General features: G+C 55.3%; 2 protein-coding genes, 1 long non-coding RNA gene and 1 pseudogene across 3 annotated transcripts; 2 read left to right on the top strand and 2 right to left on the bottom strand.

The window, feature by feature from the left end:
• Nucleotides 1-20,896: 20,896 nt before the first annotated feature.
• EFNB1 (ephrin B1) lies at nt 20,897-65,536 on the bottom strand. The gene is made up of 5 exons (XM_021537743.2): nt 65,353-65,536; nt 36,924-37,201; nt 23,682-23,774; nt 22,682-22,810; nt 20,897-21,740 (listed from the first exon to the last, which is right to left on the bottom strand). The coding sequence occupies exons 1-5, from the start codon at nt 65,466-65,468 to the stop codon at nt 21,352-21,354; spliced, it is 1,005 nt and encodes a 334-aa protein (XP_021393418.2). The 5' UTR covers nt 65,469-65,536; the 3' UTR covers nt 20,897-21,351.
• LOC116183646 (uncharacterized) lies at nt 45,130-48,387 on the top strand. Its single transcript, XR_004148307.2, has 3 exons — nt 45,130-45,268; nt 45,509-45,672; nt 48,086-48,387. It is a non-coding gene; the product is annotated as an uncharacterized LOC116183646 (long non-coding RNA).
• A 45,888-nt stretch (nt 65,537-111,424) lies between the features above and the next one.
• NALF2 (NALCN channel auxiliary factor 2) lies at nt 111,425-139,143 on the top strand. Its single transcript, XM_021537752.2, has 3 exons — nt 111,425-112,201; nt 129,379-129,550; nt 130,056-139,143. Exons 1-3 carry the CDS (start codon nt 111,425-111,427, stop codon nt 130,463-130,465), a joined length of 1,359 nt encoding a protein of 452 aa, XP_021393427.2. The 3' UTR covers nt 130,466-139,143.
• LOC116183640 (SAP30-binding protein pseudogene) lies at nt 135,710-136,463 on the bottom strand (annotated as a pseudogene).
• Nucleotides 139,144-140,448: the final 1,305 nt, after the last annotated feature.

Below are 140,448 nucleotides of genomic sequence, written 5' to 3'. Positions count from 1 at the left end.
GGGCTCAGCCATGCCAAGGGATTTGGGAGGATTTTAGGCCTTTCTGTGTCTTTCCTAAACGCAGAAAATGAAGAGGCACTTAAGAATCTGCTGTTTATATTGAAAGCCAAAATCCCTTTAGAATTTAATCTCCCGGTGATGGATTTAATACTGTTACAGACAGGCGAGTTCTTTTTATATCACGGGGTGCTGGGAACTCTTTGAAGCAGGATTTTGTTGCAAACAGGGTATTTGTCCCCAAGGCCCTGTCACGGCCGTGTCTGGATCTGTGGCTGACAGTGGCCAGGGAAGGGAGGTGCCACAGGGGACATTCCTGCACCGCGACATGCGGAGGTCACGCTGTGGCTCCCGGGGGTGCACGGTGACATCTCAGAGTGTGTGGTGGCACCTCGGGGTGCACGCCAGAGATCAGCACTGCCAGGAGCAGACCTTTGCTGTGCCCAAGGCCTCCCGGAATTCCAGTTTTCCCAGGGAGGTGGGTGATGCTGCAGGCTCAGCAGATGCAGCACCGGGAGGTGCCCAGCGCTCCCAGGGCTGCGCTGGATGCGTGGCTGATGCTCTGGGATTCTCCCTCCCTCTCTAACATAAAAGCAATCCTTTCAACTATAAAAATACCCCATCCTTTACATTTCCAGCGAAAAGGGGGTGGCCCCAAGGCCGGGCCTGCAGCAGCAGAGCTCCCCAGCCCTGCTGAATCAGCCCTGGCTCAGAGGGAGCAGCCGGCACCCTCTGAATCACCGGCCCGGTGCCGCGAGTGCCGGCCCGGCTCCCATCGCTCCCATCGCTCCCATCGCCCCGGCTGACCCAGTTCCCACCTGAGGAGCCGGGGAGATTTTCCACCCCGGCCACCGCTGCCGACACCCGCGGGCGAGGGAGGGCTGAGCACATCCTGACGCTACGGGAGGCGAAGGATGAGGGAGAGGGAAGGGGACGGAGGCACGGGGTGGTCCCTGACCGTGCTGCACGCAGCGGGGCCGGGGATGCTCCCCGCCACCACCGCGGCGCAGCGGCTGCCAAGGTGGGCAAAAACACACACGGAGGGATGGAGGGAATAAAGACATAGCCAGCCTTCCATCCCGAATCAGCAGCGCCCTTACAGTGGAGTGTTACAGTGAGCTCATGGGCACTCCGTGCTCCCTTCCCCGGGACCCTGTGACTCCGATCAAGATATCCCTGAATCCCTCCTTCCTGCCCCAACGGAGAGCCAGGGAATCCCACCCTGTCCAAAGTCTATACAGACCCCTGACATTTCCTGTTCGTCCTCTTTTGCCCCGCTCTCCACATGGACATCACAGAATAAAGAGAGCTGAACCAACGTATATTGGGGTAAGAGCCTCTTTTGGAAATCTTTTCCATCTCCTGATATTCCTCTCCTCACAGCCTGCTTACCTCTGAGCTAGCCTAGGATATTTTGGGGGCTGTGCAAGGGGGGGAACGTCAGTTGGCGCCCACTCAGGAGTGGAACACTGCTCCCCCTCATCCTGGAGCACCCCCGAGCCGGGACTGGATCTGCGTGTGCTGCTGGAACCTCGGGAGGGTCTCTGGCAGCTGAACCTGGAGCCCAGCTCCCGCCCCTCCTCGGCAATAAACCTGCCGGCAGGAGTCACTGACCTTGTCCCCATCTTTCAGCTGCTGTTCCAGAAGACCGAGAGGGGACACACAAGGTCACTGTCTCTCACCGGCAGCGGCTGAGTGGCCGTTTCATCACCGAGGAATAGGCTGGTGCTGAAGAACGCCCGGGCCGGGGAAAGGAGCTGACAGACGGGAGTTGGGCTGGGACAGCGGGGAGGGGGCTGCAGGAAAGCTGAGACACTTCGTCCTTGTCCAAAGACCCCGCTGAAGTTCCTGCCCCGTGGGGGACCCTGATGGGGCACAAGGGGTCCATCCCCGCACAGTTCCTTCCCCTGCCTGCAAAAAGCAGTTTCAGCCTCAAATCCCTCCTGACGTTTCCCGAGCATTGGAGCTTCCCATCGGAAGCTGCCTCGCTACCATGCATCTGTCTCGCTGGAGACTTTCTGGAATGACGTGCTCGAAAGAGCTGTCAGATTCGGTTAAAATTAGGCAGCAGACTCCAAGTTATTACTGGAGGACAGATGGACACTCTGGGGGTGCGGCGTGTGCCCAGCAGCGCTGGAAAACTGAGCCCCAGCCACCGCCGAGAGAAGGGGCTGGGAGGGGCCGGGGCCTGGGGCTGGGGGGGACTGTGAGACACGCCGGGCTGGCCCTGGCAGATGGTGTCTGTGGCACAGGGGCTGGAAATTGGGCTAAAACCTGTCCTGGGGAGAGCTGGCCCCACGCCGGCCCGGCAGAGCCTTGGGCTGCTGCTTTCCCCAGCCGGGGGAGCCGAGCCTTGGCTCCAGCACGGAGGATGCTCCTGAAATCCTTCAGAGAGGAGCAGGAGAGTGGCCACCACCCAGCCTGGCAGCCCTTCAGCAGCCGCCCTGAAGGAGAGAACAAGCTGCTCAGCAGAAAAGCTGTCATTCGAGAAGGAGACCATAACCTCCTCCTGTTCCCCCCGGCCAGGACAGGATGGGAAGGACAAATCCCGTGTCCGGCAGTGCCCTTGGACAGGCAGCGTGTCCCCACCGTCCTCCTCTGCAGGGTCTGAGCAAAGCTCAGGAGGCACAAGGGAAGAACCAGGGGAAGGTTGTGACAGCCCACCCCAGCTGGAAAACCCCTCCGTGCACTGGAGCCGCCGAAAATCCCAACACTCCCCCCAGGAGGGACTGCGGGGGCTCAGGGTGGGGGGCAGGCTTTGCCTCGGGGGTCAGCTCTCCCCTTCCCCAGTCCCATATCCAGCCCGGTGAGCATTCCCGGCCGGCGGTGCCGCTCTCCCTCGCAGGCAGGTAATTACCATGTCCCCGACTCGGCTGTAATGAGCCCAGGTGCTCGTTTGCCATCCAAGCAATTTACCGGCACATCCTCCAGCCAGAGCCGGGTCCCAGGGAAGGGGCCGGGAGCGCGGCTGTGCCGGTGATGGATGCGCAGGGCACGGGAGCAAAATTACCTCCTCCGGGGGAAGGGAAACAGCGGGTGAGGAAAAGGGGCTGGGAGCAAGGGGAAGGAAGAGACAAAGGAAGGAAAGGAGGAGTGAAGGGGATAGGCGGTGGTGAAGGAGTAGGGAGGGCCAGGGAGCATCTCTGGGAAAGGAGAACCAGGATCCTCAGCTCAGATGGGTCCAAAAGGAGACCCGAAAAGAGAACCGGGATCCGCAGATCCAGGCACATGGGTGCTCCACGCCCCGTGGCTGAGGGATGCGCTGACATTCCTGCTGGGGACATTCCCTGTGTGTGACACTCCCTGCTGTCCCTGCAGACAGCCAAGCCTGGCTGCCAGCCCTGGAAGGTCAGAGCTGTGTTCACACATACCAGGGGTGAAGGAATAAAGACCCACCGTAATTCACACAAAAATGAATCACCTCCCTCCAGGTCCTTCAGGCTGACTCAAATTCCTGGTAAATTTCCCTGTGATTGGAAATTCGGTGTTTTCATGTCTAGCAACACAAATGCCTCCATAAAATTCCAGTCCTTGAAGGAGACCTGTAGGAAAGGTGGAGACAGTGATTTGGGCAGGGACTGTTGTGACAGGTCAAGGGGAGGTGGTTTAAAAATAAAAAGGGAAGATTTAGATTGGATATAATGAAAGGTTGTTTTTTGTTTTTGTTTTTGTTTTTTTTTATACGGTGAGGGTGGTGAAAGCACAGGCTGCCCAGAGAAGCTGTGGCTGCCCCATCCTTAGAAATGCCCAAGGCCAGGTTGGATGGGGCTTGGAACAACCTGGGACAGTGGAAGGTGTCCTTGCCGATGAGGAGGAGGACTGAAATGAAATTACATTCATACATTTAAAGTCCGTTTTCAACCCAAACCATTCCATGATTCCTTTTCTTTCTTTGAACTCCTTTTCAGACCCTGCCAGGCTCCTTTCCCCAGGGGCTGATCCAAACCTCCACCCATCACCTGGTCAAAACCTTTCCCTAATTCCCGCCCTAAATTAATTCTTCACCAATTTAGAACCATTTGATTTTGCACTGATATAACCACTGGAGTTAAATGCCTTCCCTGCCTATTTGTCTTTTTCTCCTCCAAATTTCAGGGGAGTGGTTCCATCTCTTCCATTTTGTGGAGCTGAGCGAACCTCTGTCCCTGCATCCCCTGTCACCAGGCAGATCCGGTGACACGGAGCTGGAATGAGCTCCCTGAGCCACAGGCAGGCGCCTGCAGCAGCCCAGGCTCAGCAGGGTCAGTTCCCAAGTTGCTCTGAGCATTCACTGCCCTAGTTCTGCTCTGCACATTTATCTCATTTGCAGCTGGGCAGCTGATCCAAATGCGAATGTACCCAAAACGGCCAGTTCAGCATCCCTGCTCCCTGGAATGGGGCTTTTCCTCGTGCCTGTGCTGCAGAACAAGGGATTGCAGCTAACAGAGGGCTGGGGAAGGCCCAGGCAGAGATAAAGCACTATTAAAAAAACCCAAATGATCTAAATGTTAAGGGAGGAAAAACTTAATATATTAAATGTAAATCTATTTTTGTTACATCTGTTCAGATCCTTTAAGGAGCTTTAGGACAGCTGTTCCTATATCCCATTTAATCTTGATGTTATTGTAATGAGCTAAGGCTTGGGGGCTGAGCTGATTGTCTCTCCAGGCGAATTCCTGAGCACCAGTGAAAACGCTGCTCCCAGCCTCCAGCCACTTCCCCAGCTCCCATCCCAGGGATGGTTGGGTTTTTCCAGGCCAGGAGGGGCTTTGCCATCCAGCAGCCCCCCAAAGCCCAGGGCACACAGGGGGGATGCTCCAGGCCTGGCTGATGAAGTGGGGACCCCCCACCAGTGCCCGGGGCTGAGCTCCAGCCCCACTCCCGCTCCTGCAGGCAGGGAGCGGAGGGCAGGGCAGGGGAGGCAGAGCTGCAGCCGGGTGCCTGTCCCAGCCTGCACAGCCAGCACACCCTGGGGGGCCAGGGCTGAGCCCCCCACCCTGCAGGCTCCCTCCCTTCCATCCCTCCTTCCATCCCTCCCTTCCTCCATCACCCCTCCTGGGCCAAGCTGCGGCTGCTCCTCCGATTTCCTCGCCCCAAGTTGTCACGTCCCCCTTCGCTCCTCAGCTCTTCCCCCACTTTGCTGGCAGAGTTATTCCTCTGACATGAGAGGCTTTGTTTTTAATTTCCTAAATTACAGCATAATTTAGGCTAATTATTGCTTTGTCCCTCTGATCTTATTAAACCTTTAATCCCTCGGTGATTCCCCACCCAGAGCAAAGTCTGCTTTTCTCACATTCATTCCTGCTCTGGGTCTGCTCTTGCCTCTTGCCCGGGGCAGCCTCACCTCCCAAACCGGCTGCCGGTGCCCTGGATGTTCCCTCCCCTGACTCCCTGTCCCTCCAGTGCCAGGGGAAGCCCTTCCACAGGCAGAGAGAGGCTTGGCACGAGGCAGGAACCCCTGGGAGGGATGTGCCCCCCCAGGCCGGTCGATATTCCTGGCACTGTAGGTTTAAACCTCCCTGGCCTTTTTCCTGTGGGATGATGTCCAGCTGCCGTTTGATCCCAGGCCCTTTGGGGTGGCACATCCCGCTGAGCTCCATGGAGACCTCGCTGCTCTCTGGGGTCAAGGCCAGGTTGGACAGGACTTGGCCCAGTGGAAGGTGTCCCATGGCAGGGGGTGGAATGAGATGAGTTTTAAGGTCCCTTCAAACCCAAACCACTCTGGGATTCTATGATGGGCAGCCTCTGGCAGGGATCAGCCCCATTCCCTCCACGCCAAGTCTACAAACAACTTTTAATAACCCCTTCCTGACCCCCACCCAATTTTTATTGACTTCCCAACGTCTGCAAGGCTCCTGTGGGCACCATCTTCCCAAATTACCCAAGGTTTTTCCATGCTGGGATGTGCAGAGAGTGTCACCTATCCATGGGCACCTGGGGCCACCCAAGCCGCTGCTTCCCAAGGAACGAGGCATGGGACGAGGGGAGACAGCCTTAAGCTGTGCCAGGGAGGTTTAGTTGGATTTTGGGAAAATTCTGTCATGGAAAGTGTTGTCAAGGCCTGCCACAGGCTGCCCAGCCAAGGGGGGTTTAAGAGATCTGGGGGTGTGGCACTTGGGGACACAATCAGTGGTGGCTTTGGCAGCACTGGGGAATGGTTGGACTCGAGGATCTCCGGGAGCTTTTCCCTCAGGTGACCCCTGGTTGAATCCAGCCAAGGCGCCAGCACAGAATGCTTACCTTCATTTGCTTGGGCAAAACAGATGATGGAAATTTACTTTTTATAGCTACAAAGTTGAAGGATTTTCTGACCACAGGCTGCAAAAATCCCCTTAATGAAGCCCCAGAGCTCTCCAGGGCTTTGGGAAGAGCTCTGGCCCCCGGCCCCCCTTTTCCACTTGAAGTATTGTTTCTGTCTTGAGTCTCCTGCCAAGAATCTCTTCAGCTCTGCAGCTGGATTTGATACAGGGGTGGGGAGAGGAGCTTAATCACAGCACTAAAGAGAGAAGCAGTTCTGGGGGAGTCTTTCAAGGAGCCGAGTTGAAAGAGTCCCTGGGAGTGAAGGGGCTCCCACTTGCACTGCCCAAACAGGGGAAAAAACCCACCCCAGAAAGGCCAAACAAAACCTCGCCCAGGCTTTGCTGCCCCTAATTCATCACGGCCCTGGATTAAAAGTAGGTCATTAAAGCAGCTGTGGGAAGGGCTGAGGGCAGCCCTGCCCGTGGCACTGAGATGATGATTGTGGTAAATCTCAGCCCCGCCGAGGCTCCTGTGCCTGGACAGGAGCCCAGATCCCAGCGAGAGGCACCGCTGCAGCCCCAGCCCTGGGAGAAGGCACAGGGTGGGTACAGCCACGGAGACCTTCCAACATCCATGGCCTGAGAGGACCAGGAGGAGGTGGGGCCGTGCAGGGATCAGCTGAGACTGAGCGATGGAAGCAGGACAAGGATGCTGTGACCTGGTTTTGGGGACTGAGCTGGTGCTGGGGCTCCAGAGACAGCCAGAGCACTGCTGGCTTCTCACCTCCTGCTCACCTGCACGGGGCATGCAGCAACCTGGGATAGTGGGAAGGGTCCCTGCCATGGCAGGGGGTGGAATGGGATGAGCTTTAAGGTTGCTTCCAACCCAGACTATTCCAGGATTCTACAATTCTATGCCCTGGCATTGCCCAGTGGCCCAGGCAAAAGCTGCTGCCCAGAATTGCAGGGTGGGATGAGGAACGCTGGTCCCTCCTCACAGGATGCCTGGCACTGGCAATGATTTCCAGATCCAATGAGCTCCAGCTTTGGTGCTGCCATCACCCAGGGCCAGCAGCAGCCAAACCCAGAGAATGTGGGACAGAACTCCTTTTCCTGCCCCCAAAATCACTGCGAGACCAGGGCTGCCTTTCCCACAGCCACATGAACCCTCTCTCCCCGCTCTGTGCAGCCCCTCCTGAGTTTTCCCTGTGTCCATCCTGCCCTGAGGGTACCAGCAGGATCCATGTCTGAATCCTGCTCTGGCACCATCCATCCTGGGAGCAGGACCCCAGCACCAGCAGCAGGGCAGGCTCAGAGGGTGACAACGGAGCAGCACGTGGCTCTCCCACGTCCATTATTGCCACCAGAATTGTTGTGCCCCAAGAAGGACTGTGACACCTTTGCAGCCTGCAAAAGCTGAGGGGGAACGTGTTCCCTGTGGTCCCTGGGATGGGATTGGCACCTCCCCACACAGGGGGCTGTTGGGGCTCGATGACCAAGGATGTCACAGCTCCTCTTCTCCCAGGATGAGCAGAATCCCAGGGAGCCCGAAAGGCAGAGGAGAGTCAGGGGAGGGAGAGGACAGTGGGATGGCTCAGCCCCAGATCAATAATAATAATAATAAAAAAAAAAAATTAAAAAAAAATAAAAATAAAAATAAAAATAAATAAAATAATAAAATATAATAATAAATAATAATAATTCTTTGCCTCAGCCATAGAAGGAAGTGCGTGTTGGATGCCATCAGCTGTGGCGCCCAGATTCTGGACTGGCTCCGTGGAGCTGCAGGGATCAGAGGAGAGGCTGAGATTCCCAGTAACACTGATTACAGTGAGCAGGGAGCTGGGGGAGGTGCAGGAGCTGCCACATTTCCCAGGCCTGCTCCAGGTCTCTCACCCCCCTCACCACACGCTGCAGCCCTGGTGAGCTCCGAGATTGGCCATGAAAGCTCCCAGCTGGATCTTGCTGGGGCTCAGAACCCACAGGAGTGGTGGGTCCTTGATGCTCCAGCTGGGAGCTGGACCCACTGACAGATGGATGAGACCCCATGGCACAGATGGGGACCACAGCACGAGGTGTCCATGTGGGAGCATCCTGCTCCTTGCCTCACCCAGAGATGTCAGCAGAGGTGGGGTGACTCTGTCCTGGGACACGATTACTCCCCAAATCCCCCTTGCCAGTGCCAAGAGGGCCAAGCCCCCTCCCCCAACCCCTGTGCAGGTGCAAGACATCCCAGGTGGGCAGACAGGATCCAAACTGCTCCAAACCAGGCTGATTCCCGTCGTCTTCCAGGTGGCTGAGCCACCAGCCAAGGAGGATGCTGAGATCTGCAGGACCCTTCTGCTCTTCCCGGAAGGAACCCGCAGCCTCCCACCAGGCCCGAGCATTTGGAGGCCGTGGAGGAGGAGGAGGGCTGTGGGGGCTCTCCGTGCCTGGTGCCATCCCCCTGTCCCCACCGTGGGGGACACAGCCCCTTCCTGCCCCCTGCCAGCTGATGGCTTGTCCCGTGGCCAGCGGGATGGGGCTGCCTCCAATGGATATTTCATGCCAAGTCCAACCAGGCATTGAGGATCTTCAGCTGCCCATGAGCACTCCCCTCACCATTCCAGCTCCCCACCCCCTGCTCCGCGCCTGCCGCCAGCCTGGGGCGGGAGGATGTGGGGACAGGGAGGATGGAGATGGCTACAAACGCTTCCCTGAACCTGGAATGGCTTGGAGGTGTCTCTGTCCCAGCCTGGGGGGTGATCCCTGCCTGGCTCGGGGGTCTCTCCCGACCGAGCTGTGCCAGGCTCCAACATTCCAGGAGCACCGACAATAGCGAGGAAGAGCCGGCTCTGCTGGCGCCGCGGATCCTGGGCTGCCGGACTCGCCACCCACGGCACAAAAGCAATTAAAAGTTGCACACAGAGGCCACAGTGAAGAATGAGGACACGTCGCTGTGTCACCACCGCTCCGTTCACGCCTGTCACACCAGCCCAGCCGGTCCCGGGGGACGCACAGGGCACAGGGATGCCGGGGAGCTGCCGCTCCAGCCGGGCCAGGATCTGGGAAGCGGTGAGAAGCAGGGAAAAGGAGGCCTTGGACAAGCAAGGCTTCCTCCCCACCATCCTCTCCCTCAGCCACGGCTCGCTGCTCCCAGCCCGTAAGGCCAGTGACCGGCAGAGCATCCGCAGTGACCGGCACAGCATCCCCACGGAAAACCCCACGGAGCGGAGCGGGACGCGGAGCAGCCGGGCAGGACGAGGCACGGGGGTGTCCGTGGGGGGGTCCCGGTCCCCGCAGCCCCGGCCCCTCCCCAGCACAGCCCATTGTGTAACGTGGCCGGGCCGTCAGGACACATCTCGTCACCAGCGGCGGCTGCCAGGACACATCAGGCACGGCCTGGGCAGGGACTCACGGGGGGAAGGGGAGCAGGGGATGAGCCTCAGCTCATGCAGGAACCCCCCGTTTGCTCCCCATGGAGAACCACCCGCCACCCAGCCCAGTATCGACACAGAATCCTGGAATTACTGAGCTTGGAAAAGACCTCGGAGATCTTCCAGAGCGCCCTGAGGAGAGGGTGAGTGGGTGGTGGAGCAGGACATCCCCCCAGCCTGGGCACACACACACACACACACACACACCCTAAAACACCTAAAAAACCCCAAGGCACACACCCCAAAAACATCCAACCACCCCACAAGGGTCCATCCATGGGAAGCGATGCCCCAAATCCCTCTTCCTGTTGGTGGGTAACAGGAAAGTGCTGGAGGAAAACCCACTGCAACAAGAGGTGTGAAAATAAAGGATTTGGGGTTTCCTTCAGCCAGCAAATAATAACAAAACCCAAATCATTTCAAGCATCTCAGAACAAACAAGAAACACCACAAAAGCAAACGCCGTGGTCTGCACGAGGATAAACAAACAATCCCACGTTAAATACAGCCAGAGAAAAGGCCAAGTTTGTTTGGGAAGGCAGAGTTAGGTTGGAAAAAATGTTTTTAGAAGTGCTCCCTATGGCTTCACCTGATCTCCCAGTTCTGACTCCAAAGGCAAAGCCAAAATATTTGATTTAAAAAATGTTGAAGTGAGACATTTTTATATTTTTAAAAATCCAGTATTTTGGCCACGAACCCAGAACGAATGAATAGTCCAGGCCAGTCCAAAACTGCATATTTTTGTTGAGCACAGCATTAATCGAACACGTTTCACCCCACTCTGGTAAAAACAAAGCCACCACAGCAGAGCCAGTTCCAGGTTTGGTGCTGGAATTGGGGAGCCAGGCATGGGACAGTGGGCAGGACTGGCCTGCCCAGAGGATGCTGTGAAGTGGGAAATGTCAACTATGGGACTTCTAGGGCGAAACCATTCCTTTAAAAACCTGCTGCAGGGGAAGGAATGGTTTCCCCATTTTGTAGATGGAGGGTGAAAGCCAAGTTCCCCCAGGCCCCTCCAGTGCTCCCCAGCACCCCCCAGCTCCGGGGTGAGCTGGGAGCATTCCTGGCTGCTGCTCCTGCTCCTGGCAGGGTGAATCCCACACGGCTGAGGAGCCTTTTGCTGTGCCAGCTTCCCCTGATGATGGAGACAGGAGGGGCTCCACTGCCGAGGTGCCCATCCCAGCTGGAAAACCCCGCTCACAGTGGCATCCAAAGGGGCTCAGCAGATCCCACCATGCTCCAGCTCCATCGTCCCTGCCCGTCCCGCCAGGGCTGCGGGGCCTCCCCCGGCTGCGGCCACGCTCCGTGCTTGGCTGCACTCGCTGAAAGGGCCTTTCTCTCATTCAGGGCAGGATTCGCCCGCCCGTCCCTCCCCGCCTCTCTCCCGCAGCCAGCGGTGCCGCAGGGAAGAGTGCAGGGAGCACGGGATGCAGTGGAGCCGGAGCATCCCATGGAGCATCCCATGGGTCATCACATGGATCATCACATGGATCATCCCATGGGTCATCCCATGGGTTATCCCATGGATCATTCCATAGATCATCTAATGGGTCATCCCATGGATCATCCCATGGATTATCTCATGGATCATCCCATGGAATATCTCCTGGATCATCCCATGGAACATCTCATGGAGCATCCCATGGAACATTCGATGGAGCATCCCATGGATCATCCCATGGAGAATGTCAAGGCAGGGCATACCCAAGACCCACTGCCCCTCCTGGAGAACCTTTTTTTGGCTCCTGCCAAGCCCCCTGTCCATCCCCAGTTGAATGAGGGTGTTCCAACATGCAACTGATCCATTCCATGGATCATCCCATGGAGAATTCCTGGTGGGAACTCCTTCATCCCCCTCACACGCACAGGGGTTCTGTGTTTGGAAATCCACCTCCAGCAGCTGGGATCACCGGGAAGGTGTAAAACTGACTCTGGGAAATCCTGCAGGATTTTCTTCACTGAAAGGGTGGTCAGGCCCTGGAACAGGTTGCCCAGGGAAGCGATGGAATCAGCGATGAACATCCCTGGAAATGTTAAAAAAACATGTGGAGTTGTCACCTGGGGATGCAGCAGTGCTGGGAAAACAGTTGGACTCCATGATCTCAGTGGGATTTTCCCACTTTAATGATTCTGTGATCCTGTGATAAGATATGGAACAAAATCCCCATCCCCAGGCTTGGCTGCCTCTGCCCCTCTGCCTGAGCTGTGAGAGAGGTGCTCATAGCCTGGGAATTCCTGGGATTGGGGTGACCCCCCTCGGCCTCGCTGCCCCGTCACCGCCCACCCCACGGCCCCCCAGCCCTCTGCACCCCCCAAGGACACCCAGGCTCATCTTTCCCGTTTATTAGGAGCTAATTACCCCTCTGTTGGTTTTGAGAAGGCTCTCGGGATGTTTGGAGGCTCAGCCTTCCTTAACCCTTTCCCCCCAGGCTGGGACGGGTTTCCGGGTGACCCGGGGGGTGCAGACACTGCGCCTTTGTTCGGCTGCTCCGGCTGCCGGGATATCGGGATATCGCCTTACGAGCCGAGCGCTCCGGCCCCACTCCCGCGTCCAAGAGCAGCAAAGCCCAGCCGGCACCGGGATTATTGTTGGAAGCCCAGGGAGGGCGAGGAGAGCTGTCAGGCTCTGGCACAGGGATGGACACCCCGGCAGAACCCACCTCTGCCTGCTCAGAGCTGCCTTCTCCCGCTGGGATGAAGCTCAGCCCTTCCCATCCATCCCCTGGGAAACCTTTGCAAGTGGTTGCATGGTCCCCTCAAACCCAGCCCCTGCAGGTTCCCCCAGCCTGGCTCTGTAAAGTCCATAATTAATGGCCAATCCCATTTCACACCAAGCAGTGCGAAGCCACAGTTCATCCTGCATCCTCCTCACGAGCTTCTCTCTCGTTTCCAGCCAGGACAAAGTGATGGATGTAGGATGGGAGCTGCCATCCTTCCAAGTTCCTGCAGCCCTGGCACTGGAGTGAGCTGGGCATTGGCACAGTCACAGTTTGGGGGACACCAGGGGGTCCCACGAGCCATGGGAGCCCTCCACCCCATTTTTCCAAGGGCAGCTTTCCCTGCTGGGGCTGGGGCAGTGAGAAAGGTCCTTCATTGATGCAGAGGGAAATAACCCCACAGGCAGTGGGGTTATCTCTGCTCCTGGCTGCAGGGTCACCCACTGGTTCATCTCCCCAGATATTCCCTGTATCCCTCCCCACCTCCACCTGCACCAGGAGAGGCTCATCTCCAGCTGGGGCTCCCTGGGAAGCCCTTTGCCTGCTCCTGGGCAGGACTGGCACCCCACAGCACCCCATCCCCTGCCACGGGGATGATCCCACCCCAGCTCGCAGCAGAATTCAGGGCTTTTCCCACCCCACTCCAGACACCAGCTGGGCCATGTCCCCACCTGAGCTCTTCCAGCCCCCAGGTGGAGGAGAGTGGAGTCCCCCCCCACAGCCCTTTGGAGTCTCCAGCTCTCTTTTCCTTCTGGCTCAGCTTCCCTACAAAGACCCCAGAGTCACAGCCAGAGCCAATTTCCAGCAGGAACCTGGCGCTGGGCTCGCTGGGGAGGATTACACCAGGCTGCAGGAATTAGGGGGGAGCTCGGCTGAAACCGAAGCCTTGCTCGGCCCTTCCCAGCCAGGGCAGGTCCAAGGCTGGAGGCGATCACTGGGATGGGAACAGGAGCTGCAGGATGGGAGCAGCAGCCCAGCTTGTCCTGGCTCGGCCCAAATCCCATCCCTGAGCTCTGGGTGCTGGCCCTGGGACACGGGAGCTGACAAAGGCTCAGCCACATCTCTCCACGGGGCAGGGTGAAGCGATGGGAGCCTGGATCACACCTTCCCCTGGACACATCCACCCTGCAGTCACAGTGTTCTTATTCCCTGTGTCCTGGGGAACAGGGGAGAAGAACAGAGTGATCAATGAAATGGGGCAACCTCCCAGCCAGACCCTGGGAGAACCCCTCACAGGGTCCTGGGATTAGTGAGAGGCAGAACAAGCCCTGCTGGGATCCCAGGATTGCTGAAAAGCCAGACAAGACCCGGTCAGACTCCCGGGATTGCAGAGAGGCAGAACACCCCAACACTAGTGGGATCCTGGGTTGGCTCAGCAGCAGCTCTCAGGGTGGCCCCAGCACTGATATTTCCCATTTTTCTCTCATCCTCCATGAAAAACAAAAGGAAAAACTCTGTGTTTCCTTCAGACCCCCTTCCAGCAGCTGGGGGACCCTCTCCAAGGGTTGAGTTTCAGGAACATTAAAACCTTGCACATAATTAACTGATGTTTGCTGTAGAGCCGTGTTCATTCCTTCTTAACGAACCAAAACCTACAGGATTTATCCCGAAGCTCCCTGTTTCCCCGGGACAAACTTTCCTCCTCATCCCTGCATGGCTTCCTAGCGCACTCCTTTGCCTTTCCCAGCCCTGTGACCCCTCCAGCCCAGCCCTTTCCTCTGGGTTATCCCAGCGGGTTGCTGGCAAAGCCAGGGAGGTCATTCACAGCAGCCTCTGCACATCCCGGCTGGCTGGGATATGACCAGGGAAGAGCCTTTTCAGGATGCTGGAAGCGCTGCCAGGGGAAAAAGGCTGCAACCATCCCTGCTGGCTCCGGGCCTGCCTGCGGAGGAAAAACCTTGGCAGCGCGTGATGCTTTTCTGCGAGCACTTGAGCTCCGCTGGGTCCGACTGCGGGGCCTTTGTGCGAGCGGCGCCGGGCCTGCTCCACCCGGATCTGCTCCGCCTCGGGCACAGATGGCTGCCCTGGCACAGGGATGGGGCTGGCAGAGGCACAGGAACACAGGGAGAGCGCTGGAGCCCGACCCGCTGCCTTGCCAGCGCCAGCTGTGCTCTTTGCCTCCTCTTCTTCACCTTCTCCTCCTCCCATCCCATTCAGCACGGAACACAGACACCACGGTCCACATTCCCACCTCCATCCCATCCCCTGCCTGTCCCCATCCCTGTCCCATCCCATCGCATCCCTGTGACAAACAGCCCCCCGGTGCATTCCCGTTATTGCTCTTATTATGGAGCCCGCGGGACTCGTTGCATTCCACGACAGCCTAATGGATCTTCCAGGCTCCTCTCCCTGGAAACCAGGTGCAGGCGAGCCAGTGGATGCGGCAGAAAGCCTGGCTGTGGGAAAAGCCCAGCGCCTCAACCAGGAAAACCTGTTAGTTATTTTGGATACACTGTAGGGAAAACAAGGATAAACTTCCCAATCCTGGCGGCCGCAGCTGGACCAGCCAAGGTTTATGAACAGGAATTGCTGCTATCCAGCCCCTTCCAGGCTGGGGGGTTCAGATGCTCCCCTTGGAGTGGAAATGCCAGAGAAAGAGGCAGAGTGTGCTGGGAAGGGTCAATGAGGCCCAGAATGGGCTGCAGCAATGAGAGAATGGGGTGTCATATTGGAAGGGAAACCTGGGATGCGTTGTCCTGTTCACCCTCAATCCTGCTGAGATCAAGGGAATCCAGCCAAAGCTGGGAAGAGCAGAGGCTGGAGGCACTGGTGCTCCAGCTCCATCCCTGCTGCTTCCCAGGGCCAGCTCGTCCATGGATGGGCAGCAGCAGCTGCTGCTCAGGGCCATGAGGGGAGTGGGAAGCTCCAGGGATGGCAATGCCTTGGCAGTGCTGGGATTAGGAGGGAGAGGATGAATGGAATAGGGAGAGCACCCTGTCAGCACCAGCGCCACCAGCACAGCCCCAGCACATGGAGCCAATGTTCCAGGAATCCTGGGGGTGTCCCTGCCTAGTGCTCCTCTCCTGAGCCCCGATGTCCCATTCCCAGCTGAGCCTGGTCTCAAACTGGAGCTAGCAGTGCTGCAGATCCATCATTCCTTGCTCACCTTCCTCCAAGGGGAGCTTCCCATCCCTTAACCAGGTCATAAAGGTGCTTCCCATATGGGCTCCCCCTTCCATGGCAGTTCCCTGGGCGTGGCACACAATGGCACTGCTCCTGCACCCGGGGTGACCCTGGCATCCTGATCCCCAAGCACTCCTGCACCAGGGACATGGTGCCCCCCAATATCCTGATCCCCCAAACACTCCTGCACCAGGGACATGGTAACCCCCAGCATCCCAATCCCCCCAAACACTCCAGCTCTGCTGGCCTGGCAGCCGCCCCACTCCCGAGTGGGATCCAGCCAAGGGCGAGTTAATAAACTTGACAAAAAGTTCCTTTATGTGAAATAATTAAAATAACTCCTCCAGTCCTGATGGACATCCAAAACCATCGGCAGCTCTGCAGCTTTAATGAACTTTCCAGATCCAGAGGCTCCTGGGTAGGATCTTGCTGATCCCTCACTGCTGGCCAGCCCCTGGGAGCGGAGTGGAGCCCCATGGCCTTGGCTCCCATGTCCCTGTGGGCACTGGCAGCAGGGTTTGATGTCCCTTCCCAGCACAGGGACAAGGGAGCTCCCAACCAAACCCTTCCCAGCACGGGGACTTCTGCAGGATCTCACACTGGGGTGGGATCAGGACGAGAAGCAGCTCCAGCACATCCCTGTCCTATGGAGGGATGGAGCACATGGAGCACCAGGAGTGATCCCGTGAGGTTTGCAGGCTCTGCACCCCCCAGTCCGTGCTGGTCCCACCTGGAGAAACCCCAGAGCCGGGGGGACCCTCCCGCGCTCCCAGCCGGGGGTGGGTTCCAGGAACCTGTTAAAGCACTTTTCCCTCTGCTGGCAGGTCCCAGCACGTTTGGCACTTCCAGTTCTCCCCGCAGGCATCAGGGCCCAGCGAAGCTGTTTAGAATTAAAAGCCTTATTTCATTCCCACTGGGATCAAAGCACGCAGAGAGGGAGGATTTTCAAACCAGCAAACCACATTTGAGCCCAGCTGGTGCACCCCAGGGCCCCCCCATCCCGACCCCCATCCTGGCATTCCCCGCTCACTCCAGCAGGCTCTTGGCGTGGTCCTGGAGGTTCTGCTTGAGCCCAAGCAGCTCTGAACAATCCCACTGTGCTCCATCCCCATGGCTCACCTCACCCTTCCAGGCTGGATGAGTTTTCCCCAGCCTCTCTTGGTTGGTGCCTCAGCCCCACTTTAAGGTCCCATAAACCAGATCCATTCCCTCCCATACCCCTGTGGTCACCCCAGAATCCAGCACCCACAATTCCTGACAGGACACCCTGGACTGCAGCAGTGTGGTTTGCACCAGGCAGGAACTTCCATGAGTCCATCCTCTCCTAAAGCAATTCCAGAGGGAGAAGGAGCCGGCCTCGCTCCCTGCCTGTGTTGAGCAGGCTCATTCCTGCCAGGAATGGGACATCCTTGTCCTGTGCCACCCACCAGCAGCTCTCAAGAGGCTCTCCCTGCTCCACAGCACAGGAGCAGCCCCTCAAGCCTGAGGGGAATCCAGTGCTCCCCAGGAGCTTCCAGCTGCAGGGACAGAGCCATGGAAACACAAAATCATTTGGACTGGAAAAGGACTTTAAGATCACCAGGTTCAACCATGTCCATGGAGTGCCCAACCATATCCATCCATATCCAACCCTGAGTTCATCCAATACTGAGTCCATGCTGTAAATATTGGACAAAAAACTCCAAATTTTTTCCTGACTAAACCAAATCAAATAGGTCCCTCCAGGACCATCCGGTGAGGGTCTGTCCCAGCCAACTCCTTTCCAGATCTCTTCAGCTCAGGCTGCAGTTTCAAACCTAGGGCAGGAATAAAGCACACGGGAGACAGCCAGGATTCCATAGGAAAAAAACCCTTTTATTTAACAATATATCAGGTTCCATCACGGCTCCATGGAGTTCAGCTGCCACAGAGCTGTTACCGATGCCGATGATATGCTACTGGGCGGGAGAGCTGGGAGAAGGCGAAAGGAATCAAAACCAGGAACATGACACGAAGAAAGAAAATCTGCGGCGCCGGGAACGTGGCCGAGGGGATCCCGGCACCGCCGGAGCCCCACCGGGAGCCGAGGAGAATCAACCAGCATGGGGATGCCAAGGCTGGAGCCAGGATGTGCCCTGCAGCCGAGGAGGTGCCAGCACGGGGAGCCTGGTTCCCTCCGTGCCCGGTTCCCCGCACGGTGCCCAACCGTTCCCGCTCGGCCCCAGCCCCATCCCGCGTGCCCCACACCGGGATCACACCCGGGCTCCAGCTCCGTGTCCACCCCTGGCTAAGGGCAGCGGAGGGGGGACAGGGAATTCCGTCAGCCCGGCTGCTCCGGCGGTGGCACGGGGGTGGGGTGGGGCAGTGGCAGCCCCGGCTGGTTGATGGCAGGGCCAGGCCCCTCGGGACAGGGACGGGATGTGACGCTGTGGCATGCGGAGGTGGCACAGCTCTGAAATGTGGGAGTGCGGTAAGGACGTGCTGGGGCGCGGCGCTGCCGGGATGGAGAGAGGGATGCCCATCCCTGCTCCAGCACCTCTGGAACCTTCCAGAAACTCTCTATCAATATAATGCAGGTTCACAGCCCACCTCCTGGGAGCAACTGGGAGAACTGGGGGCTCCCTGATGCCTTCCAGCTGCCCGTGACACCAGGGATGGCTCCAGGGATGGCTCCAGGCATGGCCACCACCCCTGGGCAGGGACCCCAGGCCATCCCAGCCCAGCACCAAGAAGAGATAGGGCCATGGTGAGCTGGCAGTTGGCAATCAAAATAGGCAAACGCAAAATGGGATAGCTGGGAAAGGGATCTGCACCAGGAGCAGCTCCACAGGCCCAGAAAAGCAGAGCAGGATCTCAGGATGTTGCATTGAGTTCTGCATCCCCAAGTCAGGGATTTTTTGCTTAAAGATAAAAAAGCAGGTAATTTTGATGTACCTTTAGATCACCATGTGTCCCCACGTCTCTGCCCGTGGCCAGGACAGGGCTCAGAGCTCTGGGACTCACTGGGAATGAGCCACAGATTCTGGGATGGAATAGAATCCCAGATTCCTGCCTCATTCTCTGCTTGGAGCCCATCTGATCCTGCATTATACTGAGGGCAGGTCCCCAGTCCCAATCCCAGCAGTTCCCACACTCCAGCACAGCCCACAGGCTCCGGGCTGAGCTCTATGACAATGTTTTACACCCGTTCTTGTGGTTAAAATTTCTTTTTTTTTCATCTTTTTTTTTTAAGTTCTCATTTGTTTTTCTAAGAAAAAGCAACCAGAAAATAATTCGGAGTTTATACAAAACATCTTTACATTATTTCTTCCAAAAAAGACTAGTATTTACACAAACAAAAGGGGGAGGAGGGAAACAAAAAAATAAAAAAAAAATTTAAAAAAGGAAAAATCAACCAAATTTCAATGCTTTCCAAGAAAAGAACCCGAGGGACACACTCTGATCCAGGACCCAGCAGCCCGAGGTGCTCAGCAAAAACCAAGAGTTCTGATTTCACCCTTTCTTCACATATTTACAAGATTTTGCAGCTGTTCCCAAGCAGCAGGAGTGGGACTGATGGAGACCTCAGCTGGGAACAGCCACCATGAGGAGCCACCGGCACTGTCAGATCACTTTTGGTACAACCTGTGGCCAGACTCTGTCCCTTCTCCACCAAAACCAAACCAAAACTACATCATCCCCTCACTTCCACCTCCACTCCTGTCACTATTCCTAATGGATTCCACTGCCACTGTCACCATCACCACTGCCACCACCACACTGCCAGGGCTCTTCCCACTTCAGGAAACACAGGCTAAGGTTTGGCAGAGGGAAGAGGGAAAGGGGGTTTTTTTAAGACACAATTCTCTGGGATTTCCCCATCGGGGAATGGGGGGTCCTGGTGGGGGCGGCTCCCAGGCCAGGACAGGCAGTGGATCCCACAGAGGAGAGAGGGATGGAAGGTGCTACATGGGGGAAGCAGTGCTGGGATAGGGAATAGGGGAAAGCACCCACAGGGGTGCATCTCTCCCGAGGGAAGCAGCTGGTTTGGGGCCCTGGAAACAGAACCACCTCAGGATGCCAAGGGCAGGAGGGGAGCCGGGACACCCCGCTCCACTGCAGCCCAAATTCCTGCCCTAAACCCAACAGCGTGACGCCACAGGATGCTCCCATCCCACTCGGGGCCAAACCCCAGCGCAGCAGCCGGGCCACTGGATCCCCCCCAAATCACCAGATCCTCCCAGGCCACGGGCCCCTGTCCCTGCTGTGCCCCTGCCCCCGCCCGCTCCATGTCAAGGCACTTTAGCAGAGCAGCTCCCTCGCTCTTTGGGCACTTCCTAACGCGGGATTTGGGGCCCTGGGGACAGCGGGAACAGCCCGGGCAGGAACAGCCCTGCCGGCCCCACTCCTGCTCCCTGAGCAAAAGCAGCTACTGCTGGAAGGAAAAGAAAGTGAGGAAGGGGGGACAGCCCGAGGACAGGCAGTGACAGGGCTCCACGTGTCACTGGCACCAGCCACGGTGCTGGCGGCTCCTCCCAGGAGGAGGAAGCTGGGAATGATCCCAGATAGGCTCAAGCCCTTCCAGTTTTGGGCAGGAGATGGGCAAGGCAAGGGCAGGGGAGCCCGGGCTGTGGGACCCCCAGGAGGTGGCAGGACAGGGAATACTCCTGTGCCAGGAGCAGGGCAGGGAACAGGCACAGCGGGGGCTGGTCCCCAAAGCAGGTCCTGCCGAGGGGCACTGGATTCTTCAGGTAAACCAGGAGGGTGGAAAAGCCTTTGGCTCAGCTCCCAACCAAGCCAAGCCTGGTGCTCCAACCTCCTGGGGGTTTCCAATCCCGAACACCAGCCTCCTCCTGACACCCCTGGCACAAGCTGCAAGTCAGGAACCTTTTGTTTTCCAGTTTTCCTTTCCAAGGACAACCACCTGCAGTATGCCCAGCTTGGGAGGGGTCTGCAGTGTCCCCCTGCCACCCCCTACTTTGCTTCCAGCAGGCTCAGCCCCAGCCCGATAGAAAGCCAAAGGCTTTTTTCCACAGTGGGATGCTCCAGAGGGATTGGGAAGAGCTGCCAGGCCACGACTGCTCCGCGTGGGGCAGGAGCAGTGTCCAGCCCCTCGCGCACTGAACGCTTGAGACAGGGTGGAGATAGAAATTTTTTTTCTTTCTTTTTATAAAGAGACTAAAACAAGAGTCAACAGCTACGAACACAAAAGTTTCCAGGGGCAGTGGGGGGAGCAGGATCTGCCCCGTGGCCGGCAGGATGATGTGCTGGAAGGAGGTGATGGCGTGTGCCCAGAGGTGGCGGGCCAGAGTCCCGCCCGGAATTCACAAAAATAAAAATGTTACAAAAAAATTAAAATAATTATAATAATAATAATAATAGTAGTAGTAGTAAATCGGGTTTGCCAGCTTCCTCCCTGCACAGTTGTCTGCATCTTGGCACCATGGCAAAGCATCCTCCTCCTCCTCCTCCTCATCCCCCTGTGCGCTCGCTGCTCCTGGGACTGAGGCCCCGGCGTCACTCCAGGCTCCGGGACCCTGCAGCGCTGGCGGGCACTTTCCACAGGGCCGGAGCGGGGAAATCCCAAACCACAAAGGGAAGGTGGAGTCTCCGGGTTTGCCAGCGGTGTCCCGAGCACAGAAAGGCACGGCGCCCGCCCCCCACGGCCGGCCACAGTCTGGAGAAGAAGAGGAGGAGGCTGAAGGCTCACCCTCAGAGTCTCGGGATTACAAAAGCTGAGAACTACAAAACTAAATACAAAGGGGAGAATCAGCACGTGAGCGTTGAGCCCTCCGCTCCCCGGCGCCGCTCCCGGCGCTGCCCGCGCCGTGCCGGGGTGGGGACGTTTCGCTTCCTCCCTGCGGCGCCAGCCCCGCGCCCGGCGCTCCCGCGCTGCTGCATCGGCCGTTCCCAGGCTGCTCCTCACACCTTGTAGTAAATGTTGGCTGGGCTCTGCGGGGGCATCTCCTGCACGATGTAGACGGGGTGCCCGTAGTCCCCGCTCACCTTCTCGTAGTGCGGGCAGTAGTTGTTCTCTGTAGTCCGTAAGGGGATGATGATGTCGCTGGGCTCCGAGCCCGCGTTCCCGCTGCATTTGGGGCTGGCCAAGGTGCTAAGGGACAAGGCTGCGGCTCGCTGCTGCGTGTGCTTCCGGTGCCGCTTGCGGATCTTGATCAGGAGCACAACGAGGAAGATGATGATGAGGATGAAGATGACGCAGCCGGCGCCGATGGCCGCGAACACGGCCACCTTGGAGCTCAGGAAGCCATCGCTGGGACCTTGGGTCTCCTGGCCGTCCTGGTTGACGGAGCCTGCAGGGCAAAGGGAGACAGGGGTCAAGAGAGGCAGCAGATCTGTGCTCTGTCCATGCATGGATCACACCTGTGCAGCAGGGGCATGAGCTGCTCATTGGAGCCCCTCTCTGCTCCCCAAACTCAGCACAACATTCTCCTGCTGTGCTCCCAAGGAGGGGAGCTCCTCACTTCCAAGGGGATGGCACTTGCTCCCCACCTTCCCTCCCCAGTCAGACCCACACATCCCTGGGAAGGACTGGGCAGGGCAGGCAGGAGCCCCAAGCATCCACAGAGGGGGCACCACATGCCCTGTTCCCCATCCTGCACCACTGCTCCCCTTCCCATCTCCCAGCCTATGGAGCAGTGTTGATCATGCCCAGGTGACACCATTCCAGACCTGGGGAGCCTTCACTCCCCACAACAGACCAGGATGCCCTGGGGAAAGTGGGCTCTGATACCCAGAGTCCCCCAGTCTCCAATTACTGACCCCTGGGCTGGGGCAGCTGCAGCCCCTGCAGAGGCAGCGCTCAGAGGCTGATCCGGGCAGGAAGAAAGACTTCCCAGCTTCATCTGATTCCACTTTGCTCTCAGAGAGGTCAGGAACTCATGAAACCACCTTCAAAGGGCTCTCACACCCAAGGACCTTACCTCCCTCAAGCCCTCTCAGATGTACTGTGAAGAACACATGGGAGAAGGAGGAGGAGGAAGAGTGCTGAAACAGCACTTCCCTGCCAAACTCTGCCAGGAGCTGGGGAAACAAACCTGAGCTGCTCTGCAGGCCGGGACAGCAGCAGGACAGCCGAGATGAGCACAACACTTAAAGCAAACCCATCCAGATCTCGGATCCAGAGAGTCTGGTATCCCTGTGATCCATGCAACAAGCTTAACTTGGAAGTGCTTCATTGGCCCCTCGGCAGGCAGAGCCCCATCCCTCTCCAGGGGATCCCTGGAATACCCACCTGGCTTGCCGGGCTCCTCCACCGCCGGGACCTTGCTGCGTGGGCTCTGCGTGACAACTTTCACGGTGTCATCCGACTCCTTGCTCGGCCGACTCGTCGTCAGCTGCTCTGGGATCACCGCGTTGGGATCTGGGAAAGGGGAGAGGAGGGATGGATGAGAAACCCTGGTCCAACCTGGAAGGCAGCAGCTTGTTCCCCCCTAAAGAAGTGCCCCCAGTTGTCAGCCACTCCCACAGGGCACTGGAGCACTGGGAGATGCCGAGAGCAACAGAGCACGGCTGAGCTGCTCCAGGGCTTGTGGGAAGCAGGTCCCCACCCTAACTCCCTGGTTTGCTGTTTTCAGAGCTCCCATGCGTGGGCTGGGACAGGTTTCTTGCTTGGGCAGCAGGAGGAAAGGAAGGGAAGGGCAGGCAGGAGGCCAAGGCTGCAGCACAGCTTTGCCTGTTTATTATAAATATTGGCCCTAACGTGCAAACACAATAATGAGAAGCAGAATCGGGAGCTGCACATCCGAGTCGGGGCTGAAATGAGTCCGGAGCATCACTGGGAAGCAGCTCAGGATGGAGGTGGTGGGGAGCAGGAGCTCCAGGAGAAGAGTCTGTTAGTGATATCCCTGAAGTCCCACTGAGCTGAGAGCCACCAATCCCTGATGCCTGGCCAGCTACAACCCCCCCTTGGATGCCTGGGAAGTCACAGGGGCACTGCCCGTGCCAGCCCCCCCGAGACACTTGCAGGGCTCATGGGTCCTGTGCCGAGCTCACTTCCCGCCGGGATACGGCCCACGAGGTAACTGGGAACAATCGCTCCCTTTCAATCCCAGCGCTCCGCACATGCGCCATGTTGGCAAGAGAAAAAAGGCAGGAAGGAAGATCCTAAAAATGAAATTCTGTTGAACTAACCCAGGAACAGCTGGCCTGGCCTCAGTTTCCCTGGAATCCTGAACTCCCACATCCCCCAGAGGAACAGGGACCCTGGCTCCCCAGGGAACAGGAGGACTCACCCTGCCCCACTTTCATGACAATCTTCATGGAGCGTGTCTGGCAGACCCCTCCTTCCCGGTTCTCCAGGCCATCCAGCGTGCCGTTGGAAGTGGCTGCAAGAAAAGAGAGGGAATGTTAGACAGGTTTCTAGGAGCTGGAAGGGCACTGCTGGGCAGCTCTCTGCTGTTCCCCGGCATTACTGTGCAGGTCCTCACTGTCCCCTGGCACTGCCAAGCAGGTCCCAGCTATCCCCTGGCACCTCCTACCTCAGGGATTCACTCCTGACCCCCCATTACAGCCACATCTTCACACCCCTATCTGGAGCCCTCCAAATTCCCAGCTCCTGCCCCTTCCAAATCTGCCTGCGGCAGTGAGGACATGATCCCTGCAGCTTCCTCTCACTGCCACATCCACACAAGTGAGCCATTCTCCATGCCTGCACCCTCCTCCCCCTTTAATTCCTGGATAATTTCCTTTGCTCCTGGTGCAGAATGGGAACACTTGCATATGCACAGTTTAAATTATACATCTCTAATTACACCCTGTGCCTCAGTGAAGAATGTAAACTCAGAGCCCCAGTGGACTCTAGGGGCTCTAATTGCAGGGCAGAAGTCACTTAAATTCACATTAACTTTTCGCTGGAGCCGGCACGGAGTTTTCAGCCCTCGAATCCCATGGGAGCACAAGGAAGGTCCCCCATCCTCCAGCTCTCTGCGGGGCTCAGGGCAGGGGGGACACAAAAGAGAATAAACCCAAACACAAGGATTTCAGGATTAAGCACCTAAATGGCAGATTCTGCTAAACAGACACAAAAATTGGTTTCTGACCCCACCAGGGCCCTGGATGTGGCCACGGTGCCAAGCACAGAGCCAGACCTGCCCAGGGACCAGGACGGTTCCCATCCCATCACCTCCCTCCATCATGGCAAACACAAAGCATCCCAGTGCTCCACCAAATCTAAACACAGGGATCAATTCACCCAGGGAAGCAGGGAAACCTGGGAGGAGTTCAGCAACAGCTTGGGGAAGGCAATGTGATGGAGAATCATGGAGCCCAGGGATAATTTTCCAGACACAAGGCAGGACTTGGCCAGCACAGTGCAGTTAACACCTCCTGGAACCTCAAGGCAGAAGCTCAGCCCTGGGGTTTCAAGTTCCCTGTGCAGCCCAATTCCTGTCTCCATCCTCCAAAAAAGCAGGTCTGGGAGGGCAGGTGACTGACAGGAATCTGGGATGAATCCATTGGAGCCTGCTGAGTGTTGGTGAGGGGACAAGAAGGGGCTGGAGTACAGAGCAATGTGTTTCCACATTCCCCTTCCCACAGCAGGAGGTTGGGTGCCTCCATGAGCTCCAGGCTGGGATAAACTGGAAAGCACCCCTGGATCCCTCCAGGAAGCACCTTCCAAACACCTCTGTGCAATCCAGATTCTCGCCTGAAACCCCAGCAAATGTTTTCCTAAGCAGAAAGTCCTTGGGCCATTTGCTGAGTTGTCACCTCTCCCGCAGCAGGATCCCCTCTGCCAGCAGCTCCCGGGATGGAGCCGTGCATCCAGCTGGGATGGTGCATCCAGCTGGGATCTGCTGGCAGCCCTTCCAACAGCAGCACTGTCAGCACCAAGGCCCACGCAAATGCCTGGGAATGTGGAGGAACGCCCCCAACAGCCCGCACGAGTTCTCTGGAATCCAAACAGGATGGACCTGAGCTCAGACTCCCCATAAAAACACATCAGGAGCAAACTCCAGCAGAAAGCTCGGCAGCCCAGTTCTCCCAGGCTGGAGGCGCCCGTTTGGGGGTGAAATCAGCAGATACATCCCAGCTCGCAGCCCTGAAGCAGCTCCTTGAACAGTTTCCAGCTTCCCAGCTCCATGCCATGGGTTGTTGCATCTCAAAGAGACTCATCCATCGAGGGAGAAGGCAGCAGTCTGTAAAAACCAGTCTCTGTGAGGCCTCACGAGGTCTGATTTATAAATAATTAACTGATTATAACAATATGTGGTAACAAGCAAGCATGGTTCAAGTGGGAGAAACCAGAAGACTCCATAAAGGCAGCAGTTCCTCCAAATAACTATGAAAACATTCCATCCACATACAAAAGAAAATATTAAAGGTCCAAAGAGGACAGAGGGAGCAGCTGGAGACACAGGGATGGCAGCTGGAGCCACAGGGATGGACAAAGGGATGCAGCTGAGCAGTCTTCTTCCCACCCCACAGTTGGACACAAAGTTTCTTCTTGTTCTAGCCATGAAAATGATGAGGGAGAAAGTAGCTTTGAGAGGGAACCATGTGGAAAAATGAAGCTGTTGCTTGAGGGAACAAAAATAAGGCAAAACATTTGTAAAACCCACAGTGATGGTCTTGGAATGGCCTCTGGAAAGAAGGACATGAGCTTCCACATTCCGTGTAAATCCACAATGGGCCAGAGAGAAGCTGGATGCTCCATGCAGCTGGTTAGGCTTCCAAAAGTCAAAATTCTAAATCCACAAATTCATCCAAATGGTGCAGAGTCCAGAGAGTTTGATGTGAACATGTAGGGCAGGGTGATGTGAGAGCAGCAGGTCCCGGATCCATCGGGAAAGGCTCCTCCAGCACAATTCCCTGAGAAGCTCAGTGATGAAGAGCTGCTCCTCCCCTTTGTATCCTGCTTTCCCAGGGGAAGAAGCTCCAGCAGAACACTCCAGGCTCAGCTCAGCCCAGCTCCAGTGGATCCAGACTGGGATCTGGGTGGCACTTGCTGGATTCCTCAGGTGCCTGTGCCACTCACTGCCACGGTTAGGGTGAGCTGTGGTGACACCACCAATCCTCAGCTGCTGATGGAATCCAGAGTCAGTAACCCACAGAGGAAAATGTTAAATCCACAGGCACGGCTGCAGGAGAGCTGGGAGAGCCCCGAGCTGCAGAGAGGCAGCTGCAGGGCAGCAGCAGGAGGCAGAGCTGTGACACAACAAAGGAAGCCAAGCAGGGAGCTGGGAATACCCATGGAATAGGAAATGGCAGGTCTCAAACAACATTTCACCTTCCTAATCCACACCAGCAAGGTTCAATCCAGCCAGACACGGCAACACTGAGCGTACAGTACATGGAGCATTTTCCTGCCTTATTCCATTTTGGATGGATTTGCAGGTTGGCTGTAGGACTGGGAGAGCAAAAATAACCTCTGGCCAGTGACTTCCAAAGGCTGACTTCCAAAGGCTGCTCCCAGCCCAGAGAGCCACGAGATGCCTCTGCCCTAATGGAGCATTAAGCCCCGGGCTGCTGAGTGATGAGGATTTAACAGTGATACCATTAACCATGTAATTGCTTGTCAATTTAGAGGAGATGCTCAGCCACCATGGAAGCCAGGCAGGACCTCCACTCCTGGAATCCCACACGCCCATCCAGCCCAGTGACACACACCACGGAGCTGGGACAGATGGCTGAGATCCCCAACAACCCCATGGTCCCGTCTCCAAGCCAGCAATGCCATGTGCTGTCCCTGCTGCCTCCCCAGCGCCAGCATTCGGTGTCACCAGAGCTTTTCTCCCTCCCCTAAAAATATTTCAAAGGAGAACTCGGGTTTTGGCAGATGGGAGACGCTGGAAGTAATATCTGGCAAGAGATGAAGGCAAGGGTCTCTTAAATGGTCAGCCTTGGCCAGAGCGAGATGTTTGGTTTCTCTGCTGGATTCCCTCTAGCAGGGCTGCGTTATGATTTGGGCCCCAAAGCACAATTAATGTGCTGAGACTGTAGCGAATCCAAGTCTCTTTCCTTTTATTGCTCTTAATCACTCTTCCATCTGTGCAGCTCAGCACTGCTCCAGCCCCAGCCAGGCACGGCGTGGCCGCAGCCCAGCCACCATCCCCAGCACCCCCCCGGCCCCCAAACCTGCACAAGGTTCGTGTTTCCATCACTTCAGGAGAGGTGGCAGCATCCCACCGGTGCCCCACAGCCTGACCCCGATCCTGCCAGAACCACAGGGGCAAGGGGCAGCTTGCAGAGCAGCCTCAGCCCAGCCTGGACACCCCTGGGCTGAAAGCCCCTCCTGGCACAGGGGAAGCCCCTACAGGTCACCCTGGAGATGTGCCTCCCACACCTCTGATGTGCTCGGACACTGCCAGAGAGATCCTTGCAGGAATCCACAAGCAGACTGCACGTCAAATAAAATCCCAGCTCCTGCCACTTCGCCTCTCAAGATCTTTCAAGCTGTTTTACAGCTCCTCGGTACCGACACAGAGGTGCTACACTGGAGCCCAACCCACCACGGGCATTGAGCTCCTTCCCTTCCATCCCAACAGGGCTGGCACTCCAGGGGACACGGAGCCACTTCCAGGTCACAGAGCAGAGGCACCCGCCTGCTCCACTGCACACCAGCTCCCTGGAGCCTCCGGGAGCACGGCTTGGTTACAGCCCCTGCTCCTCCTCCTGCTGCTCCTCCCAGGCATCAGGGCAGCTCCGGCTCAGGGCATTATTGGTACTATTAATATTAATATTGGTGTCACTTCCTAGCCAGCCCCACTGTGGGGACACGAGCCCCTCACCCCACATCCCCCAGCGCCTTTTCTGAGCTCCAGCACATTGACTGGGGATGCTGCCAGCGCTGGGGCAGGGGCTGTGTGGAGGGAGCCCACCCCACGCTGTCACAGTGCCAGCGGGGCCGGCAGCCGCCTTCCAGCCTTCTTCCAGCCTCTTCCAGCCTTCTCCCAGCCTTCCCGAGGCAGCTGCGCCGGGAAGGGGCCCTGCAGCCCCTGAAATGCCTGTGTGAGCCAGCCCGGCCCTGTCCCGTCCCCGCACGGCGCAGGAGGTGCAAGGCTTGGGTTTCACAGCCACTGCTGCCAGCTCCGGAGCTGCTCCAGAGCTGCTCCAGCCACTCGGTCCGGCACGGAGAGAGAAGGGCCACGGGGGCTGGGCCCCCTCTGCTCTCCTCCGTGGCACCAGGGCACTGCCAGGCCCATGCCATGAAGCCAGCTGGGATCACCGTGTCCCTCCCCACAGCTGGGAATCTGGCCACACACTCCCTGCTCCAGCAAACACAGTGGGAAAATCACCAGTTCAGATGCACTGCTGGGAATAGGAATAAAAACCATCATATGGGGTTTGTGTGAGATGGGGTTTGGCTTTCCATGGCCAGGGTCAGCACTCTCAAAATCAAAATAAAGGGTTAAATTAGCCCCATTCTTTACAGAGAGCAGAGGGATGAACACAGTTACAGCTGGAAGAAGGGAGGACACCACCCACCACACTCATCTTCACCACCTACAGCTCCATTCTCTCCCATTCTTTCCTGGGGCAAAGGGAGAACAGGCAAACACTCAACTATCCACTAGAAAAAGACACTTTAACCCAAGTAATGCTTAAGTGAAAAGCTAATTTCCCATTAAAACAGCTTTCTGGTGGAAAATTATAACCAGCGCTAATTAGTGTCATAATTAAGAGTCACTGCTGGATTGCAGGGAACCTCATCCAGGCTGGAAAGCACATCTTGGCTGCAGGACCACAGCTTGTGACTCACTCAAGCCCTTTATCATCAACACTGTCCATGTGGATGAGATGTGGAAACTCCCAGTGTCCCCATCCTGCTTCCTGCGCAGCTCAGGAGGACCACAGCCCTAAATAAACCCTTTGTCTTCAGGTCTGTCCATCCCTTCCAAAGAAAGAGCACGTCATTGGGAGAGGAAGGTGATTTCTGCAGTCTCTGTGGTCGCCCCAAGCAACTGGAGATGCGTCAGGATGGAAGTGCCACATAATTCCCACCTGATGCTCTGCCAGAGTCATTTGTGGGCCCTGCTGGGAGCAGGGGGAGGAAAGCACTTACTGCCTTTTAACAGGGTGTAAATCTCTCCTGTTAGGTAGCAAAACCTCTGGGAGATGACTGAGAAATCCTTTGGGAAGGGGATGGAGACAGACAATGCCATCTCCAGCTGCAAGGCTGATACCAGCTGCCCACCTGAGCTCGGGCTCCATCTGCACTCTCAGGGGCTCAGAGAAAACTTCAGGTGATCAGGGACAGAGAGGCTGACAGAGGGACAGATTCACGTGCAAATCTCCTGGAAGCTCCAGGTGCCTGGGAGAGCTCAGGGAGCCAAGGAGGTGCCAGGCAGTGGGGAGGGACAGCAGCCCTGGCTGCTGTGGGACAGCCAGGAGGAAAACCCCACTGCAATTACAGGCAAACTTTGCATAACCACCAGGAACTTCTGGAACTGGGCAGGTGACATAGGTGAAACTCCTGGCCTAGAATTGCAAATAATCCCCTGCCTGCAAGAGGAACCAGCCCAGGCACTGCTCCCACTGTGACCATGCAGCCAGCAGAGCCTGGCTCAGAGTAGGATCACCTGTGGCTTCCAGTGCTGCACCCCACAACAGCTGGAGCAGGAGATGATTCCATTGCTCCTGGGGATTGCATGGCAGGACCTTAGGAGCTGGTCTGCTCCAGACACCAGTGCACGGACCAAATAGTCTCCAGCAACACTCGTTACAGGGTTTGGAAATTTCCAATAGATGCCACATAAACCCCTAACTCTCCAGACAAGGATTTGCCTCCTTGCTGAGTAATTGATGGAGGAAGGGGACTCTCTATCCCCAAATTAGAGCTGATCCCACTGCAGCCGCCCCCAGATTCCACTGCTCCTGCAGCCCCCTCTCTACGAGGTGTGTAACTCCCACTCCAAACTGCCAGGTGGGGTCAAAGAGCTCAGGAATATTAAAGGAGCAACAAAAACATCAATCCCAGGGCAAAGAGACTTTGAGTGGAGGATGACATCAATCCTCCCTGATGAAGGTGCCACACATCACCTGGGCTGGCCTGGCTGAGGGGTGGATAGACACAGATCCCTAGAAATTAGGGACGGAAAAGGATGGCATGTCACAGTTCATTAATGTCAAACTCTGTACCCTGCACGTCTCAGGGTCCAAGTGCAATGGTGCTTCCTGGAGACCCTGTGAGCTCTTGGTCTGACAGACAACACCCACCACATGCCAGCACCTACCATCACACACCCAGCACCCACCATTACACACCCCTCCACACCAGTTCAGAGCTGCAGTAACACCAACAAACCTCTTCCCAGCACTACAGGAGCAGTGGATTGCAATATGGATTACTGGAGAAAAGTCCAGGGAGAGCGTTATGATTATTTAAAAAAATAGGCCAAGGAAGTAGCTGCCTGCAGTTATCCTTGCACAGCTTCCCAGTCACACCAGTACGCCAGGATTTGTTTTAATTCCTCATCAAGCTGAAAATTCTTTCTGCCTTAAGAGTCTCCTACTCAATGTTTAATCCAAAAGCAGCCAAGTTGAATCGCTTCCAGTGTCCCAGAGGAAGTCCTCAGAGATGACCACCACTGAAGAGCCAGGTCCACCACAATCCATGCAGCTGCAGCTCCAGGAGATGCCCTGGGATTTGCTGCTGACATTGCAGGAGGAGCAGGGGCTGGAAGAGCCAGGGTGAGGACAGGGAAGACGGGATGCACTAAAAAACCTGCTCCAGTGTGATCCTCCCACCACAGCTGCCAGGAGAGCCCTTTTAGGGGGGACAGACAGATTCCCAGTGTTCCAGGAACAGAGGGCAGAGCAGGACCAGGCAGGTGATGCAGGGGGAGATGTCACCTCTTCACTGCCATCACCCCTGCACACCATCTCTACTGTCACCTCAGTGTTCAGGAGCACTGAGGAGTTAACCATGCTTTGTTTTCTCCTAATGGGTCGTGACAATGCTAAAGGGGTCGTGACAGTACTAGAGATGCTCTTGCAAATAATTTCTCCTGGGAAAGAGCATCCTGAGATGCAGCCAGCCCAATTTCCCAGGCAGACAGCACCCAGTGCCCAGCTCCAGAGCCCTCTGCTGTGCCAGGGTGGTAGGCAGAGCTGGGCTGCCCAGCAGCCAGGGGCATGAGCGGGCATGGGGACCCCTGGGTGGGTGGTTATGGCAGGCAGGGACCCCTGGGCGGGGGTTAGTGGCAGGCAGGGCCCCCCTGGCCCCAGAGCAGATCAAAGCATGGGGTATTTACCTCCCGGCTGGGCCCGGGACACCGGCCCTTTCTGAGGGGGCTTTTCATCCCTATTAGGGCCATGAAAGGCTGAGCCATGAGATCAGCTGCCAGGGGCTGTCCGGGGACAGCACTGAGCCGAAAAGGTCAGGAGGGGGGAGGAGAAGAGAAAAGAGGCAGAGGCTTAAGGGACAGGGCTCAACAAAATCACATTTACTGTGGTCACGCTGTTCAGACAAGGCTGCAAGACAAGGAACGGCGTGTTGTCTAAGGGCCATTATTTGGGTTTGACATGGTCAGGGCCCGGGCTTTGAAGTCAGGAGCAGGACACCGTTAGAGCCATTTGTGTCCAGCCACCGGCTCCCACGCGGCATCACCATCCCCTGCCAGCGGCTCCCAGCGGGATGGGGATGGAGGAGCAAAGCCCCAAAACCAGATGGATGCCACCAGGCTGGCTCTGCTTGGCCCGAGTGTGTTGCAAGCTGGGCCCTTTGGGTGAAGAATGAGGAAGCCGCTTAATTGGAGTTTTATCAGCAGAAGTTCACAGCTCCCATCATGGCATCAAACGGCCCTTGGGCTTTCAACTCCCCTCCACCAAACAAATTGTGGGAAGGAGGATGAGGAGCACATGAAAGTGGCCACATTCAAATGGCATCAGCAAAGAGCTGGCAGGCTGACAAAGTCCCCCCTGGCACAGCCCCCAGCCCAAGGAACCAGGGAGGGAATTATCAAATCCCAAGGAATGCAGGAAGGAGCACGAGCGGCTCCGCACACATGCACTGGCACGGGCTGAGGGCTTCCCAAACCAACGGAAGCTGGAGGAGCACAGCCAGAAAAGCGAGTATGGCAACGTGTCCCAGAAGAGCTCCCAAGGAGGAAGGATGATCCTGGCAGCTGGCAGGGTATAGGTGACCCCCTTCCTCGTGCTGAGCTGCAGAAAAACGCTGACAGAGTGTGGCCCGGGGACGAAGCCACATCGCAGCAGCAGCGATGGTTTACAACAAAAAACTCTTGCCAGGTTAAGACTAATTGCATCTAAAAACAGAAATGCAAGACAAGGGCTTTAACACAACACTCAGGGTAATAGATCCGCTCTCACTGCATCCCACTGCCAAAAAGCGTTGGATTGGATTACGGATGTTATTACATCAAAAATGGATTGAAGGGCTTAAGGACTCACAATAAACAGCAAATGTCTCGGATTTATGAGGAAGCATCTACTAGGACCTTGCTTTTTCTTCAGCATTGTCATCAAACAAGGGCTCTCTGCTTTAAAGAGGCTCATGGGACAGGTTGGCCAGTGAGGAAGAACACCTGGAAGAACACCTCAGCACCACCACCACATCCACAAACAGCTGCCTGGAGTGCACCCTGAGGCTGAGCGAGGTTTGCCTGGGGTCTCCACACCCCACTTAACACAGAAGGGGCTGCCAGGACCACCACCAGCCCCAAAAACCAGAGAAAGAGCTGGAAACTATGAGAGCCCATCCAGTTCATCCCCTGCCATGAGCAGGGACACCTTCCACTAAACCAGGTTGCTCCAAACCATATCCAACCTGGCCTTGAACACTTCCAGGGATGGGACATTCCAGGGATGGACTAGGTGATATTTAACAGTTCCTTCTAACTCAAACTATTCTTTGATTCTCTGATCCAGAGCTCTGGGATAGCAGGGAGCCACTCTGGGAGCTCCTCCTCATGTCACCCTGCTGCCAGGACACTGGGATTAATGGATCTCTATCCAGGCACCTCATTACCAGAGATAGTAAAACTGGAGCAAGTTCAAAGAGGAGCAGCAAACGCAATTAGGAGCTGGAGTGAATTAGGAGGGGAGGTGGAGGGAGTTGAACCAGCAGGGCTGGATAAGCCATGGTGGGACTGGAGCTGCCCACGACATCCCAGGAGTGCGGGCACCAGGCAGGGGGAAGGCTACTCCATTGGGAAGCATTTTGAAGGGAGGGCACAGGACACTGGGGACAGGGAATCACACCCAGACACCAAAGGCAAGCAGGGAAACATCCAGGAGACCCAGGGATGGAAGTAACGACAGCACATCATGATATAAAACACAAAATTCCCAGATTCTCATCTCCTTCATCCTCTCAGCACTTCATCCTGGGGATGGTGTCCACGTCCTGCTGGAGTCCCACGTGCCCCCCCAGCCTCTGTCTCCAGTGTAGACCTGCAGGCAGATGCTGCTGCATCTTGTTCATTATGGAAAGCCTCAGGAATAAGCATCACCTTTTTTATCCACCCCCAGGAGCAAAGATGCTTTTAATGGAAGCCGGGACCTGGTGTGGAGGGGGTCGGTGTGAGGCTCCAGAGAGGACGGGGACAGGGAACAGCAGCTTTCAAAAGCCTTTTCATTGCTAAGCCGAGGGCTGGGACCGTGTCCCTCCATGATAAAAGTGTCCCTAAACAAGCCTTGGCATATCCAAAGCGATGGCAAGGAGGGGTCCTGAATAGGAGGGACCCTGGGAAGCCCCCTGGCTCCGGTGAGCAGGTTTTCCAACTGCTGGAGAAGGTGGGGGATGAGTGGCACACACCCTTGTTCCCCTCAGCTCCAGCGTTGCTTCCCCAGCTTAGAAATGAAAAGGGAGGAAAAAAAACCTTTTGTGTGTCCAGGCAAAGCTTGGGGAAAGGGAGGGAAGAAAAATTGGGGGGGGGGGGGGTGGAGAAAAAGACAACATGTGGGTGGTCTGCTCAGGAGACTTTTGACTTTGTTTTTTTGGCTATTTTATTTCTTGGCAGAAAGAACTCCTGGGGCTGCTCAGCAGAGGGTATGGCCAGATCACAGGAGCATCCTCAGCCCACCCAGGGGCCAAAGTTCAGCTGGCAGCTCCCAGCTCCGAGGGGTTTCGCATCAAAGCTTGGAGGAGTCAAGAGAAATTAAAGTCAGAAACGGTCCAAGGCAGGGGCAGAGGGCACTGCCGGCCCCCTGAGGAGAGGAGGGGCATCCCACAGGGAAGCTCCAAGCACCCTGCTTCCTGCATCCCTATCCCTATGCAGCCTGAAACTGGGAACAAGAGGATAAATAGGATTTTATATTTAAAAATGAGTTTAAAAGGCTCAGCCCAACATCCAATGGGACGCACAGCCGGGGATTTCCCAACCTGGGCTATGCTGTCTTTGCAAAATCCTGGCTGCTCGTCCCATCGGATCCGAAGCGAGCGGGAGCCGGTCACCTGCAGTGACCCAGGTGTGCTGGCAGCCTTGCAGGGGAGCTGGCATCGGCTCAAAGCTGCAGGGGCCCCGCGGGAGCCGCGTTTGGAGTCAGCAATGCACCGGCGGCCGCTTGTGAAAGCACCTCCCAAAGCTCCGGGAGGTTGATTTTCACTTCAGGTTTCGTGTGAAATGCAAAACAGCTCCTTAAAATTTGGGTAATTCAGAGGCTGGTAAATCCTTCTGCCTCCACCTTCCTGATGGACTTGGTTACCATAGGAGGGATCCCATATTTCTTCTTTTCTGTGCTTTGTTCACCTCCTGAGCTCGTTTTGGGGAATCTCTTTGTAGCCTGAGAGGACTCTTTGCAGCCTGAGAGTCCCATGGGCTGTAGCTCAGAGGACCCCAATTTCAGCCCTCATTAGCTTGATGACCATGTCAGTGCTTGAACTTGACCCCCCAAACACAGAGGAGCCACTGACCAAGTGCTTCAAGATGCTTGGCTGACCCAAGCCTGCCACTCTGGCCTCTCTTCCACGTTTTTGCCCACTGCAGGCAAAGCTTATATTCAATCAAGCTTTCCATCAGCTGAAGGATGGCAGAAGGGCTGAACTTTGCCATCCCAGAGCTACCAGAATGGTGCAGCTGTGGTAAGGGAGATGGGAGCCTACATGGGAGTTGTGCCAGGGGTTTTGGCATCCCCATCTGCAGCATCTAGGCTGGAACCAGGGTGTCCTGCCCACACTGGCTTCAAAGCTGATGCCTTTCAAGTGACATAGGACAGACATCACCATGTCTGGACAGTGACGGTGACCATTGCTCTGGAAGAGTCTGGCCCTGCCACAGTGACTCAGCCCTGCAGAGCCCACGGTCACTGCCAGCACTGAGCCAAGCTGGTTCTGCAGTTTGTGGTGCCAGGTCGTCCCTGTTGTCACCCTTCTTGTTAGGGAGACTTCCCTGGCTGACCATCCAGGAGCCACTTTGGCATCGCTATGGCCACACAGGGAACAGAGCCCCCCACGAGCATCTGTCACTACCCAGCAAAATTTGCCATGACAGAAGTGATGAAAGCTCAAGGCTGACCTGCCAGAGCTGGGCCCGGCTGCTTCCTCTGCATCAGGTTTATTCCAAATTATTCTGCAGCAAGACTCCAAGAGCCCCAGCCAGGTGCGCTGGGGACATCCAGACCAGCAGCCTCACCACAGCACCATGCTACAACACAGCCCCCCTGTCTCCACTGCCTGCCATGGTCTTGCTGCCCCCTCCCAAAGATTCCAGGCTAAAAATACCCTGTTTCCAGCCAGGAACACACAGCTCCCACAGCCAGGAGCTCGCTCCCACATGGGCAGTGACCCCTGTGCCAGCCGCTCGCTGCAGAGCCCACGGCACTCAGCGAGGGGAGCTGAGCCGTGGCCACCGTGCCCTTTGCAGTGCAGCCAGCCAGGCGGGGACAGCCAGGCTGAGGAGGAGGGGAGGGGACAAAGAGAGAGCTGGCAGCACTGCCCAGACACGGCTGAGCTCCCCCTCCATCCACACCAGAGCAGGCACAAGGGGATACATTTCTGTGCAGCAATCCCCTGCATGCACAGACCACAGGCTCCAAGAAAATTCCAGCCTCCTCTCTCTCCCCTCCTTAAAATGCCATGGTGCACCAAGACACAAACAGAACAAGCCAGCGTGCAGAATTTTTTAGCTACTTCCATCATATCACACACTGGACAACACCAGCACTTTCCCGTGCTGGGGCTGCTCTTGGAAGCAACACCCAGGAGTAAGGACAAGCATCACCATTCCTCTTTCTTGCCAGCCCCAAGGCAAAACCCTGCAACACTTCCAGCAAAGATGGCAGCAAAAAATAGGCTCCAGGCGTGACAGTGCTCCAGGGCTGACCCCAGATGGGGATGTGCTCCTGCTCCCAGCCATGAGCAGGGCAGGGGACACAGCACAGCAGCCAGATAGGGACTGGTGACCCACTCGGCCAGTGACACATTCCTCCCCCTGCTCCCATCCAGCGGGACATATTTTCCATCCGTGTCAGCTCTCTGCACCGGCCAAGTCACACACAAGCGCCTGGTGACACTCTCCAGGCGCCCAAGCCCTCCCAAGCCAGGGCTGGCAGCAAGGAAGAGGAGGGCGACTCACATGTGATGAAGTAATCCTGCTGCCGCTTGAATTCCAGGCCCATGTAGTTGGGGCTGAACTCCTGGAACTTGATGGTGAAGCGGATCTCCTGCTCGGGCCGGTTGCATGTCACCAGCACGTTGGGGTCCATGACGGTGCTGCAGGCGTCCGCCTGCTCCTTCCTCACCAGGTACAGCTTGTAGTACTCGTAAGGCTTGGATGGCTCCGCTTTGGGGCAGATAATGTCCAGTTTATCCCCAATCTCTGGGTAGATGACCAGCCCCTTCCCAGTCATGAACCTGGAAGAGAGAAGGGTAAGAGGTTACCACGTGCTGGAGCAGAGGCCACACCAGCCCGGCCCACCCCACTCTGACGCCATTTTTGTGCTTCAGCTCTGCTGCTCCCCCTCTGTTAGATGGGTTTTGACACCAAAACCAATTTCTCCTCTTCCCTCACCATCCCAGCCTGTGCATGGAGCCAGTAGAGGCTCCTGCTGACAAAATCAGGGCTGGCTTGGGTCAGTCCCACTCGCCAGCCGTGATAAGGGTGGGCCACCTTCCCAGCCCCAAGCCTGGCATCCAACTGGGAATGAGTCTTTCCACAAAGGGCTGGGAGACGCCGCAGCTCTGCCCGACGGCCAGGCAAGGAGCTTCCTGCAGGGACAGGCAATAATTAGGCATAGGGAGAAGTCCTGACAATGGGGTGAAGGGAGGGATCCCGTCCACGCCCTTGCTCCCTGAGGAATTCCTGTCCTTAAATGGAAGGGAAGGAAGCATCCTGCAGGACAACTTCTACTGAGCCAGGCTCAACAGCATGCCCAGGAGCGTGGGAGGACCGGATGGAGAGGAGCAAGGAAGGAGGAAAGCTATTCGGGGCTGGAAGGCAGGGCATTGGGAAGGGTAGGAAGGCAAGATGCTGATAATTAGCGTTCGGATCTCGTTATGGTGGGGCAAGGCACTGATTAAGTTTTTTTCAGCGTGAAGGAGAGGATTAGGGCAGCAAGGAGGGAAGCAGCAGATCATCTACTTTGATGTAGGCAACTAAATGCGTTCCTGATGGGAGATAAGGTGGGAATGGATTTTCCTGCAGAGTTATCTCTGCTGCAACTCCCTCACGTAATCTGGGCACGGGAAAATGCAAAGTGAGCACTTTGCCAAGGCTGCACGGCCATGCTTCCCCTTCTGCTGCCGGACACAGCCCATCCCTGTGCCAGCCCACCCCAGAGATTGGATGGGGCCAGGATACCTTCTCCTCCAGCCAGCTGCTCCGGCTGGAGCTGCAGGCTCCATGCAAGGAAGATCAAACACACAAGACCAACCTGCTCCGTGGCTCCATGCAAGTCTTAGCAAGAAGCCACAGAGCTGGAACCAGCACCAGGCCTTTGGCTGCAGGAGCCTAGCAGATCCACAGGCTGGGCTGGAGCAGGCAGGCAGAGCCAAAGCCCACGCACCCCTAAGTGCCCTTGGCACGGGCTCTGGAGCTCAGTGCCAGCTGTAGCAGCAGGGCAGACACGCAGACATCATCTGCACCTCACTTGCAGATTGCCAGGTCAGAAGAGCATCCCAGGCAACCAGAGCACGGCACAGGGATGGCAGGCACAGCCCCATCAAGGAGCTGGGTTTAGAGGGGTTATGAGTCCATCCTCCCTGCCCAGCTGCAGCTCCACCACATCAGCTCTAGTAGTACCCAAAGCAGCACAACGGGGCAGTTGGGATCATCCCAACCCCAGCACCTTGGCCACGTGAGGCTGCAGGGAGTTTTGTACAAGTCACAATTCAGAGAGAAGGTGACCAGGAGACAGTGAAACTTGGCCCCTGGAGGGTCTTTAGGGACACAGGTGGGATGCAGAGCCTGACTCCATCCCAGCACTGCTGCCAGGTGAGCCATGCTTTGCTTCACACTACCAAGTAGGTCACCTGGCCAGTGGCCAGCACGCCCTTCCAGAGGCTTGGGAGCGATAAAGGCTTCCCCACCCACGGCCGGAGCCCTGACGCAAGGCCGGAGCGGGAGCAGGAGGCGGGAGCAGCCCCTGTCCCTCCCTCCCCGCCCGGCCGCAGACACGCAGCGCAAGTGAACACTTGCACGGGTTCCCACCCCGAGAGGCAGCTGGATCCCACACTCCTTTCTCCACGGTTGGGCTGAGTCAGAGGCTTCCTGGCACAGGACTCTGGAGTGACTCAAGCTCCCTCCTCCAGCTCCTGCCAGCTCCCTCCTGCCCAGAAGATGCCAAACAGGAAGCCACAAACAAGTCAAGCAGATGTCTTGCACCGCCGGAGCAGGAGGAGAAGGCTCCTATCCACCCTCATCTCCATACCAGGAGGACCTATCACACCTCTGTGGCCAAAACCTTGGCCAACACCTGCAAACCAACCGGTCCCTGGGCCACCAGCCTGTTGGGATCAGGCCAAACAGATTTGTAAGCAGGGGAGGGGCCATGAAGCAACCGAGGGAGCTGAGAACCTCCCAGTACCACATCCTGCTGGCACCTCTTCATCTCAGGAACTTCAGGACCAAAGTCTACCTTAGGTTTATGTAAGGATAAAACAAGGAGGCAAATCCCCTCCACGAATGCTCAGTCTCAGCTCCAGAAGCACACAGCTGGGGTCTGGGAATTAGCTCAACAGCTTCCAGATCCACACAAACATGGAGCAAGACAGAGCCACTTCCCCGTGCATGGAGCTTTTGCGCTGTTCCCTCCAACCGCTGTTCCCCACCTGCACACAGACTGTTTTCCCTTTGTCCTCCAATTTTCCTGATTTTTTTTCTCCTCCATTTCTCTTCTTCTCCAACAGCAGGGCTGTTTGCAGATGCCAGCCTGGGCAGCACAGGCAGGGAGATAAACCTGAGGCATGCATCTCGAACCCCTCACACTGCCCTAACACCGCTCTTCCAGCTTTTCACCACACACAGAGACCTTTATTTCCCCCAAAAATTCTGCTTTGTCACAAGGACAGCTTGTGATGATCATCCTAGGGAAGACCAACAATAGCTCCCACTATGCCAGAAGCTGGTTCTCTGGGAAATTCTCCTTTAAAATACACAGTGAAAAGCAACATTTATCACAAGAAAAGGAGAGGGAAAAAACGTCCAAAAATTGTCACATGTTGCCTGAACAAAGGATTTCAGCCAATTCTTAAGACAAGGTATTTTAGTTCCAAGGGATGGTTGAAGACAAAAAGGAATTACACTCTTGACTTGTCTTCACAAGGACATGTCTTCAGATTTATCTTAACCCGGAGGAGTGAACAGAGCAGCTCCTAAATTAATAGGGAAATTCATCGTGCCCTCAGAGCACCCGCTGTAATTTCAGGGAGGGAAGGGGGAATCTGCTATTCCTCTAGAAAATACAGCCTGATTTCCCTGTTTTAAAGTGGGAAGATAAAAAAAAAAAAAGAGATAAACTAAAACTTAGCTTAATCTTAAGGTTGAAACAACTCTCAGCCTTAAGAATCACTCTCCTCTTACCTTGTCCACCATGCCAGAGGAGGAGGACCATGGCTCCAGCCTCATTCCTGCCCCGTCCCTGAAGTGTCCAATGCAAGGCTGGATAGGGCTTGGAGCAAGCTGGTATAGTGGAAGGTGTCCCTGTCCATGGCAGGGGGTGGAACTGGAAGATCTTTAAGGTCCCTTCTTTAAGAACGCAAACCATTTTGGAATCCTGAGATTGGCACCATCACCATTTCACAGGTAACATCCCAGCATCATTTTTCCTGGTGTCCAAGGGGGTGGGAATTATTAACTACAGCCACTAAAGCTTAAAACAAGTATTTTTTTTTCCCAGCTGAGCAGGTGGAGAGGTCTGACAGCTTCATCCCTTAAAGACCCTGAGGTGATTTTTGGGTGGCATCCATGGCTGCCCACCTGCAGAGCCAGGGGACCATCCCAGCCAGGCATCCCCATCCCCAGCGCCATTCCAGGCCCCCAGCTCTCGGCCCCGCAGGTTCCTTGGGAGCGATCAGGTGGCAGCGTCCAATTTCCTCATTGTTTCAGGAGGTGTTTTCTGATGGGAAAGGTGAAAAGGGGATTTGTGAGCCTTGTAAACCGATTCCTCTGAGTTGGGTAAACAACGGGAGCTCTGTTGGCAGCAGGATGCCGGGATGCCGGAGCAGGGAGATGGGATTAAAGTGCAGCCTCTCCTGTGCCCTGAGTTGGGGGGCTGTTGGTGGGGCCCTCAATCCCTTGCAGAGCCCCCCTCACTTCCCCTTGGGGGTCCAAAATTCTGATGGAGGGACTGGGGACTACAGGTGGGACCTGCTGGAATTGCCATGGACTCAGCCAGGGCCCAGTGTGGCAGGCTTCCCAGAGAGGGTTTGCTGGGACAGGAGGAAGAACAAGCTAAGGAGGAAAACCAAGCAAGTTTGGCCAGAGCAAGACTGGGAGCCATACTGGGAATGATACCCCACTCCTCCACACCCTCCTCCCATATAGGCGCCTCTCCTCCATGTGGCACACATGGAAAGACATGGATGAGCCAACACATCCCCAGCAATCCTGCAGACACAAGGATCCTGCAGAAAAGTCATCTGGAACCTTAAAATCCAGCAGTCTTTCAGCTCTTCACTCGGGAAGATCAAAAAATGGCTTAAAAATACAATTTTTTAAAAGAATGGGTTGACACATTTTCCAACTGCTCTCCCCCTGGATCCAGGCATTCCTTGCACCGCATCAACCACAAAATCTCCAAGGCAGCATCACCTTTCCCCACGTCCACAGCATACGATGCCCCTCACCTGATTTCAGGCTTGGCAGAAACAGAACAACATTTCCCAAGAACCTTCTCCTTGGAGAAGATGTTCTAAAGCTGACGCTGACATACATATAAGATGACATATGCTAAATGCTGTTTGCTTCAAAGAAATCCAAAAATAACTAGATCTTACATGGAGGACGTGTATGTCTGGCAGGGAAGGCTGACAGTGCCCAGCAGAGCGAGACCTGCAGGAGCTGGGAGGTTTTCCTGGTGTCTGGGCAGCTGAAGCCCCCATGGGCCCAGCTCTCCACACCAACAGAGCATGTGAGTCCTTCCAGATGGATCACAGCTCCCACCCACTGGGAATCTCCTCAAGGAAGGGATGGGAAAGGGCCAGATCCAGCAAAAAAGCCAAAGCTCCATGTTCAAACTGGGTGTGGGATCCTGCAAAACACTCCGAACCCTGCGATTTGCTGGTGCCCAGCCACACACCAATCTAATCCTGCCCACTCTGCCTCACTCATCCAAGCTTCCCTGGGACCCAGCAGCCATGCCCAGGCACTGGGGACTCTCTGCCAGAAGAATCAGTCCTGTCCCTGAGCTGTTTTCCAGACCCCGATGTCACAGAGACACATCACACTCCTGCCATTGGAGGGTCCCTGCACAGCTCGTCCAAAGCTCCCTTGGTGACACCCAGACACCTCTGCCCCTGCTTCAACCTGTACTTTCACCAAAAAAGCTAATTGAGAGGTTACTAGTAAAAACTGGAACCTAACTTAGGTGAAGTGGGATGTCACAGGTCAAACAGCATTACCAGACAGGGACAACCACATGGTCCTCAGGGAGTTTGAGAGGAGAATATCAGCCACCCCCTGTCACAGGGAGAGGTTCTCCTGCTGACACCAGGAGGTGTCAGTGAGACAGTGCAGCCCCCACCTCCCTCACTTCACCTCTCCAGAGCAGAGGACAATCAAACCACAGGAATTACACCTAATCCCAAAGGCCCACCTGAACCCAGCACACCACCAACATCCACAGCCCTTCCCCAGCGTGGTGCCAGTACACAGAGGCACAGCCCCTTTCTCCTATTTGACTCCCATTCAGCTCTTGGGAACAAAGATACTCCGTGGAAGGAAGTTAATTACAAGTGGAATGAAAAGGTTCCTCCTTCTGTATCTGTCGCCTTCTCACTCGTCCATCGCACTGCTCATCACCACAGAGGGTAAATAGGAGCACACGAACCCCCACGCTCTCAGATCCCACTCCTTTCATGTGCTCCTCTATTATTAGTCTCCTTTAGAACAGCCTGCCATCTTTTTTTCCCCCTGCTAATCTATGGATAATTATTTTCCTTGCCCTTCAGCAGCCCTCTTCTATTTCTGCTCTATCCTTTGGAGCTGAGGTGGCCACACAGAGCCAGCAATTCCAGGTATCTGAAAGCAGCTCATATCTCCTTCACTCCTTTGGTCTCTGCTGTTCAAGGAGATATTTTTCACTTTCCAGCTCCCCCAGCTCCTCACCATGCTGGGAGAGGGAACAGCCTCTGCTGAGCCCCTCCGGGGCCGGCCCGTCCAGTCCCCCTCCCAGATACACTCTATGGTCCTTTTTTTTTTCCTCATCTCGGGTTTAATGAGGCCCATTCAACCCTCCCAAAGACAAAAGGCCCTTCTCGTTTCCAAACGGATTTACACGACGCATCAGTGAGGCATAAACGGGTCTCCATGGCAACGCTCACCGACCCCCCCCACCCCCAGCTCTGGGATGCCATTTTCCAACTCTGCTGCTCCCCAAAACCCTTTTGTTGCTTCCCTGCCAGCTGGGAGGCTCCTCACAAGCTGGTAACCCCCAACCCCACACCTCCAGGTACCAGGGGTGACATTTTTTGAGGTGAACTTACAAGATGCCCAAGCCAGTGTTGCCCTGGCACAGGTGCCCCAGAAAGCTCCACACTGTGACTGACTCCGGGTCACGGTCAAGCCAGGGTTGGGATTGAGAGGAATGGATGGAAACATCACATGCAGGGGAAACAAACCCAAACTGCCCCTCTCTGCCCAAAAAGGGGGGTGATGCCCAAGGCAGCGTGGTCTGTCCATGCTCAAACACCAGCCCCAGTCACAGCGTGGCTCCCAGCACCTCTCCACAGGAAAACCGGTGGCTCTGGGGATTTCCATGGCTTTAGCACTCCAATGCTCCACACAAAGGTTTGGCAAACAGAGCCTCATGTCCAACATTGGACTGTAACTCTCCCCAAGCAGCCTCAAACACTGAAGGCTGAAGAGAGCACCTTGCTTACCCTGAGCAGCCCTGGAAGCAGGGAAGGTGAGATTCAGGGAATGTGGGATGCGGAGAAGGTCTCACTGTAGCTCCCTGAACTTTGTTCACATGTAATCACTGCCATAGCTCTGAAGACCAAGCCATTACCCAGCATCTGGGGGACACACCAGAGAGCCCACTTTTTCAGGAAAATACCCACCACTGCTGGGTTTCTCAAGCAGGAAGTCAGGAACAGGATCCTGGTTTCAACTGCAAACCTGCAGCTTGTGGACAGGTCTGCTTTCCCCTCCTGCAGTCCAGACCCCTTCTCCTACCACCAGCCAAGAGCAGAGGAGGGTTCCAGACATCAGGATGCTGACAGAACAGGTCAGCAGGCTTCAGGAAAGCTGGCATGGATGCTGTGAGATGCCAGCCACACCTCAGCACCCACAGCCAGCGGCTGCCACCACAGCTGGTGACATCCCTGGCCCCAGTGACTCAACCCTCCTGTGGCACAGCAGGGCTGCAGGAAGGGCTTTCTCCCTCAGCTATCCCCATAATTACAGCATGGCCAGGGAGAATATCCAAGTGCCAGACTCCCCACCAGCCCCAAGGAGGGTGACAGATCACCACCACCAAAGGCAGAGCCCACAAAAGGAGAATGCTCTCCTTTGTCCCATTGCAGGCTCGGCCAGGATGTATCCTGATGCCAGTCCATCACTGCCAGGGCCAGCTGCTGACCACCCTCATGCCCCAAGGAGGAGGAAGAAGAGAAGGGGGAGGAGAGGGAAGGCTCCCAGCCCTCAGAGCAGCCAGGCTTGCCAGGAGCAGCCATGTGCTGCTCCATCCTCCCAAGTCCGCGCACACTCCATGCACCCGGGCGCTGCACCAGAAAGATCTCAATGCAAACCTAGTGAGGGGGGAACAAAACCTGCTGCTAATTGAGGGATTTTGGAGTAGATTTAATTAGGGCCAGAGCACTGGCGCAGGCTGCTGCTGCCACCTGCAGCACTCTCCGCAGCCGCTGGCGTGGGCTCTGGGGACCCCAGGCTCCCGCCCACGCCCGCCTGGGGTCCAGACAGGGAATGAGGAACACCGGGAGTCCCGCAGGCTCACCCCCCTCACACACCCACCCCTCCAAACCCGTTATTTCCCAGCACAATAAGCACCTCCAGCAGCGACGGAACCAAGGGCTCGGCCAAAAAATAAAGAGGAAGAAAAGCCATATTTTCTCCCTGGAGTCGGACCGTCCCGATCTCCCCTCGGAGGAATCAAGAGGGGCCGAGTTATCTAATTAATGCTGGCAGAAGCGGGAGGCCGAGGGCTGGGGGGCGGCGGCGGCCCACAAAGGCGGCGTGGGGAGCGGTCTCCCCGCCGCCGCCGCCGGCATCCCCCGGCAATGGGGCCCCACGCTGGGAGTGAGGTAAGAGGGGATTCAAAGGGGGGTTTGTCAGGGGTTTTGTTTTTGGAAACGGGGGAGGGGAAGGGGACAGGGCTTGACAAGAGCTGACAGACAACTGAACAAAACCATAAGGGCCATGAATGGCAACACGGCGCTTTAATTGGCGTAGGAATGGAGAGAGAAGTGAGACAATGAGGCTGGGCGGCGGCGGCAGTGGGCACTCACCTTCTCCTACCCGCACCCCAATCCCTACCCCAACAGAGGTTGGCTGCTGGAGGCTGCGCCGTGACCCCCGTGCCAAAAAACACCACCTAAAACCCACAGGGAGGACATGGAGGCAGAAGAACAGAGCCCGGCACACGTCAGGCATCACAAAACCCTGACGGCACCAGGAGCGGCACAATCCCAGCCCCGGGATGCTGCAGGTATTAAATGATCCATAGGAAACAGCTCGTGTTCCCGCTCGGCTCGGTGTGTTTTCCGGCTTCGGTTTGGCCACTCGTGCCCTGGCTACAGCCCCGCTCATCCGGAGGACGGGGGCCGGGAGGGGGAGAGAGGGAGAGGCAGGTTAAAAGGGAACACGGTTGGATCAGCGGGGTTCCCACTCCTTCCCTGACCCCTCCGAAATAAAACGGAGGAGATTTCGTCTCCCGGTCCAAAGCAAAGAATTACTTTGGCAGGGGCTGCGGCGGCGGCCGGGCGCCCACTTGGAAGGGAAAGCAGCAGGAATATGCCCAAGGAACCCAAGACAAGCCCTCCCCGCCAAGCCCCGCTCATTGTCATGCAGATCAACCCCAGTCAGGACAGAACGGAGGCAAATTGCAGCCCCCCCCCTCGCCAGAGCAGGGCTGGGGGCACAGGGAAGGGCGGGTGGGGGGTTCAGCACATCAGATCTGACACAAAACCTGGTGTTTTCCAAGATCCCTCCTCTTCCCACCTCTCACTTTTCAAGTTCAGTTGGAAAAAAAAAGAATGGAAAGCTAAGAGCCAAGAGCTGAAGTTACAGCTGGCCTTAGGAGAGAAGGAGCCCCTTCCTTCCTGAGCCCCAGGACCTGACACCCCACATAACCCTGCACCCCACAAACACAGTTTGCAGCTGGGAGTCTCAAAATTCTCCATGGGACAGTAACTGGGTGCTCCTGCTGCTGCATTCCAAGGGGTATAAGAGGGCTCCCCAAATCCCTCAACTTCCCACTTTACTGGCCACCTCCCAAAGCAAGGGAGAGAAGCCACCAGCCTCACCATTTTTCTGGGAAATACCAGAAAAATAAAGCCCAGATATGTCCTGGGGAGCAATAGAAACCACAAGGTCTCCTGGATTTCCCCTAGCTCCCAGAAGTCCCTCACTGTGTCCCAGGGCTTGGGTTTCCATGCCTGGAGATCCCATTGAGGGCTGGGACACAGCTCCAGAGCACCCACCCAGGTCCCTGGGGCTCTGGCTCAGCCCAGGGATGCAATGCTGCGGTTTGAAGGATTAATCCCAATGTTAGGAACTGGGCAGGGAGGAGCAAACCCTGCGGAGGGTTCCCCGTCCCAGCTGCGGGATGCCCTGCCCTGCCCTGACAGGTCTCCCGGGTTTCGCCAGCCCTGCCAGCCCCTGGTCCCAGGGGAGCAGCGTCACCCCCACCGCGCCGCCCTGACTCACAGCGGGCCCCTTTGATCCCCCGGCTCCGGAGTGGCCAAACGAGTTCTGGCATTCCAGCTCTGGCTCCCGTCTGGAAGCACCATCTTCCCAGGCAGCTGCAAATCACCAGCCCTCAGCCCCAGCGTTACCGGGAACTTGTTTGGCTGCCAGCGGCACTGGGGGGTTATTAAGAGCTTCCCAAACCTCATCCCAACACAGGCCATGTGCACATCTGCCCACAGCTGCCCACTCCAGCTAGAAGGGACCCTGATGACCATCCAGTTCCAACCCTGCCATGGGCAGGGACACCTTCCACTAGCCCAGGTTGCTCCAAGCCCCATCCAACGTGGCCTGGGGCACTTCCAGGGACCCAGGGGCAGCCACAGATTATCTGGACACCTCTGCCAGGGCCTCACAGTTCTCACAGGAAGGAATTTCTTCCCAATATTTCATCTAATCCTGCCCTGTGGCAAGTGGGAAGCCATTCTCCCTTGTCCCGTCTCTCACTCAAAGTCCCTCTCCAGCTGTCCTAGAGCCCGTTAAAGCACTGGAAGGAGTTCCAAGGTCTCCCTGGAGCCTTCCCTTCTCCAGGCTGAACCAGGTCACCGCATGTTCCTCACTCCCACACCAATCCTACCACCGGCTCACTGCACGCAGCTGCCCCAGACCTTTGGCATAGCTCCACAGGGCTGGATGGGGCTGGGTTAGGTCTGGGAGAAAAAGCTGAAGATGAGTCACAGGACCTCAAAAGTTCATTTGTTCTCTCCCCTCTTGTCCTCCTGCGCATAACAGCCATCACCAAAGCCTGGAAAGCCAGCTCTGCAGGGAAGCTGGATCCAGTCTCCTCCTCCAGTCCTGCTCTAGATGTCACTCAGCAGGGCATAAACTGCCCCTTTTCCCCCAGAACCTGTTCCCAGCGCTGCCCACACCCCTCTTTACTGGGAGGTCCTGTTCTGGAACAACAGCCCAAATTTTCTCCATATCTACACCAAAAAGACCCTACTAAAGGTTTCAGCACTGGAAGGAGTTGGGACACTCCTGTGGTCCCCCTCAGTAGCCCTTCCACTGCTCCCAGTTTACCCAGCTGAAGGCTGATGGGAAGAGCAGCAGCTGAGGGAGGGGCCAGGAGAGAGGCCAGAACAGCACAGGAGTGTCAGGTTTTAATCCCTCCTCCAGTACAAAGTGATATGGCTTGTACTTGCTTTTATTTTTAGGCCAGATTTACATGTACAGCTGAATTTCAATCCAATGTAAAACTTCCAGGTGGGAATGGGAGAAGAGAGGAACCAGAACCCAGCCAGTGATCTCAGGACTGGTGCTCCTTTCCAGCTCCAATGATGTCGCCAGACTCTGCCGGGACACAGAGCTCCCACTCCCAGAGGGAGCTTTCACAAGGCACTAAGCAAAGCTCATGTTTAAACCTAAAAATAACCCAGCCCTTGGGCCTGGGGAGGAGGAGGGCAGAGCACCCAGCCTGTCCCGCTCCAGCGCCAGCAGTTTCCAATTGCCTGCGGACGGGGAGTGTTCCCAATCCTCCCCCCGAGACGAAATCTTCCGCCTTGCCACCCACACTCATGGAAGAAAACTGGCGAGAGCCGCAGGAGAGACCAAAGTCTCCCCCAACCACATCCTGCCCCCCTGCTTTGCTGCCAGATGCGATCCCCCAGAGCCTTGTCCCGAGATCCCGCTAGCTCCAGCGTTCCCAGCAGCGCTCCTCGCCCCACTCAGCGTGTGCCACCGGGCTGGGGCCACGTCACAGCCATGCCACCACGCTGGGAGCCTGACGGGGCCGATGCCACCACTGCAACAGGAGTTCATTCCAAGGCTGGTGTCTGTCTGTCCTGCTGAGGCAGAGCCCGCTCCCAATCCCCAACACAGAGAGATCCTCAAACCCAGCAGAGCTGTGAGAGCAGAGATCAGTCCCCATCTTGGAGCAATAGTTTTGGGGTGTCCCCTAGAAGAGAGGGTCCTTTATCCTGGCTTGGGAAAACCCCAAGTGCGCAGCACCAGTGCTGTTGTGCCTCCCTGCCCTGCCCTGCAGCCCCTGTCAGGACTCACCCACACAAATCCCTCACCAGACTCCAAATCTCCATCCCGACCCTCAGCTCCTCCATCCTGCCCTGCGGCTGCCAGCCCCTGGCAGAATTCAACCCACAAACCCCTCACTGTACCCCAAATCTCCTCTCCGGCCTCCAGCTCCGCCATCCCTTTCCTGCTTCCCTCTCCCAGGAAAGCCCTTCATAGGGCTCCTCTAGCTTCCAACTATCCCACTTCACTCCAACTCCCTCAATCCATTTAAGTCTTTCTTTGCATGTAAGATGTTTCTTTCTTTGCCTTTCTCTTTTTTTAACTTATTAAGGAGAAAGTTCAAACCATTGGCAGTGTCTGCGACGCACTAATTTGGAACTTAGTGTGGTGTCGACATTGCATTAAGTATTTCTGTCAACCATGAGGACACACCATGTCTGTGTAAGAAATTACACCAGCAATTATAGCTAAAGAGGCATGTAAAATTTAAAAAAAAAAAATTAATGAATTCAGAAATGATAACTGACATTCTTATTAGGATTAATCTAATTTTAGTAGACTCATTTATATCCTGCCTCTGGATAAAAAATGAGTTTCAATTTTAAAACCTGGATAAAAAGTGGCATTTTTTAAAAAAGTACTTTTAGAAGTCACCCTGCATGATTAAGCGGGATGATAATGCGAAGAAGCTTAACAAAAAGCTGTGCCATTAAAGGAGATATTTGTTAAACAAAACAGAAGCAGAGATATTTATCAAGCCCAGGAGATTATTCCAGGGTAACTCTGGACCTGGCACTGCTGGGTGTTGCTTGCGGTCTCAAGTTAATGGAGAGAAAATTGGGAATGGCAGATAACGGGGAAGGGACAGGAGTTTTGGCGGGCACATCCTGCACCAGCAAGCAGGGAATGGCAGCACTGGGGAGAGCCATCCATAGGCTGGATGAGACCATGCCCCACTGGACATGGATAATACTAAGGCGAAGCACAGGAGTCACTCCCAGACTGGGAAGAAAAACCCCGAAATGTGAGTCAGTTCCACATATCCAAAAAAGAAAGAACATGAGATGGAACACCAAGGTCCTTCCTGAGGTTTGCCGAACACCAAGTGGGGCATGGCCCAGACCCCCTCCATGGCACTGCCTTAGATGGCTGCTGGTACAAAATGTGCCCCTGGCCTCAAGCTCTGGTGTTGGCATGTTTTAACTCCATGGCAATGGATGCTTTGATTGGCACGGGTTCTGGCAGAGTACAGGAGTGTCTCCTCCCTGTGCCAGCCCACCACACACTTCCTGCTACATCCATCTCCAGCAACACCTCACCAACCCACCAATCTCCTCATCCATCGAACCAGCCATCCCACGTGAGAAACCAGCCAAGAGGCCTCCTCCAGGCTTGCCTGTTGCTCCACGTCCCCACATCAACACCCCCCACGTGTCCATGACCACCACATCCCATGGGACACTGATGAGATCCCAGCCATCCCAAGGTGCAGGACACGGAGGCAGGAGGGCACAGGTAGCCTGCACAGCCAGGATGGGAGTACCCACAGGGCTGGGCTCCCTCCTCTCACCCACATCCCCCCACTACAAGGGAATTAAGCAAAAAAGCAAAGCACCAAAAGATTAAAGAATATGTGGAAAGACTCAAAAGCCGAAGAGGAAAAAAAATCCCAGGCTGATTATTTTATTTTCTCCTGACAGTTTGAGCCACAATGGCCAATAAATCCCAATTACGGATTTTAAAAATGCTTCCTGCAGACACTTAGACCATCAAGGCAATTCTGGGCTCCCATAACTCCTGGTTTATGATGGTCATACATGTCAGTTTTCCACAGAGCCCAGCATTTCAATAAAATGACCATAAACCTAGATTCGAGATTAAAGGACTGACTCAGAAGTTGTCAGAGGAAGAAACAAGTTTTCCTGCAATTGCTTTGCCATTTTTACTGACCAACAGTTTGGCTTTTTGATGGGTTTATGCCAGCAGTAAATTTTGGGCTGCTGACAGCTCGGTGTGTGAGACAAGTGAAGGCAGCAGCAGGGAGGTGCGGGGAGGACATGAGCCCAGCGCAGGCTCAGGCGACAACCCCGAGATAAGAAGTGACAGGGCTCCTCCTGGGCTCCCCAGCACTGGCACGGGAACACGGATGCCAGCTCCAGCCAACCTTCCTGGCCCCCCTTCCCAGCCCCCCGACCTGTCAGACTTCTCTCCAGGGAGCAGCTCTGTCCTCGTTTCTCCTCTTCCCACCTTGGCAGGGTCAGGAGCTGCCAGCACACGGGGAGGTGACCCCCTGAGGGCTCCCCACTGCCAGCACATGGGAAGGTGACCCAGGAGGGCTCCCCGTGGCCAGGCAGGACCAGGGACCCTGGGGACAATGCACAGGGAAGCATCCCCCAGCAGCAGCTGCCTCTCTCCTCAGCCTGTCTCAGCAGCAGCAACAGCTCAAGGGAGACGCCTTTGAAAGGATAAACGGCAGGCGTTTGTTGTGCTCCCGTTTCCTGGATGAATGCGCTGCTTCCTTTTACTAAGTGCTCTCTTAGGAGAAGGAAAAGGGAAAAATAAAACAGCAGCAGAAAGGAAGGAGGATGACTCACGGTGAGGCCACATCTCCACCGACACGCGAGAGCTGCGAGACAGTGCCAAGGACAAAGGCTGGGATCAAAAGCACGGGAGCGGATCAAACGCGTGCCCTCCCCGGGGAGGGGGAAGGTTTCAGGGAGCTGCCCGGGGGAAGGAAGGTGGGATGGAGCCGAGCCCTCCTGGCCGCCCATGGGCTGCAAGCAGCCATCTCCCTTTCCTGAGCTTCAGCCACTGCTTTCACATCTGAACAGGAGCTCCGGTTGTTGGAGTTCGGTTAAGACACGCACACAGGGCTCCACACCAGGACACGGGCAGCGATGGGGATGGAGAGCACCAGGAGGAACCGTGGCTGCACTCAACAGGAGGTGAAAAAATGTCCTTTTCCTGAGGAAATGAAAGAGCTGAGCCCAGAGCTCAGCACGCAGAAGGGGGCCTGTGCCCTTTCTGCCGGTGTCTCTCAAAGTCTATCAAAAAGTCCCATTTACATCAAAATGCCCTTCCAGACATGCTTCGATTTTACTTTTCCCCTTTCATCTCCGTCCCCCTCCCGCCCCACCTCGCAGCCCCATTGTCCTCGCAGCACCAGGAGCGGGCCGAGCGCGCTGCCAGCGGGAAAGAACAGGAGAGAAAGAAAAGAGCTGGAAACTAAGAGAGAAGCCGGAATTGCTGCTGGTCCCGCTCCAGCGGGAGCTGTGACCCCATCTCCTCCTGCCTGCTGCTTGGCGGCCGCCCCGGGGGACGGCGCTGGCCGTGTCCCCTCCGCGGGGACGGGGACTCGCTGCCCCGGCCTCTGCTGTCGCCCGGGGCTCTGCTCAGGCTCCGGTGGCCGCCGATGGTTTCAGTGAACTTCAACAAAAGCCTTGGGCAAGGGCGCCATCCTGCTCCGCTGTCCCCGGCCAAGCAGCACTGCACACCCTGCTCCCAGCACCGAGGACACTGGTGGCACTGGGAAACCCCGACACAGCACTCTGGGCTTGGTCATCACTGCACATCCCAACTGGAAACGAAGTGGATCGAGCATAAGTGCTTCACTCTGCACAGCAGAGTCTTTAAAATGCCAGGGGAGCTGGAGCATTTCCACAGGTGACAGTACCAGACCCAGCTCTGTCCCACCTGTCCTCCTCCAGCAATTTGGATTCACTGAGCCGTTTCCTTCCCCAACCCTGGCCCCAGCAGTGCCACATCCTTCCCTCACTTTTCCAAGCCACTTAAAAGCAGAAGTGCTTTCCCCAGCCTGCCGGATGGACACGCAAGCCCAAGACTGAAATCTGCTCCAGGTTCCAAGTACAAATGAGGTTTGACTGCAGGTTAACCCAGTAAAACTCCACTCTAGCAGTGCACAATCCCAATGTTGTTCACCAGGCTCTGTCCACCTTGCCTGACACAGAGCTTTTCCAGTCCTCCTGTCCTATTGTCAGCGTCTATTTTTAACCCCCAGCATTATTTCTCCCTGCGTGACTTCAGACACTCTCTGGGGATGAGGTGGAATTGCTGAGCTGGTTCCAGGCAAAGTGACTCAACTCTCACCTTCAGAAGCCACACAGGAATCAGAGGATAAGTTTTCCTCCATTCACATTTTCCTTTCTCTCTCCCTCCAAGCTCTGTCTGGGGCTGAAAGCAGGGGAAGCTGCAGGGAGGTAAAGCCAGCATCTATCAGCGAGAACATGCGGCAATGCCATTTTCCTCCCTGGTACCTTTATAATCAGCTGGATTTACCCTGGGAAAAATCCTGCATCAACTGCTGGTGTATACAAAGGTTAGAAAGGTAACCTTAACACAGGTGTTATGAGCAGAGCTCTGAGCTGCCAGGCACAGGGAATCTCACTGAGAGAGGCACCATCCTGGCAGAAGGGAGGGAGCAGCATTCCCCTCGCGGGGCCCTGGGCCGAGCGCCGGTGCCGACGCTTCACTGCTCCCTTTGAGCTGGTCTTGCCGGCGCCGCAGAGCAGCAATTAAGGAGAAGGTCAGCAGCAAAGCCCTTCAAGAATCTGTCCCTTCAGGGGAGTATCCAAACAACCCCACCATTTGCTACCTTCTAATTCCTAAAGCGCACAAGCCCAACGCCAGTTCAACGCCAACCCAACGCTGAGCGCTTGTAGATGCCTCATGGAATGAGGGATGCATGCGCTGCGTCAGCCAGATGTTGACATTATTTGGCATTAAGAGCCAATAAATAATCATTAATGCTGCTGCAGCAGCCAGGCTCTCTGCAAGAAAGCCCAGATGCCAAAAATGCCGCGTTTATGGCACAAGGGGAGGCAGGATCCGGTAGAGCCGCCTGCCGTGCACAATGCAGCCGGCGCTGCCAATTCCAGCGCGCATCCCAGTCCCTCAGCACTCCTGAAGCCCAGTTCAGGGGCTGGCAGAACTGGGAGAGTTCCTGCATGCCAACCTGCCTCAACAGCCACACAGCATCACACTGGCCACCAGAAGCTCGGGTGACATCAGGAGTCGCTGCATTCCGAGCCGACAGTGCTCCAGCCAGCCCTGTTTCTTGGGATGACTCCCTGGTTTCGCTCACTGGAGCTGGCAGGACGCTGGAACACACACAGCCCCGGAGACAAGGGAAGGCAGCATCTGGAAGCAATTATCCCAGCACTCTTGTATCTGTCACCCACTCCTTTTGTAAGGAATCATTCTCAGTATCAGCAATCTCGCAGTCATAAACCAGAAAGGGATTTTATCCCTCATCCCAATGAGGCAGTGGAGACTTTCCTGATGGAGAACAGGGTGGGCAAGGTTCCTCCTGCCAGGTCACAGGAGAACTGAGCACAGCAGGGACAGGCACCTTAAGAAAGAAGCCCACTCAGATAAAGAATACAACAATTTGTCTCCTTTGCCTGTGCCCTGGTATCATGCTGCAGCACTTTCAACACTATACTTCTGAGTCTGATGCCTCAAAAACCTCCAACTGTTTTACAGGCATGGATGAACTTCTGGGAGCTCTGTGGGATGGTCCCCATGCCTCCAACGCACCCCGTGCAATTCCATCCTCAAACCACGTGCTCCATCCTAAACCAACACGCCTCCAGCCTCAAACCATGTGTTTCCATCCTCAACCCACGTGCCTCCATCCTCAAAGAGGAAAAACAAGGAGGAACAGGCCTTGTCTAGGAGAGCAGGAGCCAGGAGGATCCCACAACCCTTCCCCACCACCGTGAACACCCCCTCCCCAGGCTAGATAGTCCCTGCATTCTCCCTGGCATTCTCCTCATCCCACACCACGCTCAGGGACGACATGTAGCTTGCATCCCAAAAGGAAAACCAAGCTCAGAAAGGCTGGTCAGTGGGCACCAGGACCTTTTCAGCTGGCTGGCACAACCAGAAAATCCCCAGCACCTCAAAGAGGGGCACCCCCGCCCACCTTCCCGAGCCCACAAACTCCACACGCAGCAGAGGGAGGCAGCTCACGAAGACTTTCGTGCCTCTCTTGGATGTTATGAAACCAGGCAGGGAGCATGAAACTGCCTGCCGTGGGTGGGAGCACCCAGGGCTATATGGAGAGCCCGGAGAATTCCTCCGTGGTCTGGGAAAGCACGTGGGCACCCCCGCCCCGCACACACCCTCGCAGGGTGGGTTTTTCTTCTGGAGAGACTGGGTGAGCACAAATACCCAGCACAGCCCCACATGAAGGGGGTAATTAGGGAACAGCACCCAGCGCTCACCAGGGCAGAGCAGAGATCAAAAGCAGAATCGAGCATTAAACCTCACCAGGATTAGGAGCTGCTCCTGGGAATGGACTCCTGTAGGACACCCCCCACTAATCCCTGTCTCCCAGAACCACTCACTGCAGGTAGGGAATGCCAAGCCAAGGTAACACAAGCAGGCTTTCCTCCATCCCCTACTCCCAGCAAGTCTTCATGTAGCTGAGGGAAGTGAAACAAAAAGAAGGAAAATAGGAAAAAGCTCTTCTACTGACATTAAATGAGCAGCAGGCATGAAGCTCCAAAGGACAGAGGAGTGGGAGAAGGGGGTGGTCCAGAAAGCACAAGGGACCCTCCTCTCGCCTTTCCTCTCCCTCCACTGCTTTGCCAGGATGTTGCTACCTCAATTATTTCAGTAATTAGTTGAGCCCAGGCATTGCTAATGGGGGGCAGGGGACGGGGGGCACAGGGAAAGGGGGTTGCAGAAGAAAGGGGACACAAACCAGCTTGGATGAACAGCCAGATCTTGGCCTCACAAAATTTCCATGAAAGAAGAATAATACAAATCTTAAACCCAAACACAGCTGAAGGGGAAATTCCAGCTGCCTTCAGCCCTTCACACCTCCAAGCGCCTTCCTGAAACCCCAATCCAGCCAGGCCTCCTTGGCCCAGTGAGAGGGAAGGGGGCTGTGCATCCCCAATGGCACTGGGACAGCCTTTTCACCTCCTGGGGAAGCATCTCCTTCTCCTCCTCCTCCTCACACGCTGCGAAGGAAGCTGGGAACAATGGGATGCACCAGTGCCAGCCCCGGCAGGGATGGACACTCATGGACCACCCACCTGACTGCCTAGGGACAAGGGACAGGCTGGGAGGGACAGCCTGGAGCAGGGGGCACAGGCAGCTGCCAAAAGATCCCCTCCCTTGCTTGGTGTGAGGGGCAGCTCCCTGTCCTGGTGACATGAGGGGACACAAGAGGGACACAGGGAATTCAGCAACTGCAGGCTGTGGTCACTGAAGGAGGGGCTGTGCAGAGCTTGTCCATCTTCCCCCACCCCAGCTCTTCCCACAGAAGAGGGGCTGCTGGCTGAGCCATGGGCCAGACCTTCCCTTACAAAAATAACATTTCATCTTTTTTTTTTTTTTTTAATTTCTTCTTTTGAAATAATTGACTAATTGGCCAAGCCCCAGGTCCATGCTGGGAGTGGATCCCAGGTCTGCTCTTGCATAAAGCGTTTATTAAAGACATCACAGGAGGACAGGAGAGGAGAGGAGGGGGGCCAGGCAGAGCCCGGCAGGCCGGGGCGGTGCCCAGAGCACGCTGGAAATTTCCCATCGCACCCAGAGGGAGGAAGCCCAAAAATTAATCCTGATCATCCCCCGCAGCACAGCTCTGCCCCGAGCAGGGCCTGACTCACCCGGGGCGGGCATCACCCGCGGCGGGCATCACCCAGGGAGGGCACCCCAGTCCCAGCACCCTCAGAGTGGGGCTGCGAGTACGTGAAAGGGAGGGGGTCCCCCTCCTCTCCTCCCTTTAATCCCCAGCCCCAAAGCAGAGCCCTTTCAGGGGAAAGTGTAATGCAATACCTGGAAAATTTCTCCCACCCGTTCTCCGTTGTCGGCTGCCAAATTTAAAACATATTTGCTGCCTGGCCTTGAAGAAACGTAACCTGCTGCCCAATTCCAACACGCTCATTCTCTGGGGGGCAACGAAAAAATTCACAGAGCCGCTGGTGGCTCCTCTGCTTACACCCCACAGCCCTCGGGGCTGGGAGCTGCCAAAAAGCTGCCTGGGAGCCTCTGTCAGCACACACCAGAATGCCAGGAAAGAACAGGAGGGAGGGAGCCCTTGCACACCAAGAGGTTTATGAGTCAATGTCCATGAGCCCCGAGAATCAGCAGGGTTGCCACCAGACAAAAGCCCTTGGAATATGCAACATTCAGAGCAGTACAAACTCCGGGGCATGGGGAATAGGCAGAGACCTGCAGGGAGAGGATCCTTAATGGAAAATGGAGCCACCCCATCTTCCCTCACAAGTGGAGAACTGAGGGAGCAGGTGGATGCACACGCAGCCTCATCCTTCATCCCACCACCCCAGCTCCTCACCAGGAGGAATTTTCTAGCAGGCAGGGGAGGCGGGAGCTGTGGGAAGGGGCTGGGGGAGGGCACAATGTGTTTAGCAGACTGAACAATCCGACAGGGCCCATTAAAGGAAACAATTTGTAATACAATAATTATTATGTCGTTTCTCTGGCCTCTTTCCTAAGCCTCCCTTTAAACAGTTTGAGGCTTGAGGGGCCTCTAGAAAGCATAAATCTGTGGGGCTGAGGGTGCTCCAGTGTCCACATGTGCCAGGATGAGGAAGATGGGATGGACACAGAACAGACACTTGCTAAAAGCTCTCCATGCAACGGGAGCTCATCCTGGTTTGCTCACAATCCTTGAGGAACACACGGAACAAAGAGGAACTGCTGCTCCCCAACTGCAGGGGATCATCAGCAGATCAGGGTTCTCTCTGGGAACACCACTCAATGTGGATCCATACTTGCTCCAACCTGGAGCGAGGCCGGGCCCCGCGGCCGCTCCAGCTCGGCTTTTCTGCTCTGAAGTTCTCGGCCACACATCTGAAGAAAGCGGCAGCAGCGAACAACAGAGCGAGAGCAAGCAACACAAATCCCCAGGATAATGAGCCCGGAGGAGGGAGACGGTGGGCTCTGTCTGAGGAGGGAGCAGTGCTTTTATTGGAGAGGCCTAAAAGGGCTATAAATCCTCAGATTCAAAGGCGAACTCAAGCTCTTTCAAGTCGGAGGAAGGCCTGGGATGTGTCAGCTGGGAGGACTAACCACGCCACGTCCCCTGCTGAAGTGGCCTCTTCAGCAAAGCCGCGGAGCAGCCCGGGATATTACACCCAGATCCTTTCCATATGCTCCGGGCCGGCCGCAGGCAGGGCACGACGGCATCCCTGCCGGCACCGGGAGCCGCCCGACCCCCCGCACAGGAACAGCGGCCACCCTGCCTTAATGAGGGGCGCCTTTGCGCCCATTCCTCTTCCAAACCCCACGGAGAATTTGCCCCCCGAAATCCCAGTGGGAGTAGGGGGCCGCGTCCCTCCCTCTCGCGTTTGGCTGCGATACTACAGCAAGCCCAGACAAAGAGCGCGGAGCCCAGCACCAGCACATCCCTGCGTCCCTCCGCATCCCGAGGCTGCCAGCCCTGCCTGCCAACCCGCACACCAGGCCGTGCTCCCACGTTTCAGAAATCCATTAACAGGGAAAAATCGGTGGCAAAGAGGAGACGGCGCCGAGCCTCAGCCCCGCGCGAGCAACCGCAGACGCTGCCCAGCCTAATGAGAAGGAAAACGTGGACACGCTCTGGGATCAATGGGTGTGAGGGGGTTTATAGCTCATAAGCCATGAAAAGGCACTTTGCTTTTCCCAAAGTATCTACTTGGAAGAGGTGGGATGGCAAAAGCCAGGCAGGACAGCTGGTACACAGGGCCGGGCTCATCTTGGTAGGGTGCCAGGGGCAAGGAAAGGGAAGTTTCTGTCCCATCACCAGCAGTGACGCAAGCCTGGGTGCCACCAAAACCAGCCAGGACCCCCAACTAGGGAGGGCATCCACTCCAGGGCTTTGAACTTCCTAAACTCTGGCCTGAAGGTGCTGGGACAGCTTGTGCAGTGTCTCCCCAAATTAAAGTATCCCAGCCTGGCACCTCCACACTGGCACCAGTGAGGGCCAATCCATGTTAAACCAGGTGACTGCAGGCTTCTCAACACAGCCCAGCCCCAGCAGACATGGCACACGTGGATCTCTGTGCAGGCACAGCACCACAGAGGGATAGAGCCTTTGAAAAACAGCAAGGGGAGCTCATGGCTGGACACCAACCAAACCCCCGGCTCTGCCCTCGCACAGTCCCCCCCGGAAAAGCCCAGTCCCACGGCCTCAGAAAGGGCAAGGAGCCCACCTGGGAAGGGCCGGCTGCGGGTAGGAAAAGGTTATTCCCGAGCAGGCGAGCCAGGGTTATAAATAGCTGGCATTTTTGAAGTGCAGCTGCTCAGCTCAGCTCAGCTCGGCCGGGGCGGCACTGCCACGCCGGCACCTGAGCCGGCTCGGATCCCGCCCGGGGGCTCCGGCAGGGAGAGCTCACAGAGAAGCCACTGCTCACTGGAACACCACGAGGAACCCCCCAAACCTGTCCCCTCATCCTCCAGCGAGAAGGGACTGGAGGCCCCCGAGCCGCGCTCCGGGGATCACCCGCAGCCGCCACTCCAGCTCCAGCAGAACCTGCTCCACGGAGGGCAGGGGCCAGGCAAACCCCGCTGCGCACAAATCCAGCCTCACCGAGCAGGACGTTTAGCCCTGGCTTGTCCGACTCCTCTGGGACCAAGTCTGGACAGGCTGGGAGAGGCAGGAGTGCCAGGACTCCAAGGCTCAGCCGTGAGCAGAGCACTGGGGCTCCAACCAGGGATGGGATCCTGAGACTCCATGAGCCCAGCACCACTGCTCCGACTAGAGACAGGATCCCAAGGCTCTGGCACAGCCACGAGCTGAGCTCTGACGCTCCAAGTAGAGATGCAATCCAGAGGTTCCAGCACAGCCCTGAGCAGATCAGCAGGGTTCAACCACAGATGGGACCCCGAAGCTCCGGCACAGCCTTGAGCTGGTGACCAAGCAGGAGACAAGCCAGAAGGGGCAAGAAAACCCCTCCTGAAGGGTGCCGGGACTGCAGCAACCCTCTCCACAAGCAGCACCACCATCCCTCCTGCTCTCCAGAGCAGGATCCTCTGCCACACCACCCATCCCAGAGCAAGGGATGGGAAGGGAAAAAGCATTGGGAAACAGCAGCAAGGAGCTGGGCTCTCCTCAGCCCCGCACAACAAAAGCCCCACAGCCCGGGCCGCGCATTCCTGCCCAGATGTGACGCCGCGATAGCGCGAGCGAGTCCTGCTCCTGCTCCCTGATCCCAGCAATCATTAATTAGAGACAGAACGGAATCAGCTTTGTTTCTCCCCACCCTATTCCAGCTGCCAGACTCCAAGTAGCATGTGCTACTGATCGCTCCAAGATGTTTTCCCACTGGAGTCCAGCACTCCTTGGGCAGACAAGCTTCCCAGCAGCGTGGCCAGTGCTGTGCCAAGGACAGGGTGCACTGCCACAGGGGCAGCGAGCACAAAGCTATGGGAAAGCTGGGGGGAAGCTGGGACATACAAATCCTACAGGGAAACAAGGGATCATCCCCACTGCTAAGCCTCTGGTTTATAGGGGACAATCCAAACAGCTCCTGAAAGACGTCATGCAAGGGACTACTCGTGCACTCCAGCTCTTTGAGACCTCCCATGATCCCTAAAAACATGGACAGGGCTTGTGGGGACCCCTGAGCCCCCAGTGAAGCTGTTTGGGGGACCCCCTAAACACCTCGTGAAGCTGCTCAGAGGGACCCCCAGCCCACCTGGCCACAACACCAAAGGCACAGGCACATCCCGCCCTGTCACATCCAGCCTGTTTGGGATAAGGATTCAAGGGAACAGCTTAGACCCCAAAGTGACACAGGAGCTCAGGTGCAGTGGAGGAAAGCAGCCCCTGCCAGCTCCCTGCCAGCCCTTCCCTGTCAGAACTGGCATGGAAGCCCCATCCAGCCTCACTGCCAGGCAGATCCAAGGAGCTGCAGCAGCTGTTTTGCTCCGGAGAAAGCTCCGGCTCCTTTTACAATCAATCAGCCACCCCATCACAGCTCTTTTTTTCTTTTAAAGGAAGCAGTTAAATCCATTTTATGGAATCCAGCGGTATTTACCCGGCTACTGCAAGAGCCGCAGCTCTGCCTTCCCTTTTTTTTTAATTTAAGTTAATGAAGTCATTCCCAAACGACCCACAAGGAGCCCTGGGTGCTCCTTTCCCCCTGGCACAGGCAGAGGGAGAACAGCTCCAGTGAAACGTGGGATGGGCACGGGGAGGTTCTGCCTTGTGGGGAACAGGAGCTGGGAGGGCTCCCAAAAGCCTGGCACCCAGCAGAGGGTCCCCCACCCCTTCCAAAGGGAAACTCCAGCTGGAAAGCAGGCTGTCCAGGCTTGCTTTGCCCAAACCAGCCTTCGGAGATGAAGCAAAGCCCTGGAAAAGCCAAGGTGCACATAGGGGCCATAGGATTCTTAATGGGAATGCAGAATCATAAATCCTGGAATGGTTTAGAATGGGAGGGAGCCTTAAAGCCCATCCAGCTCCATCCTCTGCCATGGACAGGGACACCTTCCACTAGCCCAGGCTGCTCCAAGCCTTGTCCAACCTGGCCTCGGACACTTTCAGGGATGGGGCAGCCACAGCTTCTCTGGGCAAACTGTGCCAACACCTCCCCACCCTCACAGCCAAGAATTTCTTCCCAATATTCAACCTAAACTTCCCATCTTTTTAGTTTAAACCCATTCTCCACCTCTCACCCTCAGGAAGGGGAGTCTCCACAAGTCAGAAACGACTTTTAATTAAAAATAAGCAGCGAGTTTTCCTTATTGCCTAAATCCTGACATCACGAAGCAACTCCTGCGCCCACGGCTCCCGTAATTCCATTCCATCTGCTCCGACAAGTGCGAGCCCCCTGCTCCAGAGCTCCAGGCCAGCCCTTCCCCTCGGAAACAGCCTTCCCACAAGCACTTTGTCCCTCGTAAAACGGCATTAAAAGAGGCAAAGATCTGCCAGGCTTCAACCCCAATGCTGACAGACTTCCATGGGACACCATCATGTCATTAACGGCAGAATAAAAATACCACGAAGGATTAGACTTTTGTCTGTCTTTTTTTTTTTTTCCCCTCTTTCCCTCACTTTTTTTTTTTTTTTAAATAAATGTATTTATTTGGTTTTTAACAAGTTTGGAACTGAGCAAAACTTTCTGGAAGGGGAAGAGGGAAAAGCAGAGGCGAAAGGAGGCGTTCTCCGGAGCCGCGTGGATGATGTGTCCCATTTCCCCCACCTTCTTATTAAAATACTTTCTGGGGAGGCGAATTCCAGCCTGAAATGAATTTTCCAAACCATATTTTATTAGGAATGTTTCCCTTTAACGCTCGGTACAGGAGCCCACCAGGGTCAATATTTCTCCCAAATTACAGCCGAGGGAGTTGAGAAAGGATTTAGCCAGAATTCCTCTGGCAATTCCCGGCTGTCCAAGGAGAGCACGCTCCCACCACCCCCCGGCTGTGCAGCAAAGGGGACGAGTAAATCCCACAACACTTTCCCCAAAGCCCCCCCTGGACACGATGGAATAAATTAAAGCCATATTGCCTCTCCAAGCCCCCTTCCACAGGGCTCTGCAGGCATCCCAAGGAAAGCTCACTCAGAGGGTGAGCTCATCCCAAGCACAGGTTTGAGACAATTATCACTTTTTCCAACAAAACCTTTCCTAGGCCTATTTTTTTCCCTTTCAAGACCCAGCATCCTCACAGTGGGAAGCGGGTGATGATTTCACCGCTGGCTTTGGGACACACACCCAGGAGACGACCTGGGCTTCCCAACCCAGCACACAGCTTAAGACTGACTTAACTCGATTAGGAAATCATTCCATCTATCGCATGTGTTATCAGCATCTCTCTGATAACACCAGGAGCCCCAGACTCGCTGGTGGAACTGGAGCCCACAGCTCCCAGCTGCCCGAAAGGGCAGGAAAATATTTTCCTTATTTACAGCAATCGTGCTGAAGCTGGCCGGGCCCAGAGCACCACGCTTACTCCTCGGATCCGTTGGAAAATTCCATTTAGCTGTGTTATTTTTAAAGGCTTTAGCTCTCTTTACTCTAAAAACAAGAGTTAAAGCTCAGCAGAATGGGATGGGGGCTGGCACAGCCCCGGCATTGCCCCAGGAAGGGGCTTGGAAGCCCAAGTACAGTGGCGAAGGGTTTTTATGGATCTATCTGGAAGACAATCCCAATCCAACCAACAGCAAGAGTTTTCCTGCAGCTGGAGCCAGACTTTGCCCAGCACACCAATCCCCTGACTGGTTTCCTCAACTGGGTTTGCTGGGAGCAGCCGTGAGGAGGCTCTGCCCGATGCCACGCAGCCGGCAAAGCTCGGAGCTGGGAAAGACAGCGACGGATCCCAAGGACAGATCCCGGACAGGAGGATCCGGGGCTGCTCCGCAGGGGCACAGACTGGAGGGGTCTGAGTGGGATCACAGCTGGGTCCCAAAAGTCTCCACTGAGGAAAAACATTTCCAAGGGTTTTGCCCACACATGTCCCGGCAGAGCCATTTCTGGGTGGAAACGCCGACGTTTCGGGCGCTTCTCCCTCTCTCCTGTCCCTGTGGGGATACAGGGATGGGGAAGCACCCACAGGAGCAGCCCCACATTGCAGGGCACATTCCCAGAAAGCTGGGTCCAGGACAGCCAGCCTCTGAGCTCCAAATCCACGGACAAACGAGGGCAGAGACCTTCCAAACTCCAAATTCCCAGAGAATGGAGAGCGGGCAACCACCGAGCTCCAAACCAGGGTAGAACTGAGGGTGGCAAAGCACCAAGCTCCAAACTGGAGAACTGAGGGCAGACAAACACCAAGATCTGAATTTGGGGAGAACAGAGTGGGTAACCAACAAGCTCCAAACTGGGAGAAAACTGGAAGCAGACAAACTCAGATCTTTGATCTGGGGGAAACCAAGGGTGGACAACCCCAATCCCTGAATTCAGGGGGAACTGAGAGTGGGCAACCACCGAGATCCAAACTGGGCGAAAACTGAATCTGGACAACCTTTGAGCTCTGAACTAGGCGTGAACCAAAGGCAGAAACTGCTGAGCTCCAAAAACTGGGAGCAGAAAACCACCAAGCTCCCAATTCGGGAAAACCAAGGAACCCCTCGAGCTCTCCCTGGACACCCCACCAGGGAGGGACATCTCCAAGGCTCAGTGGGAAGTCCTGGAGTGTCACCCCTGTGCCAGGCAATGGCCAGGGCCTCCTCCCAGCTTCCCAGTCCTCAGCAGCTTAAGGAAAACCCAGGATAAGGAAGGGAAGAGGGTGACATGGCATCCTCCACCACCAAGCCGGAGCCGCCTCCACCTCCAGCTGCCTTCGCCCAAACAAAAACTCTATTTTCTGGAACCAATTTACCTCATCAAGTTGACGAATCCAGTGGGGCAATTCCTGAGGGAAAAAGGTTCTCTCTGCTCCCAGCCAACTGACACAACTCCCAAAGAAAGCAAAGGAAAAACACACCGAGGAGAACGAAGAGACGGAGCCGCCGTCCCGGCGCTTCCAGAGCCGGGGACACGCAAAGTGTGTCTGCAAAGTTCCTTTATCCCCACCAAGAAACCGAGGAAATAAACATTTGGTTGGAATACGTGTCCAGGCAGGAAGGTTTTCCAAATAGTTTCAGTTCTTTCCAACCCTCAAAACACTCTTTGGATTATTTTTAGGTTTTTTGCCTTGAGAAGTGTGGTGGGGAGAAGGAAAAAAAAAAAGGCATGCTAAAAGCAAGAATTTTTTTGAAGGGAGAAAGGAGTAAAATAAATAAACATTCTATGATCTACAAGATAAAGCTGAGCAAGGGCCACCGACCCATCCTGACCACCAGCCCCGGCACAGGGGCGACCAAACACCCCCCACTCCTCCTCCTCCTCCTCGCCCTTCATATTGTTCCTGTACAGCAGCCGTGTACATATCCACAGATTTATATAAAAATATACAAATTTATAGAATTTAGGTGGCTGCACAGGCGGAGCAGCCCCGCTTTGTTCGGACCCAGCCCGAGGTGGGGGCGGAACGAATCCCCTCGCCTTCCTCGACGGCTGATTTCGGATGAGAAAACCCAGATAAAAAATAGTAATTTAAAAAAATATATAATAAATCCAAACGCTGCAGGAAAGCGGCGATCCGGGAGAAAAAAAAAAAAAATAAAGAACCCGAGGCGTGAAAAACGAAAAAAAAAAATTAAAAATTCAAGAAACAAAACGTCGTTTTCAAAAATAAAAACTGATTTCAAGAGAGGAAAAGCTGCGAGAAGTAAAAGCATAATTAAAAACGGGGGGGAAAAAAGGAAGGGAGTTGTTGTTTTTTTTTTTGGTACGAGAAGCAGCGCGGCGCCGCGGGTCCGTCCCCAGCCGGGGGTCGCTCCGTGCGCCGCCCGCAGCCTCCAGGCGCGATTTTACCCTAAAAACCTCGCTGTTTCCGCTAAATTCTCATTTAGAACGCGGTTTCGGTGCCTTTTTCCCCGCGGGGGGTGCGAGGCGCGTCCCTCCCGACCCCCCCCTTCTCTGGCCGCACGTACTTGGGGTTCGCGGAGCTCCACGACACCGGCTCCAGGCTCTTGGCGAGCGGCGCGGCGAGGCGGCACACGGCCAGCAGGACACCCAGCAGCCACCGCCCGCCGCGGGGCCGCGCCATCGTCCCTCGGCGGCGGGACGGGCCGGGCGTCAGGCGCCCATCACGCTCCGCCGCCTCCTCCCGCTCCGCTCCCCACCCGCCGCCTCCGCCCGCCCCGCACCGACTGAGGCGCCGCCCGCCGCGGCAGCCGCTCTACCCCTCCGCGCAGGCAGCGCCGCGGACAGCCCGCACGCGCAGCCAATTGCTGAGCGGAGCGGCGGGGGCCTTGCGGGAGGGCACGCCCATTGCGAGTTCTTAAGGGGAGCGCGGAGGATTTTTGCTTTTTTCCTTCCCCCCCCCCGGTTGCCGCCCGTTGTTACCGGGTTACCGGGGGAGGTGAAGAGCTGACAGCGATGGGGACGAGCTGGCGGAGCCCCGGTTTGGGCGCCGCACCGGCCCGTCCCCGTCGTTGTCGAGCTGGTCAGCCCCCCCCCGTGCGCGCCGCGCTTGGCCTCGCCCTCCCTTCCAGCCGCGGTCCTACAGCGCCCCCCAGCGGACGCCGCCGGCTGCGCCCGAAGCGGCGGCGGCCCCGAAAAATTCCCAAAAAATTCCGAAAAATTCCCAAAAATTCCCAAAAAAACCCCAAAAAATCCCCAAAAAAATCCCCAAAACTTCCCAAAAAATTCCCAAAAGATTCCCAAAAAAATCCCCCAAAATTCCCCAAAAAATCCCAAAAATTCCCCAAAAATTCCTCCAAAATTCCCAAAAAATTCCCAAACAATTCATTAAAAATTCCAAAAAAATTCCCCAAAAAATCCCCAAAAAATTCCCAAACAATCCGAAACAATCCCAAAAAATCCCAAAAAAATTCCCGGGACTGGGAGGGGGCTAAAGGGGCTGCACCGGTTTGGGACATTTTTTCCAGCGGACATTTACATTTTTTTATTAAAAAAATAATTAAGTTTTCCTTTTTTTTTTTTTTTTTTTTTTTTTACTTTTTTTGAGGATTTTTCAAAGGTTTTTTCATTTTTCTCCATTTTTGAAATAAATAATTTCCACTTCTTTGATGTTTTGGAGGGTCTTGGAAAGATTTCCAAATTTTTTTTTTTTTTCAAGGGATTTTTAAAGATCTTTCAATATTTTGGGGCTTTTCTCGAGTTTTTGGAAAATATTTTACATTTCTGGGATTTTTTTAAGCGTTTTTAAGTTTCTTAAACTTTTATTTCCTGGTTTTTAAAAGGTTTCTCTTTTTTTTATGTTTTTGGGGGATTTTAAAGTATTTTCTGACTTTTTTGACTTTATTTAAAGTTTTTATTGGAACTTTTGGACTTTTTTAAACGTTTAAAAATATTTCTTATTTTACCAGTTCTTTTTAAGATTTGGAGGGATTTTTACTTTTTCACCAGGTTTTAAAATTTTTTTCCCCAATTTTTGATTCTTTAAAGTTTTTTTATTTAATTTTTAGTTTACTGGGTTTTTTTAGTATTTTGATGTTTTTGTCATTTTTTATTTTCTTTTTAATTCTTCCAAGTTTTCAAGGTTTTCTATTTTTTGAGATTTTTGCATATTTTAAAGCTTCTAAAATCTTCTTGATTTATTAACTTTTTTTTTCTTTGCCTTTTTTTTTTTTTTAGATTTGGGATGTTTTTTCAGGGTTTTCTTTTTTTTAGATTTTAATTTTTTTTTCCACATTTTCTTGAATTTTTATATCTTTGGAACTCTTTTTAAACGTTTTAATTTTTTTTTAATTTCCAGAATTGTTTGGAGCTTTTCTTCCTTTATTGTTTTTTAACTTTTTAAAGAAATTATTCTATTTTTGAGGGATTTTGAGGTTCTTTTAAAATTTTATTTAAAGTGGGCTTTCATTTCTGTGGCAATATTTTTTATATGTTCTGGATTTTTTGGAGTTTTTTGTAATTTTTGATAGTTTTTTATTTGGGCCGTGAAGATGGAGGAACCAAAATCCAGAATTAATTTGCTTCCCATTAAGAAAATCTTTGGAGTCACTTCACTTTCTATTACAGGAACAATAATAAACCCCTTTGGATTTGGTATAATTTCTATTAATAAAATAAAAACAAAATAAAATCAAACCCCCTCCCGAGTCTGTTCACTTTTTATTAAGGAAATTTTTTAAAAACCCTCAAGTCGGTTCCTTTCTGTTACAAAAATAAACCAACAAATTTTGGCGTCGCTTTCATTTGTGTCGAGAAAATTGAAAAACAAACAAAAAAATTCACTTTAGAGTACAAAAATAAACCAACCCCCCCCCCCTCCCGAGTCCCTTCAGTTTTTATTAAAATAATTCAAATTAAAGCTCGAAAATTCAAAAAAATGGCAGGGTAAGTTCATTTTCTATTGAGAAAATAATAAAATTACACAATCGGGGTCAAATTGGCTCCATATTAATAAAAGTTATGAAAAATCCACGGGTTTAAATGTGATTTTTCGGTCTTTTCCATGAAAACCGAAGTGGGGTTGGCACGTGGGGTGTGGGGGCAGCAGGATTGGGGCTCTTGGGGCCATCCCGAACCACAGGAGAGGGACGAGGAGCAAAAACATCCAAAAATGTGATTTTTTTATAGATGGGAGCACTCAGCTGGGTGCTGGGAGCGGGGCCTTGGATCGCTGCCCGTTCCATGCCCGTTTTGTGCCCGTTCTGTGCCCATTCCCTGCCCATTCCCTCTCCCCCTGCCCATTCCTGCCCACTCCCTGCCCATTCCCTGCCCATTCCCTGCCCGCTCCCTGCCCATTCCCTGCCCATTCCCTGCCCATTCCCTGCCCATTCCCTGCCCATTCCCTGCCCATTCTCTGCCCATTCCCTGCCCGTTCCTGCCCATTCCCTGCCCATTCCCTGCCCATTCCCTGCCCGTTCCTGCCCATTCTCTGCCCATTCCCTGCCCGTTCCTGCCCATTCTCTGCCCATTCCCTGCCCATTCCTGCCCATTCCTGCCCATTCCCTGCCCATTCCTGCCCATTCCCTGCCCGTTCCTGCCCATTCCCTGCCCGTTCCTGCCCATTCCCTGCCCATTCCCTGTCTATTCCCTGCCCATTCCCTGCCCGTTCCCTGCCCATTCCCTGCCCATTCCCTGCCCATTCCCTGCCCATTCCCTGCCCATTCCCTGTCTATTCCCTGTCTATTCCCTGCCCATTCCCTGCCCATTCCCTGCCCATTCCCTGTCTATTCCCTGCCCATTCCCTGCCCATTCCCTGCCCATTCCTGCCCATTCCCTGCCCGTTCCATGCCCATTCCCTGCCCATTCCCTCTCCCCCTGCCCATTCCCTGCCCATTCCCTGCCCATTCCTGCCCATTCCCTCTCCCCCTGCCCATTCCCTGCCCATTCCTGCCCATTCCTGCCCATTCCCTGCCCATTCCCGCTCTCCTGCCCCTCCATCCCGCTGCCATCGGCCGTTTCCATGGCGATGCGGCTCTCCCGGCTCAGGTGGGGATCGGAGCCCGGGAATCCTCTGGAAAGGAGCAGGAGGAGGATGAGGAGGATGAGGATGAGGATGTCCCCACGCCCCCCCTGTGCCCAACCCCGCCCTGCCCGGCCAGGAGGGCACAGGAGGGCACAGGAGGGCACAGGATCCCCTCAGGAACACTCTGGGAACACTTTGGGAACACTTTGGGATCGGAGCCCCAGTGGGGACCGGTTTGGTGCTGTGGGGGATGTGGATCCTTGGGAGGAGGGGAAGGAGTGGGTGAGGCTGGCACAGGCGAGCTTCCAAAGGTCACCAATTTATGGAGAGTGCCACAGCACGGCCACACCTGGCAAAAAATCCAGGAAAAAACCGGATTGTGGCCTCTGCCCACCCCGGAATGAGTCAGTGACACCAAACCCAACACTCACAAGCTGGGAGAGGCCCCGTGGAACAGGAATGGGAACGGGAACGGGTCTCATCCAGGGCTTTGGGACATTTTGGAGAGGTGGGAGAACGGGAAACTCCTTCCCAGCCCTCCCGGTGCTGTCCCAGCAGGAAACAGCTGCCCAGGGAAGTGCAGCACCTGGTTTTCCCACCCGGACACGGGAAGGAAGCCATGGTGACCAACCAGGGTGATTCCTTGGATGGTTCAGGGATAAAAAAACCCAACAAATGAAACGGGAAGTGGATCCCTGTCTCGGGTGCACCCATGGCACCGGGATCTGGGCTGGGCTCCAGGTGGGAGAAGGAAGGGATCCGAATCCTGGGGGGTGAGCCAGGGGGCTCTGAGCAGGTCCAGGGGACCACAAACCCCATCCATGCCCAAAATCCCAGGGCATGATCCTTGTGCTTCCATGAGTTACTGGGATTTCCACCTCCCTCCCCTTTTCCTGGGGCTGCCGTGGACATTCCCATGCGGATGTCACGAATTTTGGGGGACTCAGCTCCCACACAGCTCCATCCTGGATCCCACAGGACTCTGCTCTCCCCGGAATCCTCAGCTGCAAATGGTGAGGAACAAGAAAGGACATTGTTGAATTCCCAAATTCCTCATCTTTTTGGGGCCCAGGAGCTGCCTCGTCCCCAGTCCATGCCCCCTTCCTGCAATTCCCACACCGTGTGGATCCTGGACTCTTGGCTTCCCTCTCCTCTCCCTTCACCTAGAAACCTCATTAAAACATTTTTGGGGATGGTCCGGGCGATTTTCCCCTAGCTGCTCCATTGGAAAAGGACTGCACTGGTGAGACCCGGCGTCATTCCCAAAATTCCCAAAATTCCCTCTCTGCTGGCAGAGTCTCTCCGAGCCCAATCAGCCCCTCATCAAGTGATGAGCTGCAGCCCAATGTATTCCACAGCCACTTCACATTTAAATTACCTGAGAAATTTCCGAGGAGCTGGGAAGGAAAAAAAAAAAAAAAAAAAAAAAAAAAAGAAGAGAAATGGGATAAAACAGAGGGAAAAAAAGAAAATAAAAGAAAAAGAGAAATTCGGCTGAACACCAGGAAAAAGTGCTTAGTGCAGAAATCCGGGGGATGGTTCCCCCAGGAAAGCGCTGGAGTTATTTAAAACTCACCTAAATAAAACATCGGTGGGGAATAAACTTCTCTCATCCCACAGGCACCGTGGGACCAGGGAGATATTCCCCCTAAGTGTTTTCTAGGATGAAAGGGATGGGATCCCACCGGGCTGGCACGTGTATCCCCAACACCCTGGCAGAGGCACAGCCCTTCTCCCTGAAAAGTGGTTTTTTTCCAAGGAGTCCTGCAGAGATGGGACCAAAATTCGTGATTAACCCAAATCTCTATTTAAAAAAAAAAAAAAAAAAAAAAAAAAAAAAAAGAAGAAAAGAAAGAAAAGGGGTGGGGATTTTTTTTTTTTTTTTAATGGGATGCACGCAGACATCCAAAGAGCCTCGTACCCATGGAATAACAGCCAGGCAAGGCAGGATGGGTGCCAGGGAAGCAGAGAAATCAGAGCATCAAAACCAGCAAGGAAGGTGATGTCAAGGGTTCGCCTTTCCCGTGATTTATCCCATCATTCCCCCGCTCAGGCTCCGGGAATCTTGCACCTTCTGCAGATGTGCTTCCTGATTAAAATGATGCAACATTTTTTGCTGGCTGTGTCATAGGATTTTAATTAAAAAAAAAAAAAAAAAAAAGCCTCATTTTCCACCTGGAAATCCGGGATCTTCCCATCTGCCCCAAGGGGAGAGGGAAAGGGGGAGCTGGGAGTGTTTAATCCATGGGGAAAGGACAGAGCAGGGAAATGCAGCAGCACGAGGCCATGGGGCTCCAGAGGAACATTTTATGGGGCTGAGAAGTCGCTGCATAATAGGCTGGGGAAGGAAGTATTAAAATCTTTAACCGGTTTTCAGAGCCGCGATAATTAAGGTGTTGCAAGCTACAATTGCCTGGAAAAAAAAAAAAAAATCCAAAGGCAGGGAATAAGATTTTTATCGCTTGCAGAAGTGGCCACTCATGGATTTGGGGTTTTAAAAAAAAAAAGAAAATTAAAAGAAAAATAATAAAACCTTGTAAGAAAGGGGAAAATTCAAAGGTGGCTGAAAAGGGGTTGGGCTGGAGATGGAAAGTGGGAGCTGGGGGAGCAGCTGGCGGCGCTGGGAAGTCAGGGAAGCATTGTCTGGAGTCCAGCACTTTAATCATGATTTTTAATGGAACTGGAGTAGAGGTTTAATCCTAAACATCCTCACTGGAGCAGCTCCCTTTCCTCCAGAGCTCTGGGAAGGGAGGAATATTGGCTTCAATGAACGAGGCCACAGAAATGGGTGAGAGAGGCTGAATTCCCTCCCGGCTCCCCGGGACAGGACACATCATCCCCCATCTCCAAAATCCATGATTTTGGCTGTGCCCTGGGAAAGAGCAGAGCGCGGCTGAGGGCTGACAAAGGGAGAGGGAAAGGAAAATAAAAACCTCGAGAAAAATCCCTGGCAGGCAGCTGGTGCCACCCTAAACATGCAGAGGGGATCCTGAACATGCAGATATTCCCAGAAAACCAAGCAATGCATCCTAAAAACCCCAGCAGAAGTGAATCAGCTCGTTCTGCCAAGAACAAAGGTGAAGGGTGAGACGTGCCGGGGAGCTGCCTTTAGCTCTTTGACCATTATTGTCGAAAATATCAGGAAAATGCCTCAAATTGGCTGGAGAAGGAGCAGCCCTGAATGGCACAGTGGGGGATTACAAGAAGAATAGGGTGGGAAAAGAAACATATATATATATATATATATATATATATATATTCCTATGTAATTCTGTAGATAGACATGCGGTTATATGTTTATTACTATATATTTATATGTGGGTATACATGGATTTTATACATTTATGCATGATAAAGGCATTTTTGTATTTTAAGATATTATATATGCCTATTTTATATACGTTTATGTATATTATATATATTATATATTTTCTATATTTATATATAGAAAAAATATATAAATATATAAATATATAAATAGATCTAGAAAATATATAATATATAATATATAAATATATATATTTTCTGTATTTATATATTTTAATATATTTATATATAAATATATAAATATATATATAAGATATATAATATATATGTATGTATTATATATTTTATATATATATTTATATATATATATGAGATAGCGATATGCCCACTGGCGCAGAACTTGCTGGAGGCGGCAGGAATATCCAAGGGGACACTGCCGAGGTCATTCCTTAACATCTCTCTTAATGACCTGCAAAAGGCACCAGCAGCTCGTTAATGACCTGGCAGCGGAGATCAGCAGCTTGTCGCTGGAATTCCCGCAGAAATTCCCACCGCTATCCCGGTGTGCGGGGCCGGCCGCCCTTCCACAGGCTGGGAGACATGAAAGGGGCCTAAATATGCAGAAAGCAGCGCAGGAAAAGCCATGGTTTTGTTCGCGGGGGAAGAAAAATAAATCTAATCGGGTCTATGTGGGGCGAGGGATTAAAAAGTTGTTGGAGCGGGAGAGCGGCGGCGGCACCTCGGGAAGGTCGGTGGGGTTTAATATGCAGCTATGCCGGAGATCTCCTCATCCACCTCTCCCAGGGAAAGCACAAAGTGCACTTTCAGGTCAGCGAGCCAGAGAAAGAAGGAGAAGCCCCAAAAAGGAGCAGAAGCTGGAGGAATGCTGTGTAAGCTGAGATTTTCCAACACATGGATCTGTTTTCTTTGGAGCGGCAGCGGCCGGGGGAAGTCGCAAGTGCGGACGAAGCTCCCGCAGGGCTCCGAGAGCAAAGGAAGAGCGGCGGAGGGTGGCAGGGGAGCGGGAGGTGACCTGGGGCTGTGTCCCACCCCCGGGGCAGTGCCGGCAGCCCGAGGCCGTGCCGGGACACGCGGCTGCCGATGGATGTGCCCGAGGCACCGCTGCTCCCAGGGCTGCTCCATCACCTGCCGTGGTGGGCTGGAAAATCCGAGTGCTGTGCCCCCAGGATCAGATCTGCTGTCCCCAGCACCAGCCCTGCTATTCCCAAGGCCGGATCTTCCATTCCCAGTGCCACACTTGCCATCCCCAGGGCCAGACCGACCATCCCTACGATGGGACCGTCCACTTCCAGCATCGCAATTTCCATCCTCAGTGTCACAACTTCCATCCCCAGGGTCAAACTCAGCGTCCTCGGGGTCAGACCTGCCATTCCCAGGGTCACAAGTCCCATCCCAAATGTCAGACCCATTCCCCAGTGCCAGACCTGCCATTCCTAGGGTCAGACTTGCCATTCCCAGGGTCACAAGTCCCATCCCAAATGTCAGACCCATTCCCCAGTGCCAGACCTGCAATCTTTAGGGCCAGACCTGCCATTCCCAGGGTCACAAGCCCTATCCCAAATGTCAGACCCGTTCCCCAGTGCCAGACCTGTCATCCTTAGGGCCAGACCTGCCATTCCCAGGGTCACAACTCCCATCCCAAATGTCAGACCCTTCCCCAGTGCCAGACCTGCCATCCTTAGGGCCAGACCTGCCATTCCCAGTGTTGGACCTTCCATCCCCAGGCTCAGCCTTTCCACATCCAAGGTCAAACCTGCCATTCCCAGTGCCACACCCGCCTCCTCCAGCGTCCCATCTGCCATGCTGAGGGGTCACAGCTGATGCCCAGTGCCAGACCTCCCATCCCCAGTGCCAGGGCTCATCCCCAGTGTCCCACCTGCCATTCCCCAGTGTCCCACGTGCCATGGGCAGGACCAGAGCCAGGACCCTGGTGTGACAGCAGGTTCCTGCCAGCTGCCTGCCGAGGCTGGGGAACGCTGGCTGTGGGCACACGGGCACGGTGCTGCTGTAAGAGGGACCTGGAGGGAGAGGGGCTGGATGGGCTGAGCTGTTCTCCCCGCTCCCGAGCAGCCCCCGGGGCAGGGTCCCGCGGAGCTCCCGGCACGTCCCCACCCGCGTGGCCCGAACCAGCCGGTGATCTCACGTGAATGAGCTCAGAGCTGGCTGCGTCCTGCCAGGATTTACATGGGAGGCTCCAGAGAGTCTGTGTGTACTCGCAAGCCTCCCGCCGAGAGCCACAGCTCTCCCCGAGGGGAGGAGGAGCGGGGCTCCCTTTGCTGCTTCCCCACCTTGCCCTGCCAGCCCCGGCTCCTGGCAGCCGGCCTGCTCCGGGCCCACGCTGCTTCCCGGGCGGCTGCGGGAGCCGGGACGGGGAGATCCAGCCTCCCTGGACACCCCACTGCTGCAGCCCTGTGCCCTGCACTGCTGCAGCCCTGTGCCCTGCACTCCCGTGTACCTGTGGTCCTGAATCCACGGGGTCCTGGATCCGCTGTGTTTCTGCATCCCTGCGTCCTCAGTCCTGCACCCACTCAACTAAACTCTTGTAGCCCCTGCAATCCTGTGCCCCTGCATCCCTGTATCCTAAATCCCTACATCTCTGTGTCCCTGTATCCTAAATCTCTACATCTCTCTGCCCCTACATCCTAAATTCCTACATCTCTGTGCCCCTGCATCCTTGTGCCCTAAATCCCTACATCTCTGTGCCCCTGCATCCTAAATCCCTACATCTCTGTGTCCCTGTATCCTAAATCTCTACATCTCTCTGCCCCTACATCCTAAATTCCTACATCTCTGTGTCCCTGCATCCCTGTACCCTAAATCCCTACATCTCTGTGCCCCTGCAACCTAAATCTCTACATCTCTCTGCCCCTGCTTCCCTGCATCCTAAATCTCTACATCTCTCTGCCCCTGCATGCCTGCATCCCAAATCCCTACATCTCTCTGTCCCTGTACCCTAAATCTCTACATCTCTGTGCCCCTGAATCCTAAATCCCTACATCTCTGTGCCCCTGCATCCCTTCAGCGTCTCTGCCCTCATCCCCTGCATCCCCACACCTGCACATCTGCCTCCCTGCCCTCGTGTTTCCATCACCCTGTGCCCCTGCAGCCCGTGTCCCTGCCTCCCCAAACCCTGTAAATCCCCTGCAGCCCCTCACCCTACACCCAGCATCCCCTGCCATCCTGCTCCTCATCCCAACATCCCAGCAGCACCGCAGCCCTGCAGCCTCACGCTGCCACACCCCATCCCGACCCCCGGGACCCAGGAGGGGATCCCAGCTCCCCACAGAGCACAAGGTTTCCTAATCCTCCCATCCAGGTGGATCACGGCTCCGCGATTCCCGCTGGGACATCACTCCATGCCCCACTGCAGGTTTTGGGGATGTTCTCAGCCCCGTGATGCCGCTGAAGGTTCCCTGTGCAGAGCAGGATGGGCTGAAAGGCAGAAGAGGAAAGTGGAGAAATTCACTTTTATCTCTCAGCAATCGCAAAAAGGGATAAACTGAACATCCTGAGCAGTTGCAGTGCTCCTTTTGTGGGGCTGGTAATTTGTGACAGTGAAGATCACTGGAAATATCTTAATTAATGTTTATTTTGATGGCTGTGGAGGTTTGGGGTGACGTGTCCCTGAGTCTGGAGTGGGGAGAGGGGGCAGGGTGGCAGGGGGGAAAAAAAAAGCAGATTTTTTTTTTTTTTTTGACTTGCTGCCCAGAACCACAAAAATGCCTTTTAAAGCGTCCCTCCCTCGCCCGAACAGGCTCGTCGGGAGCAGAGCAGAGCTCATGGAAAGAGGAGAGATAGAGAGATAGAGACTCAGAGGAAGGAGGTGAGGGGCAAAGACATGGGAAGGAGACAGACAAACACACACGGAGCAATTTGCATGGTTTATGAGTCTTTGATTCCAGCCTATTTACAACCTGGGCGCTCACACCCCGGTGGGAAGTTGAGAGATTACTGTACTTACCCTGGATTTCGCTTCACATCTTTATCGAGGGATCTCTCTCGCCTCCAGCCAGACTTTAACGAGCTGCAGCTACGGCAGGACCGGCCCCGTGCGGCCGAGCCCCTTCCCCGCCTGCTCCCGCAGCAATTCCCGGCTCCACAGGGACTCCCCGGGCACCCACGGGACCCCTCTGTGCTCCAGGGGACATCTCAGAGGGCCAAGGGACATCCCTGCTCTCCATTTTTCCCCGCAGGTAAAATAATTTCTGGGATCAGGCCAGGCAGTTTTGGGTTCAGCATAGAGGAAAGAGACGCCAAACCCAGAGCATTTGGTTCCAAAGGTGCAGCATCCCATTCTCCCATTTCCTTCTCATTCACCAGCTCGTTCTTCTCCCCACTTTTTTTGTCATTTTCCTCCTCTTTGGGCCATTTTCCTCCTGCATTTTCACTGAGAAAACCTGAATTCCAGGCAAAGGGGACAGCTGATGGAAATACCGGGTACAGTGGAAAGAAAGGCGTGACCCACGGCTTTTTGTTCCTTTGATATTTGAAATCCCCACATCCACGTCCAGAGTAACTTCTGGAAAATTCGTTGGGGGAAAGGACTTTCCTACCAAGCAAAGATGAGGCAATTTAGTGTGAATTCCAAGCTCTGAGTGAATCCTTCATCCCACCGAGAATTCCCAGACACGAAAAGAGCTGGGTTCCTGAGCACCCTCATCCCCCCTCCTGCCGTGATCCCCATTAGCTCAAGGAGACACAACCAATCCCTCTCCTAACGCCCTTCCCTGGCTGTTTTCTTGGGATGAATCTGCCTCCATCACTCCGGGCAAACCCGGCATTCATCTCCCATTCCCCGACCCCTGAGCACACCAAGGGGTGATGGAGGGGAAGCTTTCCCCGCAGAGTTTTGGCTCCTTTTCGCTGCTGGATTTCCCCCAGGTGCTCGGGATTCTTTTTTTTCGCTCAGAGTTCGACACCCACACGCGCGGGGCTGTGCCAGGAGGGGCAGGGGCAGCTCTCCCTGCCTGGCAGGGGCATCGTGCCCGGGCTGGGCCGGCGGAGCCTCGGGAGCCGCTCCCTCCCCCTTGGCTGCGACCCCCGGCACCGTTTCCATCCCATAATTGGGCAAATCTTTCCCTATCAGATCTCAGCGCAAGTGTCTACAAGCCTCGCCCGAATAATAAGGAATATTCAAGGAAAACCTGGTGCTTTTTTCTCATCTCCTTTTTGCCAGGAATCTGGTTTTTTGGGATAGCGGCTGGAGCACAGGCAAGGGCAGCTCCCGCATGATTATTCATGGACGATCTTCGGGGATTTGCTTAAACTCAAAGCAGATTTGGAGGGAAAATAAGAAACCTGGAAGCCTTTGCTGATGACTCCTCCCGGGTAGCTCCACGGGAAGCTTCTCCGCTCCCTCTTTCAGCTTGTTTTTATTGAGGTGTTTTTTCCTTCCTCCCCCTGATGTTATTTAAATCTTGTTCTTTAATAAGTCCACAACTAAAAGCAATTAAGGAGCTCAGTGAGCAGCATCCATTTCAGCGCTGCCTCCAAGGCACATCCAGCGGCGGTGAGCCCTGCCTGGAGGCACGGAGAGCATCGGGAGAGCCTCGGGAGCCCCATGGATGCCCGGCTGTGTGAAACCTCCCACCCTGGGGGCACAGGGAGTCCCTTCCGTCCCCATCCCGAGCCATCCCATCCTTCCAGGGGCTCCCAAGCCTTTTCCTCGGCGGGCGGATGGTTTGGGGGCCCTGCCCACACGCCCCTTCACCTAAAGGTGTTGCTACGCTGATAAAGGACGCTTAAAATAAAATAAAGAGAGAAAACACGAGTTTTCCTTTTCCGGGAGCAAGAGATCAAAGCAATTCTGAGGCAGATGATAATTCCTGGCAGTAACCCCCCACAGGAGATAAAGGGGATGGAGGGGTCCTCAGAGAGATGCTCTGAGAAACGCAGGTGGCAGACACGGAGAGGGCTTTGGTCACTAAAAGGGACATCGAGCTTTGCCATCGGGGTGGCCCAAACCAAACCCACACTGTCCAAAAGTGCCCTCGGTACCTCCGTGGGCAGCGGCCACAGCCACGGTGCCCACACGCCCTGGGCAGCCCACGGAAAGCCCTTCCTGCCAAAACTCCTTCCCGTTCGCCCTGACAAAGGGCTCTTGCTTCCAGCTCAGGAGCACCAAACACGGAGGCAGGCGAGGTAACCTCTTCCCACAGCATTTTAATGAAGAAAACACCCACGGAGATGCAAACACGGCCACAGCTCGCTGCCTGCCCATCCTCCTTCCCCCGGGCTGGAGCAGGGATGTGCTGCCTCCCCGCTGCCTCCAACACAGCATCCCGGCGTGGATTGGGCCAAAAGGGCATCCCAAATCCCATGGGATGCTCAAGGGTGGGCAGCAGCACCCAGGAAGAGGGGAGGGAATCTGCGTAAATTAGCAGGAGGTAATTTTACCCTCATCTTCTGATCCCTCGCACCCGCCCCCAGAGGCGAATGGCAAAGAGGGGCGGGTTTAGGGGTTTAGTCCATCGGAGGAGGTGAGAACAGATGGGAAACGGGCTGAGGGCAGCACATCCCCAATTCCCAGTAGGAATCAGGATTCTGGATAGGGATAAGCCAATGCCAAGCTTCCAGCACCAGGGCTGGGCACAGCCAGCAGGACCAGCTCGAGGCTGGAGCCTGCTTGGCACCCCGGGATCCCCAGAGTCCCCCGAGGCCTGGGCTGATTCTGGTGTGGGAAGTAGGGAGGAAATCGTGGAATTCTGCCCCACTCAGGTGAGACCCCACCTGCAGAGCTGCCTCCAGCCCTGGGCTCCCAGCACAGGAAGGACCTGGAGCTGCTGGAGAGAGTCCAGAGGAGCCCATGGAGCTGCTCCCAGGGTTGGAGCCAGGCTGGGAGAGCTGGGGGTGCTCACCTGGAGAGGAGAAGCTCCAGGGTGACCCCAGAGCTCCTTCCAGGGCCTGAAGTTTGCCCAGAGAAGCTGTGGCTGCCTCTGGATCCCTGGAAGTGTCCAAGGCCAGGCTGGACAGGGCTTGGAGCAACCTGGGCTGTCCACGGCAGGAGGTGGGACTCAATAGAGTTTAAGGTTATTTCCAAGCTAGGCCATGCTGAGATTCCATGATTATTTCCCTTGATTCCATGATTATTTCCAGGCACCAGCTCCTGACGACTCTGAGATGGAGACCTGGCTGGAAGGACTGCAAAGAGGAGGGGTGGAAGATGCTGCCTCTGATGTAATCCTGCTGATCCCTGGGAACCACCGGCACCTTCCCACATCTCCCTTGGCCTTGGGAGCCCAGCTCAACTCACCCCACCACCCTCCAGACGGGCACATCTGACTTGTCCTCAAATCCAGCCAGCAGCTCCAAGTATTGTCCATAAAAAACTTAAAAAGGACCCAAGAATGATTTATTGAAATGTTCCCATTTTCACTGGAAACACAAAGGAGCGATCCTCCAAGAAATGTGGTTTGCAGCTGGGAATTTTTTAAACTAAGAGTACAAAATGTGTGCAAACGAGAGAGAGTTTTGAGGGAAAACCCAAAAATGCAACATGAGAGCCCAAACATCTGTTGGAAAACCATCCCCAAAGTCCAGAAAGGCACTGCCAGCAAACCCCACCAAGGCTGCAAGCAGAAGGAAGGGCCATGAGCGAGTCAAGGTGGACACGGGTGCCACAACCTTGGGATGGGCATCACCTCCCCCTGTGAATTTTTGGGTTTTCATGGAAAAGCCAGGTTGTGGGAGCGCTGCCCCGGGACTCCCAGCAGAGCAGCCCAGACGGGTGAGGCTCGTGCCTGTCAAAACATTTCAGAATAATCGTCATAAAGCACGGCCAGATCAAAACAAGTTAAAACAGAGCCGCCAAGGTCTGGTCACCTCATAAACCACAGATAAAGCCAGCAAGGCTTCGCCAGAGCAGGTTTGATCTTCCTCCCTTCCTGTATCTCTTCCATAAACATTTTGGGGAGCCACAGGAGAAGAGTCTTATTGATGAAGTCTGAAAACTAACATCCTATGGATGCTGGGAATTATCCCACGCCTCATCCTCCCTGTCCGGGGCAGCGCCAACCCTGGCGGATGCTGCCAGCCCTGCCCCAAGGACTCCTCTGTTTACTTTAAACCAATTCCCATCAAACTCCTCAGTCAAAAAGGGGGAAAAATTGGATCAAAAGCGACCCTTTGGCCGCCCCCTTCCTTCCAGTTGTCCGACCTTGGCAGGTGTTGGCCGAAGGAGCCAGGGCCATCAGCAGCACCTCAAGAGCTTTTGTGAAGCCCAAAGAGCTTTTCCCAAATCCCTCTCTACCTTCTGCTGCTCTTGTGCTGCTGCATTGAGGGGCTGAAGGATGTCCAGGGAGGATGTCCAGGGAAGAGAACGGAGCTGGGGAAGGGGCTGGAGCACCAGAAGTGGCTGAAGGAGTGGGGAAGGGGCTCAGTTTTCAGAAGAGGAGGCTCAGGGGGGCTCTGCACAACTCCCTGACAGGAGGGGCAGCCAGGGAGGTGGGCTCTGCTCCCAGGGAATAAGGAGGAGAGGGAATGGCCTCCAGCTCTGCCAGGGGAGGTTTAGTTGGATATGAAGGAAAATTCCTCATGGGAGGGGTTGTCCAGTGCTGGCATAGGAGTGGAGTCCCCATCCCTGGAGGGATTTAAAAGCCATGTGGATGTGGCACTTGGGGACATGGTCAGTGGTGGCCTTGGCAGTGCTGGGGCAATGGTTGGACTGCACAGTCCCAGAGGACTTCTGTGATTCTGAGGATCATCCCTCCTGCCCCAGCAGCTGAAGATGGCCGTGAATTTCCAGGTCACTGCTTGGGATAGAGAGCTGCCAAGTCTCCAGCTTCAGGTGCTCCAGGAGAAAAGTGGGATGAGCACCGAGCCCTGGTAGTCCTGGGGCTGGTGTGTCCACACTGGCCATGCTGTAACATGACCTTAATTACAGTAATTGAGCTCTTGGACAAGGCTTGGAGCAAAGAAGTTGCAATATTTGGGGTTTCTAAAAGGTCTCTGCAAGGTCGCTCCGCCAAGGTTGGTGAGGCAAGAGCAGCCCGGGGATAAATGGGATTGTTAATCCCTGGTTAGGGATGGCAGGATTTGGGGAACAGCCTGTTTGTGCAGGAGAGAGGACTTTCAACAAGGTCCCACAGGAGTTTGGCCTGAAACCTCCTCTGGTGCCCCCCAGAATGATCCGGGAGAGGGAAGAGCACAGCCAAGCACTTTGGAGCAGCTCCAAATTACTCCTGGCACTGAGGAATTGCAGGGGAATGGAATGATCGTATGGAACAGAGCAATAAAATGGCAGATGAACTTCCCTGCTCATAATTGCAGAGTAATGAACATGAAAAGCTTTTCCCCCATCCGGGCACGCGCAGCGGCTCCGTATCAGCAATTATTGGGATTTAACGAGATCTCGGAGACGCTGCCGAGCCCCTTTGAAGGCCTCCTTTCAATGATTAGCAAGAGTCAAAAAGAAGGCAAGTGGAATATTAAGAACTCTTGGAGCAAGGAAAGAGAACAAAAGGGGAAATGTCCTTTTTTCCCTTCATCTGCTGCCTCTCAGCTCTGACGGGTCCACGCCACAGAACGAGGAGATGAGGGGGAAAGCATCACATTGATCCAGGGTTTGGGATAACACCTGTGTGGAGAGAGCTAAAATGAACCAGGTAAAAGGGGATAAAGAGACAAATAGCTTAAAGTTACAGAGGTTTGGAATGGGAAAATTGGCAATGCAATCCTTGATAATGGATTTGATGCTTTTCCCGCCAAGGGGCTTCATGGAGCTGTGGGAATTGTCACCAGTGGAGACTTCTCACCACCCTGAGATCAGATTTGCAGGGTCACCTCTGCATCCCTGAGAAAAACGGGATCAGCTCCAGGCAAATCCTGCTGCACCCATGATGGGAGGGAAAGAGGATCAGGGTGGGCACCACGTTTGAGTCCTTCACCCGGAACCTCCTGGGAAATTCCTGGAGCTTTCTTGGGATCCACAGCACCACAGTTCCTGTAGGGTTTTGTCCTGTGAATTTGGGGAGGGCACGTTCCTCTTCAATCCTCCAGCCTTTCTTGCAACGCCAAGGCTTCCTAGGAATTTCCTATGACTTGTATCTAGAACATCTCCAGGAATGTTCAAGGGCTTCATAAGACTTCTCCACTCTGAAATATCTCAATGAATGCCCTAGAGCTTCCCTGACTTTTCTCCACCTAGAAACCTCCCCAGCATCTTCCATTTTTCCCGTGAGTTTTCTCTCTTCCGGAAGTTTTCTGGCATTTCCTTATCGGCAACCTGTCTAGGAGCATCCCAATGAATTCCAAGACTCCCACAAGGGCTCTCAAGAAATTCTTCAGTCTAGGATATCGATATGAAATTCTCCAAATGCTTTTGAGAAACTTCTCTATCCAGGAAAGCTCAGCCAAGGACTTTTCTCAGATTCTTCCGTGCTTTTCTAGAGATTCCTCAAATGAGGAATTCTGGGAATTTTCCTGTGATTTAAAAAAAAAAAATCATTGTACTTTGCAGGACTTTTTTTTCTTTGCACTTCATGATGCTTCAAGGAATTTCCCAAATTATTTTTTTTTTAGGAATTCAGACCTGTTATGTGAGTTTTCCCACGTGCTCTGATTTTTACAGTGTGTCCATGAAATACCGACCTGTCCAGGCAGCCCAAACCAGGATGGAGGAAGGGAATTCTCCCTTTGCTGTGCCACACCCTGGAGCCACCACGATGGAGAGTGGAGGAGCAGCATCCCAGGATGTGGCTGTGGTGGGGCAGAGTCACCCCGTGGATGTCAGGGCAGCCCCACCAGCTCTGTGGGAATTGTGCCATGGCTGAGCTGGGAAGGAGCAGGAGAAGCATCTCTGTCACATCCAAACCTCTCCTGGAAGAGAGGAGCTGTCCCTCACCAGCCCAGCAGGACTGTGGGACAGTTTGGGATCTTTTGGGATCTCTGTGCACATCTCTGGAGACTGTGCCAGAGTGGACAGCTCATTCCAAGCTCCCCATTGGATCCAGGCTGGATTTGGGATGTGATCCACAATTCCCACCCTTCCCTCATCCATCACCGCTGGTCAGCAGGGATCACACGGTCTGCAGGCTCAGGGTGTGGCAGTGACACAGCCACATGTGGCCAGATGTGAGGAGAGAAGGAAAAGGCAAAGCTGGGAGCGAGGCAGGATAAAGCCAGATTGCTCCAGGACAACTCCTGGACATGCTGGCAGCTCCTGCTGCTGCCTGTGGTTCACCAGGGTCAGCTGAGGTCTCTGGAGATGCTCCTCAACCTCTTCGATGTTCTGGAAACTCAGTTCCTGGTTCAAAGAACTCAAAGTTCCTTTGAATCCAACATCACTTTGCTCTGGGGGCTCCAGAAGGATCATTGGGAAGTGTCCAAGGCCGGGTTGGATGGGGCTCGGAGCAACCTGGGCTAGTGGAACGTGTCCCTGCCCCTGGCAGGGGTTTGGAACAAGATCATCTTTAAGGCTCCTTCCAACCCAGACCATTCTGTGATTCCCCATGGTCTCCCGGGGAATCTCAGGATGATGTGAGTCCCCCAAATTTCCTGACACCCACGCTGGTGTGGATGATCCATGGAAAGGATCAGCAGGGTCTGCTGAGGGGACAACACTCCGTGAACAGACCCAGGGGTGCTCTGGGTGTCTCTTCATGGGCACAGAGGGGAAGAGCTGGGGAAATCAGGGGCTGCACCCCCAGCAGAGCTTTGGGGAGCCCCCAGGGCACCGCCCCCCCAGCCACACCCTGCTCAGGGTGACTCAGGAGGGTGGGGTGGGCACACCTGGTCTGCAAATACACTCTGAAATGCAGCAGCCCGGGCCGTGTTTGCTCTGTTTATCTCCTGACATTATTTATTTCCTACCTGGCCATGGGCTGGCTGCTGGGGACTGTCACCACCGGGCCCTGGCTGTGGCCGTGTTGATTTTGGCACAGGGAAGGAGAGGCTGGGCCAAGCTGGGCAGCGGTGTGGGGAGAACTGGGAGACTCCAGGGCAGGGAGAGCTGGGGCTGCTGGGCTGTGGGGAGAGCACCTGCAAGGAGCAGGATGTGGAAATCAATCCTGGGAATTGGTCCTGCAGCTCCATCTTGCAGGAATTTGGGGTGGGATGCCCCTGGAGCAGGAAGGGTCTCTCCTCCTGCTCTGGTGTAATTCTGCAGCCAGCGGGGTCTCAGTGATCCCAAAAGGGTAGGTGGGTCCAACAGGAGGATTTCTCTGGGTAAAACAGCCCCAGTGCCCACCTTCCTCCTCCTCCTCCTCCTTCTCTCCTTCCTCTGGACTTGCAGTCTGGGCTCTCTGCAATGTCCTGGATGGCAAAATAGCCCAAAAGTTCCCAAAAGAAGCACCAGCTCTCTGATGCCACAGAAGAGCCACCCTCCCATGCTCCAGCTGTCACCTGGCACCGGGACAGACAGGGGTGAGGGGTGACAGAGGGACAGGCAGAGAGATCAGCCTGGAGGCACCCAATTGTGAAAGAGGCAGCTCAGAGAGGAACTGGAGGATTTGGATCCTGTTTCTTGCTTAACTCCCTGATATCTGACCCCTGGGGAGGAAGAGAGGGTTCTGCTCTTGTCAGAGGGGGCTTAAGAAAGGCCACTAAGAAAAGCTCCTGAAGCACCATGTGAGGACTCTGAGCCCTTCCTGAGCTGTGGGCAGTGCCTCGGGCTGTGGGTGCAGGATGAGGGGAGATCCCAGCATGGTCCCACTGCTGCCTGGGAGACCAGGGACAGGGGGGACAGCTCCTCCCAGCCCCGCTGCTGTGAGGAAGCACCGGTCCTTTAGGAAGGGGATTTCTAACAAAGCTGAGATCATGTTGCTGTTTGACTTAATCTCAGGCCATTCTGCCTCCAAATCCCTCCTAATTCCTCGCTGATATTAATTACAGTGCATCCCACCCAGGCCTGGGGAGTGGTGGCTCTTCCCAACGTCCCAAGCCCAGCGCTTCCCCGGGATCCTGTTCTCAGCCAGCAGCCCCTGATCCAAATAATCCCTGGCCTAATGCACCGTCTTAAATTAGATTTGGGCTCTCTGTCCCTGCTCCGCCACTTTCTGCTGGTTCCCCACAGCTGCAGCGCAGACAGAACAGGAGGGGTGTGGAGGGAGGAGCTGACGTCTCCTCCAGCACTCCTGGAGCTCGGATTTGGGCTCTCCCCTCTCCCGGAGCAGCCACTTGCTGCCTGTGCTGGCAGCAGCTCTGGTGTCACCACTGTCATGTCACCCTGGTGGCTGGGACACACTCTTTGGTCCCGGCTGCAGGGCTGGGGACGCTGCAGCCCAGACACGGAGTAAAATCTTGGTTTTGTGCTGACCTTTGAGCTGAAAAGTGCTTTAATGGAGTCATGGATCTAAAGGAAAGATGGGAGCAGTTGCTTGGCATCTCCAAAAGCAGCTAATGGCCCCCCAGCTCTGCCTGACATCCCACATGAGCAGGGCAAAACTCCTGACAGGAGAGCATCCCACACCTTCAGCATCCCTGCAGGCACCCCAGGCAGGGAATCTCCCCCCGGCTGTGACACGGAGTGCTGGGAATCCCTCCTGGCACGAGTCACCACGGCCGGAGTGACCCCCGCTCCGGGCTGGGACATCGGGGCTGTCCCACGCCCACGGACACGCTGTGATTCCAGGGCCACTTCCCAGAGCAGAGCCGCAGCCCGGGCAGTGCCCTGGGGCCGCAGGCGGTGACCCGTGGGCAGCAGGTCCGAGCCCTCCCGGGGCAGTGATGGATGGGGGTCCCTGTCCCCGGAGCCACAGACCGGCTCTCCCCTGCCCTGCGGGATTGCTCCAGCCGGGAATGAAAGCTTTGGGAATGTGCATGGGAGCTCCAGAACCTTCCAGTCAGGCGGGATCCACGATCCTGCAGCAGGGCTGGGGTCAGCCAGGGGCTGCCTTGCCCCGCTCCTGCCCTGGATTTGGCAGGGATTTGGGATGCTCCAGGCACAGCCTTCCCAAGGCATTGCCGGGCTGGCTCCTCTTCCCACTCCCATCCCTCCCTGCCCTGGGGTTCACTTATGGGGTTTTTTATCTGCTAATGTTTGTGCCGCACTCTGTGGGGAAGGGCAGGCAAAGCCTCAGGGCACGGGGTGCAGGGAATCCCCTTGTCCCATCCTAACTCTTCCAAGACCCCGCTGGGGCTGAGACCCCCTGGCCGGGCGGGAATGGCCGGCTGGCTGTGAGCAAGGAGTGAAGCGGAGCTGCCTCCCTCTCTTCCAGGTTTTACCATAATCCAGCTGGTTCTGGCCCGGTTTGGGAGACGAGTGATTCCAGACAAATTGATGGAGTCAGCAGGATGGGAAGTGTTATCACGTACTACAAAAACATGGAATAATTCCAAGTCCCAGATTATCAGATAAATGGGCTCCCGATAACTGGCATGATTGGGAAGTAATGGGGAAACAGCTAAACGTGGTGGCAGGGGGTGTGTAAAACATGGAAAAAATCCAGGAATTCTTTGCGCTGCCCCTGAGCCGAGGGGGCTGGGAATGATCTTCCCCTGCCTTCCCAGCGCTGCTCGCTGCTCCCCTCCCGGGCTGAGCTGGGAGAGAAGCCCCTTCCCCAGGGGATGCCCCGCAATCCCCCCTTCCCCCGCGCCTGCCCAACCCCTGATTGCTCATTAACCAGCTCTTGCACCAGAGAATAATGAGTCGTAAATCACCCTGCAATCGCCTGGACTTTCAACTCCAGCCCTCGTGGAGTGCGCGGCCATCCCGCCGGGGGAATGGGGAGAGGCCCCCGCTCATCCCAACCCAGCCTCGCTTTTTCCTTGGACTTTCGCATCTTGCAGGCTGGGGTTAATCTTGGAGTAAACAGTGCGGGAGATAAGGAGCTGGCCGACCCGGCGAACCCCTCGCCCTCTATCTCACACCTCACCTTTGTTTTCCCTGGCCCAGCCCCGCAGGTGTTCGCTGCCAAAGCAGCCCCATCGCCCCTGGGTGCCAAAGTCTCCGCAGGGCGAGTGGGACCAGCGCCAATCCAGCAGCACCCCAAATCCATGCTGGTTAACCCCATCCTCCCCCCGGCAGCTCTGGATCCCCCTTTCCTGGGCTCTTTCCTTCTCCAGAGCATCCTTGGGTGGGGTGAAGCGTGTTAACATCCATCCCAGGAGATAAAACTACTTTATATCCTCCTTTTTCTCACTCGTGCTGAGGGTTCTGCCACCTCGGGCCAATGTCACAGCCCTGGGGCGTGGGGAACAGGCTCGGCCGTGATAAGTGGTGGCACCGTGACTCAGGAAAAACGGGAGGAGGGAAAGCAGGGAGTGAGACTGGTCAGAAAACCAACACTTCCCCTACACATAAAAAGTAGGAGAGAAATCCTGTTTTCAGAGTAATTCATCGAAATCGGGAGGGCAGGGAATAGGACATTGAATTTAGAGTGAAACAGGGGAAAACAAAAACTCCAAAACGTTCGTGTTTGCATTTTTCTCCACCCAAGCTCTTCCATGGCAAAAAGGAGGTTTCAACATCAACCCCTGGCTGCCACAAGGAGGGGAGGACTCCTTGTGTCACACCCCCTTTCTCTCTGTCCCCCCGCAGCCCCCCGGCCCTGCCGCACCCCTGGGCTCGCTCAGGAGCCCCCCGCTCTCCCTTTGAACCTCTCCCTTTGAACTCCCTCCGCCGATTCCCTGCGGGACACCTGAAAGCCATTACCCGGCAGATGCGGGGGGAGGGAGCGCGGGGGGCTCGGGGTGTCCGCAGGAGTGACCCGGCTTTGATCCAGACCTCTGCTGCCCCTCCCAGCCTCACTCGCAGCCTCCCCGGGTCACTGCACCCGGGCAGCGCTCGGCACAACTGTCCTTATCCACAAAAACGTGTGGAAATCCCAGCCTCCCAAAGCCACCTCGCTGTGGGGACATCCCATCCCCAAAGCCATCCCGACTTCGGGACATCCCACCCCTGAGTAAATGCAGGGCATCCCAGCCCTCCTTCCCTCAGGTCTCCTCTCCTGGGGCACCCCACGGGGCTTTGCCAGGATGCTGGAGCCCCAGGAGCAGCCGGACAGGAGCGGCCACACCTTCACCAGCTGCTTCCACCAGCTCGGGAGCAAAATCTAGTTATAGGAGCATCCCCCAGAACAACCCCAGAGCCCCGCGAGCCCTGCACGGGTGCCTGGAGTCGGGGCACGGCCACCCCGCCACCTCTCCCGGAGCTGTGAGGAGTCCTTGATCGGCTTTGCAGCCGCAGGAATCTCCGGGACCCCGGGATCTGCCCCGCGGGTGGGTCCTGTCAGGAAGAGCGGCCGCACTAAATCCTGCATCCCCATCACTCAAAGGGCTCATCGCCCGGCCCTCCCCAGCCTCCGGGCTCCGGCTGAGCAAGTGCTTCCAGACACGGCCCCGGGGCTTTGGGAGCTTCCCCGGGCCCCGGTTGTGCTGTGGAGATGGGAAAACGCGACCTGGGGCTGCACCCATGCTGCCCACCGTCCTGCCAGCCCTGCCATTCCTGCCATTCCTGCCATTCCTGCCATCCCTGCCATCCCTGCCATCCCTTCCAGCCCTGCCACTTCCCAGCTGCAGGCCCATGGCATTTAGGGGTCCCCATTCTGCTCCCCAGCTCCCCAGAGAGGCTGATTTGGCAGCGCTGAGTTAATGATTGTACTCGATGGTCCTGGAGATCCTTTCCAGCCTAAACGATTCTAGGATTTCCCAGCAGGTTCCCACTGGAGTTTCCTGCCCTGCTCCCTGCCCTTATCCCCCCAGCACATCCCTTCCCTGAGGCCCTGCAGGGATGTGCCCTCCCTTGCATGGCAGAGAAGGATGAGGGATTCGTGTCCCGCTGTCAGGGATGTCCCCACAGCCCTGTGGTCACCCTGCACAGCCAGTGGAGCACCCACCAGCTCCCCAGATCCTGAACTCACTGCTCCAGCCCCCTGGATGGTGAGTTCCAGTAGGGATCTTCCCTTAGGAGCAGCACTTCCCCACAGCAGCCCGGAAATGCCACCTCTCCCATTCTTTGGAGCCACCATGAGCAGCCACTGTTGGGAGCTGCTCCAGCCCCTTCCTCTCCCCTGCTAAAATCCCTTTTCCAGAGGAGCCTCCATTCTTTGGGTTCACCTCTCTCTGTTTATGAGTTTGTCCCGTGATTAATCATTCCATGAATTCCCTGCAGATCCTCCCAGCACAGGGGAGGGGACATTGTGCCTATGGCTCCAAATTCCTCTGGATTAGCAATTAAAGCATCTTTTCTCACTTTGTGTCCAAGGGAGAGCCCTTCTGGTAGAGCCATTACAGGTCTCACACAGCCTCCCTCTTTGTAGGGCTGAGATTCCCTCGGCGGGATTTGCTCCCATCTTTCACCAAGGTCTTTTTTGGGAACCACAAGCTTAATTAAAACCTTATTCATTATAACTTTAGCACCTCGTTGCACCTCAAAGACTTTACAATCCCTCTATGGGAAGCCTGGGAGCACAATTCTAAATGGGTTCAATGTTGGCTTGAAGTGAGTCAAGAGGTGCAGGTAAAATTCCCAGCTCACAGCTCCATCTACTCGTCCCAGCATTCCAGGATCCCTTGTGGATTCCTGACACACCATCTTGTCCTCATCATCCTCTTGGATGGGCTCCTCTCCGTCCAAATCCCCACATTGAGGATGTGACATCTCAAAAAAAAGCAGCTGAAAGGTGATGTGGGGGAAGGGAAATATCTGCAGAGAGGAGCTCAGGACAACCCAAATGCACTCCCCCCCGGATTTTCCCAAGCTTTTGTTTCAGTCACGATGGTCATTTATTTTTAATATGTTTTCCTGTCATTAAGCTTAATTTCAGGATTTTCGAAACAGAAAAACGTGTTCAACAATTTGGGGAGGTTTTTCTCTCTGTTTTTTTGCAGTGAAAAAGGCAAATAGTGCTGATCTGCTCCTGACAAAGTTGATGAATCGGCATTTTTAACAATTGTGTTTTTCCTTGGCCACTTCCCAGCCCAATCTCTTTGCTCTGGCAGCAGAGCTTCTCCATCCTCCTGTGCTCCTGGAGAGGCTGCTGTTCCTTGGGGCTGGTGGTTTTGGGATTCTCCTCGGCAGTGGCAGCCCCTCACCCCCGGCATTGCTGTCACAGGGAGGTTGGCTCTGAAGGAACGTGTCACAGAAAATCTCCCTCTCCTCCACAATGTCCTTCCCACCTTCACTTCCCTTTTCTTGCCTGTGGCTTTCTCGTGGAGGCACAAATTCCCTGGCAGAGCTTCTCCCTCTGAAGTGCTGGAGGACTTTGTTCCCTACCCTTGCCTCAGCCTACTCTATTTCCTGTCCTTTCTCCTGCCTCCAGGCAAGTTCTGCTCCTCAGGGCTGAAAAAACCTTTACAGCTCCCATTCCGCTGGCTCCTGCCCTCGGCCTCCCCTTTCTCACATCCCTTCTCTGCTGGAAAATTTCCAGGGCTGTGCCCACTGCTTTCTGGCAGGGCTTGGGCTTCCCATGTCCCCTGCAAAGGAGGGACTCTGGATTTCCCAAAATGTTGTGCTTCATGTCATCCTTGCCTGTTCCCTCCTGATCCCTGCCTGATCCCTGCTTGTTCCCTGATTGTTCCCTCCTGTTCCCTGTCTGATCCCTGCCTGTTCCCCGCCTTTTTCCTGCCTTTTTCCTGCCTGTTTCCTGTCTGATCCCTGCCTGTTCCCTGCCTTTTTCCTGCCTTTTTCCTGCCTGTTTCCTGCCTGTTTCCTGCCTGTTCCCTGCCTGTTCCCTGCCTGATCCCTGCCTGTTCCTTGCCCTGGCACTGCCACCACCAAAAGCCACTCCCGAGGTGCTGCCTGGGACACTCCTGCTCCCTGGGGTGCTCCCAGCTCATCCAGGCCATGCCTGCAGGATGCTGGCGAGTGGAAAAGTGCTCCCAGGGGGATCCTGTCCTTCAGCACTGCGGGGCTCGCTGGCACCACATCCCATTTCCAGGGGCTCAGGAAGGGCAGCTCCTCCAGCACAGGATTTGGGAAATGAGGTCACTGCTGAGCACATCAGACATGGGGACATGGAGCTTTCCCTGCCTGCTGGGAATTCAATCCCTAAGGACACACTGTGCCTAATGAGGGGGGCACAAGGAGCCAGAGCAGGGACACACATTTATTTTCCCATAACCATTCCTGAAGGATGCCCCAGTGAGATCCAGGAAGGTGCCCCCATCCCATTCCCGGGTGGAGAGGGGCTGACACGGGGTGGGATTGGAGCACACAGCCTCAATTTATCAGGAGAAGGCAAGGGATCCCCAGGGCCCCCGACCTTTCAGCAGGCACATGTGGCCCCCTCCCGCTCCTGTTCCGCAGGTACTCCCTCGTTTCCAGTTGATTGAAACCCAAATAATGTCCTCAGCCTGATGGATCGCTGCTGCTCCACCGGCATCCACCTTCCAGGGGGAGTGGGAAGGAGAGGAAATGGTTCCTGTGCACTTCTCCAGTGCATGGAGGGAGCACAAAGCACATGGAAAACATCATTGCTCCATGGATAGGAACCGATTCACCCTCTGGAGCTGCTGGTGCAGGCTGAGAAAAGTCGTGGATTTCATCCCTTCCTCATCTCTTCTCTCTACCATTTGTCCTTTCTATTTAGATTTTAGATGCTTGTGGCTGCTTTTAACTATTTCCTGCTGGTTGGAGCATCTTAAATAGCCCCTGTGCTAAGGGAGATGCTGTAGATGGGAAGCAGAACCACCGGGATCCACATCCAGAATTCTTTCCCTCCCTGCTTTCCCACATACTCCTGCCCCAAAGCTGTCCCTGTGTGTGCCAGGTCAACACCCAGTGACCCTGGGGGGGAAGGTGACAGTCCTGGAGTGCTCTGGGGTGATGAGTGGGACCCTGGCAGGGGAGAGCACAGCTCAGCCCTTCGCAGGGTCACGACAGCCAGGCAGGATTCCCAGATAACCCCGGGCAGAGCCAGGAGGAATTCCCAGATAACCTCTGGCAGAAATACAGCTGCTGCCAGGACCTGCCCTCCATCCTCGGGTGAATTAAGGCAGCCCAAGCCCTGGGACATAAATTAGTGATGGGAATCAGTGATAGGAGCCAGCCCTTGGCCCGGAGGGGCCTGGAGCAGAGGGATCCGGAGCTGCAGTGCCCATCCCGGGACGCTCTGACTCCACAAAGGCCGTGAATTCCTGGATGGGCTGGGGGCTCGTTTCCCCCCGGGAATGGGGGGGCTGTTAATACCTGCCGACCTTGAGGTCACAGGTCAGGGACAACCATCCCAGTGAGCCAGGGGAAGTGGCCTTTGCAGTGACACGTGGCTGCTCCAGGCATCGTCACCGTTCCCGGGATGGGGCCTCGGCACTCTGGGGTTTGGGGGGTCCCGGGTGCCAGGCAGGCTTCAGCAAAGGGATGTGGGAACAGGGAACAGCAAACCCATGGCTGGCTTTGCATAGGGAGCAGGCAGGAGGCAAAGATTTCCTCCACGGTCTCTTTTGCTCATCCTCTCCTTGCTCACTCTAAGAAAACCTTTAACGTTCTGCCCAAAATTTCCTACCACAAGAAACTCTGGGAAAAAAAAAAAACAAAAAAAAAATTCCCAATAAAAAAATATTTATGTGCTCTGCCCAAACACAAACACAGGTACCCCAGGAGGTCACCTGCAGCTGCTCAGGTCCTCCCAAAAATGATGCTTTCCTGAAGGGATTTGGGCACTTCTGCCCCCAGATCCAGGCAGAGACACATCTGGCAAAGGGATCCTCATGGATTGGGACAAGGCAAGGGCAGGGTGTGTGAACCCCTCTCCCAGCATTGGGACCCCCCCACACCCTCCGTGTCACCCCAGCTGGCAGCCCCTTAATAACCCCTGGCGCCAAGAGCCGGCCCCGAGCACGTGGGGCACTAATTAGCCCTGTGCTCATTAGCCCAGGCATGGGGGCAGGGCTGTCTATGGATCTGGGGGGAATTAGAACCCCACAGGGCCAGGACCCTCCCTTGCCACCCCCATCCCAAAGAGGTGACGAGTCAGTGCTGCGAGGGGGCAGGACCCCACAGTTATCCACAGCAGCATCTCCAGTTCTCCCAGTGCTGGCAGGAACCGGAATTCTTTACCTGGCCAGAGAGATGGATGTCCCTGGAATGAACCCAAAATGGAAGAGGCCAAAGATTAAAACCACCCCCCTCAACAGCCCCCCCAGTGTTAACTTTTGGTTAAGTGCAGCAGATAAGAACAAGTTAAATTTATCTTCAAAGAACCCCCAAAAGTGACTCTCCTTTAACCCCCCCGCTGCCGGAATAAATCTTCCCCTTATCTGAATTTCCAAGGAGCAGGGCTGGCAGGGGCCACAGTGGGAATGCTGCAGACTGGGTTAAGCCAAACCCCTCTCTGGTTCGGATTAAAGAGGAGGATAAAAGAGCACGGGGTCCCGGCGGGAGCATAAATAACGCGGGATGGGCCCTGAGCAGGGATTTACACCCGGGAATGCTCCGAGCCCAACACAACAACAAGGGGGGATCAGGGGGTTGGGCCCTGCCAAGGGGTGAGGGTGGCTGTGGAGAGGCTGGAAAAGACAGGAGGCGCTGGGTGGGAAGCAGGGAAAAGAGGGAATGCAGGAGGGATGGGATCCTGTGGCAGGAGGGGGGAGAAAAGGGGAAGGAAAAAGGGAAAGAGGAAAGGAAAAGAGAGAGAAGAACGGGAAGGGAATAGGGGGAGGGAAATGTAAAAGTGGAAGGAAGGAAAAGAGCAAGAGGAAGGAGAAGGAAAAAAGGGAAATGCGAAAGGGAAAGGAGTAGGGGGAGACAAATGGGGAAGGGAAAAGGGAAAGGGAAAGGGAAAGGGAAAGGGAAAGGGAAAGGGAAAGGGAAAGGGAAAGGAAAAGGAAAAGGAAAAGGAAAAGGAAAAGGGGAAAAGAGAAAGGAAAAGAGAAAGGTGAAAGGGGAAAGGGGAAAAGGTAAAAGGAAAAAGATAAAAGGGAAGCAGATCCCTGCCCTGCGGCATCCATGCCGCAGTGTCCCACGTCTGACATGCCAGCACATCCGCGCCCCTGCGGATCGGACAGAGGAAATCAGGCAGACGCAGCCAAATTCCAGAAAATTATTTTTTCATTTTCTCCTTTATTAGTTTTTTATTAGAGGGAAAAACAAGCGAGAGCTCTGCCCTAGCACAACGGCTCCGTCTGGGCTCCAAGCACTGCCCTGGAAGGCTGGGAAGAGCCTGGATTTGGGAGCTGTTGGAACCCCCCCGCTCTGGAGCTGGGCAGGGGGTCGAGGAGGCTTCACCCCCCACCCACACACTGTGGATGTTCCAGCAAGAAGTGTCCTGGAGGGTAGATCCATAGGAAAAACCCCCCGGGATCCACGTGCTGTGGAGAGGGGTGAATAAATCCATCTGGGACGGGAGCAGCCCAGCCAAGGAATGAGCTCACCGTGGGGTCGGATGTGGGGGATAACGAGGACGCTCCTGCCTTGATGCAATCCGGGGAAGGCACAGCCCGGTGAGAACCATCGGAAAAAGCCTTTGACCTTCCTGAACCCTTCCCTGGAAAGACTGAAGCTGCACCTCCGGCCTGGATTGCAGCGGGGAGGGAAGAGCGGGAGCAGATGTCCCTGCGGTGGGGGACACGTGCAGCAGCCAGGGAGGATGAGCTGGATCAGGAGGTGGGATGCATGGAATGGCCACCCACGGCCATTCCAGCTTGGATCTGAGCCCTGCAGCATCCCGGGAAGCTGATGCCCTTCCCAGCATCCCTCCTTCAGCAGGGGCTGTGCCCCGATCCCACTGCAGCTGCAGGTTCCCTGTGCTGGAGGTGGGAAGGGCTGCCAAGATCCATCACCCTCCTACAAAACTGCTCCAGGATCTGGAATCAATTATTGTGCGGGCCCAGGAATTAGCACATTACAAAGGCACAGTGACTTCAGGAACCTGGAATGGCATCAGTTTTTGCTCAAATTGTCACCTGCTGCCCTGCCCGTGCCCCGGGTGTGGGCAGGGCCAGGACACGGATCCCTGGGAGGGCAGGAACGCCCTCTCCAGCAACCCACAGCTCCAGCCCCTGACCACAGAGAGGTGTCAGGGCTCACTCCCCATGTCACAGGGAATTTTCTCATTCCTGGGTGAAGCTCTCCAGAGCTCTGCCCAAGGTGAGAAGTGACCCTGGGGCTGCCACGTGTGTTCTCCAGCACGGGATGGAGGATCCCCACGCCTCCCCCCCTCCATGAAGCATCTCCCAGTTATCAGCAATGCCTCTCCTGCTGGGATTAGTGGAGTAACCCGAGGAGACAGCAGTGGGGGTGCTCCAGGGCTGAGGAATGAATCTGTTTGGAAAAGCAGACCCTGCCTCCAGCGGCTGCGGGCACTTGTGACGAGCTGCCCATGCCAAGCCCCAGTGCTTCCCTTCAGGAATCACCAACCATGCCATATTCCTACCTAAAGCTGCAAGGAAGAAAGCTCTTCTGAGAGGGATGAACAGAGCAGAGGAGTGCAGGCAGTGGGTGTCCCGGGGTGGGACACAAAGGCCCCAGAGCTCAGGCACTGAGGTCTCTTTCCCAGGGATCAGGGTATTCATCTCCTGGTGTTGTGGGTATTAACAGCAGCCACATCAACTGCTAAAAATTTTGAGAATATAATCCCAAAAGCCCCAAAAACACCCCAGAGGGATGTCCAGGGGTCATGAAGAGACCTTAGTGGGCTCCTCCCTGAAGTGCCCAGGGCACCTCATGGCACTGGGCATCCCAGTGCCCTCTTCCTCCTCCTCCTCCTTCTCTTTCTCCTCCACCTCCTCCTCTCCTGCCCTGGCTGCTGGCTCCAGCTGGAGAAATCCTGCCTTTGTGCCTCGCGCCCGCGCTAAGTGAGCTGGAGCAAATCACCCCGGGATTTGCATTAACAGCAGTCGCTACAACAAGATCCCAGCCAAACACAATACTGGAAACTCAGCTTTCCCCCCATCCTTAGTGCTTCCAGATGGAGCCCCTCGCTCCCACCAAAGGGTAGGGGCCAACCTCCCTTTCTGCTCCCAGCACGGACCTTTCCCTCAGCCCCGGGCTCCGGAGGGGGTGAGGAAGGACAGATCTGCCCCTTGTCCCAGCTCCGTGCCCGGTGCTGGAGCAGGCAAGGCAGTTTTCCCTGTTTCCAAAGCAGGGGATTTATTTCCGCTTACATCAGAGAAAGCAGAAAAAAATCGTCATAAAAGAGAAAGAGATCAGGATATTCTGCAAGTCCTTTGGGATCTGTATAGGGGAAGACATCCTTGGAATAACATCAGCAGCCCCAGCACCGCCTTTGGAGCCGGCCAGAAACGGCCTCTCCGGGCACTAAAAGCACTCTAGCAGAGTGCTAAAAATATTCATTATCCAGGCGGGAATCGTCAGCACGGCACAGGCCCCAGGTATTAAGTAGGTAGCAGGACCTGGCACGGGCTCCTTGGCTTACACCTCCTCACACACATTTGGCTTTGTCATTAAAGCCTCCAGGCAGAGATGTTCCTGAGGAGCGGCCAGGAGCAGAGGGGCTGGCTTGTCCCTCACCTTCCTGTGCCAGGAGACCCCCATCCCATGGAGCTGACAGCTCCTTTATTGGAGCTGGAGCAGCTGGGTGTCTGCCAGGTGCTTCTGATAAGAAAATCCATCGTTTGGTGGGGATGTGGGGTGTTGGGGAGCACCCAGACCCCCACACCCACCAGTGCTGCTGTGTCCTGTCCATGGGTTGAAATTCCTCTGCTCAGGTCTTCATCCTGTGGGAAGCTCATTAAACAATCAGGCTAATTTTTGGGCAGACTTTGCATGAGACCAGCGTTGCTTTGGGCAGAGACTCCTGCTCTTCCCAGCCATTCTGATAGGAAATGGGTTCCACTGCTTCCTCCAGGTGGTTTTGTTCTTCCTCTCTTTTGTTGGGACTAAACCTCCTGTAGAACTGCCATTGAATCCTCCTGCAGTCGCAGCAGCTCCCATTAGGATCACCAGCTCCAAGACTGCACAAAGAACCTTCACACAGATAGAAATCCCCAAATTTAAGTCACAGGTTCTTGTTTTTCACCCTCACTTTTGCAGCTGCTCCTTCCAAACCTTGCTTCCTCCAATTGTGAGGAAAGGGGGGCAAAGCTCCCCAGCTGCATGGGGAGTGAACATGGAGCGTCTGCCCAGGGAGCCATGGAATCACAGACTGCTTTTGGAAAGGGCTGTGCAGACCAGGGTGTCCTGCCACCCCTTCCATGGGCAAGGACACCTTCAACTAGCCCAGGGTGCTCCAAGCCCCATCAAACCTGGCCTTGGACACTTCCAGGAATCCAGGAGCAGCCACAGCTCCTCTGGGCACCCTGTGCCAAAGCCTCGCCACCTTCCCAGGGAAGAATTCCTCCCTAATATCCCATCTAACCCTGCCCTCTGGCAGTGATAAGTCATTCCCCCTTGTCCTTTCCCTCCATCCCTTATCCCAAGTCCCTCTCCAGCTCTCCCGGAGCCCCTTGAGGCCCTGGAAGTGCTCTAAGCTCTGCCTGGAGCCTTCTCCAGATGAACTCCCCCAGCTCTGCCAGCCTGTGGTGCTGCCACACTGTGCAGGGGGCACTCGGAATTGCAGGATCAGGATGCTCCTGGTGCAATTCCCCGTCACCCCCAGCACGGCTGGCTCCCAGCCCACTGCCCTGGCCCCAGGAGCGCCGTGTCCCTGCCCCAGCACTGCTGGACAGATGCTCCTGCTCACGTCCTGTTCAGCCCAGGCTTTTCCTGCCCCCTGGACCCTCTGCAAAGCGGAGGCAGCTGCAGCTGCAGGAGGGATGAGAGAGGGGGGTCTGAGTTGCTCCCCGGAGCTGGATGTGGGACAGTCCAAGGAGCTCAGCCTTGTTTATCCTGCTGTGGTTTCCCTACAGGGAACATACGTGTGTTCCTACAGGGACATGCAGAGCGTTCCAGCTTTCTCCCTGCCACATCCTCTGTGCATGTGAGGTCTAAGGTCCCTTCCATGGGAGGGCTGCTGAATCATAGAATTATGGAATGGTTTGGGTTGGAAGAGACCTTAAAGCTCATCCAGTGCCACCCCCTGCCACAGGCAGGGACACCTTCCTCTAGCCCAGGCTGCTCCAAGCCACCTCCAGCCTGGCCTTGGACACTTCCAGGGATGCAGGGGCAGCCACAACTTCTCTGGGCATTCTGTGCCAGGGCCTCACCACCCTTACAGGGCAGAATTTCCCCTAATAGCCAACGTAAATCTCCCATCTTTTAATTTAAAACTAGTTCCCCTTTCCTTGTCACTGAGTATCCATGTAAAAAAAAAAAAATACTCTCCATCTTTTCCACAAGCTCCCTTTGGAGGAGAGGAAAGGCAGGAACTTTGCTCAAATCCTTCATCCAGCAAACCCAGGAATGTTTTCTCTGGCAGCTGTTCCCAGTGTCACGTTTGAGGCTGGCAGCATCACGGAGGAGACCCCAGAGCTGCGTCCCCAGGCAGGGCTGGCCCCTCAGCATCCACTGGCCCTGCAGCATTCCAGGCTCTGCTTTTACACTCCTCAGATTTGCTCTGTGCTTTAAAGTAAAGCCCCTTGTAAAACCTGGCAGCCCTGAGGAGAGATAAGGGGGGTCTCAGGGAGCCTTTGGCTCGGGAATGGGATGTGGAAGGAGCTGCTGTGGTGGAGAACCAAGCGTGGGGGTGGCTGGAGCAGGGGGAGGCTCTGGGGCCACTGCAGAGCATTTGCCAGCCCCAATCCCATCCCTGGAGCTTGGAAATCTGCGTGGTGGGATCTAGGCCAGCACAGGGAGCACAAAGTTCCTGCCTCCCCATCACACAGCTCAGGGTGGGGCTGTGGCCATGGAGGATCCTGGAGCTCTAGGCATCAGAGACTCCCTGGAGTGGTGCAGCAGCTGCTTCAGTGCTGGATGCAGGAGTGGGAGCCATGGGTCTGTTTGGGTGGGAATTGGGATGAGGGAAATGTTGGGGTGCTGCAGGTGATGGCTTGGGGGAACAGCCAGAACGTTCTGTTGTAGCAAACACCCATGACCAGAATTCACGATCGGGACCAATTTTTTCATGGAAAGGGTCAGGCCTTGGAAGGGGCTGCCCGGGGAGGTTTGGAGTCCCCATCCCTGGCAGTGCCCAAGGAACAACTGGACAGGGCACTCAGTGCTCTGGGCTGGGATCAGCCACAGGTTAGACTCAATTGGAGGGCTTTTCCAACCCCACTGATTCTGGGATTCTGTGTTTTTAGGGATGCTCTGCATCTTTCAGACTCTTTGAGCAGGGCAGGGGGAGCTGGACTGGGTGCCCAGTGTGGCACAGCCCAGGAATGGGGGAGAGGAGAAGGTGGGAGCAGGGGCAGTGAGGAGAGGAGGCAGTGATCTCCCCATGGATAAGGGGGATGTAATTCTTCATTTTACACACACAGAAACACAAAAAGCCAAATCATGGAGGATAATTGCTCCAAAAAACAAAGGGGTGCTTCATATTCCTTGGCTCCCTGACAGAATTAGCACAGCAAGTGTTCCCTGGCTTTCCTTTCATTCTCCTCCAAAAACATCACTTTCCTGGGGGTGGATTTGGAGATGGGAGTGCTGAGCATTGCTGGGTCCTGGCGGGGCGGGATGGGCAGCTGCCCACAGGAGCAGGGATTTGCCCAAACCCTTTCCTGCTGCTTCCCCATTCCCCCGGCTCCTTGGACTCCCCCAAACCTGCATCCTGGGGGTAGCCATGGCCCCCATCCCATCCCATCCCATCCCAGCCCATCCCATCCCATCCCATCCCATCCCATCCCATCCCATCCCATCCCATCCCATCCCATCCCTTGGGCTGTGTCCCCGGCAGGGGTGGCAGGATCGTGGCGGGGCAGCAGCGTGCCAGCAGCACAGCCTCATCCACGGGGCTCAGGAGGCAAAACCAGCTGGGAAAGAAGAGCCTGGGAGGCTTTTTCCCAAGCTGGGAGAGCTGTCAGGAGCTGCTCGCCCCCGGAGCCAGGTGGCCTTTGAACGGGAGCAGCTCCTGGCAAGCCCCGGCATGGGCGGCGCTGGGAGCGGCGCAGGCAGGAAGGGCCATTCCCGAGGGAGTTTTGGGATGGAAGTCACCTGCTCGCCTCCAACCAAGCGTTTCTAAACCTGCAGGAGGGTGGGCTGAGAGCTTTGGTGGAAGAACAAAGGGTACAAAAGGAGGGTGCTTGGTGAGGAGGGAGAGGAATGGGAGGAGGTGAGGTGGTGGTGCTGGGCCAGCCGTGGGGTGACAGGTCTGGTGCCACCACGGTGGACAGAGCCCCTGGGCTCCAGGGTGCCAGGGAAGCCTTGAGCTCTGTTTCACTTAATCAAAATACACAATGAGAAACCCTTTCCCTGCTTTTGAGGTCTCATTTGAGGCCACCCTGTGCCACACTCCCCCTGTCCCTGGCACCCACAAGCCTCATGGGCACCTGCACCTCCACACCTCCAGCTCCCTTCTCCCCAGTCCCTGTGGGTATCAGGGACACAGTGAGGGCTCCTCCAGTGTCCCCACCACCAGCTGAGCTCCCCCCATCCCTGCCCCGGTCGGTGAGGGCTGCAGCTCTCCAGGCCTCCCCATCCAGATGGTTCTTCAGGGCTGGAACAATGAAAAAGTGTAAAAGAACACTGAAGGGAGCAGTGGAAGAACCGGATTTTCTTTTATTTGATTTTTTTTTCTTTTCTGAAGGATGCTGTATTGAGCTGAACATGACAAATATGCCAGGAATGTTTGCCCTCAGGGCCTGGGAGAGCAGGGAAAGGCACTGCTGGCACCTTATCAATGCAGCAGCCCCAGCTCTGTGCAAAAACAAGTGCCAGGGGCAGGTCCTGGGGCAGCAGCTGCCCCTGCCTGGAGCGGGATGCCAGCAGGAACCTGCTGTGACAAGGGGGAATGTCACCTTGGCACGCTGGGGACCTGCCCGCAGCCTGCACATGGGACAGAAGAAGCAGGTCTGGCTCTGCTCCCAGGGAACAAGGGTCAGAACAAGAGGAAACAGCCTCATGATACCCCAGGAGATCTTTAGATTGGATATTTGGGATTATTTCCTCCTGGGAAGGGCGGTCCAGTGGAATCCCCATCCCTGGAGGGGTTTAAGAGCCGTGTGGATGTGATACTTGGGGACATGGCTAGTCATGGGGGACAGTGGCACTCGATGATCCCAGAGGGCTTTTCCAGCCTCAGCAATTCCGTGATTCTCTGCAAGAGCCGCCGGCAGCTCCGGAGAGCCCCGGCCCAGCTCCAAGGAAGCCATGTGCAGCAGGCTGGGGCCAGGGCTAATTAACAGCCTCATTAAAAATATATTGTGTTTGCTTTAAACAAGGTTCCCCCAAGCCAGAGGAAGCTGGTGAAGGACTGAGGAGAGATAGCAAGGGAGAGAGAGGCAGCAGAGAGGGGGAGGTGATGCCTGGGTGTATTTATTCCTTCCCTTCCTTCCATTTCTAACCCAAACCAAAGTGTCTCTGTGGCTGGAGGCGCCCTCTCGTCTCATAAAGTCCCACATAGGAAATTGTAAAGTACAGGAAAACAACCCAAACCCCCTGACCCCTTAACAAACTCCAGCCACAGCCAGAGTTGCAGGGTAAACAAAGCCAAGCTGCAGTCGCCAAACTCCCCTGGGTGCTGGGGCTGTGCTTCTGGTCCCAGCAGAGGCAGGATGGCCCTACTGGAGGGTGGATGTCCCCACCCAAGGCTGGACGTCCCCACAGCCCTCACAGCCACAGAGCTGCCCCTCAGCCTGAGGGTGCTGATTCCTTCAAAGGCAGATTTTCCTCTCCCCCCACAGCGGAGATGATGATGCTCTGAGCCAGCAGCTGGTTTTCCCTCTCCCGTTCAGAGCAGGAGTGATGTCCCTTGGAGCCTCAGGGCTTGTCCCCTGCGTGTGTCTGACACCCACAGAGAAGCACCGGCCCTGCTGCAGCACCATTAGCCTCGGTGCCACCGAGGGAATGCTCCGTTTCCCTGGACACCGGTAATTCAGCCAGAACCTGCACAATTTTCTGTGCATAATAGTCCCAAATGTGCTCTCTGGCAGGCTCAGGGATCAGCAGCCCAGCGGAGGCAGCCTGGATTAATCAGGTTGGCCACGACTCGGAACAAACCTGCTGATGAAGCCTTGGCAGCAGCAGCAGCGTGTGCGAGGGCTGTGCCTCCCCTCCTGCTCCCACACAGCTCCAGGGACTGGGAATCTGAATGGAGTGATTGACCACATTCTTCCAGAGCCCTCTGCCACCAGCACGCTGCCTGTGTCACCCGTGTGCCCCAGGAGTCACACCAGCCTGACAGGAGCTGGGCAGGCAGGGGATGTGGAGAGGGATGAAGGGGTCAGGGAGTCCCTGCTCGCTGGGATTCCAACCACAGCACTCTGGACACTGCCTGGGACACTCTGCTCTTCATCCATCCCAGCAGGAGATGCCTGTGCTCCTGCCTGGAGCAGGGGACAGGAAAACCTTGGGTTCATTGTGGTCCCAAATCTTGCTGTTTCTCCTGCCTCCTCCTTTCAGCCTCCCATCCCCTCTGCCTCCTGTGCACTCTCAGGCTGAGATTGCACTGCCCACGGGATGCAGGTTGGGAGCTTTCCCGGGGTATCCCAACCCACTGACCCCAGGACATGCCCTTCTCCCCTCCCCCAGCAGGCACCACCTCGTCTCTCTCTGAAGGGACAGCACAAGGCATTTTTGGCAGGTATTTGTCTGCTGGATGCTGTACTCGGGGCTGGCACTGGCAGCAGGCTGCAGCCAGGATATCTCCCGCATTCCTGGGGATCTTTGGGGTGACCAGCCAGGTCACAGGAACCATGCTGAGCTGGAGGGATGTTGGCACTCTCCTGTGCCCCCTGTGATGGTAGGGGGTGGGCAAGAGGGACAGCCCTGCAGAGTGGGAGGCCGGATATCTCCCCCTCCTAAAGACACAGCAGGATGTTTACATGAGGGATTCTGGCTGGTGAAGAACACACAAAGCCTCAAAAAAATAAAACGAATAACCAAAAAAAAAAAAAAAATTTCCCCTGTTGTTCTCTGCAGCAGATGGAAAATAAACACAGCTGCTCCTGTGCCCCGAGCAGCGGCCGCACACCCTGGACCCGCTGGTCCCCATGCCCAGGACACACTGTCCAGGCAGCCAAATGCCCATGGGATGGATCCCACAGGAATCCTGAACATCCAGGGGGGTGACAGCTTGGCTCTGATGCTGCATGAGGGCTGTGGGAGCTGAGGTGGCACTGCCAGCCCATGAGAAAAGGGATTGCCCACCCCAAGGAGCCGTCCCAAGGTGGTGCCAGTCCTGCCAGTGCAGCCTCTGCTCTCCCTGTGCTGGATGGGGTGGAAGAGCTGATCCTTTGGAATGAGAGCCCCCTGAGGGGATGGGAGTGAGGCAAGGGACCATCACTGCGGGGACACGGCGGGTGTGTGGGGACAGGACAGGCTGTGAGGCCACGGCTGCCCCATGCACGTGGAGCACGGGGTGAAGCGGAGGTTACACATCAGGAAACACTTTCTGTCCTAGATGGGATCTGGGAGGCAGAGCCAGCTCCCAGCTGGGAGCCCCCTCTGCGGGGACAGGAGGAGGGCTGGAGGGGACCCCCAGTGAGGGCTGTGTGTCCGTCACACTGCCACAGCTGGGATGTTCTGCATCCCTTCATTCCTCCTGGATTTTAATGCCAGCAGCAGGGAGTGCAGGGCCCCTGCCCCATCTGACCTGAACCTGGGGAGAAAGGGAACATTTCCCATATTTACTGCAAACCACAACAGCTCCTGCACAGGCAGCTGCTCCCTGTTCTGGATTTAAATAAAGTACAAGAATCTCTAAATCCCGTGGACAAGCAGAAGTACCAAATACCCAACAGTTTCACCTTTGGCAGCCCAAAACCTTTCAGTCTCCAGGTCCAGGAGGCCTGAAAGTCCTGAGTGAGGTTGGGCTGTGCTCCAGGCTGGGGGATGATCCAGGTAGTTTGCAGGAATGCTGTCAGGGATGCTCGGGGCTGCAGGGATGTTTCCAAGGATGCTGCCAGGGACTCCCAGAGGCTCTCTGGACTGCAGGTGTGCTCGGGGCTGGAAGAGCGCTTGAGGCTGGCAGGGATATTCGGGATTGCCTTGGGACTCAGGACCGGCAGGGATGCTCCAGGCTGTGGGGATGCTCGGGGTTGGGCAATGCTCCGGGCTATGCTCGGAGCTGTAGGGATGATCCGGGATGCTCGGAGCTAGGGCGTGAGCACGGACGGGCATCCGGGGCTGGAGGTGCTGCGGGGGCTCCTCCCGGGCCGCTCGCGTGGAGCTCGGCTGTCCTCTAGTGCACGCCCGGCTCCATGACACGGAGCCGTGGGGCTGGGAAGGGCAGGGAAGGGATGGGAAAGGCAGGGAAAAGCAGGCGGGGCAGGCAGGGAGCACCACCAAGACCCACCTCCCACTCCCTTCCAACCTCCGCATTTTTAGGGGCTCCTCTATTTATTCACCATCCCTTTGTCCCTCATTTTTTTCACAATGTCCCAATCCCCCTCGGCTTTACACCCTTTTTTGGCCACAGTTTTATATTGTCTCAATTTAATGGTCTCCAGTTTTTCCTTAGGCTCCTGCTCCTTCTCAGTCTCTTGCTTTCCAGTGGCCTCCACTCTTCATCATCCTCTCAGTCCCGGTTTCCCACTACATTTTTATGGTCCTCCCACCTCTCTTTGGCCTCTTCTTCTTTTTCAGTCCCCAGTTTTTCCTGGTCTCTACTTGCCCTCAATCCTCCCACACTTCTTTGGATTCCCATCCCATTTCAACACAGGGGAGCCACCACAGGCACGGGGAAAGGAGGGAAGGAGGGAAGAGGGATGGAGTGCAGGTCCCCAAGGACTCGGGGCTGTCACAGCCTGAGCAGCCTCACCTGGGCTCCTCACACCTGCCTGTGGCTCTACTCAAGCTCAGCCTCAGCTCCTTCCTCACCTCGCTGGGCCCAGCTCTGGCCCTGCCTCCCACAGCCCACCGAGGGGACCCCTGCCCTGTCCCCGCCGGGGCTGTGGGCACAGGGACAGAGGCTCCCTGACTTCTGCCAGCGCTGCACAGGGGACACCTGTCCTTGAGCCACGGGGCTGGGTGGTGGCTCCTGTTCCCTCCATGGGCTGGCTGCTCTGGGCTCTTTTGAGGTCCTTTGGGGACACCGGGTCGTGCTGTCCCCGTGCTGTCCCGGCTGTCTCGCTCTGTCCCGGCTCTGCCCTGCTCTGTCCCGCTCTGTCCCCGCGCTGTCTCGGCTCTGTCCCGGCTCTGTCTCTGGCTCTGTCCCGGCTCTGTCCCGCTCTGTCCCGGCTCTATCCCAGCTCTGTCCCCGCTCTGTCCCGCTCTGTCCTGGCTCTGTCCCCGCTCTGTCCCGCTCTCTCCCAGCTCTATCCGAGCTCTATCCCGGCTCTGTTCCCACTCTGTCCCGCTCTGTCCCAGCTCTGTCCCCGCTCTGTCCCGGCTCTCTCCCAGCTCTGTCCCCGCTCTGTCCCGGCTCTGTCCCGCTCTGTCCCAACTCTGTCCCCTCTCTGTCCCGGCTCTGTCCCGGCTCTGTCCCGCTCTGTCCCGGTTCTGTCCTGGATCTCTCCCCATGCTGTCTCAGCTCTGTCCCGCTCTGTCCCGCTCTGTCCCACTCTGTCCCCGCTGTCCCGGCTCTGTCCCGGTTCTGTCCTGGATCTCTCCCCATGCTGTCTCAGCTCTGTCCCGCTCTGTCCCAGCTCTGTCCCGGCTCTCTCCCAGCTCTCTCCCGGCTCTGTCTCTGGCTCTGTCCCGCTCTGTCCCGCTCTGTCCCCGCTCTGTCCCGCTCTGTCCCGCTCTGTCCCGCTCTGTCCCCGCTGTCCCGGCTCTGTCCCGGTTCTGTCCTGGATCTCTCCCCATGCTGTCTCAGCTCTGTCCCGGCTCTGTCTCTGGCTCTGTCCCGCTCTGTCCCGCTCTGTCCCGCTGTGTCCCAGCTCTGTCCCGCTCTGTCCCGCTCTGTCCCGCTCTGTCCCGCTCTGTCCGCTCTGTCCGCTCTGTCCCCGCTGTCCCGGCGATGGCCGCGCGAGGGCAGCAGAGCGCCAGGCAGGGCGGGCGCGGCCCGGGCGGAGCGGGCCCTGGGGCGGGCAGAGCCCGGAGCGATCGCGGCAGCGCCCGCAGCTCGCCCTGCCCGCCCTGCCCTGGCCAGCAGCACCTGCCGCCAGGGCAGCCAGTCCCAGCGCCGTCCAGCCTGGCTTGGACACTGCCAGGGATCCAGGGGCAGCCACGCTTTCTCTGGGCACGCTGTGCCAGCTCTCCATGGAGGCTCTGATCGAGCCTCCTCTCTCCTCAGGCACCTCCAGCACCTGGCATTGCTCACAAGGCCTTCTTCATCTCCAACCACCAAATAACAGGGAACTGAGGAGCCACCTGTGCCTGTGGGTGCTGCCTTCCCCTCTCCTCTGAGTCATTAATGCGTCCTGGCCCAGTCCTGGCTGAGGAGCAGATTTGAGGATCATCACTCCAGGGCTCCTTTGCTCCAGCGGGATGAGCTTCCCAGCAGTTGCTGATGCAGACCGGGGTCTATCAGCCTGGCCTCGGGCTCTGTGCCCAATCCAATATCCACACATGACCCCCCTCACCAGCCCCCTCTCCCACCCCCACCATCTTCAAAGCCAGGGACCTGGCAGTGGTTCTGAAAGCCGGGCAGAGCCTCCATGCCATGGCTTGGCATGGAACTCAAAGGCTCAATTAGCAACATCTGCTCTTGTGGGCTGTAAAACCCTCTCGCTGCTCCCCTCCCTCGCTCCGAGCGCTCACAGCTGGGAGCAGCATGGGGCTGCAGCCAGCCCAGCCAGGGGAGCTGTGCCCCTGGCTCACAGCTGTCATAGCTTGCTGTGCCACCTCTGCCACTGTGCCACCTCTGCCACCGCTCTGCAGACCCCTTAGACCCATGGCCTGATGGCAGCTGAGTGTGAGGGACAAAGAGTGAGCTTTTCTCTCTGGTAACCAGGGAATGGCTGGAGCTGTGTCAGGGAGGCTTAGGTTGGGTATTAGAAAAAGGTTCTTCCCCTAGAGGGTGGTCAGGCACCAAACAGAGGGGAGGGTCTGGAGAACCTGGAGTGGCTGGGAGTGCTCAGCCTGGAGAAAAGGAGGCTCAGAGGGGACCTTCTCCACAACTCCCTGACAGGAGGGAGGAGCAGGAGGGATCGGGTTCTGCTTGCAGGGAATAGGGACAGGATGAGAGGAAGCAGCCTCAAGCTGTGCCAGGGGAGACTCAGGCTGGACAGCAGCAGGAATTTCTCCATGGAAAGTGTGGTCAGGCATTGGAAGGAGCTGCCCAGGGAGGTGGTGGATTCCTCATCTCTGGAAGTGTCTAAGGAAGGACTGGATGTGGCACTCAGTCCTCTGGGCTTGTTGACCAGATGGGGATCGGTCAAAGGTTGGACTTGATGACCTTGGAAGCCTTTTCCAACCTCAGTGATCCCATGACTCTATGAAAACCAGCCCATGCCCTGGAGGCTGGCTGAGAGCCCCGGCAGCACCCATTGTTCGGGAGCTGAAGCAATCGAAGCCCTTTCCGGAGGAGCCTGGCGGGCCGGGCTGTCCCGGGAGGGCCGTATAGCAGCAGGGCTGGACGCTGCTGTCATCATTCCGCGGATGCCTCCGAACGCGGCCAAGCGGCGCCACACGAGGCCACCGAGGTCGGGAGGGCACGGAGCCAGCCGGGAATGGGCTTTGTGAATGGGAGCGGGACAAAACCGTGTGGTACCCCTGGAGAAGGGGTCCCTGAGCCCCTGCTTGGGGCCAGCCATCCCCTCCCAGCCTGGTGCCAGGAGGGGACAAGGGAGTCCCACGGGCAGCGCTGGCAGGGCACTACTGATGTCTGACACCGGGCACCAAGCGCTTCCCCGCCTTTCCCAGCCTCATTGCAAGAATGTCCAGTATGTCCACTCCTTCCCCACATTTTGGCCATTAGATCTGATTATCCTTGATTTACTCACTCTCTGGGGAGCTCTCAGAGCCTCTCCCTCTTCAAGAAGCAATCTCAGCTGCATTCTGGCTTCAGCAAATCATCCCACCCTGGGGACATCCCTTGGGAGAGTCCCCAAAAAACCCCAGTGCCGTTCTCAGCTGGGGATGTCCCTCAACTCCTGCCTGGGAGCTGGGGGGCAGCAGGGCTTGCCAGGACTGTCACCCCATTACAAACAAGGGGTGCGATCACAATTCCATAAAAACGCATCATTGAAGCCCTCTGCCAAGGCCAGGCCCAGCCTTGGCTGGAGCAGTGGGCAGTGAGAAAACACCTTGTGCTGATGGTGATTTTCTTCCTAGTTATCCCCACCAAGGATCTGCTTCCAAATTCCCCAGGGAGAATTTGGAAGCAGAGGCTGGCAGAGCTGCCTCTCCCACCTGAGGAACCAGGACTTGAGTGCCAGCCTGTCCATATCTGCTTGGAGTAAGAAAAGCTTCCATAAAGCACATTTCCCTTAGAATCCTGGCAGTAAAACATCCATACAACATTGCCCGTAGCACACCAGCAGCAGCAGTAGAGGGAGAGGAGCCAGAGGAGGGCTGAGCAAAGCTGTTCTCTCCTGAAGGGTCATGTGTGAGCCGCTGGTTTGGCAGGGAGTGGGAGGAGCGGATAATGTTTTCCCAGGCAGAGGAAACTCCTGGGTGGAAATAGCGCTGTGCCCTGGAAACGGAGCGGTCGGCAAACAGGGCTGGTGCAGCCTCATCTCAGCAGGTCACGCTGAGCTGGCACAGGCTCTGTGGTGGATGGACCTCTCCCCATGGGAATGGGAGTGAGCAGCTCCCGTCACAGCCCTGTGGGAGCACAGGGGAGCTGAGGTCGGGGATGGGCAGAGCGTTCCTGCACGGTGGATCCCTGGGACACCCTCTCCATGGCCTCCCTCCTGGTTTTGTTCAGCTCCAGGTACACAAAAGGACCAGGAGTGCCGGAACAGGAAGAAAGCTGAGTCCTCAGGCTAGGGAGAAAGCTGGAAAAGGGTGAGAACAAGTGGGGCTTTGTGGGGACAGATAGGAAATAAGAAAGAAAGGACTGCTGGGCTCAGTGTCCCATAATTAATAGGGTGCACAAGGCTTGGAGAGGCTCTCTTGCTGTCTCAGCTCTTCCTATACCTGGAAAGGACAGGACAGTGCTGATCTCCCACCTACACCACTCCCCTGAGACATGGAGTGATGGGACAAGGGGGAATGGCTTTAAACTAAAGAGAAGGGAAATTTAGATGGGATATTGGGAAGAAATTATTCCCTGTGAGGGTGGTGAGGTGGGGAGGCCCTGGCACAGGTTGCTTAGAGAAGCTGGGGCTGCCCCTGGATCCCTGGAAATGTCCAAGGCCAGGTTGGACAGGGCTTGGAGCAACCTGGGCTAGTTGAAATTGTCCCTGTCCATGGCAGGGGCATGGGCAAGGTGATGTTAAAAAGTCTCTTTCTACCCAAACCATCCAGTTATTCCTCAAATGCCAGTCTGATCCTGCATGCACAGAGCAGGCACAGTCAGTCCTGGGAAAGAAACCCACCCCAGGAACCCCAGACCTGCAGGAACAGAGCTCTCAGCTATTCCAGCATCTCCTCCCACAGGAGGCTGTGGACATGCTGGAGGAGCAGGCAGGGATGGGGTGGAAGACACAGAGGGAAGCAGCCCCTGAGGGAGTCACAGGTGTCTGTGCCACGGCTCAGAGGAGCTGAGCCTCCAGCCTGGGTTGCAGATCCTTACATCACCCCCGGTGATGTTCAACATTTGTTCGTTCCGGCTGTAAAACCTCTCCTGGCTCTGCACCAGGTATTTCCCTCCCTCAGTGCCTCAGCCAGGGCTGAGCTGCTGGAGCGTGAGCAGCTCACACACCGTGGCCTTTGTGACTTATGGCACTAGCTGAGGTGACAGCTCCTCCATGAGAGCCCCTTTCCCACGGGGCTTGCTCTCCTCACAGGTTAGGATGATAAACAGGAGAAGGATAAAGCCTCTGGTGCCTCCCTGTGCCTGCAGGATCCCACTCTCCTGAGGGAGCTTGGTGACCAGCTCCAGCACCCCATGGCCTCGAAGGAACTGGTTCACTTTGGGACAGAGCTTGAGGAAAACCCCAGGAATAGGAACACCTGAACCAATTCCCACAGCCGGGGTAGTGCCCGAGGCTGAGGATGGCTTTGTGGATGGAGAAGGAGACTCCAAGCAGGATCTGCCCTCTGTTCCATGTACACTAGGGTTTCCTGTCAATAAAATTATGGAATCATTTAAGTTGGAGTGGCTCTCAGAGACTGCTGAGTCCAAACATCACCCCCAGCACTGCCAAGGCCATCATTAATCCATATTCCCAAGGGCCACATCCCCATGATTTTGATCACTTCCAGGGATGGTGACTTCACTGCTTCCCTTGGTGTCTGTTTCCATGCCTCTGTTTTCAGTGAAGAAATTTTCTGTAATATCCAGCTAAACCTCCACTGGTGCAACTTGTGGCTATTTCCTATTGTCCTGTCCATTGTTCCCTGGGAGCAGAGCCCGATCCCTCCCTGGCTGTCCCCTCCTGTCAGGAGTTGTGCAGAGCCAGAAGATCCCCCCTGAGCCTCCTTTTCTGCAGGCTGAGCCTCCCCAGCTCCCTCAGCTGCTCTTTATTTTCCACTCCCAGGGAGCTGATGGCCTCTCAGGGTTTAGCCATGCCAAGAACCCCCTAACAGGGATTTAGGGACATGAATAAGCGATGTCCCTGGAAGCTGCTTTTGCTGTCTGGTGATATCCCTCTCCTGGTCCCTCAGAAATGAAGTCACTGGGGGCTCTTTGTGGGGCTGAGGGTGTGTGGGCAGTGAGGGGACACTGCTTTTAGGGGACAGCACCGTGCGTGTGGCTGCTGCTGGAGCCCCCAGGGCCCCACTCCACTGGGACCTGTTGACACCGGGGATGGGGATGGGGCCGGCCCGTGAGGGTGAGGTGAGCATGAGGATGAGGATTCAAGTGACGGTGAGGTGAGGGTCAGGGTGAGGATGAGTGTGAAGATGTTGGCAAGGCCGAGGTGAGGATGACCGTGGGGGTGAAGTAGCGAAGCTGAGGGAAGGCATGAGGAAGCGGCTGAGGGCTGAGGGTGCGGATGAGGCGCTGATGAGGTGACGGTCAGGGTGGGGGTGAGGACGGGGCTGAGCGCGGAGCTGCCGGGGTGTGTGCGGGCGCGGGGGTGTCCCGGGCGGGCCGGGAGGAGCGGAGCGGAGCGGAGCCGAGCGGAGCCGAGCGGAGCGGAGCGGAGGGGATCGGAGCTGTCCTTCAGCACCGCGGCAGCGCCGGCCGGGCCGGGCCGCGGCCGTGCCGGTGCCGGCGGAGCGCAGGCAGCGCGCAGGCGCAGCGCTCGCGGCTCCTCAAGGTGTTGGCGGCGCGGCCGAAGATGGCGACAGACTGAGGGCGATGGGGCCGGGCGGCGGCGGCGGCGGGCGCGGCGCGGCCCCGGCACCGCGCCGGGGCAAGCGGAAAGCCGAGTGAGGGCGGCCGGGGCATGCCCGGGGCCGGGGCCGGAGCCGGGGCGGGCGGCGGCGGCGGGGCGCGGCGGGGGCGGCGCGGGCATGGCGGCGGTGCGGGGCAGGTGACAGCGGCGGCAGCGCGGCGCTGCCCGCCCGCGGCCCGCGCGCCCCCGGCATGATCCGCGGCGCCTGGATGTCCCCCCGCGGGGGCGCCGCCGGCGGGGCCGTGTGCTGCGCGCCGCGCCGCAGCGACAAGCCGGTGGCCGACCCCGAGCGGGCGCAGAAATGGCGCCTGTCGCTCGCCTCGCTGCTCTTTTTCACCGTGCTCCTCTCCGACCATCTGTGGCTCTGCGCCGGGGCCAAGCTGCGGGCGCGGGAGCGGCCGCGGGGCCGCGGGCCGCGGGCGCTGCTGGCGGCCGAGCCGGCGGGCGGCGGCGGCGGCAGCTGCGAGGCCCTGCTGGGCAACCTGAGCCGCGGCCCCGGCGGGCCCTGCCCCGCCGCCCGCGGGGACCTGGACTCGGCGTGCGCCCGGCTGCTCGCCCCGCAGCGCCCGCGGGCCCCCGGCGCGCCCCTGCGCTCGCCCCCCGCCGCCGCCGCCGCCGCCGCCGCCGCCGCCGCGCCCTTCTTCGCCTCGCCCTCCTCCAAAAGGACCTTCCTGCAGGCTTACTTCAGGAACTTCAACCTCTCCTTTTGTGATACTTACACGATCTGGGACCTGCTGCGGGAGATGGCCGGCCCCGACGGGCTGGACTGCAGCCTGGACAACCTGATGGTGGACCTGGTGGTGGCGGCGGCCGGGGCGCTGGACGGGGAGGCCTGTAGCAGCTGCGTCCAGGCGTACCAGCGGCTGGACCAACACGCTCAGGAAAAATACGAGGAGTTCGACCTCTTGCTGGAGAAGTACTTGCAATCGGAAGAGTACTCGGTCAGATCCTGCCTGACGGACTGCAAGGTACGAGGGGACGTCCCGGGTGAGCTGGGCCACAGCGGGCTTGGTTGTGTGGGGGTGCCGTGGTCCCCCTGTTCTCACACCTACCTGCAGGCTGGGATCTCCCTCTGCTCCCCAAACCTCTCCTGGCAGTGGTGGTGGGACAGGTCTGCAGCCCTTGGGAAGGCTGGGACAGGGTGGTGGGATAGAGAAGGCAAAGCAGGACTTGGCCTGAATGAGCACTTGCACATCCCTTCACACCTGTGAGCACGCAGGCAGCTCCTGTCTTCCCACTCCCAACACTCCATTCCCAACACCCTGCTCCCAGCGCAGTCTGAGCACCCAACTCATGACACCCCAATCCTGACACCCCATCACCCCTCTCTCCTGACACCCCAATCCCACATGCTACCTCACTCCTGACACCCCAATCCCTACTAGCCTTACCCACATCCCTTTCTGTGCGCACCCCTGTGCACGTAGGGGCTGAGCTGGGGCATGTGTGAAGCCCCTCACCTTTGCCTCAGACCTGCTGCTGCTCCTGGGACAACCCAGGGTTCAGCCTGGCTGTTATTAGACTAGCAGTGACCTGAGATGAACCGTGGTTCCAGGCCCCTTCCCTGTATGCAGCAGCTGTTTTCCAGTTCTTACACCCTTTCTGCCCAAGGAGCTGGCCCAGGGGTGCTGGAATGTGCCTCCCACCATGGCGTTCCCCCCAGTGTCACTGACTGTCCCCTGCCCCAGGGCACAGTCCCTGTTCTGAAAGCTGGTGGGTTGGTTGTGTCTCCCAGCATCAATGGGATCAAGTATGGAGCCATCTCCTCTCCCAGATGAGAGTTGTGGCTGGATCTCCATCGGACCCCCAGTGTGGTTCTGCTGGATGCTCCGTTCTTACAACCCTGTGGTGCCTCCAACTTCCACCAGCTCCAAGCTGCCTGGCTCACCTGTGCATGCTCCCTCCAGGCATCACCTCTGGGAAGTGCAATGGTCTCCATAATTACATCTGCTTCCCTTCCTCTGAGCTGTGTCTTGGGGTGTGTGACAGCATTGTCCCCACAGGGATGGTGGCAGGGCTTCCTCTCTGGCAGTACCACAGGGTTGGCTGCTCCTCTTCTGGGACAGGAGTTTTGAGGGACACTTGGATTTGCAGAGCAGCTCTTAAAGTGATGTTCATGCCCTGGGTAAGTGTGGGAGCAGCACCAAGAGCAGCACTGGGACACCGAGGTGGTGTCCATTTCACCAAGGGCACATTGGTGAGATCCTGGCCACTACTCCAAGGGTCGCTTTTGTGGGGAGCCGGGTTTGAGCAGGAGCTTGTGCTTGTGTTCTGGGCCTGGGCCAGGCAGGTAATTACAGTCTGCTTCCCAAATTCTGCCTGTGGTTTCCAAGGGACGTGGTATTCAGCCTGTTCTGAGTAGTTTGGTCCTGCTGCTCCACTTCCACAGGGAGTTTGGTGCTGTCCATTGTGCTGCTCCTGCTTTCAGGGGCCCAGCAAGATCAGGATCTCCCTGTGCCATGTCTGGTGGAGCATAAACATTCCAACTTCAGGCTTAGCTTCCATCTCTGCTGGCAGATCCAGAGAGAAAAGCAAAAGAGGTGAGAAAATTATCATTATGTTGGGACTCCAAAGTATGTAGAAACAGAACCATGCTTTGATGAGTCTCCATTAAGTATCCCTGGGTTTAACATCCTTGATGGGAGAGCAGGAAATGTGCTGTGGGGAGGTGCAGAGCTGGAGGTAATGGCAGGACCCATCCCTCCAAACTGGTTCTGTGTCGTGTCAGTGCATCCTTAGAGCACCTGTGAGCTCCAACTTTGCATTCCACAGGCAGCACTTGGGAAGCAACAGGAGGCAGGAGCAGCCTGGACAACCTGTGCACACTCCCCTGGGCCAGCCACTGGGAAATTCCTGTGGGAGTGCCCGAGTCTACAACCAGCTCCCATCCTTTTGGTTGCTCCTGATAAATCAGGCTGCTTTGTTTAAGACCATTCACTCCAGCCTTTCACATCCATGAAACTCAGCTTTTCCCTCTCAGTGGCTGTTCTCCATCTGTGAATTGAGGCTAATACCAGACCCCTCCAGCAGTGTGGTGATGAGCGAGTTTTGGCCTGATTTTGAGTCCTCTGGACTTGAGCAGGGACTACAGTTACTCATTGCCTTGGAAAAATGTAGCTGGTGGGAGTTTTGAAGCAGTTTGAATTTGTGATTCCCATCCAGAAGCTGGATAAAATCTGTTTGTGAGGGATGGCAGAGCTATTGCTTGATGGTGACAACATCTGAGAGCAAATAACAGGAAAACAGAAGAGAAGTGGAGGAAAACAGTGGAATGTGCAGCTTGGCCAGTGTGAGAGTTCCTGCAGAGCCCTCACAGCAGGATTCTGGCTTCAGGAGCTCTGGAACTGGAGAAATAAGATTTAAATGATAATTCTGGGACATGGGACCGTGGGAGCAGGGCTGAGTGTGGAGGGTTAGTGCTGCATCCCATTCACATCCCTGCCATTCTGTAGCAGCAGCTGGAAAATTGAAGATGAGGAAGCACAGCTGCTGCAGCTCACCTGCACGTAGCCTCCCTCTGCTGAGCCACAGATCCCTCTGGAATTTGGTGCCTAAGAGCTGTGGCTCAGTAGACAGCTCACAGGGAGCTCTGTGGCAGCCAAACCACTCTGGTGATTTTGGCTCTTTCTTCCACCTGATTTCAAAGAACAGCAACACCAAATCCCAACTGGAGCTGCCAGTTCCTTCCTATGGCAGCAGGTTTCACCCTGAGCTAAACATTTGGAAGCGTGTAAGTGTTGTGGATTGGTTTCAGGAGACACATAATGCTCTTTTAAATCGTCTTGAGAGCTGCCCTCAGGTTTGGTGAGAAAAGTCAGGTCCTGCCAGGAGGGGAAACAGCATCTTAGGCACCCCAAACCCAGATTCATCTATTGGAATAAATCAATTGAGCTCCATTTTCTTCATGCGGGAAAAGCCAAATCTTTATTCACATAACTTATTTTATACAGTTTTAACAGACCTCATTTGCAACATCTATTACCTGGTAGTTTTCTTACTACTTCATTTGCTGGCCAGAAGGTGATCTGTGTGTATGTGCTAAGGTTCAGGTTGTTTACATTTTTCTTTTGTGGGTTCTCAGGGAACAGATTTAATGTTCATGCAGGTGCACTTATTTTTCACCCAAAAAAGTTGTTACATTAAAGAACTGTTCATACCCAGACAGTTTTCACATGGGAACTTGCAAAGTACTAGCTGCACTTAGAAGAAATGGCAGGCTAGCTATTAATTTAACAGAGCAGGCCTGATTTTATGAGGCCTTTCTTTTATTACTTCTCTACCTGTCTGCAACATCCCTGTGTGCCCCGAGATTGGGGAAGACTGGACCAAAATTCCCCTGGGAGATAGGAATCCCATGGAATGGTGGGGTCTGTGTGTAATTCAGCTGCTGAGATTACTCAGTGCTGTCATATACTCCCTTTTTATTTTCTGCTAGGGGATCATTCCTGGGCAGATCCCACTTTCTGCATATGTTGCTATTCCCCTGCAGCACCATCAATTTCCAAATCACTCCCTGGAAATGTTTCATTTGTTACTCTTCCAACTAACACCAGAAATCCCTGTGGCTGAGAGACAGTAAACCATGAAAACGCACTTCTGGGGTTTATTGTTTGCATTTCCCATTTGGTGGGATTTTGGGGGTCTGGTTCCTACAGGGACGCTCATGGACAGGGGCACCAGCATCCTGTGGACAGGAGGAGAGGGAAGTGGGTCCACAAGGTCCATCAATCTTCTCAAATACATTTCACCTGCAAGGTGCTGCAAGGATCTGCCTGCCAGCTACGAGGTCATGGTGCTTGGTAGGGATGATGTGGATAAAAGGTGGAAAACACCTGTGTTTTTCTGAACATAAGAGGGAAAACTCATTAATTGAGTCAGGAGCAGCTGCCAGCCACCTCCATCTCACCTGTTGCTGTGTAACTTGTACCTTTTGTCACTGCAAGACACAATGAACTTGGTGCACCGAGCAGTTGTGGGGACACTTTGGAGCATCCTCCAAAGGGTCTTGAGGAGGTCACAGGCCAGAGACATGGATATTGGACTTGAATATCCATCAGGAAATGTGGGGCAGCAGCAGCACTCAAACTGTCAGCCCAGGCTTTGCAGGACTTAGTGCAGGAGGAAATCACTATCCCTCCAAAGCAATACCCTGAGGGATGCTTAGGGCTCGTTTGTGCCTTTTCCCATCTTTCCAAACAGGAAAAGAGCAGTGTTCCTTCAGCTCAGACACCAGATGAGAGCTTTGCTCGTGCCAAGGCCAAGCTCTGCATGCTGGCTCCCACCCCAGCAACTCCCAAAAGTGCTCCCTCCCACCGGTCTGGGGCAAATCAAGATCTATGGGACAAAGCCTGCAGAATTAAGGAGTCATTAGGCTGCAAGAAACAAAGCTGTGGCGAGAGAAGGGCTGACAGGCAGGAGGGGGCTGGCAGCAGAGCTGGGCAGGCTGGGCTGGACAGGAGCTGTAGCATCTCAGATGTGATTTGATTATCAGGTTTCTCTGCGCACGGGCCCGTGGCTCTGGGATCTGGTTCTGCACCTCTGGTTTCCCCAGTACCCCAGCAGGGCAGGATTTCACTCCTGAGGCTTTGCTGGTGTTTCTGTGCCACAGGTGCACAGTGATGCTGTAAGAAATGGAGGCTGTTCCTGCTCTGGCATCACTCCTGGCACATCCCACACAGAGCAGGGAGCAAATCCCCAGTGCCCAGGTTCAGTACCCTCTGGGGTCCTGTTTTCTGGCTCTTGTTTAACCAGGAATAGCTCTTGTTTAATCAGCAATCAGCATCCATACAAAGCACCCCTCCCTGTGGAATATCCTCTGGAAACCTAAGCCTGCTGGCACCAGGAGCTTTGGGAACACCATGTCTTGGGGTTATCCCAGTGCCAGGGACACCTCTTGTGGGAAGCAAAGCAGTGTTTTACCTTCACAAAAGTAGCTCAAGTTGAGTTTTCTTGGGCTGGGCTTATCCAAAGTGCTGCTAAACCTGATACATTCCTGCTGTGAGCCTGGATGGCTCCTTGCACAGAGGGAAGGTCCCTTAAGAACCACGGCAAAAGTGGCTTCACCAAAACCTTGTGGCTTTTTAAGGTTACTAAGTTACTTTAGGTTTTTTAATGTTGCTAAGTCACTTTAGCAGTGAGGCTGACTGCAAAGTTGCACCCTGGACCTGGTCTCCTGTGGAGCATTTGATGCACTAGGAGCAGCAGGAAGAGAGAGGCTGCTCCCACACACTTGTGTCAGCTCCAGAGCTTTTCCAGAACCAGCCTGGCCAGTGAGGTGTTTCATGAGGTGAAAAAAGGTTCCAGAGTGAATTGGAAAGTAATTCCAGCAGATCAGTGCAGTCATTTGGCAGATTGAGCAGGAGCACATGCACAGGCTTAGCTAAGTGTGGAGCTCCATGTTCCCCACCCATTCCATGGGAACAAAGGGAATTTTTTGCAGCTTTGCACAAAGATGTGGTTCAGTTGTATAAATAATTTGGGCCAAAGGATCATGGTGGGTTTGGTCTGCAGGTGCTGTGGCTGCAACATCTGGCACAGCCCAATTCCAGTGCTTTGTGTCTGGTACCTCCTCTGCTTGAAAATTGAGTTCAAGGCTTGAAAAGCAGGAGAAACAAAAGCTGAAGTGATGGAAGGATTTTGGCCCCTGGAATAAAAGATGTGGAGGTGTCAGGTATGCCAGTGGTACCTGGGACTTGGGAGGGCTGCAAGCCAGCTGGGAGTGGAGATGCTCAGATGGTGCTTGGACAGTCCTGAGTTTTGCTTGGAGACATCTCAAGCTGCCTGGGAGTGAGTGTGTGGTGGGCTGGAGGCCGAACCTACACAGGTGCTGTGGGGTGAAGTGGCCTCTGGTGGGGTCGGGGTGTGAATGAGAGGGATATTGGGTGGTTTTTGGCTGCCTCTTTGCTCTGGTTGTCTGTCAGTCCTTGTTGTCTGCCTGTCCTCACCTGTGTCTGTCAGTGGTGCTGCAGGGACAGCCCACAAGTTTCCCAAGGCAGCAGCAGGTCTCCATGGAGCAACAGGCAGGTCAGCAAATGGTGCAGGGACAGCGAGGGAGGGTGACATCTCTCTCCATCAAACTGTCACCAGTAACTCCAAGTGCCACAGGCTCCGGCACCGGTTCCTGCTCCATGTGCTCCCAGCTGTGCCTGCTGCCATCCATGCCAGATGCAAGCCCACATTTTCCTCTATGCGTGCCCATCCCTGGGAGCATGGTGGACACAGGGGCTTCACCAGCAAGGTGGATGAGCTCCTCAGAGATGCCACCCAGCAGCTGGAGATGGAAAGTATCCAGCTGCTCTGTGTGGTGCGGGAAGGCTCTGGGAGTCAGGAGCTCAGCAGCACGTGCAATATCAGCAAAGTGTGAGATCTGGGAAAACAACACTACCCCCACCCCCCTTGCTGTGCACATCCATTGTCACAGGCTGCCTGTGGTTGTCCAGATCAGGGCTGTCTTGCCACGCTGCTTTTCCTACCAGGCAGTGATCCGTGCTCCCCATGGACAAAGAGATCTGCTGCTGCCACGCTGACTTCCATCCCAGGGAGAGGAGGCACCACCTCCTACACCAGCACCAGGAGGTGGGAGAGGATGCACAGGGTGTCTGCTTGAACCCAGCTGGACCTGCCCTCACAACGGGCTTCACCTGGTCCCTCCCTGCCTGAGGACCAGATTCTTTTCCATCAGGAAAGGAGCTGTTCTGCCCAGCGAGGCTCACACGTGGCCTGGCCTGACCCCGGTGCTGGGCAGTGCCAAGGATCCCACACAGAGAGGGTTTGTCAAAAGATCCCACAGCCCCAGGCCGGTCCCTAGGGGTGCCCCACAGGCTTTTCCTCTGCTGCGGGCTCCAGAGCTGCCCTCCAGGGTGGGAGGCAGGCAGGAGGCAGAGGCAGGATGTACTTGGCTGCCGGGGGCTATTCCCGCTGTCACCGGGATGCCATTAGGATGCGACTCATGCCTGGCTTCACGCAGGAGCTCAGCTCTGCTGTCCTTTGAAGGGCAATGACTCAGGGACAGCAAATCTGTGAATGAGACACGGAGGCTGCCTGGGCAAGAAGTAGCCATCTGTCCATGCTGCTCCAGCCCCATTCCCGTGGGCAGAGCTGGCAGCTGCCTGCCTGGAATGGCTTGCCTGCTTCAGCTTCGCTCCTCTTCCCAGCTCCTGGCTTTTCCTTGGGGCCTCTCTCCCAGCCATGCTCCTGGGGTGTCACAGGAAGAACAGTGCTGGCAGCATTGACACCCCCAGATGCTACCAACGTGGCCACTGTTAAAAAAGCAGCATGAAATGGCCTCACCTGGCAAGGATTTGGTTTTCCAGAGCTCTGCCTGTGCCAGCATCCTGGTGTTCTGGTCCTGGCTGGAGAAGGAAATGCCACCTGCCCTGCTCGTCCTCTTGGGAGTAACAGACACACGTGTTTGGCATCTTGGCTGGAATTTTATCCCTGCATGGCAGCTCTGCAGCACTGCTGGTGGGTGGAGGCTGCAGACAGACAGGAGAGCAAAGGTAGAGCTGGAGAGGGGGCCTGGAAGTGGCTGGGATGGGGGTTTTCCTGGTGAGGGGTGTGCCAGATTCCTGGCTTTGCACAGATCAGGGAACCTGGAGCACCCTGAGCCCACAGGCACCAGTCCCAAACATTCCCCACTGCTGGTGGTTACAGAGGGAGAGGAGGCAAGTGGAATTTTCTTGGAATTTTCTGAACAGATACAGTTTGGGAAAGACTGACCAGTGCTGGCAGAGCAGGAGCCGTGTTTGTGTCTTTAATGTAGTCAGTTCAACTCCCTTCAGACCTGGGCATCTCCTTGATCTCTTGGTCTTCAGTGTCATATTCCGTGGAGCTGGTTGTCTTCTGTGTCATTTTCCGTGGAACTGGATGCTGTGAGGGAGAATCCACAGTGTGTGTGTGTGCAGGGAGCAGTGTTTTCCTGCCATGCTGTGTTGCTTGTTTGTCATCATTCCTTGCTCCCCTGTTCAGATGAGACTGTCAGGATGCACCGGGAGCTCTGGGGAGGCAGCCTGGCTCAGAGTGTGGTCCTGGGACCTCTCTCCAACACCCCTCACTCATGGATATGCAGGGGAGGCACTTCCACTCTGCAGAGCATCAGGGACAGGGAGAGCCCAGCCTGTCCTGGGCTCGCTGCAAGGGAGAGCAGCAGGAATGGGCTTCCCCTCAGCAGAGCATCCCTTGGGATTCTGTGTCTGAGGAGCGATGCCAGCCGGGAGCGCTGCCTGCTGCTCACCACGCAGACTGAGAGTTAGCCTGGGGCTTTCCTCCCCTGCAAGGGAGCAGGAGATTTCTGCAAGTGCTGTTCAGCCAGGGAGAGAAAACCAGAGGTTGCAGCTCTTGGGTCTGACATGAGCCATGGCCTGTTGTGTGTCTCCAGCAATAGGAGCTACCAGGATTGCTGATAAGCATCTCAAAATAATTTTTGCTTGCATTTAAGGGACCTGTGGGCACAAGCTGAGGTAGCTGCAAGACCCAGAATGAGCATGGAAAACTGTGCACTTCCCTGTGACCGTGGAAAGTGCCCAGGAGCTGGGATGCTCCTGTCTCGCTGCTGTTTGCTCCATGAGGGAGCAGGGATGGGCCAGATCCTTCTGCTTGCCCATCTCTATGGGGTGCACAAGGATGACACGAGGGACCAGGTTCTTCCTGCTGCCTTATATCCTGTCCCATTCCCACTCAAGCCATGTGGCACCTCACAGTATGCTGTGCAGGGAGCTCCTGGCAGAGTACAGGATTGAGCCATTCTATAGGCATTGGATGCAAGACAGTCCTGCTATGACAAGCCCTGTCTGGGCTGGACACTCACACCATCCTGAGAACAATTTTCCAACCTTACCACTTCCTTGGGAGGGGGATGAGCGCAGAAACATCTCCCTCGCCCCCATCACTGGTGGGTAATTTATGGCTCGTGGCACTGAAGTGTCTCGCCTTTATTTTTTTATATCCTATCTAATGTAACAGGATGTTCTCATTAGCTGTATAAATGTTTAATCCACTTTTGAATCCTGCTAAGCCCCTGGCTGCAGCAGGATCTAATGGCAGTGAATTCCTCAAGCCATCCTAATGGATTGCAGGGACCTGACTTTCCCTCTGTCCTAAACTCCATCGTGTTCAGCTTCAGTTTTTCAGAGCTCTTTAATTACTTTTTAAGTCATTGGGCTGGTAGGATGGGCTGGTATCTGACCCACTGGGGGCTGGCAGGTGAGGGATGGAGTTGCTGGAGTGAGTCCCAAGGAGGCCACGGAGCTGCTCCCAGGGCTGGAGCCCCTCTGGAGCCAGGCTGGGAGAGCTGGGGGTGCTCACCTGGAGAAGAGGAGACTCCAGAGAGACCTTTGAGCCCCTTCCAGTGCCTAAAGGGGCTCTAGGAGAGCTGGAGAGGGATCCTGGGACAAAGGATGGAGGGACAGGACACGGGGAATGGCTTCCACTGCCAGAGGGCAGGGTGAGATGGGATATTGGGAAGAACTTTCCTCAGAGTGTGGTGACACCCTGGAACTGGAGGCCTGGCCTCCCCTCTTCCACCCTGGGGCATGACCATATGGTGTCACAAGGACAGAGCCTTCCAGATGCCAGGGAGAGCAGCTTGTCCCTGTCTCCCGGTGTCCACCCCCTTCCCACACAAACCTCCAGACTCCAGCTGGCCTCACCTTCCTGACAAGCTGCTCTTCTCTAAAGCCCAGCCAGGACCCTTTTTGAAAGGAGAGCACAGAGCAGCAGACTGGATTAATTGCAGCCTGGGAATACTGGTCCCTCTGGCCTCACCGTGCTCCTGGGCTGTGCCTGGGGTCTGGCAGCTGTGCCCACGGGCAGCCCACCAGGGCTGGGCCACCGTGTGCCAGACACTGCCAGGGAATTCCCAGGGTGAGTAGAGGGAACACACCCAGGATGTGAGGAGGGGGGACTGAACAGGAGACTGACATCAGGAATGCTGGGATAAGAGCTCCCATCTGTGGGCAGAGCACTGTCACCCCGTGCTCACCCCCTTGGAGAGACCTGCATCTACCCCGAGCTGGAGTTTGATAATGAAATGGAAATATTCCATGGGAATTGGGATGTTTTGTAGCAGTGATGTGGGATCAAGATTCTCCTGCTGGGGGCTGTAGGAGTGGTCAGGCAGGGCTGGGTGGCTGGACAGGGGTAACCTCCAGCCAGATCCCAGCCTGCACTGGGAAAAGTGGGAGCTGTGGTGGGAGGGAAAGGGCTGCAGACACTGCTGGGCAGGAGCAACCTGTGACATGCATGGAGACAGACACTGGCTGTGGGAAGCAGGAGGGCCTGGCAGTGGTCACTGCCTTCCTGTTCATCCAGCTGTGCCATTAATTACTGTGATTAATCAACAGACACAGGCACATGGCCATGTTGGGATGCCATGTGTTCTGTCCCCTCAGCACAGGAGCTGTCAGAGGTGTCCAAAGCGAGTCCACAAGCTCTGCTCTTCCAGGGAATGTTTCCTGCTTTGGTACAACCACGAGCACAAGCTCTTCCTCCTGGACTTGTTCCAAGGGCAGTGTGGCATCTGCTGGGATAAGACCAGGCTTTTCCCTGGGCTCTGCACACAGCAGCCCTTGGTGCCATGAGCAGATGAGCAAAGCCAGGAGGCTGTGACTGTGATGTTTGTCCCCTGAGAGCATTCCCAGGGCTGGGAACTGTCACCTCCTATCCAGAGCTGGGAGCTGTCACAGGCTGGGAGCTGGCACTGCCACCCCCTGTCACCTGTGGGTGCTGGGGGTGTGTGTGTGTGGTTGCAGACAGGTTGGGGTACTGGTTCTCCCATCCTTTCCCACTCCAGTCCTTCCCAAGGCATGTGTTGAGCTGCCTGATATCGTGACATAGTGTGACAGTTGTTACCTGGGCCATGAGTGTGCCAGGTGTGTGGGGGGGCGGGTCACATTTTAAAGCTATTTTCTCTTTGTTGACCTATGAGGATCTGGGGTTTGTGTGTCTCAGCCTGGGTTGTGTGTCTCAGATCTGGGGCTTTTCCCTCTAAAAGAAGGAGCATCCAGACAGTCTCTTTAATCCAGGAACTGGGAATTAAAGCTAAAATGCTTTATTTTTAAATGAAAATGAAAAGTTTTAAACTTTAAAACTATCAGGTGCTTATGAGGTGATGGAGTGGTGAGTGAGTAGCTCTGACAAGTTGCTTCCAGGTAATTTGGGAGTGACTTCATCACTCAGGTCAAGGGATATGTGGTGTGGGAGGTAGGTGGGAAGGCACAGTTTGGGAGTGCAGAGGATGTTCCACTGCCCAGGACCTTCCTGGAGGATGGGCCTGGTCAGTGCCAGACCCAGACCCCCTGTGCCCAGAACGACACACAACAAGCAGGATGCAAACTGATATCATGGGTAGGATGGCTGGGGGAGAAGAAAACCAACCCTGGAGAGGAGTGGGCTGCAGGGTAATGGAGAGCCTGGAATGGGCACGTGCCAGCCAACCCAGCAGCTCTGTGTGGAGTTTCCAGTGGTGCTTGAGGAACACCCACTCCAACTGGGATTCTCCACCAGTGCTGTTCCCTGCAGCCTGTGTGCATCCATCCCCATTCCCCCATCCCCATCCATGTCCCAGGCATTCCTGCTGGCAGCCCCATCCCAGTGCCCGCTGGAGCTGGGTACAATGGGCAGAGGCTCCCCTGGCTGGGAAACGGAGGAGCTGCGGCTCCAGTGCTGTCATCGCCAGGCAAAAGGCAACTTTATATTAAAAATGAAGGAAAAACAATACAAATCCCATAATCCTGCCCAGTTGTTGGGGGTTAGGGTTGGGTTGGTGTTTTTGTCCCCTCTATCCTAACCCAGAGCATGTGAATGTGTCAAGGCAGGGATAGCAACTCCAGATTTATCAAAGAAACCAAAAATCAGCTGTTCCAGAGATGATGTTGGAACAGCCCATAGCAAGGAGAATTTTTTAAAAAGCCTAAAAACAGCTCCACATTGTTACTGTCTGAGTTAATTGAATACAGTGGTAATTGGACATTGCAGATGTGTTTGTGACTCCTCCTGGCTGGCCCTGGACCTCAGTATTCCCTTAATCCTCTGCCATCCAAGGGGGCTCCTCTTTCCCCCCAAGCCTGTCCTGCTTCCTGCACTGCATCCTCATGTGCCAGAGCTTGGAGAGCTGCCCGAGCAGCTCATTAGCAGTGCTCATTTCCCTGTGTCCAAGATTAATGAGGCACAGCCACTCCAGATGCTCCTCTCAGACCAGGATGGAAATGTGAGTCCCAGGAACTGCTCTGAGAGGGGAGGGGGCTGCTCCAGGCCGGGGGTCTGGCAGGGACAGGCAGGGATTTTTCTTCCCCTCCCTTCTGGGAGCTGGGTGCACCCAGTGAGAAGAGGGAAAGGAGGAGAGTCATGATGGCAGGGCCCAACTTCCAGAATGATCCTCACCTCTGGTCCAAGCATGCTCCCAAGTCTCCTTCTGAGGTTATTTTGTAGGGAAAATCTCCATGTTTCCCTCTCTGTCTTCCAGACTGCATCTCCCCCTTCCAGAGAAGTGGATTTTGAGCTGGGGATGCTGCCCCAACCCCTGCCAGTAATTAATGAGAAGGGTTTGTTATGTTTGTGCCATTAGCAGGATTTTCCTTGGGGAAACTTCCTGAGCATTGATTCCTGTTCAAATGGGAAAACAACAGTTTGTTGTGTTAATTACAGCTGGCATTCCCAGTGGGCATCCAAGTTATCCCAAGCACTGCATCCTCTGCAGTGGTGCTGTGTCCTGAGAATGCTGCTCCATTCCTGCTCCATTCCTGCTCCTTGGTTCCACAGGCAGTGCCAGTGTTTCCAAGATACTGGCAGCCACTGGACTGGCATTGAAGTGGCCAAATTTGTGCAGAAGTCCTAAGAACGCAAGAAGACTTTGGAAAAGCTGTTTCATGGGGAATGCTGTCCTGGTACTGACAGGAGGCAGGGAATAGTGCAGGCAGGAAAGAACTCCCATTTGGCACAGAATTCCCTGTGAAAGCACCATCCCTCTGACTGCTGCTTCCAGATCCCACTGGAAGTGTGAGCAGACAGCCTAATTCACTATTAGAAATCCAATTCATTTTGGGTTTTTTTTTAAATGTCTTTTATGATGAGGTTTTTTATCCCACCTGCAAAATTCCAAAGCCTGTCTCTTCCATATAAATTGGGTGTCTGAAGTTGGCTCCTTTCCTAGGCAGCCAAATTCTGTGTGCTTTCTCAGAGTCATGCAGCCAGTCCTCCAGAGCTAAAAATGCAGGAAGAGGGCACCAAACTGGAGCTATTTTGGAGCTGAGGTCACTAATTTACTTGGCCAGGCTGGAGATCTGCCAAAAGCCAAACCAGAATGGCAGGAATACTGATTGCAACCCAGCCCGCTTCCTGAAGAATCCAGAGAGGGCAAGGATGGAAACCAGGGAGCTTTCCTAGTTGATGTAAGCAGGGAATACATTTCTTCTGTCCTAAATTCTAACATGTCCTTTTTAACAGCAGAACTAAGGAGGTTGTGTGGGGTAAGCTTGGAGATAACAAAACCTTGAGCATCCCAGGGACTTTGCTCCTTGTCTGTTATACAGATCTGTGTGGGTGAAGGGTGGGAGGACACTGGGATCTCCTGGAGATCCACCTGCATCTCAGCCTGATCTCAGTGGAGTGGGAGAGCCCTGTTGGACCAGCAGGTCTTGCATGTCTCTGTTTTTGAGTACACACAGTTTCCATCCTGCAGAGCTGCAGGAATTCCTGCTGCAGCACCTGGAGGATCTGCCACAAGGGAAATAGCAAGCGCTGGCTGGGGTCAGTGCTTTCCTCAGGGAAGGCAGGTGCTCTGGAAAGGGAAAGAAGAATGGCAGGCAGCCAGGGAATCTTGGTTCAGGCTCTGGATGAGTGCTCCAGCTCTGCCCTCCCCAGTATCACCAGCTCCCTGCAGTGTCTTCTTCCATATTTTCACTAAATTAATGGAATGTTTGTGTGTGTGACCCCCAACCCTCTGCCAGACTTCCCTGATGGGAATCATCACAAACATTTTAGGGGGGATATGTTTGGATCCATGCAGAGCCTGCTTGTGCCAGCTGTTTCCACACAAGAGCAGGGTGAACCCAGTCATCTTCCTACAAGTTCTGGGAAATCTCCTATTCTGGCTGCCTTTTCCACCCAAATCTGGAGCTGGGCCAGCTCAGGTGACACCCACAATCCTCTGCTGGAGCACTCAGTGTAGCTCCATGCCAGGCTGCATGTGAGCCCAGGTGGGAGCTGGGATGTGACTGGGATCTGGGAAGCAGCGTGGGAGAGTCAGAGCTGGGAAGAAGACTGGCAGGAAATGGGAGTGAGTAAATCAGCTGAGCTCGTCTGAGTTGTGACTAAAGGGGGAGCGTGAGACATCTGCAAATATTAGAGATGTGTAAACATGGAGCAGGGAGAGGGAATGGTGGAGGGAATGATTGAAGGGAGTGAACTTTTGGATGGAAAAATGTAGGTCAAGTATGAAGGAAAACTTGTAGGCAGCGAGATAAGTGCTGTAAAACAACCTCCTTGGGAAACACGAGGAAGTCCCACTGATGGAGATGTTTATCCTAAGACAGATGAGGTCTGGAAAAGAGGCTGAGCTGGAGGGATGGATGCAGGGTGTCCATCCCAGATGGGGCAGGGGACACCGGTGATGTCCATCCAACTCCTGTGTTCATAATTCCCCTTTAAACTGCACGCTGGTTGTAGTTTAATTCATCCATCCAGATTTTAATCCTGAAAACTTCATGGCTTTGGGAGAAATTCACCCACCTGACATCAGCCAGTTCATATTCAAGCAGGTCATTCTTACCAGCTGTCTAAAATCCTGGATGGTCACCAGGAGAAGGAGAAGCTCATCCAGCTGCTCGCTACCGGACTCTCAGAGGGTCAGGGTGTTTTCAGGACACCCTCTCCTTGTTGCTCTAAAGACACCCCAAGTAATTAAGGTAATTAATAAGGCCTATCTCTGTTTTTGCTCCAGATTACATGAGTGTGTCTGGAGGGTGTGGAAACAACAGCAGGGACTTGCTGAGTGCTCAGATTGGAATAAGGATATGGCCTTTCTGGATACATCCTGGGCAGTCAGTGGGTGCTGTGGAGCCCATTGTGCACCCCCTGGTGCTGTGTCCCATCACAGTAAGGTGTCACTGTCCCCTGAGCTCTCTAACCCTCCTGTGCATCCTGTTGAAGTTCCACATCAGCAGTGGCAGGTCCTGCTTTTCCAAACAGACAGAAACTCATGATGCCTGCAGAGGGCTGTGTGCCACCCACTGAGGGCTCCAGCTGTGTCCTGTCTGCTTGCTCCACATGCTGTCCCCAAGGGAGCAGAGGCCATCAGGGAGAGCATGTGTTGCAGTGGGGGTTGTGGCCCCTCTGGAGCATGGCCTGTCACTCCTCTGCTCTAAGGAATCATCAGTTCAGGCAGATCACGCAGTCATAGAATGGTTGGGGTTGGAAGGGCCATCCCATCCCACCTCCTGCCACTATCCCAGGGTGATCCAAACCCCATCCAGCCTGGCCCTGGACACTTCCAGGGATGACATGTTCAGGGATGCAGATCCACACCTTGAATCTTCCTGCTTGTGTCCTCGCACTCTGCAGAGTCATTCCCTCCTCTGGAGTTGTTCCACTGTGTCCCAGTAATTAACATCCAACAGGACAAGGAGAACAAGCACCTTCATTCCCACATTCCAGGGGCTGGCCCTGACCACAATAATGGTGACTGCTCCAAAATGTTCACTCCATAAATTGTGTCCTGGTGCCCATTAAACTTTTTGGGATGAAAGTTTCGCCAAAGCTAACACAATTCTGTGAAAAATCTGGCTTTCATGATTTGGCATTTTCCAGGGGAAAAAAAAATTAAAATAACTTGCCAAGAATTTCCCAACCAGCTTTAATCCTGAGACACCACTGTGGGCCAAAGAAACAATGATAAGGATCTATGAAAAACATGGGGAAACAAAGTGATGGGTTTAAAGCCTCGAGAAAATGAAAATGCAGCCAGAAAGTGGAGCAGGGGTTTCTCTAAGCATGCTGAGGGGGGAAACTCATTCCCTTTGAATCACAGGGAGCCCTTTCTAGCTGGATTCAAAGGAAGTTGGATGTGGTCGTGGAATGACCATGGTGCTGTCACTCGTGCTCTCATGAGTTCATGGATGAGCTGGAAGTGCCACAGGGTTCTTGCAGCCTGAGGAATGATGCACATCAGGAGAAATGGGAGCTCTGCCTCCCTGTCTGCTGCAGCCAGTGGAGAAAAACAACTTCCCCCATGCCTGATTCTGGGGAGATAAGGGAAATTTGGGAATATGGTTGTAACTGAGGCCATCTGGGCTAAGCCTGGCTGGAAGGGAAGAGGACTGGACAGGCTGGAGAAGCAGGGAATGTGGCACAGCCTTGCAGTCACAGCTGAAACCCCAGGGTGCTCTTCCTTCTGGAAATATTGCCAAGCACAGCTTGAAGTATCAGGAAAGTAAACAGCACATGGAGACACCTGTACTACTGGTACATCCTCGTGCCAGAACATCCACGGAAAATGAACAAGTTTCCTCCTTCAGCCAAAATAAATGGCACAGCAGAAGTTCCAGATGTTAAGGAATCACGAATCTCTCCCAGGACCTGGTGGGGAAGGTGAGGAAAGTGTTCTTTGGTGGCAGAGGGGGACAAGCCTGAGGTGCAGTGGCTGCATGTGCTGCTTCCGTCCAGCAGCTTTTCCAGCAGAAAACTTCCAGTGAAGACCAGCCCATGATGTGTTTTGCTGTCCCATGCCCAGAGCTGATGGGGGCCAAGGCATTTTAGAGGAGGTGAGAATCCCTCCCTTGCTCAGGAGAGCAGTGAGATGTCTTGGGGTTGAGGAGGACACTCTGGGACAGGTGGTAAGCAGCGTTTGAATTTTTGTGTGAAGGACTGAGCTCTTGGGTCCGTGATGTTGGCAGAATCTGCCACAATGTCTGTCTGTAGGGGACATTATTCTATGTCGTAATTAGCTTTATTTTATGGTGGATTTAGCTGGATAGACGAGTTCCACCATTGTTACACTCCAGTGGGCTGTTTGAATCCATCGCTGTTCAACAAATGACCCCAACATGCATTTCCCACAAGAGCTGGGAGCTCTCCCGTCCCCTTTCGCACTTCGATGCTCCAGCTGCCCCGGTGCTTGGGGAAGTGACGTGTCCCTCTCCATGATTTCCCCCAGGCTGTCTACAAGGCGTGGCTGTGCTCCGAGTACTTCAACGTGACCCAGCAGCAGTGCCGGCAGCGGATCCCATGCAAGCAATACTGCCTGGAGGTGCAGACCAGGTGCCCCTTCGTGTTACCGGACAATGATGAGCTGATCTATGGAGGTTTGCCTGGCTTCATCTGTACGGGTAAGGAGGGCCGGGCTCACACCGGGCACGGCGGGGGTGGGGGGTGATGGTGAGCCCTGGGGAAATTCCAAGCCACTCCCCGAGTTTGGAAGGCTTGCCGGGGTGGATGGGAGGAGGGGCGGTGTGGAAACATTGCCTGATGCCAAAACGTGGCCATCGCAAGGGCACGGGGTAATGGGTTAATGGGGGCACAGCAACATCTCAGCCCAGGAGGTGAAAGTCCTACCTCTGACTGAAAGCTAAAGCATGGAGGGAGCTGCAGGTGATGGATTAAAGCAGGGTGGGGATATTGAACTGCTGTGAGCAAGATCTGGGGAGCCCCGAACTCTCCGTGCTGGTGTGTGCAGGCTCACAGACATGCTGGGGCCAGTCTCAGTGGGTGTTTGGATGTCCTGGTTCTCAGGTGTGCCCATCCCATAGCTGGTGGGCACCAGGGCTCGCCTCCTCTGCAGCCTCATCCTCAGTGTCCCGCTGACCCCTCCTCCTGCTTCCTTCCTTCCTGCAGGGCTGCTGGAGAACCAGCTGCCCGACGAGGAGGCCAAGTGCTGCGAGGTGCAATGGGACTCCTGCGAGCACCCCCCAGACAGCAACGAGGACACATCCCCCAAATCCACGGCGTCAGAGTCGCTCCATTTCCACCGCCACGACCCCCACCTCCATCATCAGAGGCAGAACCACTACCACCTCTACCACCACCACCACCACCAGTACCACCAGTACCACCAGCCTCGCTCCCCGTCCTTGCTGCCGGTCTCTGCGGGGTCTCGCCTCGGCAGCAGCAGGATCAGACTGTGCGTGCTGGTCCTGATGCTCCTCCACACCATGGTGTCCTTCTCGAGCGTGCACGGCGGCGCCGGGGGGCTCGGCCTGGAGGCCCCGCCCGCCCTGGAGGAGAGCGTGGCACGGGACGAGTGACACAGAGGGCAGAGCCGACCTCCAAGGAGAACGCCAGATCTTTTCCCATAAGGGGGGCACATGCTATTCCTCCAATGGGAGGCACGGGATCGGGGGTGGCACACACGCACCCCCGCACATCCCCCAAGAGCTGCTCGCGCGGGGCATCCCCGTGGTGAAGAGTCTCTAACGCGCACAGGGCTGTGGGACCCGGCGCCAGAAGGGTTTGGGCAGGGCCAGCATTCCCAGCCCGCAGGTGCCGGGAGGGCAGGAACGGCACGGGGGCGGGGGGACCGAGGGGAGGGGTCCCTGGGAATGGAAGGGCGTCCCCATGGGACTGCCGGGTGTCCCCCGGCCGCTGCCGCGAGTGCCTTGAGTGCCCGCGCCTCCCTCGCCCGCGCCGTGCCGAGGTCTGACGGTCAGCCCAGCCCTCGTTCCTTTTCTCCTGGGTCTGAATCCCGAGGGAGCAGGCGGAGGGGCAGCACCTCCCGGCACAGCCTGGCCCACTCCTGTCCCAGGGAAAAGCCACTGGGGCTCGGGGCAGAACCACCCTGGTGGGGCGCGGTGTCCTCAGCGTGGCGCTGCCTCGCTGATGGCTTTTGGGGACAGGAGTGGGACGCTGTGACACTGCACTGTGGTACCACTTGGGGTTGGTCTCACTGCATCCCAGCCTGCTCCTCCAGCCTGGCCTTTCCTGCTCCTCTATACGAGGTCAAGGAGAGGGAGGAGCCGTGGAGCAGGAGGGATGTCCCCAGCATTCCCACATCCCACTTTGCAAAGTGTCCTGATGATTTGGTGTAACCTTTTTTGTTGTCCTCCCTGGCTGATGGGACTGGTCTCAGTGAGGAGTTGAGGAGATGTGAGTCCAGCAGAACACAGGCTGTGAGGGAGAGGGATCCCACGTGGCAACAGTTGGATGCAGGGAGTCCCAAAGGCATCCTTCCATGCTTCCCAGCTACAAATCATTGACTGGATGGCAGGAAGACTGGGCAAACGGGCTGGAGAAATCTGGCTTGGAGGGAGAGTCTCCCACACAAAGAGGCACTAATAAAGCCCAGCTAGGGAGGAGCATTTTTGTGAATAGTTTCAATCCATGGATGCCCCCAGATCCGGAAATTTCTGGGAGCCCAGCTGGACTTGGCTGGGCAAGGTGCTGGCTGGTGTAGCCTCATTTGGCTCACTTGGGGTAGCTTTTTAACCTGAGCTCAGCATATCCAGGGATTCAGCCCCAAACAAACATCAAATCCCTAGGATCTGATCCCCAGGTCATTTCCTAGGAAACTCCCAATTCTCTACCCACCCACCAGAACTGTTCCCAGCATGGACACTGTGAGGTGGTGCCTCCAGGCCAGGCACCAGGGGCTGTAATTTGTCCTGAGTGTGGGCAGGGAAAGAGAGAGGGTGTTTTAGCACAAGGTCACAAGTTGGGTGTGAATCCAGTCCCTACTCCCAGAGGGGATGGGATGGTCCCTCTGTTTCCAGGCTGGCTCTTGACAGGAACCTACAGCAGAGCCCTGCAGGGTCCTACAGCAGGGTCACTGTAGGAGACAGGGATGGAGCAGGAGGAATGTCCTGCATCCCAAATTGATCCCAGATCCCTGTGAGGGTTCAAGAAGTCCCCAGAGTTGATGACGTGTAGGAGTTTTGTGGTTTCTGGTCTGTTGAGATGAAGCAAAACCAAGCAGAGCCCCGTGAGCAGAGCCCCATGAGCAAAGCTACTTCCTGCCCGGCTGGAAGAAGGAAGTACCAGGCATCTCGTGGGAAGCACATGTTTCCTGACATTTCCAGCCCATTTCCAGACCAAAGAGGCTCTGAGAAGCAGCTGAATGTTTGATTCCTGCTTTGACTTGAATCTCAGAGCTTTGGGGTGATGTTTACACACCACCAGTTGCCTGTTCCCAAAGTCCTGCAGAGATGAGGCCTGTGATCCTGTTGTCCCATGGTTTTTGGGGTGGTGCTCATGGAAGATGGAGAGTGTTTCCCGATCAGATTCCCTTGCTACTGCCACCCAAAAAGTAGGATGTCTCTCATTTGACTGTTCTTCGTGACATCTGTATAATTTCAGCCTAGTTTACACCAATCAGAGCAGCTGGGCATGAAGCAGTTCTGCGAACCGGGATCCAATCCCTTGGTTTTCTGTGAGCAGTGAGTTGTGGAGCTGCTCTGATAAGGAGCAAAAGCTCCCAGGCAGGCCAGGGGAGGGAGCACAGCCCCATCCCTGCCTCCAGAACAGCCGGATCCCGAAGGAAATTAGATTTCTCCTGTACTGCCAAGAGTTAAGCTAATTCCAGGCGCCTCTCAGAGATAGACTGTGTCCAATCTTGGAGCGACTCATCGGGAGAGAGAAGAATAGCCCAGTGTGGTGCGTCAGCAAGTGGCCCTGAGTCACTGGCCCTGCTCATTGTGTCATGTGTGACACTGAGCAGCGCTGGCAGGCGCAGGGTGGCCCGGCCCCAGTCCCTGCACCACATCCGGTCCGGCACCACCCTGAGGGATGTGCATCCTCCCTGCCCTGAAGCCCTTGTGTTCTGCTGCTGATGGAGCATCAGCCAGGCTTGGGGGTGGTGATGGATGGTGTGGGATTCCCAGAGAAGCTGTGGAAGTGTCCATGGCTTGGTTGTACAGGGCTTGGAGCAACCTGGTCCAGTAGGAAGTGTCCCTGCCCATGGCAGAGGGTGGAACAGAATGGGCTTTAAAGATCCCTTCAACCTAAATCATTCCATGATTTCCACAGAGCTGCAGGAGTGAGATCCAACAACCCAAGTCATCTTCATGGTGTGCTGGCAGGAATTTCCTGGGATAACCTGGGAGCTGTGAGAAACAGTTTCACCTTCCCTAACACCAGCTGGAGGCTCGGGAGTTCAGGAGCATGTGTTGAGTCCCAGTGAATTGGGAAGTGGAGCCAGTTCAGAACCAGGCTGGTTTGGGTGGCTACTGGGGAGGTTTGAGCCTCATCCACCAGGAGTGAAGAGGGCCCCAGGACAGGAGATCCATGTGTTTCCCAGGCCATGGCTCCTGAGGGGCGTTCGCAAGAGGATGAGATGCCAGAGAGAGCACATGGGATGCAGATCCAATCTGGGAGCGTGGGATGGACTTTACCTGCTACAGGGGGGAGGAAAGTGCTGGGTCTTCCCAGAGCAAGGCTTTGGAAGATCTTTAGTGAGTCTAGGCTGCTGTCAATAAGTTCTGTGGTTTTAGGGCACCATATGCTGCATTCAACACTTTGCCAATCTCCTTAAACAGATCCAGACAAGGCTGTTCCCAGCGCAGGAGCAGCTGGAAGTGGTGTTTGGAGCAGTCCATCATCAGGAGCCCATCGGATAAAATTCCTGCCTTTGGTCATTACAAGGCAATTCCTGCCTTTTGGACATTACAACCTACTCATCCTCCATCCCTGAGTACTCTGGCTTTGCACTCCGACAGAACAGCCCGGGAAGCTGACGGTGACATTGTCTCACTTAACACCACTGGCATTATTTTTATGACAAAGTGAAGGGAATGTGCCTGGAAAAGGAGTGAGTGTGCTTGGACGAAGAAGGAATGTGTCTAGATAAGGAGGGGAATGGCTTCCTCACCCTGTGTATCCAGGGATGCTTCACCCCAAGGCCTGTGTCCACCAGAGTAGGGGCCCTTTGCAATCCCAAATGCTTTCCACATTCCCAAAGCCACCTTGGAAAACAAGAGCTCTAAATGATTTATCCTACCAGGAACTTAAACCCAAGGGGCTTTGTCCTTTTCATCCAATGATCTTATCTCTTCTCCCTAAAGAAGATGCCCCATGTTGGGATTAATATGTAAAACTCAGCTTTTCCTTCAGGGGACAAATTTCCCTTTGCTCAGAGAAAATTCCCAGTGGGAAGCAGCCATTTCTCCCTGGTGAGGGGATTTCTTATCCCCAGAGAAGTGAGGGATGATGATGTCTCCACAAGCTCCAGGTGTGGGCAGAGAGAAGGAGCAAAAGGAGTTGGGTCCAGCGTTATTCCCGGGTTTTGCACTTTCATGTAGCTGCCAGTTGTACAAATTAATTAAAAATAACTGAAGAAAAATCCCAAAGAAAGGCCCCGCTTCCTCTGGGGAACATTAATCATTAGCTGAGTCTTTTTCTTATGAAAATACAGATCCATGGTAGCCCCAGGCAGAAGATTCCCAGGGAGAGCCCTCACCATTCGTGCTCGGAGTTAGGGAAATCGCTTTGAAAGCATCTGACAACTAAAGCAGAACATGTTGAGTAACTTGGCAACACTGGGAAAACATCTGGAACTGGTTTTTCTTCAACACATTTTGCTTTGCTTCAAGAGGAGATGTCAGGGCAGTTCATTCACTGCCATTCAGGGCTGCGGGCGGGGCCGAGAGATGATCAGATGCCGCCTGGAGGAAGAGAATAAAGGGAAAATCCCAGATATCTGCTGCTCCTGGGCAGGATCCGGAGAGGCCAGGCCATGGAGTGTCCCTGTGCTGAGCTCTGCAGGTGCCTTCTGGCCTCTGGTGGCACCAAGCGTGGTTTGGGATGGGTTGTTAAGATGCCTGGGACTGCTGTGGCTGCCCCATCCCTGGGAGTGTGCAAGGCCAGGCTGGATGGGGCTCGAGCAAGCTGGGACAGTGGAGTGTCCCTCCATGGCAGGGAGTGGTGCTGCCTGATCTTGCAGGACCCTTCCAACCCAAACCACTCTGGGATTCCATGATTTCCACAGAGCCATAGCAAGTAAGGTCCCACAGCCCAGATTACCCCCAGTTTGTGATTCATCCTAATCCCATTCCTGCTGCTGTCTGGGAAGGGAATGCCTGTAGGGCTTGGTGGAGACAATGTCAGGACAGAAACATTCCTGGATTCTGCCAGAAAGTGATGGGGCAGCGTACTAGTTTGAAAGCAAACCAGCGGGAGATTCCAAGTCAGAATTACAATTTAATAGGAAAATGAAAGGCAGTAGTACAGAAACACTGGCTTAGACTGATAGAGTCAGAGTAGACCTGACAGCCTGTCGGTCAGGGTGGTGGTAGCAGTCCGATTCCATGGTGGCTGTTGGAGTGATGGATGTGGTTCTGCTGAAGTGGTGATCCTGTAGAAAGATCTGGTCCTTCCCTGGAGGTCCAGCAGTGGTCATGGAGCTCTTGTCCTCAGGAGTCCAGTGGCAGTGCTCCTGTGGTGTTCCAGTTTCAGATTATATCCAGGTAGGAATGTTTGGTTCGTCCCCTCAGGGCGGGGGAGCTCACAATGAAATTATGTAATTCAATGAGTCATTCTTTGAGACCCTTCCTCAATATGTGTCACTTGCACCTCCTCCTCTTCTGGGCATCTCCCACAGTGGTGCTGGATGTTGTGGTTGTGGAAGCAGCGCTTCTTCTTGTACCTCTTTTAATGCCAGTCACAAATTCAATCTTTGTATGTTCTTTCTTGGCCTTCTTAAATTTGTCCATCTCGGTCTTCTGGGCTTTAGCTAGTGCCTCATAATATGAATCCTCTGACCAGCTGTGAGGATCAAACATGTCCTTTGGGTAATTTGTACCACTTTCATCAATGGAACAAAACTGGATCAGCTTTTCATAGATGCTGGGGTTGCAAAATTCCTTTTTGTTCTGGATTATGTAGTTCATATCTATGCCCTCTTTTATTTTCCACTCATACAGCTTTTTGCAATTGGTTAGAACAGCTGCCAAGAGGCTCAGGTGGGATTTTGATCTCATCTGGAGACATGTTCCACACTCTCTCTGAAAAAGAAGGAACCAGCTCCTGAGGATCTCTTTCCTCCACTTCTCGGAATTCCTTTAGGTCACCAGCCTCAGGTTTTTCAGTCTGTGAATTGTCATCTTCTGGCTGCCTGCTGTTCCCATCCTCCTCCTCTTCATACCCTTCCTCATCTCCATCCAGGTGGGTGAAGTCACCTTCTCCATACCCAGCTGACAGCAGGCCTCCTTTCTCCCCATCGCTCCCTGCCGTGCCGGCCTCGCCGTCCCACTCCGGCTCCGAGTCCTCGGTGTGAGCCTCCAGCAAGGAGAGAGCGCTGCGCTTCACCGCCACCATCTTCCAGGAGTGCCCACTGTGGGCACCAGAAATGTTCTAGCTTGAAAGCAAACCAGCGGGAGATTCCAAGTCAGAACTACAATTTAATAGGAAAATGGAAGCAAAGGCAGTCGTACAGGAACACTGGCTTAGACTGATAGAGCCAGAGAAGACCTGGCAGCCTGCCGGTCAGGGTGGTGGTAGCAGTCCGATTAAATGCAGTGATGGATGCGGTTCTGTCGAAGCAGTGATCCTCTAGAAGGATCTGGTCCTTCCCTGGAGGTCCAGCGGTGCTTACGGAGCTCTTTTCCTCTGGGAGTCCAGTGGCAGTGCTCCTGTGGTGTTCCAGCTTCAGATTATATCCAGGTGGGAATGTTTGGCTCCTCCCCCTGGGTGGAGCATCTCACAATGGGATGATGTAATTCAATACGTCATTCTGTGGGACCCTGGTGCCCATTAGTGGAGATGGCTCCTGTAGAGTGGCTGGTGCTTCCCTGGAGGGAGTTACCAGGGCTGAGTCATGGAGGAGATAAAGAACACTGCCCTGCCTATCTTTTGGTTACATCTTACATCGTAACTAACCCAAGACAGGCAGGGAATTCTGTGAATGAGCTTTTTGTGGGGTTAAATCTCTCTTAAACTAGGCTGGAAAAGCTGGGAAGGGCCATGTTCAGGTTGGATGTTAAGGATCTCCTTCAGTCCAAAAGTTAGCTCATGGGCATCCCAGCTGGAGGTACCACCATCACACAAGCCCAAAATCATCCCTTGTCCCACAGAAGGAACCTGCTCGGAGCTCCTGCATCACAGCAGCCCTGGAGCTGCACAGCTCCCACCATGAGTCCATTTTATTCCAGGAATGGAAGGATTTTAGCAGCTCTTTTGGGGTGTGTTCTTGGTCCAGGTGACTCTTTGGGTGACCTCTCAGCCCTGCATGTCTCTGTGAGGAAGGAGGAAGGGAGCAGAGGGAAGTTTGTGGTGGGGAATGGACCATTTTTAATTGAGGCTCATGAAAAAAATAAGGAATAATAAAATTTAAAAGTTGTTGGGGTTTTATCAAAGTTCTCAGTCCCTCTCAAAAGCCTGGGCAGGAGATGGGTGAGTTCCTGAGCCCAGTCCCTCCACCCTTTCCTGCTCCACATCTCCAGGCCCTGTGTTCCAGGCAGGCCAGGAGTGGTTTCCAGCCTTTTTAGCACTTCAGGATGATCCTTTGTCAGCCCAGAAGGTCAACAACTCTGCTTGTTATAAACTGAAACTCAACAAAAAAACCCCAAGAATTAGCTTTGGCTTATGAAATTTGGGGTTGGTTTTACCATTTTTAAATGTATTTGGGAACTGGACATGCCTAAGTTGCACAACAAAAAGACAAAAAGAGCCAGACAGTGATTTTTTTTAAATTTTGAAACTTCTCAAAACAAGCCAGATTGATCATTATGACCAATTTTTTTTTTTTTTTTTTTTTTTTTTGCAAATTGAGAAATGCATCCAGAACAGTCCTTTCCCACAAAACCTTTCATTTTCCAAACGAGGCAAAAAAAAAAAATCACACTTTTTCTGCTCACAGAGTTGGAAGGGGCAGCAGCGGATTGGGAGAGAATAGCAATTTGTAAGAAATTCCAACCAGCTCTCCTTAAAATAGCATCCAGGCAGTTTCTCCAGGGCAGGAGGCTGGGTGGCTCCGTGGTGGGAACAGGCTGGAGCAAATCCTGGCTGAGCAGGCCGGGATAACACCTTGGGAATGCAGGGACACCTTCCCCATGGGAATCAGAGCTGCTGATGCCTGGGAGGAATTCCTGGGGATCCCCAGCCATCCCTCTGATGGAGGTTTGCTTTGGTTTTCTGTTCCAACCCAAACTGAATCCAGCTCCTCCGAGCCTCATGTTCTGACACAGCCTCAGGATGCCTTCAACAGGGAGATGCTTCTGGGGGAGGAAATTGGGAGCAAATTCCGTGTGCTGGTCCTTGAGGGAGCCAACGCCGTGCTCAGGAGGGATGTGGGAAGGGAGACCCCAGCCCCTCGTGCCCTTCTCCCTCTGGAGCGTGTCCGAGCTGGGGCTCCCTGCCTTGCTGGGTGTCCCAGGGCTTGGGGGCACCTGTGGGGACCTCGGGGGGACCTTGGGACGTGACCCCTGCAGTGCCCAGGCTGCGGTGCCCAAACCCTTCTCAAGTGCTTGTGCCATGTGGGTGGTGACAGAGCTCGGCCAACCCCAACGAGGTCCTGTGACAGTGCGTGGTGGTGAAACACAAACCAACATTGCTGAAGTCAAAGTATCCTTTCTAATCCCCCGGCCCGGTTTCTCTTTCTTTCCAGCTTTTCCTCCTCCGCCTCCTGGACCCTCCCTCTGTTCCCACCCCCCTTCTGTTTCTCTTTCTCCCTTCTGTCATAAGAAAGTGACTGTGTCCTCGAGGGGACAGTTTTCTTATGCCATTTTATACACTGTGCTTCATGTTTAGAACTTTTTTGCACTAGTTCCTATTACATTTATTTTCCAAACTGGTTTGACAAAAAACAAACAAAAAAAACCCAACAAAAACACAATCCCATGCTATAATTCAGTTGTATTAAAATATTATCCTACTACTCTCTGTGTTCAATAGTCTCTGTACCTGTAATGCTTTCAGTTCTGTTGTATTTTGGGGCCGAGGTTTTCTCTGCTCCTTGTTTAACCCAGTAAAGAAATAAAATGTTAAGAATTGATGATAACTCCTCCTCCCTGTCTCTGCTGTGTCACTGGGGCCGCCAGGGTCCCACCGGGACGGGGCTCCCCCCAGAACCTGCTCTAAACCCCAGCCACTGTCCCATGGGGGTTGTTTTCCTGCCAAATCCAATCCCAACTGGAGGCCAGAGAGGCGGGATGGAGGGACAATAACCCTGCCTTAACTGAATTTGATTTCGTAACCTTTCTTTATATTCTTTTGTTTCTTGCTTTCACATTTCTTGCCACGGGGCTCACCTCAGAACAATAGGGGCGAAGGCTGTCACCAAGAGATTCATCAGACAATAATGACTCAACCAGGGTATCCAAATTTTGCCCAGCTGAAGTCCACACCCACACATAATCTGGAATTAATTCCTCTGGACAACAGAGCTCGGCATGGAACAGAGCGAGGACACCGCGCTCCAAATTGAGCGCTGCGTGCCAGGCTGGGAAAGGCCACGGCAGAAAGCTCTGGAGTTACACTGTGGCCATCCCCATCCCAAGCTGGAATCCCTCTGCTGGGAAAGAAAACCAGGAAAAGGGGAAGAAATTGGATGGGGATGGAAATAAATGTTTTAAAAAATCCAAATTGGTGCAGGAGACAAATGGGAGCGGCAGCAGCTGTGCTGGAGAGGCAAGGCAGGGAAGTGGGGATGCAGGAGGGGGAATTTAGGGAGCTGGTGGGTCCCAGTGAGAGGGGCTGGGGGGGGGTAATGAGAGGCCTGCACTTCCCCAGTGTGCAGCAGGGTTCTGTCTCTGCCCTGCTCAGGTGAGACCACACCTGCAGAGCTGCCTCAAACTCTGGAACCCCAAAATCAGAAGGACCTGGAGCTGCTGGAGAGAGTCCAGAGGAGCCCATGGAGCTGCTCCAAGGGCTGGAGTCCCAGGCTGGGAGAGCTGGGGGTGCTCACCCGGAGAAGAGAAGCTCCAGGGTGACCCCAGAGCCACTTCCAGGGCCTAAAGGGGCTCCAGGAGAGCTGGAGAGGGACTGGGGACAAGGGACTGGAGTGACAGGACACAGGGAATGGCTTCCCACTGCCAGAGGCAAGGTGAGATGGGATATTGGGAAGGAATTCCTGGCTGTGAGGGTGGGGAGGCCCTGGCACAGGGTGCTCAGAGAGGATGGAAGATGTTTGTCCCCCCAGACAGGAAAGCACCCACTGGAGGCTGTCCCCAGGAAGCCTCAGGTTGTCCTGCTGCAGGCAATCACAGCAGCCCAGGTGATTCCCAATTCCAGAGTGATTCCTCCTGGCTGTGCCCTAAACTGCCCCCATTTGAGAGCTCTGGGCCCCGCTGGGCTTTAGGGACTA

The sequence above is a fragment of the Lonchura striata genome, chromosome 14 (assembly GCF_046129695.1).
Source record: "Lonchura striata isolate bLonStr1 chromosome 14, bLonStr1.mat, whole genome shotgun sequence".
Taxonomy (NCBI): domain Eukaryota; kingdom Metazoa; phylum Chordata; class Aves; order Passeriformes; family Estrildidae; genus Lonchura; species Lonchura striata.
The sequence above is the reverse complement of the archived record's forward strand: the minus strand, read 5'-3'. Positions and strand labels throughout refer to the sequence as shown.

Bases quoted from the DNA above. Each gene is read 5' to 3' on its own strand.
- NALF2 (XM_021537752.2), top strand. From the start codon at position 111,425: ATGATCCGCGGCGCCTGGATGTCCCCCCGCGGGGGCGCCGCCGGCGGG. The intron at 112,202-129,378 runs GTACGAGGGGAC...GATTTCCCCCAG, and splicing joins CCTGCCTGACGGACTGCAAG to GCTGTCTACAAGGCGTGGCT. The intron at 129,551-130,055 runs GTAAGGAGGGCC...TCCTTCCTGCAG, and splicing joins GCCTGGCTTCATCTGTACGG to GGCTGCTGGAGAACCAGCTG.
- EFNB1 (XM_021537743.2), bottom strand. From the start codon at position 65,468: ATGGCGCGGCCCCGCGGCGGGCGGTGGCTGCTGGGTGTCCTGCTGGCC. The intron at 37,202-65,352 runs GTACGTGCGGCC...TCTCTCTTCCAG, and splicing joins TGGAGCTCCGCGAACCCCAA to GTTCATGACTGGGAAGGGGC. The intron at 22,811-23,681 runs GTGAGTCCTCCT...CCCCTTTCCCAG, and splicing joins TGTCATGAAAGTGGGGCAGG to ATCCCAACGCGGTGATCCCA.